The sequence below is a fragment of the Leucoraja erinacea genome, chromosome 2 (assembly GCF_028641065.1).
Source record: "Leucoraja erinacea ecotype New England chromosome 2, Leri_hhj_1, whole genome shotgun sequence".
In the NCBI taxonomy this organism is placed as follows: Eukaryota; Metazoa; Chordata; class Chondrichthyes; order Rajiformes; family Rajidae; genus Leucoraja; species Leucoraja erinaceus.
In genome coordinates this window covers 51417244-51561422 of record NC_073378.1, presented here as the reverse complement: position 1 = coordinate 51561422, position 144179 = coordinate 51417244, and the positions used below count along the sequence as shown (strand labels likewise).

At 43.5% G+C, this 144179-nt stretch overlaps 1 protein-coding gene across 1 annotated transcript; it reads right to left on the bottom strand.

Annotated features, from left to right (window-relative positions):
• Positions 1-25071: 25071 nt before the first annotated feature.
• hacl1 (2-hydroxyacyl-CoA lyase 1) lies at positions 25072-128240 on the bottom strand. The gene is made up of 17 exons (XM_055656747.1): positions 128091-128240; positions 124909-125013; positions 124769-124809; positions 124569-124649; positions 120388-120460; positions 113813-113890; positions 111724-111818; positions 109544-109656; positions 104677-104812; positions 83344-83449; positions 80924-81007; positions 64241-64342; positions 59577-59731; positions 58154-58312; positions 41608-41715; positions 27728-27914; positions 25072-25648 (listed from the first exon to the last, which is right to left on the bottom strand). Exons 1-17 carry the CDS (start codon positions 128157-128159, stop codon positions 25616-25618), a joined length of 1725 nt encoding a protein of 574 aa, XP_055512722.1. The 5' UTR covers positions 128160-128240; the 3' UTR covers positions 25072-25615.
• Positions 128241-144179: the final 15939 nt, after the last annotated feature.

Sequence of the window (144179 nt, the reverse complement as noted above, 5' to 3'; positions counted from 1 at the left end):
TCGGGACGGGAGGATTTCTTCCAGTAGGCGCTAGCGCGGTAGCGACCCACGTACTTCCGCATCTTGGTGCTGGAGAATGTGACCCTCCGGTAATTAGGAGACATCGAGCATGGTTTTGTACTGGGCAGGTCGGGACTAGCATAACTTACCCTAGCAATACCTACTTCCATGCCACGACATCAATATCTATACACAAAACATACCGACAAGCAGAGCTCTGCAGCGGGGCCCCGGGCGTGCGTGGGCGTGGGGGGGGCACGCATCTATTTTGAACCCATTGTTCAGCATGGTCATGACAATCGGAGACGGTGTCTCGCGCGCTTAGTATCAGTTATATTCGGACCCAAGCAACACGAAACCTCCATCACGTGTACAGCCAGCGGGGTGGGTACATGCGTACAAGGCTGTATCTCTCCAACGGAGAAAAACATTTCCCAAAAAACTTGGGGAAGCTTTATCAACAATCCAGGAAGGCAACTTTACACCACCTCCACTCTAGCGAATCAACTTTACGCAACTCCTCAAAAAACTCTGGATCCAAGTTACTAAGGTGGTTGGGTGTTTTGCCATGCTGATCTGTCCGTGGGGTGCTTAAACTTAACCCCCTCCCTCCACCAATGTGAAGTGAATCCTATGCTTTAGAAAACTTCTACCCATAGTTTTTTTGCCCTACCCCCTACTTGTTATGCTGAACGCTCCCCAATTCTCTGCTTTATTCATTCCCTTGATCTTCTCTAATTCCCCTTAAAGAAAATAATAAACATTATTATCAGTGTTCCGCCAACTTGGGGCGACGCCACCCACAGGGGGCAATTTGATTTTGAAGGGGGGCAATTGAGCGCGGACTGAGTTATGTCTGGGTCTAATTTCGATTTGTATTTTTTAGGATGTTTCCATCAGGTAAACATCTTTATTTATGTTTCCAGATGTTATTTTGAGTAAATAATTTTTTGGGGTCAAAAAAGGTCCTTTATGCTGTGTAGTTATTACTACCAAGGATTGTGGCCGTTTAAGCTTCTGTTCTTCAGCTGAACGTCGGCGTTCACTGTTTTAATGATGCAGATTATATATCACCGACTGGGGGGGGGGGGGCTCCAGGATTTAGTGAGGTGAGTATGGTGATTGGGCATGGCCAAAAAAGTTGAGGAATCCAACTCTGCTTTCTAGCTTACTTACTTCCCGGGTCGGCAGGGACCTTCAGCGCACAGCTAGAGAAGTTCACGCCTACGGATCCTTGGCCAGGGGCGTTCATACGTGCCTCTGATTTGCCCTCCGCTCATAACCTGGGAGAAATCCCACTCGGTCCAGACTGGATCTGGTCCTCTTAATGCTCTTCAAGAGCCCCAACATCTCGAACTGCCCTTGCAGATTAGTATTCCCCACACTGATCTCACTGTCGTCCATATCTTTTCCTTGGGGAAACAGATGCAACGAATGTCATAATGGGGGGGTTATCATGTTGGCTGCCAGTGCCTACATAGTCATTGCGGGGTCGTGCTGGTTGCCCCTACTCTTCACAATTATTTTGGAGAGAGATTAAGTTTTTGTGGCCAAGTTTGCACGGAGACAAAGACTAGTGGGGCGCAGGTAGTTTGGATGAGGCGGAAACTCTGCGATGCTGGTGTGGCGGCTTCATGCCCACAAGAAGGTCCAGCCATGAGCTCTATGACAACTCCAAGGTCAGACGCACTAATTGGCCTTATCTGCACATGGGTTGTGATTGGTGAGAATGTAGGTCAAAAGGGGTTTCTGGAATAAACGTGACACAAATGTGATGCAAGGTGTCAGGCTCAGCTAAGTGTCATTTGTTCTTTGCTTTCTGTCGTGGGGTTCAGTAGATCCTACACTGGTACAAGGATTCCCAAAAAGTTAATTTGCACGTCAAATCAGTATTAATGGCCCTGTCCCACCGTACAAGTTCATTCCAAGAGCTCTCCCGAGTTTGCCCTGATTCGAACACGGAGATTTACGGTAATGGCCGCTTGTCGGTACTCGGCGCTCTCGTGGACATTTTTCAACATGTTGAAAAATCTTCATGAGTCTTCCCAAGCTTACCTGCCATTAGCGAGTCTTCCCGAGTACCTGCCGTTAGCGTTACGAGCCCCTATGAGATGACCCCAAGCTCCAACGTAAACTCGGGAGAGCTCTTGGAATTAACTCGTATCGTGGGACAGGGCCATAAGGAAGTCAATTTGGAGAGGACTAGAATACAAAACAAGTATGTAATGCTGAGGCTTTATAAGGCGCTGGTCAGACCGTATTTGGAGTATTGTGAGCAATATTGGACCCCATATCTGAGGAAGGATATGCTGGTGCTGGAACAAGTCCATGAGTGGGAGAGTTTAGGATTAGAGGTCATAGCCTCAGAATAAAAGGAAGTTCCTGTAAATGACTAAATAATACAATCTCAAATCCAAGGTCATCTTTAATCAGTATTCAAACTACAGCGGTACAGCAGGTTGTTAGTTGCTAGAACATCTTGACCGCTTCCAAGACTGACCAGTGCAGGAAGTGGGTGTTAATATAAATCGTACAGTAGGGTGGGGTGAGTGATGCTATTCTACTATGATTGGTTCTCATGCATAAACTAATCTACAGTTCCTTTAGGAAGGAGATGAGGAGGAATTTCTTTAGTCAAGGAATTCATTGCCACAGAAGGCTCCGGAGGCTGTCAATGGATATTTTTAAGGCAGAGACTGTTAGATTCTTGATTAGTATGGGTGTCAGTGGTTCTGGGGAGAATGCAGGAGAATGGGGTGAGGTAGGATAGATCAGCCATGACTGAATGGTGGAGTAGACTTGAGGGGTCGAATGGCCTAATTCTGCTCTTATCGCTTGTGAACGTCGCTATTTAGTACCTCACCTACATCTCTCGTAAATAAGCACAAATTCTTTCCTTTATCCCATATATATATATCCGTTTTAGGGTGTTTCATTAAATTCAATCAAGATGATTTAAAAATTGGAATATAATATATTCAAAATTAATGAATCCCAACATCATTCTGATATAATCCTTCCATGCGAGTGACTTGGTCATTTTGCATACAAATCACAAGAGGTGCTTGTTAGACATTGTGAATCTAATATAACTTGATCTATTTGAAAATATAGGCAGCAAACTTGCAAAGATTACCATTTTCACTAACTCATTAGTTCCCCAGATCTTGTCTCAGTTGAAAGTAGTTTCTATGCTTCTCATCAGTATTCCAAGGCATCACTCAGATTACTACCATCAAGCCAAATATTAAAAATATACATGATTATTGGAAAATCAGACTTTTAAATGCATCGGAGCATGATATGCCACTAGGGGCGCCACATGATGGCAGCCTCTGCCTACAGTCTGTCTGTTTTTCTATCTTTTTTAATTTTCATTTGTTAAAAGTATGTTCTGGAGGATTTTTTTTAGTATTTCTATTTAGGGGGTAGGGTAAGGGGGAAATCGTTTCCCCGTCACTTCCTGGCGAGGACGCGACTTTTCTCCGAGTCGCGTCCTCGCTCCCCTCTCGCGGCCTACCAACTGGATTGGCGCGGCCTTTCCTGCCGGAGACCGGAGATCGGACTGCTTCAGCAGTGGTGCAGCACTGGATTCATCGCAGAGCGGGCGATGCCTTACCTGGATCGCCGTTTGAAGCTCCGGAGTGTTGGGCCTGTTGCTTCAATATTGCGGAGCTGTGGTTTGCAGAGCTCCCAGCACGGGCGGCGCTGACCAACATCGCGGAGTCCTGGGATCCCTTTGCCGAGGGCTGCCAGCGTGAGTCTCCGCCCAGCTCGGCCTGTGGACTTCGGGAGCCGCGGACCCCGGTAAGTAGTGGCTGATCCGTAAATCCAAGCCGCTGAGGATGTTCTCTCGTTCCGACGTCGGAGTTCCATCATCTCGGCGAGCAGGCCTGAACACCGGGCCACCCGTAGCGGCGATTACGGAGGGCTCGGGAGGCCCTGACCAGGGGTGAACAACAGAGGAGGATGACTGAACTTTGGTGCCTTCCCTCACAGTGGAAAACGTTGATACCGCTGTGTGGAGATGTCTATGTTAAAGACTATTGTGTTCTGTGTTCTTTATTTGTTCGTATGGCTGTATGGTGACCACAAATTTCACTGTACCAATTGGTGCATGTGACAAATAAATGTATCCTGTCTCTTGGCATTAGAGGCAATTACAATGTGCCATTAACAATATACAGATCAGTGTGCCACAATCATTTGCCTTAGTTGGGGAGCTAAGCATGGACACGGTGTGTCATAGGGCTTGTTTCCGTTGCTCACAATACTCCAAATGCGGTCTGACCAGCGTCTTATAAAGCCTCATCAGAAAGCCTGTGGAATGTAGCGAAGACCAATGCCTGGAAATTTGTTCAGGTAATATCCATTTTAAAGTGCTAATTGAAGCTTTTCATGGGTTTTTTCTGGGTACTTCACGTAGCCAGAAGGGACCCGAGGGTCACGGCCTGTAGAAGGAAGCTGGTGTGCCGGCCCCTGCCCATCCGTGAGGACTGGAGAATCAGATAGGAGGATGGAGGGTACATGGGATGGCTGACGAGTGAACCAGGGTCTTACCATTTCTGCCCCCAAGATCAGCTGCAGGAAGCACCCCTCAGGCACAATGGCTGAAGGTGACCGAGCAAAGAAAGGGCCGAGGGTTTGCTGGTTGATCCGGATGGATCGGGGCCGCACCAGACAACTATGTGCGTACGAACTATACTGGACTTTGAAAATTACACCTAAACATGGTGCCTCTTGCATTGTGTCCCAGTGGACTATTTCTATGCATTTTGTACTATTGGGGATTTTACTTCGGTATGCCAACACTGATCTGAACCATATGCAAATAAAGACTTCCACTGCACAAGTGATAATAAAGAACCATTGAACCATCCTCCCGCATTCCAAAGACGTGCAGGTTTGTAGGTTAGTTGGCTTCTGTAAATTGTCCCAAGTATGTAGGGTGGAACTAGTGTACAGGTGATCACTGGTTGGTGCAGACTCGGTTGGCCTTTGGACCTGTTTTCATACTGTATCTCTAAACTAAACCAAATCATGTGGCAGGATAATTCTCAACAAATCTTAATGAAGGCCCCTTGCCCTGTCAGCTTTCCAGGGTCGGCCTGGCTAAGCGTGGCTGTTTGTGTCCTCCACCTCTGCTCCAATGTTCTGTGCCGCTGCAGGCCGCTGCACCTCTGGTCTACGTGTTAGTTCTCTTGGAGCAGCGCTTGGTTCAGTCAAGCCACAGGCTGTTGTAGGGCCTACAATGGCTCCCTCCACCATTGAGGCTCTACAAAGCCTCCCCTAATCAGTCCGTCCACTGGTCTTCTGTCCAACTCCTTTCCCTCCCACGGGGCTAGCAGGGACCGGGCTCAGCGGCATCTCTCTCCGAGCGGGCACCCGGCTGCACGGCGAGAGAGCCAGACCCGGTCGGGCATGGTCACAGCATGCCAGGTCAACCTTCTGTCTCACAGCACGCTCGGGCCTTATGAGTGCTTTAGAAAGTGCTAAATATCAGTGGCAGAAGGGTAGTAGCAAGTATGGTTGCCAACTTTCTCATTCCCAAATAAGGGACAAAAAGGTGGGTGGAGACGGGGCATATAAGGGACTGGTGTGGATGGGGCATGTTGGTCGATGTGGGCACATTGGGCCGAAGGGCCTCTTTCCATGCTGTGTGACTGTATCCCAGAACTGACTCATTCGATGGGACAGGAGGGAATGCGAGGGGTGGGGGAGAGGGGACGTGGAGGGAGAGAGAGAGGGAGAGGGAGAGGGGTGAGGAGGGAGAGGGGGAATGGAGGGGAAGGCAGGAAGAGGAGAGTGAGAGGGAGAGGGGAAGGAGAGAGGAGGGGGGGGGGGGGAGGTGGGACGTGAGGGGAGGGAGAAGGAGAGGGGACTTGAGGGAGAGGGGGAGGTAGATGGGACAGGGCCGTGAGGGGCGCGATTGGTAGGAAGAGAGGAGAGTGGAGGAGGAGGATATTGAGGGAGAGGTGGACGGGACAGGAGGGGGGGGGGGCTTACAGAGACGTGGGAGGGGGGCGGGGGGGGGGACATTGAGGGAGGGGGACATTGAAGGGGAGAGGAGGGGAGGGGAGAGGACATAGAAGGGGGCAGGGCATCGAGGGGGAGGGGAGGGAGAGGAGGTTACCGTTACAGAGACGGGCAAAATATAGCATACAACTGTTGCGCACAAGGTGGCTTGTGATTGAATGACAGGTGATTCACACGTGCGTGCACATGCAACACACACGCAGGCTGTTGTTTCAGATCTAGGATTTGTCTGTAAGCGTGCCCTCTGGTGCTTACAGAGTAGTAGCAGTCAAATACAGGACAAGGGCGGTTCTGTATGGGACAAACCAATTTAGCTCAATATATACGTGATGTCCCGGCTAATAGGGGACAGTTGGCAACACTAGTAGCAAGAGAACATAAATGTCAGGTAATTGTTAGCAGAAACAGAGAGAATACATGGAAATGATTGTTATCTAGCAGGATCTGGAATGCACTGCTTGAATCAGTAAAGAAAAGTGTGCCAACTTCCAAAATTGAAGTGGATACATACATGAAGGGAGAAAATTCACACGGTTGAAAGAGGACTGGGACTAATTTGATTATGTATCTGACCATGTTTTTGTCACTTTATTTAGTCGATGTAATTTTATTTAGTTTGCTGTCTTTTTGACTGATTGAGCTCCTTTGACATTTTACAATGCTAAAAGCATTAGCTAAATTAAAGTTGTGAAGTCACACTGCCATTTTACGTGGTTCTAGGCTTATAGAGACATGTTGACTTGGATCTTGGATCCTATCACTGCCGTCATCATGATTCACATTTAAATCAAAGAATACCATGATATTCTTTATAATTTGTAAAGAACCATATGAAAACATAACATAAGATGCATACTTCAATCATTTTCACCACTAATCTTTCTGCCGTTGCTTAATCAACACTAGCCAGTCAAATTGCTGTTTATGGCGTGGATATTTTATAATTTGCAACTATTCTTCCTGATTTACATATATTTACATACTATTTTCCCCCTCAAGCAATACTCTAATGCAGTCCTTGTTAAACTATTGCAGTGTCATTCACCCTTGAGTCTTTATCACAAAATTTAGTTTACATTTAATATTTGTTTTATTTAAGTTTCTGGAATCCATGGTGCTTTGGAGACATAGGAGGGGAGTCATCATCTCCTTTAAACTTTTCTCCTCTCACCTCAAAGCAATATCCTCTGATATTTGATATTTCCACCTTGGGAAATAAGTTCTAACTGTCTACTTCATGAGTGAATTTGCTGCAGTTTATTGGGATGTAATTGAATAGTTGCAGTGCATGCAGCCTGCGCGTGATGCATGCAACAGATGTAAAGAGATATGCATTCAATAAAAGTCCCATCTGATTGGGTCCATTTTTAAGTGAGTGTTGGGAGTGTGTTGAATTGAGCACTGGCTAAGTTTGTTGATGGCTGTTGGTTGAGATATGGCATTTGAAGATACATCCATTACTTTTCACATGGGTTTATTAAATAAAGTCACTGGATCCAGCGTAATGGCATTGCAACCAGATCTCCAATATTAAGTTACCTCTGTTATTCATAAACTTTCAGGAGGGTTGTCTGACCCAGATTTCTCTTCACTACCAAGACCACTTGTAAAGCATCTGGAAATTGAGGGTTGGAGCACGTTCACCCTCATCCATGGCTGCCCCAGGTCAGATTTGTGTTCAACATTCTTATATCTTCTCAATTGACATAAAAGGCAGCCATTCAGCCTACCCAGTCCATACTGAGTCAGAGCTATGGTTCTCGGCATCGGCTGCAGCTCCAATGCACCTCCCCCTTATGAAGTGCCGACTCTCTTTAATAATAAAAACGCTCGCCCTGATTAATCCATACAGACATTGGGCAGTCTAGGAAGAATTGGCTGCTCACAGCAATCATTATAATTAACGGGCAGCAAGAAATTAGCAAGCTGCCTGCTTCCAGCCCGTGAGGTTAGTTATACATTGCAATCCCTCATCTGTTTGAGATCTAATGATGTTATAGCTTGCTCTTCATTCGTTGCTACAGTTATATGGATTTTAACAGCAGACATATCACTGCTATTTAATAATTTAATAGATAATATCCTTAACGTTTTGTACTGATCCGTTTTTAAAAAGTCCCTTTTCAGATACTTCATAAAGTTCACCTCCACCTTACCGCTTGGATGATGTCTTTTTTAAAGAATGGTTATTTCTTTCAAAATTCCAATTCCAGAATTTTTCATACAGAGGCAGGTGCACATATGGAGCAAACTACAAGAGGAGGTGGTTACAATATACCACTTAAAAGACACTTGGACAAGTAAACGAATAGGAATAGTTTGGAGAGATGTGTGCCACACACTGATAATTGGGTCTAGTTTGGATAGATTACTTGGTTGACATGAATGAGTTGGGCCAAAGGGCCTCTTTCTGTGCTGCATAGCTCTGGCTCTTTCGCAATCCTATTAAGCAAAATATTTTTTTCTACCTATTAATTTTTTATTTTTTTTCTGAACAATTGTGTCATTTAAGTTTTCTACTGTTATTTATGATGCTCTTTGCATTGAAATAGGTACTTAAGCACTTTTTCCAACACGTTCTGATGGTATGGCTGAATGTACCATAAATATTGGTGTGGCTGTAACAAGAGATCTTTTAAAGATAGGGAATGCACAGATGATGTTTTGGGCCAGGACCCTTCTTCAGTCTGTCTGTCAATTCCCTCCACAGATGCAGTTTCTTGTGTCTCGATCTTTTGAAACTGGTTCTAATTCAAAAAATCCTCTGTAAAATTGTTCCAGATTCTCCTCAGTGTTTGCTGAGCTGCCTAAAATGAGCCATGTATTACAGCACGCACACAGGTATCAGTGGTTCCTACCTGGTTTAGGGTGGAAACTACAAGTGTAATGGTGAGATTATCATGAGCGGTATCTACTGATCCCTGCCTTTGATGCACAGTTGTAGGTGATGAGTGGTGATGGGATTGATCTTGACTCTGAATCTCACTTGATTAATAACCTGCGAGAAATGTTTGGTGACATGTGGAGGGAAAACCCTATTAGTTAAGTTTCAAGACGGATAGAAATGTGTTCAAGCCTTTCTCATAATTTAATTGCTTTCTGATTTTCATTTTTGAGATGTGTATTTTTTTTTTACTGATTATGATTTATATCTGAAATGTGTCATCATATCCTTTATGGTCAATTTTGGACACTGATGTAAATATGCGTTTGAAGATACATTAGAGTTGTGCTTCTTAAACTGGTGAATGGTTCACCCAGGGATGAATGAAATTATTTTGCAGTGAATGTTGTTTTTTTTTTGCTGATGTGACAAAATAAATTATTTATAAAATTGTACACAAGGGAGAATAAGACGATAATTACCAAAACCATGAAAATTTAGTCGAGGGAGAAAGACTGGGCTTGTATTCACTGGAATTTAGAAGGATGAGAGGGTATCTTATAGAAACGTATAAGATTACTAGACCAAGTGCAGACTCGTTGGGTCTGTTCCCTCAACGTGCAGTTGTGGGGGGGGAGGCGGCTTGCAGCGTCACACACACTAAGGGGGAAGGAGGGGGGAGTGAATGGGTGCTGAGTGAGGGGGACAGAGAGGGGGTGCTGAGAGGGGGGTGAGGTGAGGGGAGGAGGGAGAGGTGGGGAGCAGGGAGGGGGGGGGGAGGAGGGAAGGGGGTAGGGGGTGTGGAGGGGGAGAAAAAGAGGGGAGAGAGAGAGAGGGGGGAGGGAGGGGGGGGGGAAAGAGGGGGAGGGGGGAGAAGGGAGAGGAGGGGGGGAGAGGAGTGGGGAGGAGAAAGGAGAGGAGAGGGGAGAGCGAGAAAGAGAGAGGGATAGGGAGAGAGAGGAGGGGGGAGAGGGATGAGGGGAGAGAGATGAGGGGAGAGAGGGGGCAGAGGGAGGGAGAGAGAGAGAGGGGGAGAGAGGGAGAGTGCATTTTTACTTCAAACCAACCATATTTTCATTTTCAAACCACATTAAGGGCACTCACAGTTTAGTAGACATGTGTTCAGTGTTATTCAGAGATCATAGAGACGTGACCTCAATCTTGCAGAGTCTGTGAGGTACACCACTTCCTGGTTTTATAGTCCCTCCCCCTCCCTCCAGCAGGGGCAGCAGAGTGGTGAAATTTTTGTAAACATTAATATCTCTCTGATTTTTCATCACTGGGAAAAAATCTCTGGTCCAGGAAGGCAGACATGGGCTCTGAACGAGGTGGCCAAAAATGACGGCCGTAGGTGGCGGCGTTCACTCGGAAATCGCAGCACAGTGGGCCAAAAGCGGTCAAGATCAGACTTTTAGTAATATAGATAAAAGGACTGGACAAGCTAGATGCAGAAAAAATGTTCCCAATGTTGGGGGAGTCCAGAACCAGGGGACACTGTCTAGGAATAAAGGGGCGGCTATTTAAAACTGAGATAAGAAAAAATGTTTTCACCCAGAGTTGTGAATTTGTGGAATTCTCTGCCACAGAAGGCAGTGGAGGTCAATTCACTGGATGAATTTGAAAGAGAGTTAGATAGAGCTCTTGGGGCTAGCGGAATAAAGGGGTATGGGGAGAAGGCAGGCACGGGTTACTGATTGTGGATGATCAGCCATGATCAAAATGAATGGCCATGCTTGTTCGAAGGGCCAAATGGCCTCCTCCTGCACCTGCACCTATTTTCTATGTTACTCCAAAGACATACAGGTGTGCAGGTTAATTGGCTCAGTATGAATGTAAATTGTCCATAGTGTGTGTAGGGTAGTGTTAATATGCCGGGGATCACTGGTCGGTGCGGACTCGGAGGGCCAAAGGGCCTGTTTCCGCACAGTATCTCCAAACTAAATAAACTAATACATGCCTGGCCCGCTAATGACACCCCTCTCATGTCTCTAAAGCACCATGGATGCCAGCTACTTAAATAAAACAAATATAAAATGTAAACTGAATGTGAATGGAATGATCTACCAACCCATACCCTGGCTCCCACCGTCTCCCCGGCCGTTTAGAGCCTTGGCTTCTGACCCCACTCCCGAATCGCAAAGTGCACCAGCGAGCCCTTCTTCACCCTACATGGCTGTGTTGTGGCTCATGTTGTAGCCCCTGGGGACAGTGCTTTCTTCCGGTCACCGCCCCTCTCATAATTTTGACTGGATTATAGGGGTGGGCAGAACAGTTACCCGAAAATCGGTTTTCAACCTGTATATATTTTGCATACAAAAAACAGTTTAAGTAAGATCATAAGTGACAGGAGCAGGATTAGGCCATTCTGCACAGCAAGTCTACTCTGCCATTCAATCATGGCAGATCTATCTCTCCCTCCTAACCCCATTCTCCTGCCTTCTCCCCATAACCTCTGACCCACGTACTAATCAAGAATCTATTTGTCTCTGCCTTAAATATATCCACTGACTTGGCCTCCACAGCCTCCTGTGGCAAAGAATTCCACAGATTCACCACCCTCTGACTAAAGAAATTCCTCCTCATATCCTTCTTAAAAGTACGTTCTTTAATTCTGTGGCTACGACTAGTCCTAGATGGAAATGATTATATTATCTAAATGGTGGCCGATTGGGAAAGGGGGAGGAGCAGCGAGACCTGGGTGTCATGGTACACCAGTCATTGAAGGTAGGCATGCAGGTGCAGCAGGCAGTAAAGAAAGCGAATGGTATGTTAGCTTTCATTGCAAAAGGATTTGAGTATAGGAGCAGAGAGGTTCTACTGCAGTTGTACAGGGTCTTGGTGAGACCACACCTGAGTATTGCGTACAGTTTTGGTCTCCAAATCTGAGGAAGGACATTATTGCCATAGAGGGAGTGCAGAGACGGTTCACCAGACTGATTCTTGGGATGTCAGGACTGTCTTATGAAGAAAGACTGGATAGACTTGGTTTATACTCTCTAGAATTTAGGAGATTGAGAGGGGATCTTATAGAAACTTACAAAATTTCTTAAGGGGTTGGACAGGCTAGATGCAGGAAGATTGTTCCCGATGTTAGGGAAGTCCAGGACAAGGGGTCACAGCTTAAGGATAAGGGGGAAATCCTTTAAAACCGAGATGATACAAGAACATTTTTCACACATAGAGAGTGGTGAATCTCTGGAACTCTCTGCCACAGAGGGTAGTTGAGGCCAGTTCATTGGCTATATTTAAGAGGGAGTTAGATGTGGCCCTTGTGGCTAAGGGGATCAGGGGGTATGGAGAGAAGGCAGGTATGGGATACTGAGTTGGATGATCAGCCATGATCATATTGAATGGCGGTGCAGGCTCGAAGGGCCGAATGGCCTACTCCTGCACCTAATTTCTATGTTTCTATGAAATCCCACACATGGAAACATTCTCTCCACATCCACTCTTTCCAAGCCATATTGAAATTTTAAAAAATATTGAAATTTAAAAAAAATATTGGAGTACCTCAAGGGTCTGTGTTAGGTCCAAATCTTTTCATAATACACATTAACGACATATGCAGAGTATCAAATATAGTGAAATTGATTATATTTGCCGATGATACAAATATTTTTTGTTCCGGTGACAATTTGAAGCAGCTTTTGGAGGTCATCACATCACAAATGAATAAATTAAAACAGTGGTTTGATGTCAACAAATTGTCTCTAAATTTAAGCAAAACAAAGATTATGCTATTTGGAAAACATAAAACAAACCCTCAAGTACAATTGAAAACAGATAACATGAGTATAGAAAGAGTATATGAAAATAAATTTCTTGGTGTGATCTTAGACCACAAAATCTGCTGGAAACCACATATAAATCACGTCAAAGCAAAACTGGCAAAGTCTATAGCAATATTGGGAAAATCAAGGCACATTCTGGACCACAAATCATTACATACTCTGTATAATACACTCATATTGCCATATCTAAGTCACTGTGTGGAGATATGGGGTAACACCTACAAAACCAACCTACAGCCGTTATGCACATTACAAAAAAGAGCAATAAGAATTATCAATAACGTTGGATATCTTGAACATACCAATTTATTATTCTTAAAGTCTCATATACTGAAGTTCATCAATCTGGTTAAATTTAAGACTGCACAAATCATGTACAAAGCAAGAAATGTTTTCTGTCTACGGCTGTCTGCAGCTGTCACACTACTCAACAATGTATCTTGGTGACTGCCAATCACCCCCCCCCCCCCCCCCCCCCCCACCCCCCCCCGGACACTCCTCCCACAGGAAAAAATAAGTCTATGACTGTACGCATGTAAACAGATTTATTTATTGAAATCATGTTCTCTGTACTGTACACTGACAATGACAATTGAAGTTGAATCTGAATCTGAATCTGAAATAGTTTACTTCCAGGAAATATACAAAAACTGTTTATGGAAAGACAGGGTGGGTATACTTTGAGAGTGGAACATAATTTAAAAAAACTCAATGTCAGAACAACTCTTAAAAGTATGTGCATAGCAATCTGTGGTGTGAATTAGTGGAATGGTCTGGAACAGGAGATAAAACTTAGCACAAACATAATTCAGTTTAAAAAGATGTACAAAAACACTTTTTTTTTTAAAGGATTTAAGAAGGAACTGCAGATGCTGGAGAATCGAAGGTACACAAAAAAGCTGGAGAAACTCAGCGGGTGCAGCAGCATCTATGGAGCGAAGGAAATAGGCAACGTTTCGGGCCGAAACCCTTTTTTTAAAGGATATTGGGATGAGGATAGGTGATTGTGATTGTGATATTTGTTATACTGATTGTATTGGAAAGGGTGATTATAGGGTGATGGGTTGTATATATGACTAAGAGATACTATAGTATATGAAGGTTTTTTCTTTTCTTTCTTTTTTTCTTTCTTTTTTTGTATGGCTTTGTAAATATTTGATTAGTGTATAAATGTAAATAATTTGGTGTACATATAGCTGCAGGTGCACATATGGTGTACATATGGTGTACATATAGCTGCTAAATTGATCAGCCATGATCATATTGAATGGCGGTGCAGGCTCGAAGGGGCGAATGGCCTACTCCTGCACCTAATTTCTATGTTTCTAAATTTGTATAAGATAATTATAAGCAGTTGAATAAGGGGTGGGAATTAATACGCTTTGGCTTCTTCCTACTCCTTTTCGAACACATACGATTTCATTTATTTATAGATGTTGTTTATGACACTTTATAAATATTCTTGTTTTGTTTTTTTGTTTTTTGTATGCTGTTTCATACTTGCTTTTTATTCTTTTATTCTGTTCGAAATAAAGAATTAAAATAAATAAATAAATGAATTAAGTAAAGAAGTCCACTGTTGAGGCTGCAGCCAAGAGAGAGGTTAAAGAACATCTATATGTCTGTGTATTGGAACATCAAATCCGACTCTCCAAAATACAAATCTTTCCTGCCACAGAAGGCCGTGGAGGCCAATTTACTGGATGGTTTCAGGAGTTAGATATAGCTTTTAGGGCTAACGGAATCAAGGGATATGGGGAAAAAGCAGGAACACCCTGTTCTGGATGATCAGCCATGATCATACTGAATGGCGGTGCTGGCTCGAAGGGCAGAATGGTCTACTCCTGCAGCTGCTTTCTATGTTTCTGTTTCTACCACCTTGCACTTATCTGCATTAAACTTCATTACCATCCCTTGCCCAGATGATCAGGATTCCGTTGTAATTTTTAATATAGTCATAGAGTGATACAGTGTGAAAACAGGCCCTTCAGCCCAATCCGCCCACATCGGCCAACAATGTCCCAGCTACACTAGGCTCATTGGCCTGCGCTTGGTCCAAATCCCTCCAAACCTGTTCTATCCATGTATCTGTCTAACTGTTTCTTAAATGATGGGATAGTCCCAGCCTCAACTACCTCATCTGGCAGCTTGTTCCATACACCCACCACCCTTTGTGTGAAAAAGTTACCCCTCGGATTCCTATTAAATCTTTTACCCTTCACCTTGAACCTATGTCCTCTGGTCCTCAATTCCTCAACTCTGGGCAAAAGACTCCATGCATCTACCCGATCTATTCCTATCATGGTTTTGTATATAAGAATTCCCCTCATCCTCCTGTGCTCCATGGAATAGAGACCCAGCCTACAACCACTCCCTATAGCTCACACCTTCTAGTCCTGGCAACATTCTCGTAAATCTTTTCTGAACCCTTTCAAGCTTGACAATATCTTTCCTATGTCATGGTGCCCAGAACTGAACACAATATTCTAAATATGGTCTCACAAACGTCTTATGCAACTGCAACATGACCTCGCAACTTCTAAACTCAATACTCTGACTGATGAAAGCCAAAGTGCCAAAAGTCTTTTTGACCACCTTATCGACTTGCAACTCGACCTTCAAGGAACCATGCACCTGGAGTCCTAGATCCCTCTGCTCTACAAAACTACCCAGAGGCCTACCATTTACTGTGTAGGTCCTGCTCTTGTTCGACGTCCCAAAATGCAAAACCTCACACTTCTCTGTATTAAATTCCATCAACCATTCCTCTGCCCACCTGGCCAATTGATCCAGGTCCTGCTGCAATTGTTCACAACCATCTTCACAATCTGCAAAACCACTAATTTTTGTATCGCTCACTTTAGTGTCACCCACAAATTTACTAATCCAGTGTTGTAACCTATCTATGAATATCCAGCTTGGCACAGACTCTTTCTCTGTGCCGTTCTAAATGCCCTGCAGAAGCCCTACCCAGCCAGCCAGGTTTGTAAGCAATTAGTTTCACAAGCTTTGAATCTTCACATACGTGCTTCAGCGCTAACGAGGGAACTTAATGTAGAGTGCTGAAGATATTAACATATGGAAAAGCACATTGAACATAAGCCAAGAAAATAGACAAAAGAAGTATTATAGCAAGCAGCCTGCAAGCAGTTCCAAATCCATTTTATATAACAATTGAGGTTTTGGCACATTAAGAGACAATGCAGGTGCAGAACAGGACACCACAATGCCAGTGCCGGCATTTATGTCTGTCAGCCGTATACTTCTATCAGCCATTAGGTGGGTATGTGGAAATCCTTCATCCATGTGGCATCACGTGCACTTTGCATCAGAGTACTGAGCTACCTCAGTAGAGACCCTTGGACTATAATCTGCCCTTACTGGACTTTATCTTGCATTCTTGCAAAACCTTCTTCCCTTTATCATGTATCGGTACACTGTGGATGGCTCACAACTTTGTTAGAACACAACAAAAGCTTTTCACTATAGCTCAGTATACGTGACAATAAACCAAACTTCAAATTTCAGAGTTTTTGTGCGCCCATTTTCATGGCCATTTGCAAGCCTTACTGAACATCACCGAGCCAGATGAGAAATACTGATCCTATTAATTTTAAGTAACTATTTATACCAAGAGATATATTATGAATCTTATTTCTGATGGTACGCAAGAGGATGATATTAAGTAGTTTGGCATGACAAAAGAATGTACTCACCTACAAATCTAAAGCGAAGCCTCTTGTGGAATTATTTCAGCTGCACCCAATTTGCAATGCAATATTAAGATAGTGTTTCAGTTGAAAAGCAATGACAGAAACCTAACTTCATGCTGAAGTGAGACATCTGACATTTGTGAAGGAAGTAGAGTAAAGGGCCTGCTATTGACAACCAGCGACCCATTAGGACGTCCACCTTCGACCACACCTATGACAACCTACAACCACACCTATGACAACCTACGACAACCAAAGTTAACCTACGTCCACCCGCAACAAGCTACAACCCTGTCTGCGACAACATGAAGACAACTGAAGCCAATTCAGTCGCCGGTACCTGTCATCGGTTGACGTAGGTAGTCGCCAATGGAATTCTCCGAAGTCATCAGCTGGCGACAACCTGCGTCATCCTGGCGACAACCTATGACAGCACCTACGACAGGAGAAGACAAGCTACGTCAAACCCACAATCGCCGAAAGATTTTGAACATTTCAAAATCCAACGGCGACAAGAAAAAAATGACGACTCTTTAGGCAACTTGAGGAGACAACTCACGACCATACAGGCGTCACCCCGCAACCATGTGGCGACAGCCTAGTTGCCTGTGGTCGCCGAAAAAATTGCCTAAGTGGGACAGGCCCTTTAATACCCCAATGTCTTTTCCAGTTTTCTTTTCCCCACTACAATCAGTTTAAAGAAGGGTCCTGACACCTTTCCATGTCCTCGAGATGCTGCCCGACCTGCTGGTTTGCTCCAGCACTGTGTGTTCTACGGAGGTAAATGTAGCTCTAATGAGCCATGTGCAGCACCCACACACCAGCGCATTGAACTTCTTTTGTGAGATTTAACTAACAAAATGATTACTGCGCTTCGGTGGAAGTCATCAGCTCATTACTTCAACAAAGATTAATTATTGTAAGTAGGCTAATGATTTTCAAGTAGCATGCAGAGAGATTTCACACAAATCTAACATGTTGGTCAAATGCAACCTTTAGAGGAACTTCTGCCTAATGTAACATGAATGGAGACAATAAAGAAAAAGATAGCGAGGGTAGGGCTGTCTGGTGGGAACACTCCTCAAATAAGGGAAGGGATATCACCCCTGGAAGCCATGCAAGTTTCAAGTATTATGTGTAAAAAAGGGAGGTGCTAACATCAACAATATTGAATGTATGGACACTAAGAATGTATCAAGAGTTTTGCAGGGTATTTGTTTTGTATATAATTTTTATTCTGAATAACGTTTATTCTTGAAATAATAAAAGTGTGAAAGGAGCTAGTTCTGCAGGGTGTGTGATCCCACAGCAACAACCTGGCCCGGTCACATACCCACATCAGAGGCAAGGCTGGGAAAACCAGTCAGAGACAATAGGTCAATTATAATCTCAACTCCACCAATTTCAAGTTTGTCAGAATAGAAACCAGCAAACTTCAATCTCCTGCTCCTGATTTTAGTTAAAAACTTGCTCATCAGATTTGTACACTATATCAGCCCTCCAGTGCTCCAATCCAGGACTCTTCTAATGACTTTATAATTAGATTATCTTATCAGGTCAAATGTACACCCATACCGTATCATCTGCATATTTCTGCAATACCCAACGTAATTAAACACTTCCAATTAATTGTAGCCAAGCTTGTCAGTCTTTTGGTCTTCACGCCATGTACTGCTGCTCACTATGACAAAGGTGCTGCTTTGCTGTGACTGCGATTTAAAAATACATTTGAGTATTCAGTGAACTCAATTAATTAATATAACAAGAAACTGGTCCACACAGACATATGAACCTGTGTCTTATCCTTTCGCCATACCGTTAACTCATTAACAAACTGTAATTGGCATCAACAAGTAACCTGGGTTACAGGAAACTAGGCAAATTACTGGAAAATGTCAAGAATGCTAAATTAGCGAGGAGATCTGAAAAGAGATATACAAAATTATGAGATGTACAGATGAGATAGTTATAGAATCAGTCATACAGGTGGAAACAGGCCCTTCAGCCCAACCTGCCCATGCCAACCAACATGCTCCATCTACACTAGTTCCACCTGCCTGCGTTTGGCCCATATATCCCTCTAAACCTATCCTATCCATGTACCAGTTCAGATGTTTTTTAAAAAGGTAGACAATAGTAATCTTTTCCCCATTACTACCTTTATCTATACTCCCAAGCCTTTCCTGACGTCCTCTGAGTGAGGGCTACATGTATATATATATATGTGTAGTTTGTTTTGTTGTGCTATTCTTATAACAAATGTAAAGCACTTTGGCCAACGAGAGTTGTTTTTTAAATGTGCTATAAAAATAAATGTGACTCGACTTAACTTTAACCTGAATGCATGGGTTTAAGGTATGGAGTAGGATGTTTACAGGGGCATAAGGATATTTCTTTTCCACCCAAGGTTTGGTTGGAGTTTGGGATGCACTGCCTGAGAGAGTGATGGATTAAATACATTGACAAAGTATCCATATGAACACTTAAACTGCAAAGTTGGTGAAGGCCAGGGACATCTGATTCAGTCACAACATTCAGGCAAGAACAAGAAGGAAACTTATTATCTGAATGGTGTCAAATTAGGGAAAGGGGGTAGATGCAATGAGACCTGGGTGTCCTTGTACATCAGTCACTGAAAGTAACAATGCATGTTCAGCAGGCAGTGAGGAAAGCAAATGGCATGTTGGCCTTCATAGCAAGAGGATTTGAATATAGGATGAAGGAGGTCCTACTGCAGTTGTACAGGGCCTGGATTATTGTGTGCAGTTGTGGTCTCCTAATTTGAGGAAAGACATTCTTGCTATTGAGAAAGTGCAGCGTAGGTTCACCAGGTTCATTCCCGGGATGGCGGGACTGACATATGATGAAAGAATGGATCGACTGGGCTTATATTCATTGGAATTTAGAAGGATGAGAGGATATCTTATAGAAATATTTAAAATTCTGGACAGGCTAGATGCAGGAAAAATGGTGGGGGAATCCAGAACCAGGGGTCACAGTTTAAGAATAAGGCATAGGCATTAGGAATTGAAATGAGGAAAAACATTTTCACCAAGAGAGTTGTGAATCTGTGGAATTCTCTGCCATAGAAGGCAGTGGAGGTCAATTCACTGGATGTTTTCAAGAGACAGTTAGATATAGCTCTCAGGGCTAACGGGATCAAGGGATATGAGGAGAAAGCAGGAATGAGGTACTGATTTTGGATGATCAGCCATGATCATATTGAATGGCGGTGCTGGCTCGAAGGGCCGAATGGCCTACTACTGGACCTATTTTCTGTGTTTCTATGATATTAGTCTTCAGTTATGAGTTCCTTATGAAAGCTTAATGACTCTTTGAACTACCAACCCAGCTATATTCATTTTCCATAGAGAGACTTGTATTATATTAAGCTCAAAATTTCTCTGTGATACAAGAGTAATTCAAACTATTTTCAATGACTTGGCATCAATCTTCCCAGTCTTGGCCTCACCAACAACTGATGACAATTCTTAGCCTGTACTGTGGTTCTGTTAATTTAATACAAGCATGTTTAGTGTTGCAATGTAGCTCATAAATCAAACCTGCCAATTCTTCTTTGCATGTCTCCACTGTAAACAGACTCATTGCTCCACATTGTGAACTGGATAGCCGTATGTTTCATTTACATGCATCAAACTGATTTAAATTGCATTTGTGATTTTTTTAATTTGATTTTATCAAAATCTATAAAAATGTTGCAAATGCAAGAACCAGTAGCAAGTCTGTTAAAGCCCATTCTGTATACAACTGGTCGATTGTTAGGCCTCATAATGACAATCTCAGCAGAACCTGATCCACAACTAATGAGCCATTTTAATGCTCATTCTGATTGCCATTTACAACTGGAAATTATTTTCCATTTATGTGCATTGTCAATCAGAGTGTTTCCAAGATATAAAACCATCTTATTTTAATGGCCTCTGCAGAATACCAAATAATTCTGCATCTTTAATGGTGAACTGTTGTAAATCACAACAGTTCACCATTAATTCACCACCAGGGAAGGTGAGCAGCTGGCAGTATTTGTGCATATACGCACAAACTACATCGGGAAGAGGTAGGAGGTTCTGCAATGCGATTTTATAGTTAGGAAGACTGAAAAGCAGGGTGATTATCTCTGGATTGCTCCCAGTACCTCGTGCTAGTGAGGGCAGGAACAGCACGTATTACAGCAATGTTACAAAATTTTGCGATTTAAAAAATCAAGTCTGCAATTTATCCCATCAGATAACGCATAAAAAGAAGTTTAATTTGACACCTAATTCACTTTCATATCTTCAGTATTAAAAAAGTTATGACTATTTTCATACTCTAAAATTAGCATCTTGTTCCCTATTGCTTTTCCAGTGAGAGAGGAAGGGGGGAGAGAGAGGAGGAGGGAGAGAGAGGGGGGTAGAAGGAAGGGGGGGAGAGAGGAGGGTGAGAGTGGGGGTAGTAGAAGGAAGGAAGGGAGGGAGAGGGGGGAGAGAGGAGGGGGGAGAGGTGGGAGAGAGAGGAGGGGGGGAGAGGAGAGAGGAGAGAGGGGGGGGAGAGAGGGGGAGGGGAGGGAGAGAGAAGGGGGGGAGGGAGAGGGGAGGGGAGGGGGAGGGGAGGGAAGGGGGGGGGTGAGGGGGAAGAGGGGGGAAGAGGGGGGGGAGGGGAGGGGGGGAAGAGGGGAGGGGGAAGAGGGGAGAGGGGAGGAGGGAGAGGAGGAGGGGGGAGAGGAGGAGGGGGGGAGGGAGGAGGAGGGGGGGGGGAGGAGGGGGGAGAGGGGGGAGGAGGGGGAGAGGAGGAGGGGAGAGGAGGAGGAAGGGGGAGAGAGGAGGAAGGGGGAGAGAGGAAGGAAGGGAGGGAGAGGAGGGAGGGAGGAGGAGAGGAGGAGGGGGGGGAATGGGCGAGGGGGGGGAGGGGAGCGGGGCAAAGCGGCCGGGCAACGCGATCGAACATCCAGGCAGCGTGAGAGCGAGTCACTCACAGCGCATGAACACAGTACACAGACCCATTGTGACGTCATCATGTCATCAGCCAAAGCCAGCCGGTTTTATTTAAAAAAAAAAATTCTGATTTGTGAACATTTTGATTAATAACTCCAGAAATAAAGGATATGTAAAATGTTACGGTTAGCACATCGTTTTTTCGAGAAGATGTGACAACACACAAACAAATAAACACACACACACACATCCACATGCACAATCAGACTTTTAATAGTTACTTGACCAAGTGGGACCCGTTGGGTCCCGTCCCCCCAACGGATGTGGGGGGGAGGGGGGGGGGAGGTGGAGTGGCCTGCGGTGTCACACATACTACCCACCTCCCTCCCCACACCCACACACACACAAACCATCCCCCTTGATATTAAATTAATATTATTCATTGGCTCCTTTTACCCCATCCCCGTCCTATCCACTGAATTGTGGGATGGGGGTTGTGGGGGAGGGGGGTTGTGGGGGCGGGGTTGTTGGGGAGAGGGGATTGTGGGAGGGGGGTTGTGGGGGAGGGCTTGGGGGCTTGTGGGGTGTTTTGTGAGGGGAGAGTGGTGTGTGGGCGGGGGGAGTGAGCTCAGAGAAAAGAAACAGACTGAGGAAGAGCCATGGGGGAGAGGTGGGGCATCACGGGGGGAGGTGGAAGGAACAAGCGAGGGGGACCAAAGGGATAGTGGCTGGAATTTGCGGTGCGATGGGGACTCACAGCGGGCGCTGGTCGCTGGTCGTTCTCCTTGGCCGAGATCAGAGTCTCCACTTTCCGTACTTGAACTCGGCGAGCGGGCGACGTGTACACTGAGCGGTCAGGGCCGACTGGAAGCGGGCGGCGGGCCTCGGTAGCGCTCGGGACCTCGCGGGACCTCTGAAGCCCTCCGAAGTCCAACCAAATTACTGCGTGTTCAGCGGCTTCAATCCAGAGCCCTGGGGGGGGAGGGCAGTTGGGCTGCGGGTGGGGCGGACAGCCGGCCAAGTGCCAGTCGACTGTGGGCGGGCGGCGAACAAATGACTGCGAGTTGGGGGGGCATAACTCGCAGCGCGTGGAAAAAAATGCCCAGCAGGCCGCGCATTGAAAACGCTGAAGAGCCATTGTGATGTCATCAGCTCGTTAGCTTTAAAAAATATTTCATTTTTGTGAACAATTTTAATAAATAACTCAAGAAATAATGATGAGGCGATTTTTGAGATCATGAGGTAAATCTCTATCGGAATATGTAAAAATGTAACTGTTAGCCCGTCGTGTTTTCGAGGAGATGTGAATCACAGACAAACAAGACACACACGCACAAATAAATACATCCACATCCAAGATCACAGTTATATAATTATAGAGATATGATTATTTGTTTTGTGTTCATGTGACTGTAAAGCAGTGAACATTAAGAATTTCATTGTTCCGGCCCCAGTGCAAAGGACAATTAAACACTCTTGACCAGGCGCTCTGCACAGGAAAATAATCTTACCTTGCCCACACTGTCATCCAGTGCAGCTGTAAAATACTTTTGCTGGCCTCAGTGGCAGACAAGCTGATAGGACCTCAGATATCGGTTGGCCCTTCAACTTATGCTCAAGCAAGGTTTCATCTTCTGTTATTGTCTTTCAGTAGTTAAAACCTAGGTAGATTCTTCAACAGATACACAGGCTCCAATGTCCTAGTAGCATTGTCAAAGATGTATTGAGTTCCAATGTACATCACTCAGCAAGTTCCCCTTTGATGGAAGTTGGAACTTAATTTCACGTTAACTTACTAATTAGATTTATATTTCAAGTCATTTGGTGACCAATGAATATAAAATCGATAGCCCGCAAAACAATAGAGAGCTAGTGTTTATGCATAGTGCTGCCAGGGGTGGTGGTGGAGGCAGATGTGATAGTGGCGTTTAAGAGGCTTTGAGATCGGCACATGGATATGCAGGGAATGAAGGGGTACGGATCACGTGCAGGCAGATGAGATACGTTTAGCTTGGCATTGTGTTCGGCACAGACATTGTTGGCCGAAAGGCCTGTTCCTGTCCTGTACTTTTCTCTGCTCAAAGTTTAATGTTCTATTTGTACATCATGATGCACCAGATCTGTCACTAATCTGTGCAATCAGACAACTTCTCAGGACAATTAATTTTTTTAAACTTTTTTTTAAATCATAGTTTTTGCTTACGAATGGTGATTTAGTCTCATGGGATATCAGTAATATGTGGATTCAAGCAAGTGAAAATTCAATAAACTTCCAGAGCCATTACTTAACTCTACCTTAGTTAATTTGTAGTAAATTTCAAGGACTTAATCAGTCCAAAGGTGCCCAGATATTGTCCTTCATTAAATGAATAAAATCAATAGAATTAATTGAACCTCTGCTCTAGCGTCTGCTATTTCTGCCAGTTACTATTTCAATCTCCTTTACTTGAATGTATGAATTACAAAAGATCAAATGAAATGCAAATAAGCCACAGCCTTTAACTCCTCTAATGCGCATTATGTACACTCGGAATATCAAACTATTTATTTTTATCCTCATATGATTCATCAGTATCTTTTCACTCTTGTTTGCACAACCTCATTTTAACTCCACATTTCACTAATTAGTACCGTCACCAAGGTTTAAGATGTCAAAGTGACATGTGAACCACCTTCCCCCACTCTTGGGTAATCTACATCTCTTTTTACTCACTCCAATTATCTAGAATCCTACTTTTAAATTTAATCAAAGGTCCCATATTAATGTCCATAACACTCAGAAACAATTCAAAAAGTGATTTAAAAAAAGGCAATAAAAAGAAAGAGAAGCAGACCTGCTCTAAACTTAGATGTTCATTTGCATCTCCTCCAATCTCATCTACTGCATCCGCTGTTCCAGGTGTGGACCACTATATGTCAGCGAGGCCAAGCGCAAACTGGGCGATCGTTTCATTGAACACCTTTGCTCAGTCCGCCTTGGCCTACGTGATCTCCCAGTTTAACGCCCCTTCACATTCCCACACTGACCTTTCTGTCCTGGGCCTCCTCCATTGTCAGAGTGAGGCCAAATACAAATTGGAGGAACAGCACCTCATGTTTCGCTTGGCAGCTGACAACCCAGCTGTATGAATATTGATTTCTCTAACTTCAAATAACCCTTGCATCCCCTCTCTCTGTATCCCTCCCCCACTGTAGTTGTCGTACTAGTTTCACTGGCATCCTGGTGAGTTTCACGGTCTGTATAACGAGTTATCACCTACCCCACAGCCAGCAATGGACCATTGTGGGGTCCACCTTTCCTTGAACATTGTTGCTTTTTGCATATCTTTCATTCATTTGTACTGTGTACCGTCTATATCTCACATCCCCATTCCGCTGACTCTCAGTCCGAGGTCGCAACCTGAAATGTCACCTATTCATTTTCTCCAGATATGCTGTCTGATCCTCTGAGTTACTCCAGCATTTTGTGTCTATTTTAGATTTGTTACCTATAATAACTAAGAAAACCAAAACTTGATTCTTTCCTCTTCTTATGAGCTGAGGAAAAACTCGGTTAAATTAGACAATTACATAAATATTAAACAATTATAAAAGCTTTCAACTGAAAATATGTTAATACATGTTCACTGCTTACATACCTATTACATTTAATTTTGAGCAGGCAGCAGATAACTTATCTCTAAATATTTCAAATTATATTTCAAAGTTGAATAAAAAACCTTACAATTATTTTTATTTACCACAATGAAATACAATTTCTCAACTGAATTATCCCAGGATATTGCATAAGTAGTAGAAACAATTTTATGTTTCATTCTGTATTGGAGATTAACAAAGTAAAACATTTGTAATTCATGTTCGTGAGAGTGATATTTAGAGTTACTCATACCTTAATAATTGTATTCTCTCTATTTCTTGATATATTGCTTATTGATACCTGCACATATTCAATGTGACTGAATGCAAAATTTGGTTCACATGACTGCTTTAGACATAGATTTAAAATAGCACCATTAAATTAATTTTATCCCAGTAATAAAGCCCCAATTACCAAACACAAAATTAATTCTAAACTAAAAACAATAAAGAAAATTAGCATTCAATGTCCTCAAGGTTTCATATTCAGAATTTGTAATATATACTATTTCGTGAAATTCTTTGTATTTGCTGAACCTCACCAAAAAAAAGCTGCAAGCCTGTTTTAATCTGTTTTTTTGCTTGCGATACATTTGCAACATCCCTTTATAAGTAGTCCAGTCACATTTTGGAGAGAGTCAGCCAGGTAAAATCCTAAAAGTAAATAACAGAGAGTTGACAGTGATTAAAAAAGTATTTGTCCCATCAATTTCAACATCCAAGGACCATGAAATAATACAACTATGGACACATTTCTCTCCACATCCCCAATTGGCCTTTTTCTTGAAGTAAAAGTTCAAGTAGTGCGTGATTAATAAAATACTGGAAATACTCAAAGTAAGATGAAAGACATTGGTGAAACCGCACTTGGAGCATTGTGTCTTTGGAGCATTAGTCACCCTGCTATATGAAGGATGTCATTAGGCAGGGGAGAATGCAGAGAAGATTTACGAGGATGTGGCCAGGACTCGAGGCCAGAGCTACAGGGAGATGTTGGGCAGGTGTGGACTTTATTCTTTGGAGCGCAGGAGGATGGCTGATCTTATAAATGTTTACAAGATCATGAAGTGAATAGATAGGGAGAATGCACAGAGTATTTTTCCTTGGGTAGGGGAATTGAGAATCAAGGGGAGTCAAGGGCATAGGTTTCAGGTGAGAGGGGAAAAATGTAATAGGAAATGGCAGGACACCATTCTCAGGTGGTTGGTATATGGAACAAGCTGCCAAAGGAAGTAGTTGAGGCAGGTACAATAACATTATTTAAAAGTATTTAAAATGTACTTTTGAGAGGTACATGGATACAAAAGGTATAGAAACATAGAAATTAGGTGCAGGAGTAGGCCATTCGGCCCTTCGAGCCTGCACCGCCATTCAATATGATCATGGCTGATCATCCAACTCAGTATCCCGTACCTGCCTTCTCTCCATACCCCCTGATCCCCTTAGCCACAAGGACCACATCTAACTCCCTCTTAAATATAGCGGGATAGTATATAGAGGGATAGAATCAAACATGGGCAAATGGGACTAACTTAGATGAGGTATCTTGGTCAACATGGACAAGCTGGGCCAAACAGCCCATTTCGATTTTGTATGATTCAATAACATTAAGTCTGAAAGACCAAATAGGAGAGAAACAAAACACTGCATGATGAAAATGGCGGATATTATTTAACTGTTGTCAATGAATCATGAAAGTGCAGTATTCCATCATTGTTACTGCTCATACGCAAATCTTAGCATTTGAATAAAAATCTAACTAATTTGCTTTGTCCAAACTTGAATAGATGTGACCTTCTCCCAATATTCACTTGTACACAAAAAAGAAATGAAATAAAATTTAAACAAAATGAACAATACTTCCCTCACCACAAAACACACACATGTTCATGAACATATAATATGTTTGTTTAAATCCCCAAACTTCAATAGCACAGTGGTTCACACTGTGAGTTATTAGCTTTGTTTAATTTGGAGATAGAGAGTGGAAACAGACTCTTTGGCCCACCGAGTCAGTGCTGACCAGCGACCACTAGTTCTTTCCTACACATTAGGGGCAATTTACAGAAGCCAATTAACATACAACCTGCATGTTTTTGGAATATGGAAGCAAACCGAAGCATTCAGAGAAAACCCATGCAGTCACAGGGAGAACATACAAACTCCATACAAACAGAACCTACAGTCGGGATCAAACCCGGGTCTAAGGAAACTAAGACAGCAATTGTATCGCTGTGCCACCCTATTCCTTTCTGGAGATCTAATTTGTAACAATTTTAGAGTCATTGGCAGAGTCATACAGCATGGAAACAGGCCCTTCAGCCCAACTTGCATATGCCAACCAAGATGCCCCATCTACCGCAGTTTCACCTGCCTGCGTTTGGCCAATGTACTTCTAAACCTGTCCTATCCATGCCCAAATGTCTTTTAAATGTTATGCATTTCACTCTGCACTTGTTTTTCCCCCTCAACTTTCATCAGAGACAAAACTAACAGACAAAGGACAATCCTTTCTGGAGTTCCTGTCAATACTATGATAATACTCTTGCAACAGCTTCACCTTCAAAGGATTCATGGGATCGTTAACTTCCTCAAGGTGGGAAAACATCTGTTCTGCGAAATGCATCTACTCTGAGGCAGAAACTCTTCCATCATCGTCTCCCCATCTCCCACTCGCAAGGATGCTGTATCCATCTTAATGGACACAAAATGCTCACCTCCAGATATACTTACTTGTTTCTTTCTGCCAGATGATGGATCAATCATCACATTAATAAGGGACGGCATTTTCTCCTGAGCCAAACATGAAACAAGTGCCTTTCTTAGCTCTTCTGGTGTCTGTACAAAGTAACCTTTGCCCCCAAACGCAGTCATAACTTGCTCATAATGAGCATTAGGCAGGAGGGTAGTGGGAGGAACCCTAAAGGAGACAGAGAAGGAGGTCACTTAGTGTGTTTACCAACAAAGAAACACAGCCAGTTAATTATGTCTAAACAGAGGGATCCAGTAAAATAGTAAATCTCAAAATTCAAGCAATTGAGTAAAACCTTTAAGATAATTGTCTCAATTTTTCTTTTAAAATTGAGTTAAGCGGGAGAAACTGGTCCTTTAGCTTGACGTCATCACTCGATAATATGGTTTAGGATTATCATGTGATGTGTTTTAAATAACCACTTAGACAGAAATCAGGGGGGGGGGGGTCCAGCACTCCTTCCAGAACACAAGATTCAGCCCAGTCAATTTTATATTTAAAGTAGTCAAACAAAAGGGTAGGAACCATATAACCATTTGGCATAACATGGTCACTTATCCATGTGCTAACTCGAGCATGACCCAACCAATCGTTCCAAATGTTCTATCTCAAGGCTATAATGTCCAAAGCTGACCTGATAACACTATTTTTCCTAAGGGGTGCACAAGTAAAATAATACAGTCCAAGAATTCATGAAAACAGCGAGTTATCCTCATCACTCACTCATAACTTCAGCCTATCTTCCAACAAGAACTGCCTGAACTTAGCCAGTCCTTGTTTGATTGGCCAGGTTCCATGCTACAAATGGTCTAGTCGAGTACCCAGAAACACTTTCACAGTGATCAGTTGTGCCAAAATGTAAGATACTTGAGCAACACAGGTCAGACAGCATCCATAGAGGGAAATGGATAGTCGCCATCATGCATCGGGACTCTTCATCTGGACTGAAAGAGTAGAGGGGAGATGATCACTGAAGCAAAACACCAATGTGATCATCCACCTACAGAATTTCACTGTGTGAACCATCATGATATCGTCTTGGACTACTGCCATAACATTCTTCTTAATCCACAAAGCAACACACCCTCCACTTTTTCGCCCGCATCTATCACCTGTACGCAGGACCATTAAAGCTGCCAGTCCAGTTGTTTTATTAGCCAGGTTTCTGTAACAGCTACAACATCCCAATCACACCTATCCACACCCTGAGTTCATGAACACTGAATGCTCCAGTTTCAAATTAATTGCACCTCCTCTGCACCTTTCCATCCGATCTACCCAGGTCCTCTCACGTACATCATCGTTTCCACATTCCCTAAGCCTCCTATCACCCAGTTTCTTTATCCTCCCCTCCACACTCAAAAAACTGTCAATCACCCACACACTCCTCCCACTGCCTCCCTTATTTGGTTCCATGCTTCACAGTACTTTAATATGCGATTCCATCAGCTCTTTGCATCCGACAGACAGCATGTCGCTATCTCCACCCTTTCTCCCCATCTGACTCAATCTACTAATCAACCCCTCCACAATAGATCCACCTCTTGCTTGCCTGTTCCTGCCCACCCCGTCTACATTTTCTGTCCAAGTTTAAAGTTCTGACCAAAACGTCGACCGTTTATATCTCTCCACAGATGCTGCCTGACTAGCTGAGTTTTTCCAGTCTCTTGTTACTTGCTACAGATACCAGCATCTGCAGACACGTGTTTCGATACAACTGTGCCCACGAGCTGAGCAATCAGACTGTCAGATCTAATTATGAAGATGAATGTCAATGTCACAGATCTCTGTGATCTGTTCATCACAGATATTCATGTGCTCTTTTGATTAAATAAAATCAAAACACTTAAAAAATGTAAGAAACAAATGTAAATTAATTAATTTAAATGAAAAACATGCAAACAACCTGAAATTGAAGGGAGTCATTGAAACAGTGTTCCACAAGCAGATTTCCCAGTGCAACTGCTGGGAAACGCAGGGAATACCAACTTCCTGCAGGAACCAATACCAGAGTGCAGTCAAAATGATGTTGGCAAGGGTCTCAGAAAGTTTGAGACAACAGAGTTTGCACACATTTTAGCTCATGCCCTGAATTTCCTGATGGTTTTGAGGACGAATGCTGTATCTACACATGAAACTGACACCACGTCTTAGGAAAATGGCATTTAGATAGGCACATGGATATCCATGGAATGGAGGCGTGTGGAGGCAGGAGATTGGTTTTCCTTGGCATCATGTTCAGCACAGACATTGTGGGCCGAAGGGCCTGTTCCAGTACTGTACCTTTCCATGGTCTAAACCTGGGTTACAGATTTCTTCTTGAAGGTTTACCAAACTTTGTATTTATTGTACACGAGGAGAAATTATTTGTGCAGCCAAAATTTCTATCTAGGTTTAACTTTTATTAAGAATGGCAGATGAATAACAAATATTACAAATTACACCCTTGTAATATTAGCTCTTCAATTTAAATTGGAAAACAACTGCACTTTACGGGGGGGGGGGGGGGGGGGGGGGGCAGGAACCTGAGCATAATCACAATTCATCAATAGGAGGGAAAAAGTATCAATAATCACAGAATAATAGTCAAAGAGTACTGAAATAGACCTTTTTAACCATCACATCCATGTCGATCATCAATGGTAATGTTATTTACCAGAACTTAGACTAAAGAGTAGGTGCTTAAGAGGAGGGAATCTGAGGTTGAACCTTTCACCCGAAAGGCTGGTTGGAATCTGGAATGGAATGTTGGAGTAAGTGATGGTGGGGAAACATAATATTTAATAAGTATGGAGGCAAACATTTGAATCCCCAAGGCACTGAAGACTACGGACCAAGTACTGTTAATGTGATTAGTACAAACAGATCGACGTGGACTTGGTGGGCCAAAGACTTTGGCTATTCTAACAATCAACAACACCACTGATTTTCACGTCATCTGAAAACTTGATGTTTCTCCGTCTACATTTATATCTAAGTTCTTAATGTACATAACAATCAATAAAGGTCCCAGTACCAATCCCTGTTATACATCACAGTTGATGATCAATAAAAACAGAATAATCTTCACTATCACCCTCTGCCTCCTATTCAATTTTAGATCCAAAAATGTATCTTGGATTCATAGATTCTAACGTTTTGAAGAAAATTCCCATGTGGTCCATGTCAAAAGCCATACTGAGTCCATGCAGACAATATAAACCATGCTGGCCTCGTCAATACATTTTGTTACCTCTGAAAAAAATCAATCAAATTGTTCAGACAAGCCCTATCTCTGACAGAGTCATGTTGATTATCTTTGATTAATTCCTGCCTTTCCAAGTGTACGTTAATCCTATACTTCAAGTTTTTTCCAATAACTTCCACTGACGTTAGACTCACAGGCCTGTAATTATCTGGTTTATGCCTGGAGCCCATTTTGATTAAAGCCATCATATGTGCTGTTTAACAGACATCTGGGATGTCACCTGTGACCAGCAAAGATTAAAAAATCTGTGAGAGCACCAACAATCTCCTCTCACAATAGCCTGGAATACATTTCATGAAACCTAGGGTTTTATCCACATTTAAACCCCCTAATTCCTCCTCCTTTTTAACAACAACATACTCTAGAATTTCACTGGCCGTCCCCTTGAATTCAGCAACTATAACATCCTCCTCCTTAGAGAATGCAGAATCCCAAAGTGAATTCTCTGTTAGTCTCACATTTCTCCATGATCGGTCTACATACAGTGCCCTCTATAATGTTTGGGACAAAGCCACATCCTTTATTTATTTGCCTCTGTACTCCACAATTTGAGAAATGTAATAGGAAAAATCAAATATGTTTAAAGTACACATTGTCAGATTTTAATAAAGGCCATTTTTATACATTTTGTTTTCACCATGTAGTAATGACAGCAGGGTTTATACATAGTCCCCCCATTTCAGGGCACCATAATGTTTGGGACACAGCAATGTCATAGAAAAATAGAAACATAGAAATTAGGTGCAGGAGTAGACCATTAGGCCCTTCGAGCCGGCACCGCCATTCAATATGATCATGGCTGATCATCCAACTCAGTATCCCGTACCTGCCTTCTCTCCATACCCTCTGATCCCCTTAGCCAAAAGGGCCACATCTAACTCCCTCTTAAATATAGCCAATGAACTGGCCTCAACTACCCTCTGTGGCAGAGAGTTCCAGAGACTCACCACTCTCTGTGTGAAAAAGGTTCTTCTCATCTCGGTTTTAAAGGATTTCCCCCTTATCCTTAAGCTGTGACCCCTTGTCCTGGACTTCCCTAACATCGGGAACAATCTTCCTGCATCTAGCCTGTCCAACCCCTTAAGAATTTTGTAAGTTTCTATAAGATCCCCTCTCAATCTCCTAAATTCTAGAGAGTATAAACCAAGTCTATCCAGTCTTTCTTCATAAGACAGTCCTGACATCCCAGGAATCAGTCTGGTGAACCGTTCTGCACTCCCTCTATGGCAATAATGTCTTTCCTCAGATTTGGAGACCAAAACTGTACGCAATACTCCAGGTGTGGTCTCACCAAGACCCTGTACAACTGCAGTAAAACCTCCCTGCTCCTATACTCAAATCCTTTTGCAATGAAAGCTAACATACCATTCGCTTTCTTTACTGCCTGCTGCACTTGCATGCCTACCTTCAATGACTGGTGTACCATGACACCCAGGTCTCGCTGCAACTCCCCCTTTCCCAATCGGCCACCATTTAGATAATAGTCTGCTTTCCCGTTTTTGTCATGTAAATGAAAGTAGTCATGTGTAGAATTTTGTTGCATATCCTTTGCATGCAATGACTGCTTGAAGTCTGTGATTCATGGACATCACGAGTTGCTGGGTGTCTTCTCTGATGATGCTCTGCCAGGTCTGTATTGCAGCATCTTTAGTTTATGCTTGTTTTGGGGGCTAGTCCTCTTCAGTTTTCTCTTCAGCATATAAAAGGCATGCTCAATTGGGTTCAGATCGGGTGATTGACGGCCACTCAAGAATTGACAATTTTTTAGCTTTGAAAAACTCCTTTGTTGCTTTAGCAGTATGTATGGGATCATTATTTTGCTGTAGAATGAACCGCCGGCCAAAGAGTTTTTAGGCATTTGTTTGAACTTGAGCAGATTGTCTAGACACTTCAGAATTCATTATGCTACTCCCATCAGCAGTTAACATAGAAACATAGAAAATAGGTGCAGGAGTAGGCCATTCGGCTCTTCGAGCTTGCAATGCCATTCAATATGATAATGGCTGATCCTCCAACTCAGTATCCTGTACCTGCTTTCTCTCCATACCCCCTGATCCATTTAGCCACAAGGGCCACATCTAACTCCCTCTTAAATATAGCCAATGAACTGGCCTAAACTACCTTCTGTGACAGAGAATTCCAGAGATTCACCACTCTCTGTGTTGAATCAACAATGACGATAAGTGAGCCAGTACCTTCAGCAGCCATACATGCCCAGGCCATAACACCCCCACCACTGTGTTTCACAGATGAGGTGGGATGCTTTGGATCTTGGGCAGTTATTCTCTCCTCCATACCTTGCTCTTGCCATCACTCTGATGTACGTTAATCTTTGTCTCAAATGTTCACGGCCTTTTTCCAGATCTGTGATTGCTCTTTCTTGGCAAACTGTAACCTGGCCATCCTATTTTACGGCTAACCAGTGAGCTCTCTTATACCTGCATTAAGGAGGCACACCTGAGCAATTACAAACATGTATGTGTCCCAAACATGTGCCCTGAAATGGGGAGACTCTGTATACATACTGCTGTAATTTCTACATGGTGAAACCAAAATGTATAAAAATGCCTTTATTAAAATCTGACAATGTGCACTTTAACCACATGTGATTTTTTTTCCGATTACAAATCTCAAATTGTGGAGTACAGAGGCAAATAAATAAATGATGGGTCTTTGTCCCAAATGTTATGGAGGGCACTGTATCTGCTCCTCTATCCTCTATCTTGGGCAGCACTGTGTGCAGCAGTAGAGTTGCTGCCTTACAGCACCCAGTGACCTGGATTCAATCCTGACTACGGGTGCTGTCTGTACAGCGATTGTACGTTCCCCCTTTGACCACATGGTTTTTTTTTTACAGAACCCACTCAGCCACTCAACATTCAATGTGAACTCCTTCACTTTTCTCCAACACCTGCTCTTTTTGGAACATCAGCTGGGCCTCCATTTCTACCGAGTGAACGTCATGCCTTGCTACCTTCGGTCATTTTGATTGACCAAAATTGCATCTTTGCATAGATTCGTGAAAAAATGGTTGCAGTGTCATAGACCCGGCTTTGAATCTGACCTCGGGTGCTGTCTGTGTAGTTTGCATGTTCTCGCTGTTGCTGTGTGAGTTTTCCCTGGGTGTTCCGGTTTCCTTCCACAACCCAAAGACTTGCAAATTAAAGGTCAATTGACCTCAATAAATTGTCCTCAGGGTGTAGGAAGTGGATGTGAAAGTGGGATAACAAATGAAGATACAAATGAAGGAGAAGTTGAAGTTTAGTCACAATGTGGGGCTTTAAATATGATTTTTAAGAGGACTGAGGTATCCAATGAGTTTAATGGAGTAGACTATAGGGCGTCTGACTCAGTTATCTGAAGAAAATATTTGTCCCAGGAAGGTACCACACACGGGAAGTCATTATTATTAGAATGCAGTGTGGAAGAAGATTTTACAAATAGGGAGGGGTGAAAATTAATAAAGTTCTTGATTCTCACTAACACCCCCCACCTCCAGTCCCATCTCTCAAGAACAGATGCTGCCTCTAATCAACCTTCATTGGTCCTTTTGAAGAGCATGGCAAGGCAATGTGTGGCTTGTGTCCACAACATGTTGTTTTCCCACTTGAACTGCAGTATGGCAGTCAGGTTTCTACTCGGGCACAAAATACTAGCATGCACATTTAATTAGCTCTCTGCCCAAATTGCTGTGGTGTGGAATATTTACAGATTTGCTTAACAACTGCATCAACAGTATCCACAGAACAAACAATGCATTTTCCCGATTTTTTGCCAGCTTTATATTTAGACTCCGATTGTGCAGCACAGAAATGAGCCCTTAAGCCCATCACGTCCATGCTGACTGCCTACCCACAATAATGCATTGGCCTGACTAAATGACTTTTATAGTGCCTGTATCTGATTCCACCACTTCCTATGGCAGAAAGTTCCTCTATTAACCACTTTGTATGTAAAAACTATCCTCTCAAATTCCCTTTAAATCTCCTTTCTCTCACCTTAGCCTGTGCCTCTACTTTATGATATCCCTCCCATGGGAAAAAAAAGATCCTGACTGTCTATCTTATCTATGTCTCTTCAAATTTAATTCACCTGTTTTAGGTCACCCCTCATCCTCTTTCGCTCTGGGGAAAGTCTGATCTCTCCCTATAACTAAAGTCTCCCAATCTAAACAAATCCCAGTGCATCGCTTCTGCACTCACTCCAGCAAATCAGAACTGTACCCAATACTACAAGCACAGTCTAATCAGTGTTTAGTAAAGTTGTAACATGCCAACCCAATTTTTATATTCTACTATGCCCAAACTACGAAGGCAAGCATGCCATATGCCTGCTTCGCAACCCTATCTCTGTTCAATGACTTTCATCGACTTGAACTCCCTAGTCGACTTTGTTCATCAACATTCTTTCTACCAAGTATTGTGTATCTCTTAGCTCTATTTGATTTCTCAAAATCAAAGGTATCAAAGGTATTTTATTGGTCACATTCACATACACTGAGATGTAATGAAGTGAAATGCTTTTTGCCATTTTGCAGCACACAAAAAAAAATACAGACATAACACCAATGAGAGTCTTAAACACAAAGAACATCCCCCCACAATGGCTTCCACCATGAGGGAAGGCACAAAGTCCAGTCCCCAACCCCAGTTCACCCATAGTTGGGCCTATTGAGGCCTCCAATGTTGCCTCTACGGAGGCCCGATGTTCCTGGCCGTTCTCGCCGGGTGGTGGTGCTCCAGCATCGGGAGAGTCCTCACAGCGGCTTGGGAACCCTGGAATGGCCGTCTCCGTACTGGAGGCCGCGGGTTCCGAAGCCGACAAGGCCGCGCCAGTTGGAGCTCCACAAATGGCGGTCTCGTCGCGAGATCCCAGGCTCCCGGTGTAAAGTTCGGCGCCACCACCCGCAGCTGGCCGCTCCACAGTCCCGCAGCTCCGCGATGTTTTACCCGGCGGTCTCAGCTCACCGGAGCTCCAGCGCGGCGACCCAGGCAAGGCATCGCCCGCTCCACGATAGTGCACCAGCGCTATGCTGCCGCCGAAGCCGAGGTTCTGGGCGGTCCGCGACAGGAAACGCCGCTCCAGGCCCGCTAGTAGGAGGACCGGTCGAAGCTGCAGCCCGGAGAAAAGCTGCCTCTCCGACCAGGTAGGGACCCTGAAAGGCAGTTCCCCCCCTCCCTGCATCACCTTGTTCAGGTTAAATTTCATCCACCAATTCTCCTTTCAAATTTTCATTTAATCGATATCCCTTTGATGGCGAAGAAGTCAATAACTGTGATAGACTGGGCAATGTCCAGTACTTTCTTCAGCCTCCTTTATTCTTGGGCCTTTGAGTTACATAATTAGGCCATGATGCAACCAATCAGTTTACTCTTTAGCGTACACCTGTAGATATTTGATTAACTATTTGATTACGTGCCAAATCTTTTCAATCTTCAGAGGAAGTAGAAGCATTGATGAGGTTTCTATGTGAATGCATCAATATACGGAGCCCAGGATAGACCTTCAGAAATATGCATGCCAGGAACTTGAGGCTGTTGACTCTCTCCGCTGCAGTCTCAATGAAAACAGGTTCATGGCTCCTGGCTTTTCCTTCCTGAAGTCAAGCCCCTTGATCGTTCTAATGTAGAAAGTAAGATTACTGTTCAGGCAGTGTTTAAATCTTCCTCCCGTCTCTGACTCATTGTTGCCTGTTATACATCCAACAATTGTGGTGTCATCAGCGCAGTTTCAGTTTTAGTTTAATGTCATGTTTACCGAGGTTCAGTGAAAAGCTTTTATTGCGTGCTGACTAGTCAGAGGGGACAATACATGATTGCAATAGAGCCAAAGATAGACACAAAAAGCTGGAGTAACTCAGCGGGATAGACAGCATCTCTGGAGAGAAGGAATGGGTGATGTTTTGGGTCGAGGCCCTTCTTCAGGCTGGTCTGAACTTACAATAGAGCCATTTCCAGTGTACAGATATATGATAAGAGAATAACAATTCGTGCAAGGTAAAGCCAGCAAAGTTCGATCAAAGATTGTCCGAGGGTCACCAATGAGGTAGATACTAGTTCAGGCATTGGTGCTATGTCTGACTACATAGTCATAGGTATAGAGAAAGTAGAGCAAGGGACTGAGCTGATCATCGAGGAAGAAGTAGTGTTACCAATTCGTACTGATTGAGATTTGCTGATGCGGAAGATGAGGATCCGATAGCATAGGACGAGCAGAGACGCAGTTTCCCAAGTTTGACAATAAGCTTAGAAGTTTTGTTTATTGTCTTGTATATGGAGGTACAGACAAAAGTTTTTTTGTTGTGTGCTATCCAGTCAGCGAATACACGACTGTACACGAATACACTCGATCATCCACAGTCCACAAACACAGGATAAAGGGAATTACGATTAGTGCAAGTTAAAGTCCAGTAAAGTCCCATTAAAGATAGTCCAGGGGTCTCCAATGAGATAGCTGGTAGCTCAGGACCGCTCTCTAGTGGATGGGATAGTTCAGTTGCATGGGAAGAAACTGTCTCGGAATCTGGAGGTGTACGTTTTCACACTTCTGTACTTATTACCTGATGGGAAAGGAGAGAAGAGGGAGTGACTAGGGTGAGACCCGTCCTTGATTTTGCTGATTGCCTTGCCAAGGCAGTGTGAAGTGTAAATGGAGACAATGGAAAGGTGGCCAATTCTTTGGAGAGAGTTAGATAGATCTCTTAAAGATAGAGGAGTGAAGGGATGCGAGGAGAAGGCAGGAACAGATTGCGGATGATCACAGTGAATGGCGGTGCTGGCTCGAAGGGCCAAATGGCCTACTGCATTTATTGTCTATTGTTCTATTGAGATTGGTTTGTGTGATGGTATGGGTTGTGTTCACAAATTTCTTGTGGTCTTGAATGGAGCTGCTCCCAAACCATGCTGTGATGCACCCTGATAAAATGCTTTCCACGGCCCGATGCTTCTATTTCTATCTGTAGAAGTTGGTGAGAGTTGTTGGGGACATGCCAAACTTCCTAAGCCTTTTAAGGAAATGGAAGCATGGGTGTGCTTTCTTGGCCATTGCTTTGATTTGGCTGGTCCAGGACAAGTTGCTGGTGATATTTACTCCTAGGAACAAAGCTTTCAACCATCTCTTTTTCAGCCCCGGGAATGTACGTGTTCTGCTTCCTTTCCTGAAGTCGATCCTATCTCCTTTGTCTTGCTGACACCGAGAGAAAGGTTGGTGTCTTGACACCAGGTTATGAGGTTCTTAATCTCCTTCCTGTACACTGTCTCGTCATTATTTGATATCCGGCCCACTATGGTGTTGCAGTCCATGAATTTGTAAATTGAGTTGGATTTATACTTGGATGTGCAGTCGTGGGTGTATAAGGAGAGAAGAGGCTGAGAAAGTAAGCATGCAGGTACAGCAGGCAGTGAAGAAAGCGAATGGCATGTTGGCCTTTATTACAAGAGGAATCGAATATAGGAGCAAAGAGTTCCTAGTGAGACCACACCTGGAGTATTATGTGCAGTTTTGGTCCCCTAATTTGAGGATGGACATTCTTGCTATTGTGGGAGTGCAGCGTAGGTTTACAAGGTTAATTCCCGAGATAGCGGGACTTTCATATGCTGAGAAAATGGAGCAACTGGGCTTGTACACTCTGGAGTTTAGAAGGATGAGAGGTGATCTCATTGAAACATATAAGATTGTTAAGGGTTTGGACACGCTGGAGGCAGGAAACATGTTCCCGATGTTGGGGGAGTACAGAACCAGGGGCCACAGTTTAAGAATAAGGAGTAAGCCATTTAGAACAGAGACAAGGAAACACTTTTTCTCACAGGGAGTGGTGAGTCTGTGGAATTCTCTGCCTCAGAAGGCGGTGGAGGCAGGTTCTCTGGATGCTTTCAAGAGAGAGCTAGATAGGGCTCTTAAAAATAGCGGAGTCAGGGGATATGGGGCGACGGCAGGAACGGGGTACTGATTGGGGATGATCAGCCATGATTACATTGAATGGCGGTGCTGGCTCGAAGGGCCGAATGGCCTACTCCTGCACCTATTGTCTATTGTCTATTGAGAACGCATCTTTGCGCAGTCCCCGTGCTGAGGATTATCGTAGAGGATGATCTGCCCTCTATCCTCACTGATTGTGATCTATTGGTCAGGAAGTCATGGATGATGTTGCAGAGATGAGTACTGACTCCAAGTTCCACAAGTTTGGCAAAGAGCTTGGATGGGATAATGGTACTTAAAGCAGACCTGTCGGCTATATATAAACGAGCCTGATGTAGGTGTCTGTCATAGACACAAAATGCTGGAGTAACTCAGAGGGACAGGCAGCATCTTTGGAGAGAAGGAATGGGGTGGAGATGAGAAGATGCGACCAGTGGTAGGATCCTGTTGGAGCTGGCAAAAGTGTTCGAGGATTACTGTATGTCCTCTGGTCCTTGATTTCCCAACTCCGGGCAAAAGACTCTGTGCATCAACCCGATCTATTCTTCTCATTATTTTGTGTACCTCTATAATATCTCCCCTCATCCTCCTGCGCTCCACAGAATAGACCCACCCTACTCAAACACTTCATATAGCTCACACCCTCTAGTCCTGGCAACATTCTCGTAGATCTTTTCTGAACCCTTTCAAGCATAACAATATCTTTCCTGTATCATTGTGCTCAGAATTGAACACAATATTCTAAATGCGGTCTCACCCACGTCTTATACAACTGCAACATAACCTCCCAACTTCTATACTCAATAATCTGACTGATGAAGGCCAAAGTGCCAAAAGTCTTTTTGACCACCTTATCTACCTGCGACTCGACTTTCAAGGAACCATGCACCTGTACTCCTCGATCCCTCTGCTCTACAACACTACCGAGAGACCTACCATTTACTGTGTAGGTCCTGCCCTTGTTCGATGTCCCAAAATGCAACACCTCACACTTCTCTGTATTAAATTCCATCAAACATTCCTCCGCCCACCTGGCCAATTGATCCAGATCCTGCTGCAATTGTTCACAACCATCTTCACTATCTCCAAAACCACTAACCTTTGTATCACCCAGTTTAATATCACCTACAAATGTACTAATCCAATGTTGTAACCCATCTATGAATATCTAGCTTTCTCTGGGGGTCTATATATAAACACTGTTGTAATTTCTACATGGTGAAACCAAAATACATAAAAATGGCCTTTATTAAAATCTGACAATGTGCACTTTAACCACATGTGATTTTTTCTATTACAAATCTCAAATTGTGGATTACAGAGGTAAATAAATAAATGATGGGTCTTTGTCCCAAACATTATGGAGGTCACTGTATATGCTGTATATGACTGCTGATGGGGTGGAAGGTGAGGACTAGGGGGACTCTGTCCTTGTTGCGAATAGGGGGAGCAAGAGTGGAGCTGCTGGAGAGCCTCATCTATAATGGAAGAGGGGAACCCCCATTTCCTAAAGAATGAGGACATCTCCAATGATCTTGTACGAAAAACCTCATCCTAGGCACAGATGCAGCATAGACGGAGGAATTGGGAGTAGGAAGCAGGGTGGGAAGAAGTGTGATCTAGATAGCTATGGGAGTCAGTAGGTTTGTAGTAGATGTTGGTCAATAGTTTGTCTCCTGTGATAGAGACGATGAGATCCAGAAACGGTAGAGAGATGTCGGAGATGGTCCAAGTGAATTTGAGTGCAGGATGAAAATTAGTCGTGAAGTTGATGAAATCAGTGAGTCCTGCATGGGTGCAGGAGGCAGGCGTCAATGTTGCGGAGGTAGAGTTCAGGGATAGGGCCAGTGTTCGCCTGGAACAGGGATTGTTCGATGTTCGAATCAGGCATAGCTGAGCCCCATGCGAGTGCCCATAGCTACGCCTTGGATTTGGAGGAAGTGGGTCTCTCTTATCCAGGTCTTCCAGGGATGAATGTAGGGCCATGGGGATGGCATCAGCCATGGACCTGTTGTGGTGCTAGGTGAACTACAATGCATCACAGCTGCTTGGTAGACTGCATTTAATGCATTCCATAACCGGCCTCTCAAAGCACTGCATGATGGTGGATGTCAAGAGATGAACGTTGGAGATGTGAGGCAGCATTTTGCTAGCTGTGCCGCAGTGCCAGTATGTTTGTATAATCGTAACATGCAAGCAACTGGCATGGGTTATACAAACCCACACCAAGAACATTAATTTGTTTCATTAATATTTCAAATGGACTACATTCATACCCTGTCGTATTAGGTGGAACTAAAATACAATAATAAGGAAAAATAAGGGGAAAAAAATCAAATGAAGGGACCAATTCTTCCCCTCGACTAAAACACCCCCTGCGCTTTGGGTGAAGCTACACAAGGTTGATCAGATTTAATTGCCAAGAATCCACATGATACCAGTTTCTAATTAACTTAAGAAATGTGTTACAATCAGCATAAAGCAAGCAGATGTACCTCTGTTTCATTAAGTTTGACAGACTAGTCAATTAAATCATGTGTGTCGAGATGGGCTTGTACAGGAGCCAGTTGTATGTATTGGCAGAAATTTAATCAGTTCCAAATATAGTTTTATGCTTTCAAAAGGAAGCTCTCAGGTTTTACATTTTATTACGTGAGGCAAGAAATGTATTGACCCAGAAAAATCCTCATTACTCACACAATTGAAGGCTCCCCGCATTCTGCCATCGTTTTCCAAGAGTCCTCATCCAGTCCACTGTAAATTCCATTATTGTTTACTACAATGATCACTATTGGCAGATTATACCTAAAATAAAGCAAATAGTTAGTACAGCATCCCAACCTTGTAAATGTAAATCATATGATAACAACGCAGTTTTTTAAAGGACATAAAGTGCTGGAGTAACTCAGCAGGTCAGGCAACTAATTTGGAGGGCATAAATAGGTGATGTTTCAGGTCGAGACCCACTTCATACCCTCCTAGGTTTCTACAAAGCAGTTTTTTTAAATGGTCAAGATTGGTATGGCAATTATAGCACAATTTCATCAGAGTAATAACAGGGTTTCAAGGCTTAAAGGTGGCAGAATGCATAAAGATGCCTTGCATACTCTCGGGTTTGAAAAGATAAGCTGAGGTTTAACAGAGGTATTCGATTTAATAATGTAGACGGAGAGAAATTATTTTCTCAACTGAAGAAATCAAAAATAATCTTGATTCCAGAATGAAAACAGAAACTACACAGTAGGCAATGGGAAAATTGACCACTGTTCAGACAGATTTCTGTTTAACAGGTTTTTAAGACTGGAACCGATAGTCACACAGCGTCGAAACCGGCCCTTCTGTCCAACTTGCCCACAATGACTGCCCTAGCCAGTTGCCTGCCCCTTTTCCGGGGTTACGTCCGTGCCCGGGTGGTGTTAGAGAGGGACTACGCGCTGCGCTGTCCAAGGGCGCCCAGGGGGATTTCCGGGACCGCTGGGCACCGCGGGGGGGTTGAATGCATCTTTGACAAGGATTATAACATAGTTGTATAGTAGTTTATTTGGTATATTTGTTTGTCTTGTAATATGGTGGTGGGTTCAGTTTCGTTTTGTTGTATTGTAAATATTGTTTTTTAATAATTAAATTTTTTTTTTTTTAATCATAAAATTTTAAAAACTTGCCCACGGCGAGATGAATTGTTTTCTTTTAGCTATAACTTTACACAAAAGTAAATAAACATAATTAAGGCACGAAGAACACTGATCTAATTGAACTGATCTAATTGAACAAATCAATTTACAAAACTGATCAAGGCAAATAGGGCTCTATTATTTATATTCCATATTTAGCTACTGAAATGAAGAGACTACTGGCACATGACATTCTGCTTGGGTAGCTACAGCACCTCGTATATCGCTTGGGTAGCTTATAACTCAACGGTATGAACATTAAATTCTCCAATTCCAAGTAAACCGCCATTCCTCACCATCCCTCACTTACACCCCCCTACCCACACAGAGTTCCCCCACCATCACATTCACCCTCCTCTACACGCTCATCTACCATCCCTTGGTGCACACACATTCCCTTTTATCCCTGTTTCTCCTCCCCAATCACTGTCAGGCTTTACATATCACCCCTCTTCTTTCCTCATCTGGCACCCTTTTGTTGCCTTTTCATCTCTAGCCTTTGTAACATGCCACCCATCTTCCCATCATCTCCCCATCCCCTTCCTGGATTCATCTATCTGAGTCTGAAAAAGCGTCTGACCCAAAACCTTACCTATTCCTTTTCTCCAGAGATGCTGCCTAACCTGCTGAGTTACTCCAGTATTTTGTGTCTATCTTCATCTACCAATTGTCAGGCTTTGTCCCACTCTCCACTACTCAAATCAGTCTGAAGAAAGGATCCATCCCAAAATATCATCCCTTCATTCCCTCTGACCCGTTGAGTTCCTCAAGCATTGTTTTTTTGTCCAAGATTGCAGCATCTGCAAACTCTTGCATCTCCTGTTCCGATTATGTTATTACAGTAGGCAACAGGACAAAGTGCAGAAACGGCTTATCCCATACTGCATACTAATAATAAGCCTTTATTGTCATTGTACTTAGAGATACAACAAAATTAGGAGAGCTACTCCTGATCAGTGCAATCAAAACAAGTCCAAACAAGACAAAGTCACATCCAATGCACTCAATACGTTATTTTGCACTGGGAGAATATTACACTTTAAATTTAGTAAATACTTTAAAGGATTTACTAGTGCACAGCAACACATACATACCTGAACAGCAGGAAAAGTTACACTGATTTTACTAAATGTCTCACCTACTCTAAATTCTCAGACATAGTCTATTAGGAAATAAAGTAATACACTTAATACCAACTCTCCTGGATTGAATTTGATTCAATTTCAAAAGACATATGTGGAAGGCATGCTGACCTAGTCCTCAATGCAAGAGAATACACTGTTATACTTCCAGGACCTGTTAAGCGCATGTCCCACTTGGGTGACCTAATCTGCGAGTTTAGAAGAGTGTCTTTAACCTTCAAACTCGCTGCATGGTCAATACGAGGTCCTAGGAGGTCCTATGAGGTCGCTGGAACTCTCCTGCATGCTTGAGAGTAGCTCCCACCTACTCGCGGCCTCAGCTAGGTCGCGGAAAAATTTTCAGGATATTGAAAAATTTTCCGCGAGTAACATTTGGTCGGTATGGGTCTTTTTCACTCGTAGTGCAGTGGAGTGGGGTCACTATTTTCTTACAGGCACTCGAGGGCAGCTGTAGGCAATCTCCTTCGCCAACCGGTCACTTTGATTGGCACTTTGGAGTTTTCAGGACCAAGGAAAACCTACCGGTAGGTAAAATGCCCGCTAAACTTTTTATCTTGGTTTGTTGGTTTGTAACTATTTCGCGGAAATTTGTTTAAGCCGTTTGTGGATTTACTCCTCCACCCTTTGCTGTAACGGAGAAATGTTTACATATTCCTGTAGTGTTTTTCCTCCACATTTTGTTTTGAAAATTAGAAAATTTGGTTATTAATTTCCCCGCTTTTAAAAAAAATAAAAAACATCAAAAAAATTTAAAATCAAGCTGCTGCATGTCACAGATGTCCGAACACAATGGATCTCATTTACATATGATATGACATCACAATGGGACAGGGGTGGGAGATTGGAACCTTCACGTGGTCCCACGAATGCAATCAACCTGGCGTGCACAATCAAATAAAATCAAATAGAGTGAGTTATCCTACCCCCTCCCTATCAATCCCCTCCCTCTCTACCCCCTCCACTTCTACCTCTACCCCTCCTATCCTCCCCCCCTCCACTCCACCCTCCCCTCCTTCATCCACACTTCTTCCTCCACTCCACCTCTCCACCTCCTCTTCTCTTCCCCATCCACCTCCCCTCCTCTTCTCTCCCCCTCCAACTCCCCCTCTTCTCTCCCCCTCTTCTTCTCTCCCCCTCCCCTTGCTTGCCTCCCTCCCTCCCCCCACTCCCCTCTCCCTCCCCTCCACTCTCACCCCTCTACTCTCTCTCCCTGTCCCCTTCCCTCCCTTCCACACCCTGCCTTTCCCCCCTCCCCCTTCTCTCCCCCCACCGTCTCTCCCCCCCTCATCCCCTCTCTCTCCCTCGTCTCTCGCCATCTCCCCCCTCTCCCCCCCCCACCCTCTCTTGCCACTCAGTACCAGTTTATATACACTATGTGCTTCCATGGGGACACTGCAAAGGGAAGAATGCGCTTTGTGGGATCTCTCTTGTCCACAGAGTCTTCCAAAGTACCTTGTGGATAATTCAATACTCTTGAAGCTTAATCACTATCATAATGAAGAAAATCCGGCAAACACCCCTAGGAAAATCTGACCACGCTGCCATTTTCCTGCTGCCGGAGTATAAACAGAGAATAGTTCGGGAAGCGGTAGAGACGAGGGACGTAAAGCGGTGGTCCGACCAGTCAGAGGCCATGCTGCAAGATGCACTGAGCGATGTCGACTGGAATATGTTCGAAGCAAGTTCCAGTGACGTCAGTGAGTTCACGGAAGCAGTCACGGACTTCATTGCAACAGTAACCGACAACATCGTCCCCACGGTAAGGGTAAGCACCTTTCCGAACCAAAAGCCCTGGGTAGACAGGTCCGTTCATGCGGCCTTGAAAGCTCACACCGCTGCCTACAACTCGGGCTTGGCATCAGGAAACATGGACGTCTACAAGGCATAGTCCTACTGACTGCGAAGGGCGGTGAAGGACGCAAAAAGGAGGTACAGGGACAAGATGGACACTACAATATTCAACCTCTCCCTGGACAAGTCCATGGACCCTGCCTGCTTAAAAAAATCCATCATTGTACCGGTACCAAAAAATGCCTCCCCAGCCTGTCTGAATGACTACCGTCCGGTGGCCCTTACCTCGGTAGTCATGAAATGCTTTGAGAGGCTGGTGAAGAAACACATCTGCGCCTTCCTTCCTCGGAACATGGACCCGTTGCGGTTCGCATACCGTCCGAACAGATCCACGGACGATGCGGTCTCCCAGGTTTTGCACACCGCTCTCTCTCATCTTGACAGCCAGAAGGGGGGCTACGTGAGGATGCTGTTCATAGACGTCAGTTCAGCCTTCAACACGATAGTCCCCACCAGACGGGCCGGGAAGCTACTGGAATTGGGGTTCAACACCTCCCTGTGTGCCTGGGTCCTGGACTTTCTCACCGCCAGGCCCCAGGTAGTCAAGATGGGAGGAAATACATCGAAGTCCCTCACCCTGAGCACAGGATCGCCCCAGGGTTGCGTCCTCAGCCCCCTATTGTACTCCCTGTACACACATGACTGTGTGGCTAGGTTCAGCTCCAACTCAATAATTAAGTTTGCTGACGACACTGTGTTGGTGGGCCTGATCTCAGACAACAATGAGAAGGCCTACCGGGAGGAGGTGGCTGGTCTAGCACTCTGGTGTCAGGACAACAGCCTCCTCTTGAACATCAAAAAAACGAAGGAGCTGATCGTGGACTTTAGGATAAATGGGGATCCTGTGGATAGGGTGAGCTGTTTTAAATACCTGGGAGTCCACATCTCTGAGGATATGACATGGACAGCACACGCCTCAGCACTCATGAGTAAGGCAAGGCAGCGCCTTTACCACCTCAGGCAATTGAGGAAATTCAGAGTGTCTCCGAGGATCCTCCAGTGCTTCTACGCAGCGGCTGTGGAAAGCATCTTGTCTGGAAATATTACAATCTGGTTTGGGAATTGCTCTGCCCAGGACAAGAAGGCTCTGCAGAGAGTAGTGCGTTCAGCCGAACTTCACTCGGCCCCCTGCAGGAACTATGCATCAGAAGGTGCAACTCCAGAGCCAATAAAATCATGGGAGACCCCTTCCACCCCTGCAACGGACTGTTCCAGCTGCTACGGTCAGGCAAACGCCTCCGTTGCCATGCTGTGAGAACGGAGAGGTTGAGAAGGAGTTTCTTCCCAGAGGCCATTCGGACTGTAAACTTCTATCTCATCAGGGACTAACTTTACTGAACGTTTTTCCTTCCAATATTTAATATGTAAAAGAATATGTGTGTGGTTATGATTGTGTTTATAGTTTGTTTGGTTGTTTGTTTGTTTGTCTTTTTGCACAAAGTCCGCGAGCATTGCCACTTTTCATTTCACTGCACATCTCGTATGTGTATGTGACGAATAAACTTGACTTGACTTGACAAGCTGAAAGCCCACAAACAGCAATAAAATAAATTAACAGATGATAAAAACCAAAAAAATTGCTGAAAACAAAAAATAAAAACCAAAAATGGTGGGAGATGTTGGAAATACTTAGGAGGTCAGGCGGCATGTTTGAGGAGAGGGGCCGTGTTACCATTTCAGGTTGAAGACACATCAGTTTATCTCTCTTGCCGCAGATGCAGCCTGACTCACTATTTCCAACATTTTCTGTTTTTATTTTAAATTATCAGAAGATGCGAGAAACATCTAACAGGGCAGGAAGAATCTGTGGAGCGTTAACATTTCAGGTTATGGCCATGCAGCATATAGAATCATAGAAAATAGGTGTAGGAGGAGGCAATTCAGTCCTTCGAGCCAGCACCGCTGAAAAGCCAATGACCATAAATGTCAAACCAGTTTTTCTTGTCACAGATGCAGCCTGACTTATTGCTTATATTCCCATCAATTTCTGTTTGAAATTTGCCTATCCATGTTTTTCAGAAATGCTGCCTGAGTTCTCCAACTTATTTTGATTTGATATCACCAGATTGTTTTTCTTTTACTCTAAGAGTATTAGTGTAGGATGGAACGGCAGATGCTAGTTTAAACCAAAGATAGACACAAATTGCTGGAGTAACTCAGTGGGACAGACAGCATCTCGAGAGAGAAGGAATGCATGACATTTCGCGTCTAGACCCTTCCTCAGACTGAGAGTTGGGGAAAAGGGAAACAAGAGATATAGACAACGATATAGAAAGATATAGAACAAATGAATGAAAGGTATGGAAAGAAGTAATGAATATAAAGGAAACAGGCCATTGGTAAGTGAGAATGAGAAGCTGGTGCGACTTGTGTTGGGGAGCGATGGAGAGAGAGGGAATGCAGGGGTTACATGAAGTTAGAGAAATCAAAACTGATACCACTGGGTTGTGAGCTGCCCAAGCGAAATATGAGATGCTGTTCTTATAATTTGCATTTAGCCTCACTCTGACAGTGGAGGAGGTCTAGGACAGAGGGTCAGTGTGGGAATGGGAAAGGGAATTAAAGTGATTGGCAACTAGGAGATCAGGTGGGTCCAGGGGGACTGAGTGAAGGTGTTCAGCAAAACCATCGCCCAGTCTACGTTTGGTCTCGCTGATGTATAAGCGTCCAAATCTTGAACAACGGATACAATAGATGAGGATGGAGGAGGCGCGTGAACCTCTGCCTAACGTGAAATATCCTCAAGACAGAATCGAGGGAGGAGGTATAGGAACAGGTGTTGCATTTCTTGTGGTTGCAGGGGAAGGTACTTGAGGTGGGGGTGATTTGGGTGGGAAGAGATGAGTTAACCGGGGTGTTGCGGAGGGAACGGTCTCTGTGGAAGGCGGAGATGGGAAGAGGTGACTAGTGGTTGGATCCCGTTGGTGATGGCAGAAATTTTGGAGGATTATGTGTTGCATGTGATGGCTGATGGGGTGAAAGGTAATGACTAGGAGGACTCTGTCCCTGTTGTGACGAGGGGAGGGGGAGCAAAGGCGGAGCTGCAGGGTACCGAGGAAACACGTGGGAGGTCCTCATCTATGATGAAAGGGGGGAACCCCCGTTCCCTAAAGAATGAGGACATCTCGGATGTCCAGGTATGGAATACCTCATCTTCGGCGCAGGTGCAGCGTAGATGGAGGAATTGGATGTAGGGGATAGAGTCCTTGTGGGATCAAGAAAGGGGAGATGTTGGAGATGGTCCAGGTGAATTTGAGTGCAGGATGGAAATTGATGGTGAAGTTAATATGAGTACCCATAGCTACACCTTTGATTGGAGGAGAAACTGAAGGGTCTCGATCCGAAACATCGCTAATTCCTTCTCTCCATAGATGCTGCCTCACCCGCTGAATTTCCCCAGCATTTTGTGTCTATCTTTGATTTGGAGAAAGTGGAGAAGTTGTTAAGGGTGAGGACCAGCAGAGAGTGTTAGTAGAGGCAAATTGGCAGGTTCTGCGGTCGAGGAAGAAACGGAGGGCTTAAAGGCCTTCGTGGTGGGGAGTGGAGTGACTGAACACCCATAGTAAAGGTGAGGGAGTGGGGGTGCAGAAAGTGGTAGTCATTAAAGAGATGAAGGGCATGTGAAATATCTTGGACATAGGTCAGGAGAGATTGGACCAGGGGGGACAGGATGGATTCGATGTACATGGAAACAATTTCAGAGGGACAGGAGCAGGCAGAAACAATGGGTCTGCAGGGCAGTTGTGGTTATGGATTTTGGGGGAGAAGGTAAAACCGGACCATGCGGCGCTGGGAAATGATGTTGGAGGCTGTGGAGGGCAGACAATCAGAAGTGATAAATCAGAAATGGTTTGGATCATGGTCCAAGGATAAGTAGGGGAGCTGGCGCCTGGCCTCAGTGCGGTAGAGGTCAGCACAGCCAGACTACCACGGCACCTCCCTTGTCGGTGGGTTTGATGAGTATTAATTATACTCATATGGTGGCCTCGCAGCGACAGCGATGCCTCGTGCGCGGATCGACCCACGGTCGATGAGATCGTGGAGGACCACCCTGAGGGGAGAGGGTAAGAACAATGGAGGGCCCGGCGTGGGAGGACTGCCGTGAGGGAGGTGGGGTGAGAACAATGGACAATGGGGGGGGGAACAAAGGACAATGGGGACCCGGCGTGGGAGGACTGCCGTGAGGGAGGTGGGGGGGGGAGGACAATGGGAAAAGGACAATGGGGACCCGGCAAGGGGGAACTGTTCGTGGGGGGGGGGGGATCAAAAGGAGGAGCTAGCGTGCTTTGTAACTTTGGCTGCTATTTGTATACATTGTGTATGCAAGCAAAGAATCTCACTGTGCCTAGTCACATGTGACAATAAAGTCTTCTTATTCCTATAGTACCTGGTTTCTCTCTGCAACTTCAAGAGGGAGAATTCTGAACAGAAGACTCAGTGCTTCAGCAACTCTTTATTACATGGGCCTTTCCTGAATTGCTCGGGAAGTCTGCAGACAATAGCCATGCAGTCTGCCCCAGACCCCCAAAATCCATAACCACAACTGCCCTGCAGACCCATTGTTATCTAGCGAGGTCATCATCTTAAAGCTACACTCCACCTTTAATAGATGATACAAAATTTACTGCATGGAGGATGGAAAGTTGGCCCTACGCCTTACTATCTTGCTGACTTTAAATGCAATTTAAGTATGATTTATGTATTTGCATGCAGTCTGAGTATGTGCCTGGAATGCTGCTGCAAGCATTTTCATGGTTCCTGTACCTCACCATACTTCCGCATATGTCAATGAAGCTGATTTGACGACTATACTTCTTTGAAATGTGCCATGGGATCTTCAATTTACATGAAATGACCAATTTGGAGCATTTTGTTCCGCTCCGAATACATATTGTAAATAAACTTCCTGAAAATTGAGATTGCCTTGGATAACTGCACAAAATGCAGATATATTTTGCAATTGTTTGATAGATTTCCAAACATTCATTCATTTTTTTTGCCTCACTTTCCCCTGCTCCAAACTGCTTTCTCTGGAGCGGAAAGGCTACAAAAAGTAGTAAACACTGCCCTGTCCATCATTGGCTTCAAATTCCTGAGCGTGCATATTTCTGAAAATCTCTCCTGGTCCGAGAACACTGGTGCAATTATTAAGAAAGCGACCCTACTTCTCGAGTAAATTACGGAGAGTCGGTCTGTCAAGGTGGACTCTCTCTAACTTCTACAGGTATACAGTAGCGAGCATGCTGACTGGTTGCATCGTGGCTTGGTTCTGCAACTTGAGCGCCCTGGAGCGGAAAAGACTACAAAAAGTAGTAAACACTGCCCAGTCCATCATCGGCTCTGACCTCCCTACCATCGAGGGGATCTATCGCAGTCGCTGCCTCAAAAAGGCTGGCAGCATCATCAAGGACCCACACCATCCTGGCCACACACTCATCTCCCCGCTACCTTCAGGTAGAAGGTACAGGAGCCTGAAGACTGCAACTACCAGGTTCAGGAACAGCTACTTCCCCACAGCCATCAGGCTATTAAACGCGGCTCTGACAAAACTCTGAACATTAATAGACCAGTATCTGGTTATTTGTATTTTATCAGTTTATTTATTCATGTGTGTATATATTTATATAATGGTATATGGACACACTGATCTGTTCTGCAGTCATGCCTACTATGTTCTGTTGTGCTGAAGCAAAGCAAGAATTTAATTGTCCTATCAGGGACACATGACAATAAACTCTCTTGAATCAAGAAACCCCTCAACAGTGCAGTAAGGTATAACTTTAGAAAGCAATTAACCTTTGTAACTCCAAATGTCACTAATGCTTGCATGAGGGCCTCTTTATTGACAATATGTCAGATAAAGACTTTCTGAAGATGGATTGTATATATCACATATATTCAGTAACAGAAATAAAATTGCCTTGGAAACACTGTTTGACTTAATTACTAATGTTTTCAAAGTTCATTCCAAACCACATTGTGATCTATAAATGTTGAAAAATGTCCTGATATCATAACCCGGAATGGTACTTTGGGTACTATGGGTTGGTTTCCCACTATGAATGGAAGAATAACCAATGTATTTTGAATACTGGTGATGCAGTAAATGAGATGGAGGGTCACAACATGAAGCTCTGCCTCCACCGATGCTTCCTGACTTGCTGAGTTCCTCCAGCAGATTGTTTTTGTATGCAACTAATGCATTACAGCTGCTTAATAGGTTTTACATACACTAGATTTAAAATTATCAACAAGAAAATAATCAACTAATTCACTATTTTTTCTCCAAGAAGCTTCATAAACTTACTGTGAATTAGTATTTTACATAACGCGTTACCATTCCCTTCAATTCCTGCTGCATCAAGAAGCAGCTCATTTCATATGGATTTGCAAAGGAGTCAGGGGACATGGGTGGAGGCAAGAAGCAGAATTTGATTTGCTTCAGCACCCTATGTCAAGGAGAAGAAGCAACAAGATGTGCAACAAAGCTTCAGCAATCTGACTCCTGGAAAACAGGTTCACTAGGCATGTAGTGAACCTGTAGCGATATACTAGGTTCACTAGGCCTGTATTCACCACAGTTTTGAAAAAAACAAGAGGAGATCTCAATGAAATATATAAACCTCTATCATGGGTTGATGGATGCGATATAAGGACGATGTTTCCTGTAGCTAAAATTTGGGGGTCTGGAAACAGGGCCAGAGGCAGGATTCTAAGTCAGGCATTTAGAACTGAGACATTTCTTCATTTAACAGTAGCAAGCCTGTAGAATACTTCCATCAATATCGAGTGGTGGAGCCCACATCACAAAAGAAAGATAAATAAAAGGAGATATATAGAAACAAAACATATCAAGGCACTTGGAGAGAGCAGGACATTTGTGTTGAGTAGAGGATCAAACATGTTTGTACTGAATAGCTGATAAAAGTCAAAAGGCCGAATAACCTTTTTGTTTCCGTGTCCAAGAAAGTTTGAAATAACTAGATACCTAGTGTTTCTGCTCAAAAAATGCTGGAGAGAATAGTCAATGTGGACAAGAAGATACTGTAGACACAAAAAGCTGGAGTAACTCAGCGGGACAGGCAGCATCTCTGGAGAGAAGGGGTGGGTGACATTTCGGGTCGAGACCCTTCTTCAAACTGGTGAGGACAGAAGAGTTCCTTCTTCAGACTGGTGAGGACGGACAGAAACAAGAGTCATAGACAGTGATGTGGAGAGATAAAGAACAATGAATGAAAGATATGCAAAAAAGTAAAGATGATAAAGGAAACAGGCCATTGTAAGCTGCTTGTTGGGTGAAATTTAGAAGCTAGTGCGACTTGGGTGGGGAGAGAGAGAGGGGAGAGTGGGGAGTGAGAGAGGGAATGCCCGGGAGAAATTAAGTATGTGTAGGAAACAAACTGCAGATGCATTTAAATCGAAGGTAGACTTCCTCAGTCTGAAGACGCGTCTCGACCAGAAACGTCACCCATTCCTTCTCTTCAGAGATGCTGCCTGTGGAAAAGGCTGAGTTACTCCAGCACTTTGTGTCTACCTGAGAGAAATCAATATTCATACCACTGGACTGTAAATTGCACAAGCGAAATATGAGATGCTGTTCCTCCAATTTGTATTTAGCCTCACTCTGACAATGGAGGAGACCGAGGACAGAAAGATCTGTGTAGATTGTGTAGATGGACCTTACGGCCAGAGACGATCCAGATGGTGGGGTGATAGTTGGATGGGCCGTTGGGAGAGATGAAAAGTGGACGGTCCTCAGACTCAGGAGCAGCGTAGAGAGAAGATTGAAGTCTTCAGAGTAAAAAGCAGATGAAAAGGATTGACAGTTGGACAATCCTCTAATTGAAGTTGAAGTAAATAGACAATAGGTGCAAGAGTCGGCCATTCGGCCCTTCGAGCCAGCACCGCCATTCGATGTGATCATGGCTGATCATCCCCAATCAGTACCCCGTTCCTGCCTTCTCCCCATATCCCCTGATTCCACTATCTTTAAGATCTATACCTGATATTATATGACCTGCCATATGACAATTAAAATACGCATTACAATAAAAATCATACCATGTAGGCCGGTGACCTCATTCAAATGAATGCAACCACGCCAAGCCTTTTAGTACAGAGTGGATGCATACAAAAAGCAAAGCCTACAGCTCTCAACCACGATTAACTGTCATGGGTCAAAATATAGCCTCCAGATGAGAAATACGATGGCATCTGATCTCCAGCATATTCTGCACTTTAGTTGTCTTTCTTACAAATAGAAATCTGTCCTATATTGATAGTTGTGCAAGATGAATTCAGCTTGCAACAACATCTCTGTCTGCACTATATTGTTTGCACATATGCAGGTACTAATATTCAGGAAGATCACAGTTGGCCATTTACCTCAACATCACTTTTCAGCACTAACTCCATAATCCTCGATTCCCCTAATGTTGATAAGTACAGGATATACTTCAATCAATAAACTGCGAAACATTAAAACAGTTTCTAACAAAGTACTTTCTAGAGACAAGCAGTCATACAGCATGGAAACAGACCAATCACCCATAAGTTACACCAGGAGAGACAATCAGTATGTAAGAAAGGGAATCTTACGGTGGTCATGGGAGGTTTCAATATGCAGGTAGAGTGAGAAATTCAGGTTGGTACTGGACCCCATGAAAGGGAATTTGTAGAGTGCCTCCGAGATGGTTTCTTAGAGCAGTTTGTAGTGGGGCCTACCAGGGAAAAGGCAATTCTGGATTTAGTGTTGTGCAATGAACCGGATTTGATAAGGATACTCAAGGTAAAGGAACCACTAGGAGGTAGCAACCACAATATGATAAGATTTAACCTGCAATTTGAGAGGGAGAAGGTGAAATCGGATGTGTGGGTATTACAGCTACGCTAAGGGGACAACAGAATTAAATGGATGTTCCTTTAGGAAGGAGATGAGGAGGAATTTCTTTAGTCAGAGGTTGGTGAATCTCGGGAATTCTTTGCCACTGAGGCCAAGTCAATGGGTATTTTTAAGGCAGAGATAGATGGATTCTTGATTAGTACAGATGTCAGAGGTTATGGGGAGAAGGCAGGAGAATGGGGTTAGGAGGCAGAGATAGATCAGCCATGATTGAATGGCAGAGTAGACTTGATGGGCCGAATGGCCTAATTCTGCTCCTATCACTTATAATGTCACAATTACCAGTGGCCACCTATCTTATTTAATTCAATCTAACAACACTTCTCCCATAGCCTTCTATGCCCAGGAAATTCAATCCATTCATCCAGACACTTAAATGCTAGCAGTGATTCTGCTTCCACCACTTTCTCCAGCAATGTTGTCCAGGTACTCACCACCCTCTCAGATTGCTTCTAAATCTCTTCTCTCTTTTCTCTAGATTTATGTTGTTCAGTTTTATCTTATTCTGATATGGGAAACGTTTCTGGTGGTCTACTTTTCTACATTTATATCTGTCAATTTTGTTCCCTCTTAACCTCCTCCCCTCCAGGAAAGACAGACTTAGTTTTTCATAATAAATTAAACAGTCCATCCCAGACAACAACTTGATGAATTTCCTCTGTACCCTCTGTCACCATCACATATCTGGAACCTCTACCCCTTGGTGACCAGAACTCCATGCAGTACTCCAGCCGAGTTCTGATAAGGTTTTCTAAATATGAAGCTTAATCTCCTTGCTCTCGTAAACTATGCCCTCACTGATGAAGCCCAGCATCACATATGACTTCTTAACCATGTTACCGATCTGTGCTGCCACCGTCATGGGTCTTTGGCATTGTTACACTTAGGTCCTTCTGTTCCTTAAAACTACCCAAAACCCAACCATTAGTGGTGCATACCTCAGCTCATTCAATATATCACCTCACATTTTAACGGGATTAAACTCCATCAGCCATGTCTGAATACATTTCACCTACATATTGACATCATCCTGTTGCCTAAGGCTATCCACCAAGTGTTAAGACACCATGAACATCTCTGCCAATGTTCACGTCAGCTGCAAAGTTAAGGGCCTGTCCCACTTGTGCGTCATTTGTGCGTCATGCAGATGGCGCGCAAAGATTTTGTACATCCCAAAATCCTGGGGCGCCACGCACGACCGCACATCACCGCCTACGTCGCCACGCACCATGTAAATGACGCCACGTGGGACAGGCCCTTGACTGATCATGTCTCCTTTATCCACACACCAATTGTTCCAGTAAATTACAAATAGTAGGAGTCCCACATCGATTCCTGTAGTCTGGTCACAGACACCCAATCATAAAAACAACCTTCTACCGTCAACTTCTGTCTCCTGTTACAAATCCAGTTAATCAATGTGTTCTAGATCCCATGGGGGATAACATTTTAGATTAATCGTCCCATGAGGGTTCATCAGGCTACCATCAGGCTATTAAACATTACAATCTCCAGGCAAGTTCTCAACTATGTAGACTTGGGAGCATTGTTTTTGTCTTTACAGAACACTATGATTACCTAAGGTACACAAAATTGCTGGAGATACTCAGCGGGTGCAGCAGCATCTATGGAGCAAAGAAAATAGGCGACGTTTCGGGCCGAAACCCTTCTTCAGACTGAAGAATAACCTCATGGAACTGAAAAATAACCTCGTGGAACCCCCCTCGTAAAGTCCCGGCTCTGGAACTCTTTATCCAGAACTAAAAAATAAACTTGAACACTATGATTACCTATCTATTCAGCTGCTGCAAGTAAGAATTTTATTGTTCTGTTTTGGGACATACGACAATAAAACGCTCTTGACTTGAATCTTGGCAAAGATCTGAATGAAGTCCATGTAACCACATCTGCCACACTGTCCTCATCACTTTTTTGCATCTTCAATGATACATTCAAATTGGTCAGATGGGATCTGCCCTTGACAAACTATGCTGGCCATCTCAGATTAGTCCCTGTCTTTCCAAATGCTCATTAATCCTCACCTCAGAATTATTTTCCCATATCTTCCCACGACTGATGTCAAGATACAGATATGTAATTTCCAGGCTTTTCTCTGCCGCCCTCTTGAAAACGGTGCCCGCATTTGCCATCCTTCAGGCATCTGGTACCTCACCAGTGGGCATCAGAGATTTAAAAGGCCCCCATTGTCCAACTTTATGTCAGTTAAGGCATCGAGTACCCCACTTTCTTTATTTTGAAATTAAACTTCACCTTCACTGAATCCTCAGTCCGTTTCCTTTGTGAATATCAATGAAAAAATATTGATTTTGAACCTCACCTAATACCTTTTCGTCTCACACACTGAATGCATCTGTTGTCCTTAATGATCCCTGCTCTTTCCCAGGCTAGTCATTGACCCTTAACATACCCATTTATCCCAACCTTGTCATATCTTTGATATCATTCAACACCAAGGATTCCCTCACCATCCTTGGTTTTCATCCTCATGGGAATGTGATGGTTCCAAACGTTTGCTATTTCTCCTCGGGATGCTTCCCGCTGTTAAATGTAAAGTTACATGTAAATAGGCACTCGCTCTCTACCTTCACCAGGTTGTCTTATTTTCATGAAAATGGCTTTCCACCAACTAAAGACCTTTATTTTTGGTCCATTTCTATTCCCATCTTCTTCCATAACAACATGGACAAATACAGCATTATGCTCATTATCTCCAAAATGCACCACCAACAGCTAACCCCTCTGTTTGACCAACAACATGACCAAGACAAAGTCCACTGATGCTCCTTCCCTCCAATATCACTTAATTGATTATGAAAAACTTTGAGGGGGGCATTATTAAATGTTTTTCTTTATTAGTTGATTCACATTTCTACTGATCACATGTACATGTGCAAACTATATAGAGAGTAGACATTCAATTGAACCTCCAGCCCAAATAATTGCGAAGCAATTTTCTCACAACCTGATCTTCTCAATGTTCGTGGAAGAGGCACAGAGAGTCACGGATAGACTCCCATGTCAAGGCAGCTTTTGCCACATTGGCCTTCATCAGTCAGAGTATTGAGTATAGAAGGTGGGAGGTCGTGTTACAGTTGTATAAGATATTGGTGGGGCCACATTTAGAGTATTGTGTTCAGTTTTGGTCACCATGTTATAGGAAAGATGTTGTCAAGCTGGAAAGGGTGAATAGATGATTTACAAGAATGTTCCCAGGACTCGTGGGCCTGAGCTGTAGGGAGATGTTGAGCAACCTAAGACTTTATTCCTTGAAGAAGAATAAAGAACCAAAAGGCATTTTTCGATGAGGGGGAAAGATTTTATAGAACCCCGAGGGGTAACGTTTTTCACAAAGGGGGGTGGAAATAAGGAACAAGCTGCTGAGGACATAGTTGAGGCAGTTACTATCATACCATTTAAGAGATATGTATGCAGGCACATGGATAGGAGAGGGTTAGAATTTTATGGGCCAAGTGCAGGCAGGTAGGACTAGAGTAGATAAGGTTTGTTCGTCGGTGTGGGGAAGTTAGGCCGAAGGGCCTGTTTTCACACTGTATGACTCCATGGAAACAATCACTTTCTCAGTTTCAGCACTGATATGTACATGACATTACAAAGGTCCTTTCTTTCATACACTGGGATTTCATCAATCACATCACCTGCACATGGTCTCCACTTCCATCCCAGAAAATCCAAACGCACTGTCTCCTTCAACACAGATAACACGCTGATGCGGGGTCTGATCGTTGGCAATCAATGCTGCAGCGATGGCAAAACCCAGTCCTACCCCCATGGTGCCAAAGGTGCCAGCATCCAATCTAAAAGTAAAAACATCAGATGGAATTTGTTACAGTTTTTAGTGGCGACACAAATTAAATGTGTAGATAAACATCAACATCGCAAAGATATTGCCCAGCACTAGTGGAATCTAAACAAGTATTGAAACCAGTATCTCAAATCATTTTTCCTTTTCAATCAGATTATTGCTTCCTTGCATCATTACGACATTCACCTGCCTTGGTTCCACATTAGTTTACCTTCATACCCAGCAATAATTGTTGACTTCAAATTTCTCATTGCTTTGAGTTAGGCCCTAGCACTTTCTGTGGTTCTCCTACCACCCTTTGAGAGTTTATTTTTATGATTTGTTCACATATTTCCCACAATCCCATTGATTTTCTCCCTTGATCGGTTTCTAAGATGCTGAGTGCAGTTTTACTTTTTTTCCAACTGTTGTGCATCATCTCCAAATCATCTTTGCCAAATGAAATGGCATCTAATTCCCCGGCCTGCATGCCTTGTGTATCTTGTATGACACTGCAATATTCCTCAATATTTTCCACTCTCCACACCTCCAGATCTGCTTCATTGGTGAGAGACAACTGTATTTTAAATTGTGCTGTGCTTCTCGTTCATGGGGTCGTGGAGGTTAAATCACTGGATCAGTAGTTCGAGTTCTAGACCAGTGATCCAGGAACACGTTCAAAAGATGTCAGTTGCATGCCCAGTTGATGCGGTTGACTCTTACCAGTCTCCTCAGTTCAAAGGTAATTCAGGATGGATAATAAATGCAGGCCTTTTCAGCAAAATCCACATCCAGTGAACATATAATTAAAAAAATCCTAAAATATCCTATGCTCTAATGCTACAAAGAAACATATAAATTAGGTGCAGGAGTAGGCCATTCGGCCCTTCGAACCTGCACTGCCATTCAATATGATCAAGGCTGATCATCCAACTCTGTATTCTGTACCTGCCTTCTCTCCATACCCCCTGATCCCTTTAGCCACAAGGACCACATCTAACTCCCTCTTAAATATAGCCAATGAACTGGCCTCAACTACCTTCTGTGGCAGAGAATTCCACAGATATTCCATTACGTTTTTTTTGTGCATATTATACACCACCACTGAGAGATATACAAACAATTTACCCTGATACAGCCAGTTGAATTATTCTAAAGTAACATGAACCATTGAGACAAAATACAGGTTTTTGAGGAGATGCAAAAGTCAGTGATTAAAAATTCTACCACATTCTGAAGTCTTCCATTAGTTGCAATCTTGAAATTATTATGATTACCTATGTCTCGGCAAATAGTTATGTAGCATGGTCCGGCCAATGTCCATGGTGTTGGCACCCTCACTGACGATAATACAATCTTTTGGCAGCAGTGGTTGAATGGTGTGGAAAACCGTGTAGTAGTTCATGGGCAGAGATTTATGTGCTGCCATTGCCTAGAAAATAATAAAAATAGATTTATTAAGTAAGAAATACATCTGGTATGAGATTTGAAAAAGAAATGCCAAATAAAGCTCTTTGTCAAAGCATTAAAAAAAAGTTTGGTAAACAAAGAGAAGGGGAGTGATAGATTTCAAGAAAGCATAGATAAATTGGCAAAAAGAGCAGATGAAAGTTAAATGCCATATAGAACTGATACAGAATAAAGAGATAACATGTCATAAACCGTACAAAATGAAATCAGGTTTAGGCATAAAGGGAACACATTTATGAAGATGAAAGAATAAGCAGGAAGAAGTTTAAAAGGGGACGCGATTCCAGGGTATCCTGAATGCCTAAGAAACCATGGTTTTGACCACAACTATTGCGTCCATTTCTAGAGAATGCAATTTAGAAACTGTGTTTTGGAGAGGAAGCAGGAAGGATTGTTTAGAATAATCCCAGGGATGAATTACGTGTTCAGAATTTAGAAGCTGTAACTTTACATTTCACCACAGATATTACTTGATTAAAATGAAGGTGGAGATCTGGTTGGGCAAAGGGAATTTCACTGAACTGGCAAATTAATGTGGCAAATAAGGGGTAGTTAAAATCAGATTAAATGTTGTTGTCTGTGAAATGATTATTTCAGATTTTCAACTTTTGTAGTTTTGCAATTTTCAATTATTCATTACCATCTGGCACAAACATGTATAGGGAAGAAGGCTTCATTGTAGTTTATAAATAAAATGAGGGATAGTATCAGAACCATTAAGCAGGTAATGAAAATTGCCAGAAAAAGTAGCAGGTCTGAATTTTGGGAGCAGTTTATAATTAATCAAAAGGGCATCAATAGGGAGGAGATTTGGGTACATGAGTAAGCTTGCACAAAACATAAAAACTGACTTAGGGCTTCACTGAATATGTGAAGGTCAGTGATGACATGGTCTGCAGTCAGAGAATGGTGGAATTTATGATTGAGAACAAACAAGTGGCAAAACAATTAAACACTTTGTCAAATATGTTCTGTCAAATATGTAAGGAACAATGAATCTTGTGGGAGGATTTAGGGAAATCAGTATTCGGAAGTTGCTGCAGAAGTTAATGGAGTAAAAGCTGTTCACATGTTCTGTTGTGCTGCAGCAAGTAAGAATTTAATTGTTCTATCTGGGACATGTGACAATAAAACACCCTTGACTGACCAATTCCCAAGCCTTGATAATCTACATCACAGAGCATGAAATGACATGGCCCTGGAAATAGTAGATGCATTGACGGTCATCCTAAAAACTATTTTAATCCTGACGTGATTCCTATTGATTGTAGGCGAGGAGTGTAATGTTGCTATTTTTTAAAAAAGGAGCTAGAAAAAGTATGGTAAATTGCACATAGGTAGATCTATCGGGAAGATACTAGAATATATTGTAAAGGATGTCCATATTGCACTATTGGAAAGCTTTAATGTATTTGGACAATACATAAAGGCATAAAGTCTATGAAAGGAAAATCTTGCTCAACAAATCTACATGAGTTTATTTGACAATACAACAATATAAAATATAAAGGAATGCCAGTGGGTGTAGTGTATTCTGATTTTAAAATGTCTTTTAATTAGGGCCCAGAGAAGAGATTGATGTGGAATATTTAAGAACCTACAATAGACAATAGGTGCAGGAGTAGGCCATTCGGCCCTTCGAGCCAGCACCGCCATTCAATATGATCATGGCTCATCTCTGTTCTAAATGGCTTACCCCTTATTCTTAAACTGTGACCCCTGGTTCTGGACTTCCCCAACATCAGGAACATACCTCTAGCGTGTCCTAACCCTTAAATAATCTTATATGTTTCAATAAGATTCCCTCTCATCCTCAACATACGAATGAGGATAATCTAAGTATGGACTGAGAATTGGTTGACAGAAAGGAAACTGGTGATTTTCCAGGTGTCAATGATAGTGGGGAGACAAAGGAGTAGGTTTTAGAACTCCTGTCATTCACAATAAATAACCCCAAATGTAGGTTGGTGTTATAATCTAAGGAGAGGTGATGAGAGTGTGGGAAGAATTTTAAAAAATATGGAACTAATGTGCAGTACAGGTATATGTAAATAGCTGGTTGATGGCCAGGACAGATTTTGTGGGCTGAAGAGCCTCCTACTGTGCTTTATTTCTCTAAAACAATGTTTTTCCATGTTTGGATTAGGACAATAGACAATAGGTGCAGGAGTAGGACATTCGGCCCTACGAGCCAGCACCACCATTCACTTTGATTGTGGCTGATCATCCACATTCAATACCCAGTTCCTGACTTTGCTATCCCCTGACTCTGTTATCTTTAAAAGCTCTATCTAACTCTAGCGTGTCAAATCCCTTAATAATCATATGTTTCGATAAGATTGTCTCTCAACCTAAATTCCAGAGTATAAAAGTCCAGCCGCTCCATTGCTATGAGAATGCAGGGTGACTTGGACAGGTTGGGGGAGAGGGCAGATGCATGAAGTTTAATGCGGATAAATGTGAGGTTATCCACTTTGGTAGCAAAAACAGGAAGGCAGATTACTATCTAAATGGCGTCGTTGGGAAAAGGGGAAGTACAACGGGATCTGGGGGTCCTTGTACATCAGTCTATGAAAGTAAGCATGCAGGTACAGCAGGCAGTGAAGAAAGCGAATGGCATGTTGGACTTTATAACAAGAGGTTCTCTGGATGCTTTCAAGAGAGAGCTAGATAGGGCTCTTAAAAATAGCGGTCAGGGGATATGGGGAGATGGTAGGAACGGGGTACTGATTGGGGATGATCAGCCATGATCACATTGAATGGCAGTGCTGGATCGAAGGGCCGAATGGCCTACTCCTGCACCTATTGTCTATTGTCTATTCTATCAATATATGACAGTCCCGCCATCTCTCGGGAATTTACCTTGTTGTCCTACGTTGTACTCTCTCAATAGCAAGAATGTCCTTCCTCAAATTTGGAGACCAAAACTGCATACAATATTCCATTTGTGGTCTCACTATGGTCCTGTGCAACTGTAGGAGGACCGCTTTAGTTACAGGGCCTGATCCGTACACTGTCAACTCTGTTAGGTCATGTCAGTAATGTCCTGATATCACTTTAGATTGGGCAATACAACTTACTTTGTTGGTGGGTCCTCACATTCCAAAACAAAATGTAAAAAACACATTCAAAACTCCCTGACACATAGTTTGAATTTTACGAGTGCTGCATCTCACCAGGGTACTGATTTTAGATGAACAAAGTTGGTATTAATTACCCATTTAAGGTGAAATGGGCAAAATTAAAAGGAGATGAGCAGGGCAAGTTTATTTTCTTCCCACATAGAGAATAGTGGATGTCTGGAATGTGCTGTCAAAGGTGGTGGTGGAGGCAGATATGAAGGCGGCATTTAATAGGTTTCAATAGGCACATGGATATGCAAAGAATGAAGGGATATACAGCAAACGCAGGCAAGGAGATTGGTTTAACGTGGCATCATATATGGCAGACATTGTGGGTCTGTTCCTGTGCTGTACTGTACTATGTTCTATAATCAGTGCACATTATGTGATCTTGTAATCTATATCATGCTTGCCACTGTTAACCTTGTAAATATTTCTGAGAGATGATAAATAACTTTATATATTCACAATGCTTTATTTTGGCTTTGGTAATTAGGAGTACAAATAATTTTGTTTTATTATAAACAGTAACCACGTGGGACAGTACACAGTTCACAGATTAATGACTGCTCCAACTGTCCACCAGTGGAAATCAAAAGCTATCACAAAGCAGCTCCCATCTGGATTACTGAATTATATAGAACAATGCGGCAGGCTGATTAAATGAAAGGAGGTCATTACTTCAGACTTAATCCTATATCATTACTTATTTCTGAACTGTTATGACTGAGATGGAAAACCTGCAATTTTTTTCAGATTAAATGTAATTTTAACATTTTCTGGTTGGTTTATAAGAATTTTAACATGGAATTATTTGTTGAAATAAGGACTAGTCCAAATATCATTAAAATATAATTTTTTTTAATTTAATTTCTTTATGCCAATGTTACTCTTAGTATATACACACAAAAATCACAAACGTCCTTGCCTGAAACAAATAAGCTAAATTTCCAATAGCTTTTAAATTCTGCCTTCAACAAATTAAAAAGTTGTCAATCAAACACACTATTTAAAAATAGCTAAAATACCCAAAGCACAGCTCTCAATTTAAAGTGAGGATCCAATTCCAATTGATCATAATCTTCTGAAAGGATTATCTCATCAATCTTCCTTTTCTGGGAAATGCTACACTTTGGCACAATTCACCTAATGATCGAGCAAAACAAAATAAATTACATCTCAAATGTCAGTCAAAACTGACACTTCAAATCATGACATGGAATATAAATGTCACATTTTAAATAAATTAACCCCTAAAGATATAAATGATGTATGTCAGTCCAGGCATCTGAATAACTTAAGATGCTGAAATGCCCTTCAAATGGTATTCAGAGGTTTCAAGGAAATACCTGAGATAGTTCCTCATTGGCTTTAATTTTCTCCTTCAGGAATAACCACCATTCAGAGTTGGACAGGAAAATCCATGGATTAATCCTGAAGAAATCTAGTAACTGAAAAAGAAACGTTGTAATCACATTCTTGAATGGAAAATAAACAAGGTAAATAAATTAATCATGGCATCACCTCCTATAGATCCCCTGATGTGTGAGATGGTAAAAGGAACTGAATAAGGGGGGTGGGGTGTCAAATGGGATAGTCGGGGACAGAGTTAAAGGGAAAGAGTAAAGGGATGGTTAATGGCCACAGAATTAACGGGAAAGGAAGCTCACAAAGGGATAGGAGAGTATGGCCAAGTGTAATAGGGATCGATGTGAAAGGTGAGATGCGTAAGGAATTAAAAGTATTGTATATGAATGCGTGAAGTATAAGAAGTAAAGTAGATGAGCTTGAGGCTCAGTTAGAGGTTGGTAGATATGACATTGTGGGGATTACTGAGACGTGGCTGCAGGAGGATCGGGCCTGGGAACTTAATATTCAGGGTTATACATCCTATAGAAAGGACAGGCAGGTGGGCAGAGGAGGGAGGGGTAGCTCTGCTGGTGAGGGATGGAATTCAGTCCCTTGCAAGGGAAGACGTAGGGACTGACGAGGTAGAGTCACTGTGGATTGAGTTGAGGAATTGTAAAGGCAAGAAGACACTAATTGGTGTTATCTACAGACCCCCAAATAGTAGCCCGGATGTAGGGTGTAAGTTGCAGCAGGAGTTAAAACTGGCATGTAACAAAGGTAATGCCACTGTGGTGATGGGGGATTTCAATATGCAGGTAGACTGGGAAAATCAGGTTGGTTCAGGACCCCAAGAAAGAGAGTTTGTAGAATGCCTCTGAGATGGATTCTTAGAGCAGCTTGTAATGGAGCCGACCAGAGAAAAGGCAATTCTGGATTTAGTGTTGTCAAATGAACCAGATATGATAAGAAAACTCGAGGTAAAGGAACCGCTTGGAGGTAGTGATCATAATATGATTAGTTTTAATCTGCAATTTGAGAAGGAGAACGTTAAATCGGAATTGTCAGTGATGCAGTTGAACAAAGGGGACTATGAAGGCATGAGAGAGGAGCTGGTCAAAGTAGACTGGAAAGGGATCCTAGCAGGAATGACGGTGGAACAGCAATGGTAGGAATTTCTGGGCATAATCCGGAAGACGCAGGATCATTTCATTCCAAAAAGGAAGAAAGATTCTAAGGGGAGTAGGAGGCAACCTTGGCTGACAAGAGAAGTTAGGGATAGAATAAAACTAAAAGAAAAGATGTATAACACAGCAAAGAGTAGCCGGAAGCCAGATTGGGAAACTTTCATAGGACAACAGAAGGAAACAAAACGGGCAATACGGGCTGAAAAGATGAAGTACGAAGGGAAGCTGGCCAGGAATATAAAGAAGGACAGTAAAAGCTTCTTTAGATATGTTAAGGGAAAAAGAGTAGCAAAGTCAAATGTGGGTCCCTTGAAGGCAGACACGGGTGAAATTATTATGGGCAACAAGGAAATGGCAGAAGAGTTCAATAGGTACTTCGGATCTGTCTTCACTAAGTGATACACAAACAATCTCCCAAATGTACTGGAGGACAGATGATCTAAGGGGGTAGAGGAACTGAAATACATTTTCAATAGGCGAGAAATAGTATTGGGTGGGCTAATGGGACTGAAGGATGATAAATCCCCGGGACCCGATGGTTTGCATCCCAGGGTCCTCAGGGAGGTGGCTCTAGAAATAGTGGACACATTGGTGATCATTTTCCAATGTTCAATAGATTCAGGATCAGTTCCTGTGGATTGGAGGATAGCTAATGTTATCCCACTTTTCAAGAAAAGGAGCGAGAGAGAAAACGGGGAATTACAGACCAGTTCGCCTGACTTCGGTGGTGGGAAAGATGCTTGAGTCAATTATTAAAGAGGTAATAATGGGGCATTTGGATAGCAATAAAAGGATTAGTCCGTCAACATGGATTTATGAAAGGGAAATCATGCTTGACTAATCTTCTGGAATTTTTTGAGGATGTGACAAGTAAAATGGATTGATGGGTGTAGACTTTCAGAAAGCCTTTGATAAGGTCCCGCACGGGAGACTGGTGACTAAAATTAGAGCACATGGTATTGGGGGGTAGGGGTGTTGACATGGATAGAAAATTGGTTGGCAGACAGGAAGCAAAGAGTAGGAGTGAACGGGTCCTTTTCAGAATGGCAGGCAGTGGCGAGTGGAGTGCCGCAAGGCTCGGTGTTGGGGCCGCAACTGTTTACCATATATATTAATGATTTGCAGGAGGGAATTAGGAACAACACTAGCAAGTTTGTGGATGACACAAAGCTGGGTGGCAGTGTGAACTGTGAAGAGGATGTTAGGAGGTTGCAGGGTGAGGTGGACAGGTTGAGTGAGTGGGCAGATGCGTGGCAGATGCAGTATAATATAGATAAATGTGAGGTTATCCACTTTTAGTAAAGAGGTTTAAAGAGGTTCTTCTGCAGTTGTATAGGGCTCTGGTGAGACCACATCTGAAGTATTGTGTACAGTTTTGGTCTCCTAATTTGAGGAAGGACATCCTTGTGATTGAGGCAGTGCAGCGTAGGTTCACGAGATTGATCCCTGGGATGGTGGGACTGTCATATAAAGAAAGATTGAAAAGACTAGGCTTGTATTCACTGGAGTTTAGAAGGATGAGGGGGGATTTTATAGAAACATATAAAATTATAAAAGGACTGGACAAGCTAGATGCAGGAAAAATTTTCCCAATGTTGGGCAATGTTGGATAGGCTGGGTGAGTGGGAAAATGCATGGCAGATGCAGTATAATGTGGATAAATGTGAGGTTATCCACTGGTGGCAAAAATAGGAAAGTAGACTATTATCTAAATGGTGGCCGATTAGGAAAAAGGTAGTTGCAACGAGACCTGGGGCTCATGGTACACCAGTCATTGAAAGTAGGCATGCAGGTGCAGCAGGTAGTGAAGAAGGCAAATGGTATGTTGGCATTCATAGCAAAAGGATTTGAGTATAGGAGCAGGGAGGTTCTACTGCAGTTGTATAGGGTCTTGGTGAGACTACACCTGGAGTATTGCGTACAGTTTTGGTCTCCAAATCTGAGGAAAGACATTCTTGCCATAGAGGGAGTACAGAGAAGGTTCACCAGACTGATTCCTGGGATGTCAGGACTTTCATATGAAGAAAGACTGGATAGACTCGGCTTGTACTCACTAGAATTTAGAAGATTGAGGGGGAGGGGGGGGGGAGGGGGGGGGGGGGGGGGGGGGAGACTAAAACAAGAAGTTCAATCGGATTCTTATCTTTAAACATTGAGGGGGGATTCTTATCTCAAAACATCACCCATTCCTTCTCTCCAGAGATGTTGCTGGTCCCATTGAGTTACTCCAGCATTTTGTGTCTATTATTGCCTGTGAATACTGTCGTCCACTGGCTCCAAGCTAAATAACAATTATAAAATTCCTTTCAAATCTTCCCTTTTTCCTCTTCATGCATGAAATGTCCTTCAAAATTTTCAAGGTATATGCTCTTCTCCGCTGGTCTTCGTTTCTTGATTATCCCTGTATAATCCATCCGTTTTCATGTTTAAGCTCAAGTCTCTGGATTGAGACTTTAACTAACAACCTTCCAATTAAGATTACTAATAACTAAGGTACCACTAATTACGGTATGGTACTTTATTTGTCACGTACTGAGGTACAGTGAAATTCATTTTTGTATACAGTTCAGTACAAGTATCACTATACATAAGCACTTGGATAAATGTTAGATGAGCATCTCAGATACAATGCAAGTGTATAGCTGTAGTACACTGAGAGAATATACAGAGTCACCAGTTTGGAAACATTTTTAAATCCCAGTTGTTGAAAGTGCAGGGAGCGTTGCAGGATTGGCCATGCCAAGTGTAGCCATGGTGTCCTCTGCCTCTGCTTCACCGTTGTAGGATGCGTCTGGTCCACGTGCTCGGCCTCTGGGAGCGGTGCCCGGTCCAGCCGAGCCCCAGGCTGTTGCAGGGCCTCCAGCGGCCCGCTACCCTGTCAAGGCCGTGCACTCCTTCCCGCAGCCGGTCTACTTATCAGCCCTCCAGGTGGGTTCTGCGGGTCCGCGAGCTGGGCCTTCCGGTCGGGTTCCGGTCCAAGGCATGGGTCCACCATCTGTAGCGGGCGAGTCCCCGTCTGTGGTGGGCGGGCTGAGCCTTCCGCGTGCTGACAAGGGATATATTAAATATCTCCAGTTCAACTTGTTTTGGGTAAAACATCCGTGCTGAAGGCGTCTAGATTATGTTGAGTCTTGAGACAAGTATTGCAATAATAAGCCTCCACCAATGATTTATTAAAAACTATTAGTGCTCATTCTTAGCCACAGTGCTAGCTATTTATGCAGCTCTCTCCAATGTCCCATGCAGTTTCCATTTTATAATCTGCATGCGGCACTTTCATAGCCTAGTCTTGATTTACTAACTTATTTGGCTGCAAGAGAAATGGCACCAGCAAAAATTGTGATGGTTCACCCCATTTACTGAAAGTCACTATGCCTACCACTAAGATAATTAGAGCTTATATTTTAGTTATTGTTGAAGGCTGGGTAGCATCACAGGACACAACTACGAAGAAATGTAATTTATGCGTCACTTAAAACTGAATTTAATTGACTACAAACCTATTATTGGCTGCAGTTAATCAACATTTATAAAGCTGCAGTTATTCCATCTGAGATCAATAGCTACAGGGTGTCAAGTTCGGCAGGAAAACTTCAGGTTTCATTCGTTATGACTTGCACTCTACTGAATAACATACAACATATTTCACTAAAAATCTTACACTGTAAACTTCATGCAATAAACATGTTTGGTAGACACAATGAACTTCAAATTCTGGTTCACAAAGGAGACGCAAAGTGCTGGAATAACTCGGTGGATCAGGCGGCATCTCTGGAAAAACATGGATAGAAACATAGAAAATATGTGCAGGAGGCCCTTTGAGGCAGCACCGCCATTCATAGCGATCATGGCTGATCATCCACAATCAGTAACCAGTGCCTGCCCTCTCCCTATACCTCTTGATTCCACTAGCCCCAAGAAATCTAACCAGCATTATTTTAAATTCATCCAGTGAATTGGCCTCCACTGCCTTCTGTGGCATAGAATTCCACAAATTCACAACTCTCTGGGTGAAAATGTTTTTTCTCATCGCAGTTTTAAATGACCTCCCCTTTATTCTGACTGTGGCCGCTGGATCTGGACTCCCCAATATTGGGAACATTTCTCCTGCATCTAGCTTGTCCAGTCCTTTTATAATTTTATGTTTCAACTAGACTAAGTGGGACCCGTTGGGTCCCAGCATCAAACGGGAGGGCTCGCCAGTGGGGGAGGGGGGCTTTCTGTTGCGCTAGTATGGGTGTTGGTACTGGTTTCCAGAGGGCCAGTATAGACATTGTGGGCCGAATGGATTCTTGGGCTGGCAGCCAACTGTTGCAATGATTTTACAAAGGCAAACAATTTGGCTGCAGCCACCCAACAACCAAAATTCATTTTGTGAACACAGACTTTAAAAAAAGGCGAGGCAAACAATTGGGCAGCAGCCACCTGACAACCAAAATTCATTTTGTGAACACAAACTTTTTAAAAAAGGTGAGGCAAACAATTGGGCAGCAGCCACTTTACAGCCGCATCGAGGGGATTCACCGTGGAGTAGACGTGCATTCAGTGTTATCGCAGCTCAGAGAACCGTGACCCTCTCGCTTCCTGGGTCTGGCAGAGACTGAGTGAGGGACTACACTTCCGGGTTTTATAGTCCCTCCCCCCTGCCGCCAGTGGGGGCAGCAGAGAGAATGGCAAATGAAAAAAAAAACATTAATCTCTCTCTGATTTTTCATCGATGGGGAAAGTCCTCCTGTCCCGGACTCTGAGCGAGGTGGCCAAAAATGACGGCCGTAGGTGGCGGCGTTCTCTCGGAAATCGCAGCACAGTGGGCCAAAAGCGGTCAAGATCAGACTTTTAGTAATATAGATAAGACCCCCTCTCAACCTTCTAAATTCCAGTGAATACAAGCCCAGTCTTTCCAATCTTTCCTCATATAACAGTCCCGCCATCCCGGGGATTAACCTCGTGAACCTACGCTACACTCCCTCAATAGCAAGGATGTCCTTCCTCAAATTAGGATACCAAAACTGCACACAATACTCCAGATGTGGTCTCACTAGGGCCCTGTACAATTGCAGATGGACCTCTTTACTCCTATACTCGATTTGAAGGCCAACAAGCCATTAGCTTTCTTCACTCTGTACCTGCATGTTTACTTTCAGTGATTGATGCACAAGGACACCCAGGTCTCATTGCACTTCCCTTTTTCCTAATCTGACACCAATGAGATAATAATCTGCCTCCTTGTTCTTGCCGCCAGAGTGGATAACCTCACATTTATCTACATTATACTGTATCTGCCATGCACCTGCCCACTCACTCAACCTGACCAAGTCACCCTGCAACGGCCTAGCATCCTCTTCGCAGTTCACATTGCCACCCAGCTTTGTGTCATCTGCAAATTTGCTAGTGTTACTTTTAATTCCATCATCCAAATCATTAATGTATAGTGTAAATAGTTGCAGCCCCGGCACCGAGCCTTGAGGCACTCCACTCGCCACTGCCTGCTATTCTGACAGGGACCCGTTTATTCCTACTCTTTGTTTCCTGTCTGCCAACCAATGCTCTATCCATGTCAATACCCTATCCCCAATTCCAAGTGCTCTATTTTTGCCCACTTATCTCCAGTGCAGGACCTTATCAAAGACTTTCTGAAAGTCCAGATACACTCCATCCACTGGCTCCCCTTCATCCATTTTACTTGTCACATCCTCAAAAACTTCCAGAAGATTAGTCAAGCAGGATTTCCCCTTCATAAATCCATGCTGATTTGGACTAATCCTTTTACTGCTATTCAAATGCCCCATTATGACATTTAATAATTGACTCCAGCATCTTCCCCACCTGGTCTATAACTGGTCTACAATTCTGTTTTCTCTCTTGCTCCTTTATAAAAAGTGGGATAACATTAGTTATCCTCCAATCCACAGGAACTGAACTTTGGAAAATGATCACCAATGATTTCTAGAGCCACCTCGTTGAGTACCCTGGGATGCAGACCATCAGGCCCTGGGGATTTATCAACCTTCAGTCCCATCAGTCCCATCAATCTACCCAATACTATTTCTCGCCTAATGCAAATTTCTTTCAGTTCCTCTGTCCCCCTAGATCCTTTGTCCTCTAGTACATCTGGGAGATTGTTTGTGTCTTCCTTAGTGAAGACAGAACCAAAGTACCTGTTCAACTCTTCTGCCATTTCCTTGTTCCCCATAATAATTTCACCTATTTCTGCCTTCAAGGGACCCACATTTGTATTTACTAATCTTTTTCTCTTAACATACCTAAAGAAGCTTTTACTATCCTTCTTTATATTCTTGGCGAGCTTACCTTCATAATTTTTACCCCGTATTGCCTTTTTTGCTACCTTCTGATGTCCTTTGAAAGGTTCCCAATCCCCTGGCTTCTTTGCTATGTTATACACCTATTCTTTTCATTTCATGCCATCCCTAACTTCACTTGTCAGCCATGGTCGCCTCTTACCCCCCCCCCCCTTAGAATCTTTCTTCCTCTTTAGAATGAAATGATCCTGCATCTTCTGGGTTATGCCCAGAAATTTCTGCCATTGCTGTCCCATCGTCATTCCTGCCAGGATCCTTTTCCAGTCGACCTTGGCCAGCTCCTCTCTCATGCCTTCATAGTCCCCTTTGTTCAACTGCAATACCGACTTTCTGATTTAACCTTCTCCCTCTCAAATTGCAGATTAAAACATATCATATTATGGTCACTACCTCCTAGCGGTTTCCTATACCGGTTGGGAGGGTGGGGGTTGGGGAAGATGGGGCTCCCTACTAAGCAAGACTGAGCCACCAGCACAAGCTTGAGACAACCAGCGATCCCTCACCTGCCGACAGGCAACAAGGGACCGCGTCCCATATGGATTTAGAATTTTTCCTAACCACCCATTCTATCTGTAAATAAACCTCTTCTCGTGAGTTTATCCTACCATGAGTGCAACGGTATAGTCATTGTCTACCTAACATCTTCCCAAACACCAAAATGGGTAATAAAGAGCAAGGCAATTAGGGTTAATAATAGATTACAGGAGAATGAATGGTGAAATATTTTTACTGAGGTTACTTACAGCTGGCATAAACACTGTTGGGCCTATGCCAGAAGGAAATGTAACAAAGACAGGTATGTATGTTCTTTAAATAAATCACAAGGTGCTTCATAGAAGTGTTATCAAACAAAACAGATCTGAGCCGCATAAATATATTAGAAAAGATGAATAGCTTGCTCAAAGAGTTAAGCTTTCAGATTCTCCTTAGAAAGGAGGAAAGACAATTTGAGAATTTGAGAGATTGGGGGAAGGAATTCTGAGTTTCCCAACAACAACCGATTATAATCAGGACTCTGCGTGAGGTCAGAAAGGTAGATCTTCAACACAAGGAACTGCAGATGCTGCAATCTTGAGCAAAACACAAAGTGCTGGAGGAACTCAGCGGGTAAGGCCAGGGGCGGATTAAGGCTCACTGGTGCCCTAAGCACTGACCAATCTTGGTGCCCCCCTCCTTTCCACACTGACCCAGTCCATTTTAGTTGTTGACCTTGTGATACACCTGGGAAGATAACCCTAGAGTGCACCATGATCAAGAAACAGAACATTATGATCAATTTGCATTAGTTTTATCAATTTTTTTTCTTTTCACCCTTTTCCCAACTTTGTGGTGCCCCCTTTGGCCCTGGTGCCTAAGCATGTGCTTAGTCTGCTTAATGGTTAATCTGCCCCTGGGTAAGGCAGCAACCGGGTAAGGTGAAGAACTGACGATTATTCAGCTCAGAATCCTTTTTCAGACTGATCTCAGACGATTGTGGGGATGCTGGAAGTTACAGAAATAGACCAAGTGAAGGTCATGTGGGTATTTAAAAACAAAGAAGAGAATTACCAAAATGAGAGACAATCTTCCTCGGAGCACAAGGGTACGGAGTAAATGAGAAATTGGTGCAAATTGAGACGGTATCTGAGTTTAGGATGAGCTCAGATATATGGGACGCTTAACTGTCAAGACAGCATTGGACGAGGCAGGTGCAGAGACAACAAAACCACAGATGAGTAACAAATTAGATGAGCTGCAGTATTCTGCTTGGATGAGCTCAGACAGGACTGCAGTGTGCTGTACAGCTGGACAATGAACATTGGACTTTGGCTCTGGAACTGTTACACCACATTGCCGAGAACTATAGTTTGCACTCTATATCTTTCCCTATGCTCTACCTATTGGTTGGCATGATTATATTTATGTATGGTATTATCTGATTTGAAAGGATAGCATGCTCAAAAGAAATCTAAAAATGTTGCGAAGATAGAATAGTTTTTGGGTGTTGATAGATTTGGAATTTGAAGCTCTGCTCAGAACAAATGTACAAATGTATTAGTGTCTATGATTTAACTCTGGGGTCCCACCCTTACCCAGCGGTCAGTACTTCAACAATGTGGCCTGCTATTATTCTCACTCTCCTGTGCCTTGGGCATATTTGATTTTATTGTGCTACTTCTTGTCTACCTCTTCTCTACCGTTGTTGCACTACCTGAAGTGCACTTTTAATGCAATCCAGATCCTTCCCTGCCACCAAAACCCCCCAAGTCTGGATCTATTTTATTTGTGTCTCCAACCTACACAGTCCTAAGTATAGACTCATGACAGTTTCATCGAACACTTACGTTCGGTCCGCCAAGGCCTACCGATTCTTCCATTGCTAACCAATTTAACTCCCCATCCCAGACCCACACTGACCTTTCTGTCCTGGATCTCCTCCATTGTCAGAGTGAGGCCACAAACTGGAGGACCAGCACCTTATATTCTGCTTGGGTTGCTTACAACCCAACGGTATAAACACCAAATTCTACAATTTTAGGTAACCTCCATTAACCCCCCATCCTCACCCCACCTCAACCTCCCCCCCCCCCCCCCCCCCCCCCTCATCATACCAATTCCTCCACTCCACCTCCAACTCTCCCTCCACCTATTCCTTTCTCTGTATTATCAATTCTCAACTTCAATCCTTTGGTTTCACACCAGTTTTTTTTTTAAACTCTAGCCTTTGCCCAACATCTATCTATTAGATATTGCCGACTACACATGATCTAATGCAGCATTTAAAAATAAACAGGCCTATTCTGGGATAACATTATTCCTAGTGGAGTTAGTCTGTTCTTTACTGAACAAAATAGAGAATATCTAGGTCTCCACAGGGTAGTCCAGGAAACTAAAAGTTATTTTTAGAAGCTATTGCAAATGCAAGGCAACTAAACATGTGAAGTGCCTTACAGGTTAGTAATTATTTATGGTCACTTAAAGCTGATTTAAGAATTATTTAATGTCTCAGTGCATCAAGTACATAACATGGTAAGATAATGTCTCCTTAACAGATGTGATTGACCAGTTTCAAGAAGTTTCCGAATGCAACTGCATAATTTTGAAGCACGGTAGATACTAACCAAAGCAATCTGAAGAAACAGAATATATCTAGATGAAAGGTAACAAATACAAAACATATTTACTTAAATACCGAAGAGGTCAGGTGGCATCTGTGGAGTAAGAAACAGGTTGATAAATCCTTATCAGAATCATTCATGAAGAATGAAAAAGGCATGAACTAGAGATTCAGCAGTAATGAGCCCAAAGTTTGGAAGAGTTAGATAATATCACAGTGGTGGAAATGAGGCACTCTTTGAAATAATGCTGGAAGATCAACTTGGGGTCAATGCAGCATCAACGTAGTGGAGTGTGATTCAGCCTCCTACAGTGGCCAGGAACAACGATTAATTCAGAGGTTAGGGATTGGATTTTTTTTGCAGGGACCAAAGACAATAATGTTGATCTTCACCATATTTAGTTGCAACAATGTTCTGTTAATCTAGTATCAAACATTCAATAAAGAGTTAAGAGACAATCAAGAGGGACAAGAAAGGAATGGAAAGGCAGAGCTAAACATCATCAATGTACACAAGGTCGGCACAGGAGCGGCAGATGAAGGGGCGAGTGCGGGGATCGGCTGTAGAAGTTAAAGCCTTGGTGAGTTTTTCTAGAGCGGGTCATTTGCAGCCTCTGCAGTCTGTCTGTGTATTTTTTTCTTTTTGTCCCGTTGAGGGTTTAGTTTGTAGCGGGTTTTTAAATGTGTACGTGTGGGGGGTGGGGGGGTGGGTGGGGGAAACTTTTAAATCTCTTCCCTGCACGGAGACCCGACCTTTTCTCTGTGGGGTCTCCGTTGTCGTTGGGGCCTAGCACCGTGGCGCGGCCTCCAACCGGAACGACCTGGAGGCTCAAGTTTCACGCTGTGGAGCTGTGGAGCTGTGGAGCTGTGGACCTACCTTCGTGGAGCTAGCCAGCTTCGGAGCGTGGAGAGCTGCGGCGGCGCGCTGCTGCGACCCGACTCCGGAGGATGGTGACACCGGGAGCTCGCGGGTCCCTGCTGGGAGACCGCTTTGCGGGACACTGGCAACGGCGACTTCTCCTGCTCGAAATGCGGGGTTCAGAGTGACCTGGAGCGGGGCCTTACAACGCCCGGCGCGGCTTTAAATTGTCGCGGACTTGCTAGTGCCCGCCGGGGGCTCCAACATCAAGACCCGGGGCAGGGCCTTACATCGCCCGGCGTGGCTTTGAGTGGCCGCGGACTTGCTAGCGCCCGCCGGGGCCTTTGACCTCGACTTCGGGAGAGGAAAGGAGAGCAGGGGAGAGATAAGACTTTGCCTTCCATCACAGTGAGGAGGAGACTCACTGTGATGGATGTTTGTGTGAATTGTGTTGGTGTGTGTCTTGGTTCTTTTCTTGTATGGCTGCAGAAACCAAATTTCGTTTGAACCTCATGAGGTTCAAATAAAAGGTATTGTATTGTGTTGTATTGTATTTAAAAACCGGTAACCAAATTTGTAAATTAGCTAATTAGTTAATTGAACAGCAAATAAAAGTAGGGCTTGGTCTAGGGGAGCGGCCTGTTGGGGTGAAGTGCCTTGGTGAGTAAAGTGCGAGTCTTTGGCTCAAGAGTCTTCGGTCCGGCAAGGAGGCTACACTTGATTCGAAATTTGTGATTTTTTTTGTCCACTGAAGAAATGGCAGGCAAGTTGGTACAGCGTGTTTCCTGCAGGATGTGGGAAGTCAGGGACACTGCTGGTGCTTCTGACAACTGCACCTGCAGAAATTGTGTGCAGATGCAGCTCCTGAATAAACGTGTTGGGGAACTGGAGCAGCAGTGGATGACCTCAGGGCCATCCGGGAAAACGAGAGTTTCCTGGACAGGACCTACAGTGAGGTTGTCGCACCAAGGATACCAGAAGAGCGAAGGTGGGTGACTATGAGAAAGAGGACTAAACGTGGAGTGCATGAGACCCCGGTGGCTGTACGTACTGAAAATAGGTACACCATCTTGGGACCGGGCGACACGACAAGATTGAGTGGTAGCCAGAGCTGTGATTCCAACCCTGGTGCCGAGGCTCAATGAGGAAAAGTGACATCAGGCAGAGTCATCGTGGTGGGAGACTTCATGCGGACAGGAGATTCTGTGGCAGCAGACGAGACTCCAGGGTGGTGTGTTGCCTCCCTGGTGCCAGGGTCCAGGATGTCTCAGAGCAGCTGCACGGCATCCTCAAGAGTGAGCCGGAGGTTGTTGTGCATGTTGGCACAAATGATATAGGTAGGAAGAGGAAGGAGGTTCTGCAACAAGAATTTACGGAATTGGGCAGAAGACTGAAAAGCAGGACCTGCAGGCTAATGGTCTCAGGAATGCTTCCAGTATATCGTACTATTGAAGGTAAGAATAGGAAGAGAGAGAAAATGAATGTGTGGCTGAGGAGTTGGTGCAGGGGGCAGGAATTCAGATTTCTGGATCATTGGGATCTCTTCTGGGCCAGGGGTGACCTGGATAAAAAGGACGGGTTGCACCTAAACTGGAGGGAGACCAACATCCTAGCGGGAAGGTTGGCCAATGCTACAAGGGAGGGTTTAAACTACATTGGCAGGGGGATGGGATCTTGTGCAGGACAGAGGCATGTGAGAGGCTAGAAGTTGGTATGGAGGGTGGTATGGAAAGGTTAGTGGACAGAATAGGCAGGTGAAAGGCAGAGAGTGAGGAAGGAGAGTTGGTTTAAACTGCATGTATTTTAATGCAAGGGGCCTGATGGATAAGGCAGATGAGCTTAGGGCATGGATAGGTACAAGCGACTGGGACATTATAGCCATGACTGAAACTTGGTTAAGGGAGGGGCAGGACTGGCAGCTCAATGTTCCGGGGTACAGGAGCTTCAGGAAAGACAGGGCTGAGGGAAAAAGAGGGGGGGGGTTGAATTGTTGGTTAAGGATGATGTCACGGTTGTGTTCAGAGGTGACATTATGGACGGTTCATCTAGTGAGGCTAAACGGAATTGAGGAACAAGAAAGGGATTAACACTTTGTTGGGGGTGTACTAGACCCCCCCCCCGAATATTCAACAGGAATTAGAAGAACAAATGTGCTGAGAGATAGCAGACAGTTGCAGGTCACATAAGGTTGTTGTAGTAGGGGATTTTAACTTTCCCAATATAGACTGGGAAAATCAGGGGTGCAATTCCTCAAAAGTGGTCACGAGAATTTTTTTTAAGCAGTATGTGGAGGCCCCCACATGTGAGAGGGCAACACTGGATCTAATATTGGGAAATTGGGAAGGGCAAGTTAATGATGTGTGTGTGTGGAGGAGCATTTTGGGACTCGTGACCACAGTTCGATTAGGTTGGATAGGGACGGAGAGACTCCACGTGTTAAAATGCTCAACTGGGATAAGGCTAATTCTGAGGGCGTGAGAGAAGGTCTCGCTCAAGTTAACTGGAGCAGGTTTTTGAGGGGAAAGGAACATCGGCCAAGTGGGATGTTTTTAAAAGTGTACTGAAGAAAGCTCAGGATGTGTACATCCCCGTTAGAGTGAAGCAGGCAAATGTAAGGAAGCTTGGCTGACGAAGGAAATTGAGACACAAGTAAAAAATAAGGCTGGATAGGACAAGTATAGGCAGCTGGGATCAAGTGCATTGCAGGAGGAGTTTCGGGAATAAACTAAAGGAGTAAACTAAGGGCAAAAAGGGGCCAGGAGATAGCTCTGGCGGGGAGCATTAAGGACAATCCCAAATGATTTTATAAATACACAAGGGGGAAAAGGGTAACTGGAGAGTGGGACCTCTCAGGAATCAAAGCAGTCACCTCTGTGTGGAGCCACAGGAGATGGGCAAGGTCCCCAATGAGTATTTCTCCTTTGTATTTACCGAGGAGAAAGACAGAAGGACAGAGGAAATTGGAGCAGTCACTGGAAGTGTCTTGAGAGCAGTCAGGGTTACTGTCGAAGAAGTTCTGAAGGTACTGTCGTGTTTGAAGGCGGACAAATCTCCAGGGCCTGATCGGATATATTCAAGGTCATTGCGGGAAACTATAATGGAAATTGTGGAAGCTCGGGTTGAAATTTACGAGTCGTCCTTAAATACAGGAGAGGTGCAGGAAGACTGGAGGGTGGCAAATATTGTGCCTTTATTCAAGAGGGCTGCAGGGAAAATGCTGCGAACTATTGGCCAGTGAGTTTAACATCTGTAGTTGGAAAGTTACTGAAGAGTATTCTGAGGGATAGGTTATACAGGCATTTGGATGGGCAAGGGCTGATTAGGGATAGTCAGCATGGTTTTGTACTTGGAAGGTTGTGTCTCATAAATCTGATTGATATTTTTGAAGACGTGACCAAAAAGGTTGATGAGGCCTGAGCTGTAGATGTTGTGTACATGGACGTTGTGTAAGTTATTCGACAATGTTCCGCATGGTAGGCTGCTCTAGAAGGTTAGATGCATAGGATCCAAGGAGAATTGGCTCCATGGAAGGAAGCAGAGGGTGATGGTGGAAGGTTGCTTCTCAGACTGGAGGCCTGTGAATAGTGGTGTGCCTCAGGGTTTGGTGCTGGGCCTGTTATTGTTTGTCATCTACATCAATGATTTGGATAATATACAGGGCAAGATTAGCAAGTTTGCTGATGATACAAAAGTTAGTGGTTTTGCAGATAATGAAGGTGGTTGTGAACAATTGCAGCAGGATCTGGATCGATTGGCCACATGGGCTAAGGAATGGTCGATACAGAAATTTTTGAGGTGTTGTATTTTGGGACGTCGAACAAGGGCAGGACCTATACAATAAATGCTAGGCCTCTGGGTAGCGTTGAAGAGCAGAGGGATCTAGGAGTACAGGTGCATGGTTCCTTGAAGGTCGAGTTGCAGGTAGGTAAGGTGGTCAAAAAAGCTTTCAGCACTTTGGCCTTCATCAGTCGGAGTATTGAGTATAGAAGTTGGGAGGTCATGGTGCAGTTGTATAAGACGTTGGTGAGATATTGTTGGTGAGACGTTGGTGGAAAGATATTGTGAAAAAGATGGGACGATCCCATCGTTTAAGAAACAGTTAGACAGGTACATGGATAGGATTGGAGGGAAATGGACAAAGTACAGGCAAGTGGGATGTGTAGCTGGGACATTGTTGGCAGTTTTTTGGGCCGAAAGGGCCTGTTTCCACACTGTATCACTATGACTATGAAACTGATGCCACTTTCCCAGATGATGGTTCATAAAGATAGTATGTTAATGAGAAATAGGCCAAGCTTTGATACAAGAAAAGCAAATGGTAATTATACTCTGACTATGATTCTCTACAGGTGTTGGAGAAAAACTATTATTGGCTAGTGTATAGCTATGACTGAACAAATAAAACTGAAATTTCAGCTATATAAATTATGGTGGGGGAAGATTTAGGAGAATGGTATAATCAAACGTGTCAAGAGTTTCAAATATATTGAAAAGGACGAGGAAGGGTCACAATTTTCATTTCTGGCTTAGTAAGAGCCATTTTAAAGCAGAAAGAAGCAATACCAAAGGAAAGAAGACAAACTGTTTAACAATAAAATCAGAAGCCAAAACTGCAGATACTGGAAACCTGAAATAAAAGTTGGAGACATCACCGTGTCAGGGAACGTAAGTGGTAAATAAATAAAGTTTGTGATTTGGTGTCTTTTCACAAGACAAATTCTGTTTCAGCATCCACAGGTGCTACATCGGGAGTGCTTTCAGCATTTGCAGATTTTAGTCAGAAAGGAAAGTTCGATAAGCTGCAGTTTCATGGGGGAAAGGTTAAGGGTGCAGGAGACGAGGGAAGACTCAAGTGAAATTAATGGCAAATGCAGGTTCTAGGCTTGGATAAAAGGATCGACTGGCTTGATACACTGAGGGCGGGTGGAGGGTCAGTAGCAACTGGATGATCCCAAAATCTATGAGTTCCTTTTATTTGTTGAGAGAGGTGAGGGATCAAGAAACAGGTTGAAGGTAATGATTTGCAGTGCAGAAAAGAATCCGGACATTTCCAATCCCAGGAGCATTTTGGGATAAGGTGGAGTTTGGCAGAGAGCAGCAGGGTTATAATGCTTTATGCGGCCCAGCCAGATCTGGCAATTGACTAAAAACATTATTCCCCACGGCTAAAACAACCTCAAAGTGGAATACCCAAGTAGTTATGAGAAAGGAAAACATATTACCTGTCGTACAACAATTTTCACATCACCAAGTAAGGCAGCAACAGGCATCACATTATTTCCCAATTCTTCAGCACAAATATCTACCTAAAAGCAAAAACTGATTAATTTCTAAGGATTAATCATAATGTGTAACATATATTTAAAATACATTAGGGAAATCTGAAATAATACTAAGATGGGAGGGAAAAATAACAAATCCTAAAAATCTAAAAAACTGCTTGAAATATATACACCAGGTCAATAAATATCTGAAAGAATCAAAAGCAATAAATATTTTAGGTGACGGATTACACTTTTGAAAATTAGGTTTTTATTTCTCTCGGGAATTGCATTGCACTTTCAACATTTTTTTGCTTTCAGTTAAAATAGCAATATCACCCGCTGATTCATAATCCCCTAGTTACACGCATGGTAACATCCCAACATCAAGTTTCAGTTTGGCGGGGGGTGTGGAAGTCAGACTTGTGAACAAGGTCAGATACAAAGCATTATATAAAGCTGCTGGAAACTGTAATGTTTATTTTCCAATTCTTTTGCCCCACAATAAATAAGGTATTATGGTTAACTTCGTCTCATACCTTTGTTTTTAATAACCAATTTTAGCTTTCGCAGTTCCCATCTCTTCTAATTGGACTTATTTTGGTATCAGAACTGCTTTGAGGCATATGATGACATAAACTGTACATCCTATAATGCCAAGCAATCTCTTTATCCACAAACATTCAGTAAATTAGGTTTCTCCTCAATGTGGTGCACACTGTAGCAGCTCAGTCATAATTTTGGCTGCCTCATGGTGCATTACCAGTTGCCTGGTCTTTTAACCATGATAGGGAAAAGAAGCTCCAATTAGCTTTCTCTCTCTGGCAGCCCCATTGCTCACTATATATAAAATAACAGTTTCTCCGGTTCATCAGCAATCTAGCTGAACTAAATGAGAGGATTTTAATAGGAAATGGAATCCATGCTTGGAGGTACAAAGGTGAACTATGAACTATTGTGCTTGAGGCCCAGAGATGGTATTTCAGTCATAGTTACAGAGGCCGACGTCAGAAGATCCTTCAGACGGGTGAACTCTCAGAAAGCGCATGGACCTGATAGTATACCCGGTCGTGTTCTAAAAACCTGTGCTGACCAACTGGCTGGAGTTTTTACGGACATTTTCAACCTCTCACTTCTGAGATTTGAGGTTCCCACCTGCTTTAAAAGGGCATCAATAATACCGGTGCCCAAGAAGAGCAAGGTGACATGCCTCAATGACTATCGACCAGTGGCGCTAACGTCCGTGGTGATGAAGTGCTTTGAGAGGTTAATTATGGCGAATATCAACTCCCACCTCGACAAAAACCTGGACCCACTGCAGTTCGCTTACCGCCACAACAGATCAACAGTGGATGCGATTTTATTGGCTCTCCACTCTGCTCTGGACCACTTGGACAACAAAAACTAATATGTCAGGCTGTTATTCATAGACTACAGCTCGGCGTTTAATACCATCATCCTCTCAAAGCTGGTTACTAAGCTCTCAGATCTGGGTCTCTGCGCATCCCTCTGCAATTGGATCCTCGACTTCCTCATCCACAGACCACAGTCTGTCCATATTGGTGGAAATGCGTCATCCTCGTTAACAATGAGCATGCTCAGCCCCCTGTTGTACTCACTCTATACTCATGACTGCGTAGCCGGACATAGTGCGAGCTCCATCATCAATTTCGCCGACAACACCACTGTTGTGGGACGAATCACCAATGGTGACGAGTCAGAGTATAGAAGAGAGATCGACCAATTGACCAAATGGTGCCAGCACAACAAACTGGCTCTCAACACCAGCAAAACCAAGGAACTGATTGTGGACTTTGCAAGGGATAGGATGGGGACCCACAATCCCGCTTATATCAATGGGACGATGGGACACATGACAATAAAACTCTCTTGACTCTTGAGATATTTTAGTACTCTACTTTAGGGCCATTTCTATTAATGTGGATCAAATTCCCACACATCCTCACATTGGTCATCCAGCAGTTAGGAATCTGGCAAAGGGCCCCACCCAGCGAGATGGAACTGGGAGGTTGGACAGTGATTTTGTCAAGGGGAAGATTTCATATATTCAAGGATTCATTATGGCCCCCGGGAGGGAAATTCCTCCACAATGGCACAGTGACAGCTTGTGATATTTTACTATATGAGCTTACTTGATGATCAACACTCAAGCAGCAGAAAACAAAGAATACATCACTCAGAAAGTAACTCTTAGAAATAATGACCGTAATAATGTAAATAAACATACTGGATGCAAATACAACAAAGATATACAGTTGATTGGAAAATAAAAGCAGCATTAACATTGACCAATTACTTCTGGTGCTTTCCAATTTTTCAGCAAACAGCAGCTTAAATAAATCATGAGAATCTCTCAATACCTGTATGATTTTCACATCCGATCGAAACCGTGGTGGGAGGCCAAAATGCAACATCCAGTTTAATCTGGCTCCTAGCAGGAGGATCACATCTGCATTCAACAAGGCTCTGAGGAAGGTTCAGTAAAGAACTTCAGGTTGTAGACCAAATAATGATATCTTCCTTAATTATTATTATTATATTCTGGGAAAGAAAACAGGCATGGAGAGAACCTTCTAGAGGGTCGCAACTCTGGAGTCACAAAGATTTGACAAATGGGATCTAAGAGACTTTTGAGTCTAATCTTCATTTGATTTTTTTTCCACTTAGCAGGATGACTGTTTTACTACCAGCATGATTTGGGAGTCAAAAAATATTTCCAACATTTAACAGGGGTCATGCTTCAGAAAAGGTTCAGAAGCACTGCAGTTATACGTTGGATGTGGTTTTCTTTTAAAGAATAGTCATCCTATGAGAAGCAAACAAACTGGCCGTACTCCAGTTTTTTTAAATGCTGAGTCAGTAAGTGAAGTATGAATTACATTTCCCAACACAACCTGATCCAGATTTATGAAAGAAAAAAAAGCCATCACAAAATGACAGTCTGAGGCAGCAATCACTTCCATTTAATAAATTAAATCATTTATTTCTTATAAATAAAATATAGATTGGGAAACAATTAAAATAAATTATACACAAGATTTATTATGGAAGACATTTAAAGACTGCATGGATGAACTACAAAAATTGTTCATCCCAGTTTGGCAAAAGAATAAATCAGGGAAGGTAGTACATCCATGGATAACAAGGGAAATCAGGGATAGTATCAAAGCGAAGGATGATGCGTACAAATTAGCCAGAAAAAAGCAGCATACCGGAGGACTGGGAGAAATTCAAAGACCAGCAGAGGAGGACAAAGGGCTTAATTAGGAAAGGAAAAATAGATTATGAAAGAAAACTGGCAGGGAACATAAAAACTGACTGCAAACGTTTTTATAGATATGTGAAAAGAAAGAGATTAGTTAAAACAAATGTAGGTCCCTTGCAGTCAGAAACAGGGGAGTTGATCATGGGGAACAAGGATATGGCGGACCAATTGAATAACTACTTTGGTTCCGTCTTCACTAAGGAAGACATAAATAATTTGCCGGAAATAGCAGGGGACCGCGGGTCAAAGGAGTTGGAGGAATTGAGTGAAATCCAGGTTAGCCGGGAAGTGGTGTTGGGTAAATTGAATGGATTAAAGGCCGATAAATCCCCAGGGCCAGATAGGCTGCATCCCAGAGTACTTAAGGAAGTAGCTCCAGAAATAGTGGATGCATTAGTAATAATCTTTCAAAACTCTTTAGATTCTGGAGTAGTTCCTGAAGATTGGCGGGTAGCAAACGTAACCCCACTTTTTAAGAAGGGAGGGAGAGAGAAAATGGGGAATTACAGACCAGTTAGTCTAACATCGGTAGTGGGGAAACTGCTAGAGTCAGTTATTAAAGATGGGATAGCAGCACATTTGGAAAGTGGTGAAATCATTGGACAAAGTCAGCATGGATTTACGAAAGGTAAATCATGTCTGACGAATCTTATAGAATTTTTCGAGGATGTAACTAGTAGCGTGGATAGGGGAGAACCAGTGGATGTGGTGTATCTGGACTTCCAGAAGGCTTTTGACAAGGTCCCACATAAGAAATTAGTATACAAACTTAAAGCACAAGGCATTGGGGGTTCAGTATTGATGTGGATAGAGAACTGGCTGGCAAACAGGAAGCAAAGAGTAGGAGTAAACGGGTCCTTTTCACAATGGCAGGCAGTGTCTAGTGGGGTACCCCAAGGCTCAGTACTGGGACCCCAGCTATTTACAATATATATTAATGATCTGGATGAGGGAATTGAAGGCAATATCTCCAAGTTTGCGGATGACACTAAGCTGGGGGGCAGTGTTAGCTGTGAGGAGGATGCTAGGAGACTGCAGGGTGACTTGGATAGGCTGGGTGAGTGGGCAAATGTTTGGCAGATGCAGTATAATGTGGATAAATGTGAGGTTATCCATTTTGGTGGCAAAAACAGGAAAGCAGACTATTATCTAAATGGTGGCCGATTGGGAAAGGGGGAGATGCAGCGAGACCTGGGTGTCATGGTACACCAGTCATTGAAGGTAGGCATGCAGGTGCAGCAGGCAGTAAAGAAAGCGAATGGTATGTTAGCTTTCATTGCAAAAGGATTTGAGTATAGGAGCAGAGAGGTTCTACTGCAGTTGTACAGGGTCTTGGTGAGACCACACCTGGAGTATTGCGTACAGTTTTGGTCTCCAAATCTGAGGAAGGACATTATTGCCATAGAGGGAGTGCAGAGACGGTTCACCAGACTGATTCCTGGGATGTCAGGACTGTCTTATGAAGAAAGACTGGATAGATTTGGTTTATACTCTCTAGAATTTAGAAGATTGAGAGGGGATCTTATAGAAACTTACAAAATTCTTAAGGGGTTGGACAGGCTAGATGCAGGAAGATTGTTCCCGATGTTAGGGAAATCCAGGACAAGGGGTCACAGCTTAAGGATAAAGGGGAAATCCTTTAAAACCGAGATGAGAAGAACTTTTTTCACGCAGAGAGTGGTGAATCTCTGGAACTCTCTGCCACAGAGGGTAGTTGAGGCCAGTTCATTGGCTATATTTAAGAGGGAGTTAGATGTGGCCCTTGTGGCTAAGGGGATCAGGGGGTATGGAGAGAAGGCAGGTACGGGATACTGAGTTGGATGATCAGCCATGATCATATTGAATGGTGGTGCAGGCTCGAAGGGCCGAATGGCCTACTCCTGCACCTAATTTCTATGTTTCTATTATAGACACATTTACCCTAGAATGGATCTGGGGATGTGGAATTTCAGATACACGATTTGACTGGAGAAGCTATATTTCTTCTATTACAAAGAAGGTTCGAGAAGATTTAATCGAGGTGTACAAGATCTGAGTGGTTTAAACAATGTATAGAGAGTGAAGATGTTCCCATTAGTGTACAGTTCAATGACCAGGGAGATGGATTCAACAAACAATCTGCTGGAGGAACTCAGCAGGTTGAGCAGCATCGGGGGGTGGGGGGGGGGGAAGAGTAATTGAAGATATTTTAAGTCAAAATCCTCCATCATGACAGAGAGAAGGGAGATAGCCAGTATAAAGAGGATGGATGTGGTGAGACAGGAGTCAATGGTGACTGGTGGGCCGATGGCCAAATTAAGCCAGGTGGAGGAGGGAGGGGAGATAGAGGCTGGTGGGTCATAGATGTAGATAGACAATGGAAAAAAGTTAAATGGAGGTGGGGAGGGAAGGGCGAGTGCGCAGCTGTCTGCTGAAGGGAGATAAGCAAGAACACAAAGGCTGCCATGGATTTTAAATATTAGCCAAAGCATTACTTTATTTATTGCTTAGGTCTGGAATTCATTGCCCATAGGGATAGTGGCAACAGAATCACTGAAGGATTTTAATAAGGAAAAGGATGGGCACCAGAAAGAAGCAGGGGAAGTGGAATGAGGGAATTACTCAAGGTGAAGCCAGAGACTTGCTGTTAATGGTTGCAGTTAAATTTAACATGCATGGACAAAACAATTCCAATGTTTCCAGATGAATAATATACAAAAAAACATGATGTGCCACAATAATCATTTAGAAACACAAAATGACCCTTGGGTAGATAACCTTATTTAAAATGCAATTGCACTATCAGAATCTTATAAATGTTGAAGAATTTAATCTAAATTGCCTTTCTAAATAAAAACTGTGCCGACAATTGCTAACATCAGGTGGATGGTTTGGAGGGACTGAACTGAGCTCAGCTTCATGAAGCAACTAATTTAACATGGATTCAATAGTGGGACAAAAGATGATTTGCTGATGAAAGTAAATCCTATACAGCAACAGTCGACCTCTTAGTGGCCCAATATATTGCATGATGTGGCACAGAATATAAACACTCCAGGTCTGTTCAGAATGAGTCAGTGATGAGAATATACAATTACCCTCACCACCTCTGGCCATGGAGGGATCAGAAACCTGGACCAGGACATGAATCTTAACCATATAACCATATAACAATTACAGCACGGAAACAGGCCATCTTGGCCCTACAAGTCCGTGCCGAACAACTTTTTTTCCCTTAGTCCCACCTGCCTGCACTCATACCATAACCCTCCATTCCCTTCTCATCCATATGCCTATCCAATTTATTTTTAAATGATACAGGTGCACAACCTTTTATCCGAAAGCCTTGGGACCAGACACTTGTCGGATTTCGGAATTTTTCGGATTTCCGAATGGAAGCTTTTTAGCGTAGATTAGGTAGGTAGCGCGGGCGGCTTGAAAAGTCTGGAGCGGCTGCCTCCTCCCCGGAGACCGGGGAATCATTGTAAATCATTGCATAAATGTTAGTCAGTTAGTTAGGAGGGATTTTGTGTGGTGGGTGCGGGGTGAAGGGGCAAACTTTAATTCTTAGTCCCCTACCTGGTCGGAGAGGCGGGGAGCGGGCAATGCCTTACCGGGTCGCCATGCAGTAAGCTCCGGAGTGCTGTGGCCGCCGACTCCCAACATCGCGGAGCTGGGGGCTGCGGGCGGTGCCGGTTGGAGCTCTGACCCCGGCAACTCTACCCCTGGCTGCGCGGCGCTCCAAATCCAGCGCCGCCCGCGGCCGGACGCCCGCAGCCCCAGCTCCGCGATGTTGGGAGTCGGCGGCGTCACAGCGCTGGGATTCCAGCGGGGAGCGGGCAATGCCTCACCGGGTCGCCGTGCGGTAAGCTCCGGAGCGCTGTGGCCGCCGACACACACACATCGCGGAGCTGGAGCTGCGGGCGTCCGGCCGCGGGCGACGGTGGATTTGGAGCGCCTCGCAGCCAGGGGTAGAGTTGCCGGGGTCGGAGCTACAACCGGCGCCGCCCGCGGCCGGACACCCGCAGCCGCAGCTGGGAGTTGGCGGCCACAGCGCTGCGGAGCTTACTGCACTGCGACCCGGTAAGGCATTGACCGCTCCCTGCCTCTCCGGCCAGGTAGGGGACTAAGAATTAAAGTTTACCCCTTCACCCCCCCCCCCCCCCCCCACCCCCCCCCCTCTTCACATAAAAGCCCTCCAAACTAACTGACTAACATTTAAGCAATGATTTACAGATGTTTAAGTGTCTCCCCGGTCTCCGGGGAGGAGGCAGCCGCTACAGTAGTACAGACCTGGGTTGACCGTGGGTCATTTCGGGTCAAGTTTGGCGCCAAACGCGAGCTTTGGTGTGCAGACGACATCCTGGAAAAAATGGCCGGTTTTCGGAGTTTTTCGGTTTCCGGAACTCCGGATAAAAGGTTGTGCACCTGTACCAACGAACCTGCCTCCACCACTTCCACTGGAAGCTCATTCCACACCGCTACCACTCTTTGAGTAAAGAAGTTCCCCCTCATGTTAACCCTAAACTTCTGTCCCTTAATTCTGAAGTCATGTCCTCTTGTTTAAATCTTCCCTATTCTCAAAGGGAAAAGCTTGTCCACATCAACTCTGTCTATCCCTCTCATCGTTTTAAAGAACTCTATCAAGTCCCCCCTTAACCTTCTGCGCTCCAGAGAATAAAGACCTAACTTATTCAACCTATCTCTGTAATTTAGTTGTTGAAACCAAGTGGATTTGGAGGTGAATCTTGATTTCTGCCACAGAGATCAAGAGCAGGCTCGGAATCAAGTTCTGCATTGGCATTTGTCATTCAAGCACAACCAAGTGATCATTCAAACTAGAATCAACTGTAAATGCTGAAAAATGTTGTCTTTTCAAATATCCTTGGAATCAGCACAGTCCATCTTTAGAATTTGCAATGTTACTCAAAGGATGAACAAATCTTCATGATGATATGATTTGGGTAATGTTTTGCCCAAGCTGCAGATCAAGTCATATTACTGGGTATATCCGTGCTTCATGATTCCTTTGCTGTTTGATAAGATTATGACTGATCTTTTACCTCAGTCTCATGATCTGACATTACATCTCGGTCCTGAATATATTCATCAACTGAGACTCAACACCCCTCTTCAGTACAGAATTCCACAGGTTCACCTCCCTTTTGTTGGAGACTTTTCTTCGCGTTTAAACTATAGAGATGTACATCATCTCCTGTCGGCCGAAGTCTGCTGACAGGAGGAGTTGAGTAGGTGTGCCAAGGCTGTGTTGCAAGCTAAACAGGGTCAGTGGATGAGATGGGAGAGTGTGGAAAAGAGGAAGATCAACTGGAAGGACATGTGGGAGATGGAGGCGAGCAGCATAAGTTTCCTCATTCGGGCAACCTATGATGTCCTTCCTAGTCCAACCAATGGCTGGGCGAAGATCCATCATGCCCCGTGTTCAACACCAGCCACACTTAGGCACATCCTCAATGGGTGCAAAGTAAGCCTCTCCCAAGGACGGTACACCTGGAGACATAATCAAGTGCTCAAATGCCTGGCAGCGACTGTGGAAAGCAGGAGAACAACCAACAATGCCCTGCCGCCCAGAGAGAGGGAAAACAGGGACCTCGCATTGATAAGTACGTCCTGAGAAGTCAATCAAGTCAGTCGAATGAAGTCCAGCGACTGGAGTCTCACCAAAGTTCGCAGGGCATCAGCCCCCCTGATGAAGGAAACTCAAGCATAGTTACGCAGGCAGAGCAAGATATGGAGCCCATCCAGCCAAGAAAACCAGCCACGGAGAAAAAGATCAGCGGAAGGAAACGTCACGTGAAATGGCCTGGAACCTCGGAGAAGAAAGAATGGGAGACCATAAATGCAGACCTGACCAGTATCTTACAGGGTGTAAGGGGTGCAGTTGAAAGAAAGCTTGACAAGATGGGGACATCATCTATGGTTATGGAGTAAATTGATATTTGTCACTTTGGACTTCTAACATCTTGTCATGTGTATTTGTAAATATTGGTCACCCTGCTATAGGAAAGATGTCAAGAAGCTGGAAAGAGTTCAGAGAAGATTTACAAGGATGTTGTCAGGACTTGAGGGACTGGGCTATAGGAAGATAAGGGATAAGATATGCATTCATTTAGATGGGCAAGGCTAAGTAGGGATAGTCTTCATGGTTTGGTATGTGGGAGAATGTGTCTCACGAACGATTTTGAAGATGTGACCAAAATGATTGATGAGGGCAGAGCTTGTATAGATATTGTATACTGGACTGTGGAGTCGGAGCAATTTTGGTGCTGCTGGAGTCGGAGTCAGTAAAAAAGTCCCGACTCCGACCTCAACATAAATTTCAGAGACTACGTAAATCGGAAAAAAAATCCCACTTTTTAAACATACTGCACACTCTATTTCCACCCGAGAGAATGAAAACTCACATCGGTGCTGCCATCTGGTGGCAAAACAACGAACAACAAAACGTAAACAAATGCCATCACCAGCTGATTTCCCTCCACCTGCTACTGAGTGAACATGTCTGGATAATTTATGAATTCAAAAGGTAAATTAAGTCACTAATTTATGGAGAAATATACTATAAATGAATACAGATTACGGATCTTCATGATTTACTACAAAATAAATCGTCAGTGGTGATTAATTCCTTCTCAACAGAAGTAAACACTAGTCTTGGAAAATCGTCAAAGAATTTGGTAATTTTTCGTCAATACAAACTATAATATCTACTATCAGTGGGATGTTTGACACAATATTCTAGGTTAGAAAGGGGTTGTGTAATGAAGGAAAAAAAGGTTAGGGCTCATTTAGGCAAAAGTATAGTAAACACTGGCTAACCCCAACTAGCGTTCCTTTGACCCCCCCCCCCTTTAACAACCTAAACTAATGGGGAGGGGGGGGGGGGCTGCACCCCCTTGACCACCCCCTAATCCCTTAAAAGAAGTTTCCTCAAGTTAGTTAATTATTACCAATGAATAGACTACCAAAGTGAGTTAGTAAAGGTAAGTAAAGTATGTCAGTTCTTCCACCGGTATTTACTATACTTTAACCCCGTATTTTGTGATATATAAAATATGTTAATAATTCCATTTCAGGCACTATTCACTCACTAATGTCATTAATTATTTTATTTTTCAGGAAAAAAATTTGAGTTAATTAAAAATTTCCCAAGTTAGCAAGTTTGAAATCTAAAGCCCCTTTCTCAATGGCAAAGAAAACTCCAACCAGATCTGCTGTTTTTGAATATTTTACAATAACTATGGATGAAAAACATTTAGTGTGTCAGTGTATGATAGAAGATGATGATAATGAAAGATTGTGTGAAACAAAATTCAATGTTTCTCTGGCTCTGATAAAAATGCTCCAACAAGAGCTTCAAATTTGGAGACATTTGCAGCGTTTCCAGCCTAACATTTTAGAAGTTGTAAACGAGAAAGATACAAGAAACAATAAAAAAATCTTACAACTACATTAAAGTCAGCAAAAATACAAATCTCCTGAGGGACAACCTGGACAAGCATCACTTGCAAGGTTCATTGCTACAGACTACTAAACTGTAACTATGACCACAGAAATGTTTTAAAAAACATCTTATCGAACTTGTTGTAAGAAATGGTGTAGTTATTTTCACAACCAAGTTTTCTCGGCCTAAATGGAGAAATGGCTAAGAAACGATGAGTTTTTCTGGCAAGGGAGAGTATCAGAAAACATACTTGAAGAAGTCAAGAATGGAAAGAAAAAGCTTCGAAAAACTCTTAAGGAGTGGTTCACGTTCATTAAAATGGTTGCCACCACTCGTTAACTATTTTGCCATCAATGCTAGATTTGTTGATGAAAGCAAAATAGAAACTTGGACATTAGGAGTAAAGGACACCATGGCACATCATGAGAGCACATCATGAGAATTACTCAAGCTGAAGTCAGAGACTTGCTGTTAACGGTGATCTAAATTTAGCATGCATGGACAAAACAATTCCAATGAGAGCATTTATCTCCACAACTTAGTGGAAGAAATGTTGAAAGATTTTGAAACTAAGAAAGACCAGATTCTATGCATCATCACTGATAATGCTTCAAATATGCAAAGCACAATAGAAAAGATGAATAAAGTTGAAGAAGAAATAGTCACTACTGAAAGGGAGATCTCCAATGCAGATTCTGAAACTGAAACAGCAGAATAGCAATACAAGATTAAATGAAAGAACGCCATGCAGCTACTCTGATATGTAAAGGGAGGCAAGTAGGGGATGCTATCCTCCAGAGATGTGCAGGAAAGGGAGCTATTTTGGACCAAACAACTCGCTGGGGCAGCACATATATGATGGTTAAGCGTTTGGTTGACCTAAAAGCTTTTCTAGAAGACATTGATAATCCCAGTGTCTTACTGACTAAAAGTCAATGAAGGTTGGTATCACAATTAGAAGCTTTGCTTGCTCACCCTTATGCAGTCACCAAAAAGCTGCAAGCAGAGGATTTAACTCCTCGTACATTCCTATGGGAGTGGAAAAAAATAATATTTCACTTATCCAAAGCTGGAGGATTAATTAATGAAGGAATTGTATCGTCAATGAAGAAAAGAGAGGGTCTGCAACTTGAAAATCAGATCTTGTTAGCTGCTGTCTACGTAGATCCAATGAACTGAATCTTGTTGAGCGAAGATCAAATTGCGAAAGCTGTGATGCTGCAGCTCAGATAAAAGGGCTACTATCTGAAAAGTCAGAACCACAAAATGAAGATGGGAGTACCAAATCCTTCTCATCCTCTTCAGATTTTGGTCAGCTCTTGCAAAATATTTAGATAAAATTGAACAGTCGAGAGCAAAGCGTTCCCGTTTAAATGTGCGAAGGCTGCCTTATGATGGATGTTAAACTAAAGGAATTTAAGCAAGATTTTATTGGTGGTTTAAAAGTAGGGAAATATGATCGCTCATCTAAATTTACAGTATAAGAAGTCACTCCTGCTTATCCAGAAACAATACATTTGCAGCTATGATAGTAACAGCCATACCACCCACTCAGGTCAGCGTGGAGAGATTGTTCTCTGCACTGAAAATAATTAAATCAGATTTAAGGGCTTCAATGAAAGAGAATCTGGCAGAAGCAATTCTGTTCCTAAGGACGTTATTAATAAATTTTAGGTATGTTCTTTGGTAGCAAACGTAACTACCTATGCATTTAGTTTTAATTTCTATTCTTTTAATCAGTCAATGAAAGTAAGCTTGGAGGTACAGCCGGCAGTAAAGAAAGCGAATGGCGTGTTGGCCTTCATAACAAGAGGAATTGAGTATAGGATCAAAGGGGTCCTTCTGCAGTTGTACAAGGGCCCTAGTGAGCCCACACCTGGAGTATGTTGTGCAGTTTTGGGGGTCTCCAAATTTGAGGAAGGACATTCTTGATATTGAGGGAGTGCAGCATAGGTTCTCAAGGTTAATTCCCGGGATGGCGGAACTGTCATATGCTGAGTGGCTGGGCTTCTATACTTTGGAATTTAGAAGGATGAGAGGAAATTTTATTGAAAGATATTTATATAAGATTATTAAGGGTTTGGACACACTAGAGACAGGAAACATGTTCCCGATGTTGGGGGAGTCCAGAACCAGTGGACACAGTTTAAGAATAAGGGGTAAACCATTTAGAACAGAGATGAGGAAACATTTTTTCTCACAGAGAGTTGTGAGTCTGTGGAATTCTCTGCCTCAGAGGGCGGTGGAAGCTGGTTCTCTGGAAAGTTTCAAGAGAGAGCTAGATAGGGCTCTTGAAGATAACGGAGTCAGCAGATTTGGGGAGAAGGCAGGAACGGGGTACTGACTGTGGATGATCAGCCATGATCACATAGAATGGCGGTACTGGCTTGATGGGACGTATGGCCTACTCCTGCACCTATTGTCTATTGCACTTGAGAATTTTTTTGGGTCATAATTTTGCCATTTAGCTCATACCTGTGTACTTCGTTTATTAAATTTAAGAGTAAAGCTTTTATAATTTTTATTTAATTCAATGGAATTTTAATTTTGTCACAGGCCTTCATGTAATTTTTTTATTCTTTTAGTATAATGAATTATGTTTTTGTTTCAAGAATAAACAATAAAAAAGCCACAATAGCACAACTACAACCATTAGACTCAAAACTTTAAGGACATGGGTTTAAAAGGTAGCATGATGCTTGAACTCAGGATTAGATGAAAAGTTATACTTTATAATTTACAAACCTATCTCCAATGATGTATTATTAGTAAATTATTCCATTCTTCTTGATCATGCCTTTTGGTTTTTTTTCTTTCTCTCTTACTCTCTATCTATACAAATAAAAAAACTAGAAAAGATAGCCTGATGATTTATGTCGTTCTTATGAAATGCCATCTTGTGTAATGTCATCATAGCATATTTTGAATTATTATACCTAGGGATTGGAGTCGGAGTCGGATACACAAGAAATCAAAGAGTCAGTGTCGGGTGTTTTGGGTATTGACTCCGCTGCCCTGGTTGTATATATGGACTTCAAGCAAAGCATTTGACAAGGTTCCACATGGTAGGCTGCTCCGGAAGGTTAGATCACATGGGATCCAAGGACAGATAGCTGAATAAATAGAAAGTTGGGTTCATGGAAGGAAGGGGCAGGAGGCCTGTGACTAGCGGTGTGCAGGGTTCTGTGCTGGGCCCATTACTGTTCGTCACCTGGTTTGGATGAGAACGTACATGGCAAGATTTGCAAGTTTGCAGATGATACAAAAGTGGGTGATCTTGCTGATAGTGAAGATGGATGTCAAAAATTGCAGTAGGATCTTGATCGGTTGGTCAGATGAGGTTTGGAATGGTTGATGGAATTTAATACAGAGAAATGTGAAGAATTGCACAGTGAATGGTCGGGCAGTGCGGAGTGTTGTAGAGCAGACGGATCTAGGAGTGCAGTTACATATTTCTTTGAAGGTGGAATCACAGGTAGACAGGGTGGTCAAAAAGGCTTTTAGCACATTGGCTTTCATCGATCAGAGTATTGTGTACAAGTGTTGGGAGATCATGTTACAGTTATATAGGACGTTGGTGAGGCCGCATTTAGAGTATTGTGTTCAGTTCTGGGCACCATGTTACAGGAAAGATGTTGTCAAGTTGGAAAAGGTACAGAGAAGATTTACAAGGATGTTGCCAGAAGGTCTGAGCTATAGGGAGAGGTTGAGCAGGCTGGAACTCCTTGAAGCACAGGAGGATGAGGAAGGATCTTATAGAGATGTATAAAATCATGAGAGGGATAGATCAGGTAGACACACAGTCCCTTGCCCAGAGTAAGGGATTCAAGAACCAGAGGACGTATGTTTAAGGTGAAGGGAGAAAGATTTAATAAGAACTAGACCAAGTGGGACCCGTTGGGTCCCGTCCCCCAACGCATGGAGGGTGGGGTGGGGGGGGGCGCATGTGGCGTCACAGTGGAGGGCTGGTCCCTGAACCGCCTCCCCCGGGGGTAGAGGGGGGGGGGGGGGGAGGGGGGGGGTAGAGAGAGAGGGAGGGGGTAGAGAGGGAGGAGAGGGGGGGGGGGAGAGGGAGGGGGTAGAGAGGGGGTAGAGGGGGGGGGAGGGGAGGGGGGGGTAGAGAGGGAGAGGGGGGTAGAGAGGGGGGGGGGAGAGGGGGGGGGGGTGGGGGGGGGGGGGTCAGGGGGGGGGTGCAGAGAGGGGGGGGGGGGGGGGGGGGGGGGGGGGGGAGGGGGGGGGGGTAGAGAGGGAGGGCAGAGAGAGAAGGGGAAGAGACAGATAGAGGGGCAGAGACAGATAGGGAGGAAGAGACCGAGAGAGGGGGGCAAGAGGGAGAGGGGGTGGAGGGGGTAGAGGGGGGGAGAGGGGCAGAGAGGGGGCAGAGAGGGGCAGAGAGGGAGGAGGGTAGAGACCCTACCCCATCTCATTTCCCTCATCCTCCTCCCCTCACTCCCATTCCCTGCCCCAAGACCTACCCAGATGGTAGAGCAGCGCCAGGGCCTGGACAGCCTGAGAGCCCATTGTTATTGGTGCACTGTGAGAGGCATTGTGACATCATCACTCTCTGAGAAAGTGGTTTTGGGTTTTTTTGAAACTTTAGATCATGAATAACTTCGGAAATATAGGTCGGAATGCGACAGGAAGATGTTTCTTGCTTCGATGGGAAACATCAGAGTAGAATATGTGAAATATGGAAGGCTGTGGCCTAGCGTTTGGAAGAATATAGGAAAGAGCAGAGTGACATTGCCGGCACAAACAAAGAGTTTTAGTAATGATCTGAGGGGTAGATTTATCACATAAAAGGTGGTGGGTGTACGGAACGAGCTGCCGGAGGAAGTTGGTGATGCAGGGACTATTTGCGATGTTTAAGAAACAATTAGACAGGTACATGGATAGAACAGATTTGGAGGGATATTGGCAAAACGTAGGAGGGTGGGACTCGTTTAGATGGGACATGTTGGTCAACTCACAACATTTTTTCTCTGTTTCCAGCCAGACAACCTAGGCAGCTTTTTAGGTTGCCAAATGACAGTTTAGGTGGTTATATAAGACGGCTTGCATGACCCGTGCGATAATGTGCTTGGACAAAATGCATAGTTACCAGTCGGAATTATGCTCAATGAAGCATTCACATATTATTTCTGCTTCAAATAAAGTCATAAACTAAACATATTCACCAATCAAGACATGATATCCCACAATGACATGCAGCAAAATTACAATACAGTATCTCATCTCTTTTTACAAGTTGCAAAGAAAGCAATTTCTATTATTTCTTTCCACTTCCAAACAAAAATGTGATTGGATTGTTCAGCGTATGATCAGCACCGGTGAGACCAAGCACAGGCTTGGCGATCGCTTCGGACAACACCTCCACTCAGTTCGCAATAACCAACCTGATCTCCCGGTGGTTCAGCACTTCAACTCCCCCTCCCATTCCGAATCCGACCTTTCTGTCCTGGGCCTCCTCCTTGGCCAGAGTGAGGCCCACCGCAAATTGGAGAAACAGCACCTCATATTTCACTTGGGTAGTTTACACCCCAGCGGTATGAACATTGGCTTCTCCAATTTCAGGTAGTCCTTGCTTTCTCCCTCCTTCCCCTCCCATTCCCAGCTCTCCCACAGCCTAATGTCTCTGCCTCTTCCTTTCTTCCCCCCCACCCCCCCGACATCAATCTGAAGAAGGGTCTCGACCCGAAACGTCACCTACTGCTTCGCTCCATAGATGCTGCGTCACCCTCTGATTGTTTCCAGTTTTTTTGTATACCAACGGGATCCCACCACGGGCCACATCTTCCCATCTCCTCCCCTGTCGGCTTTCCGCAGAGACCGCTCCCTCCGTAACTCCCTGTTCAATTCTTCCCTTCCCACCCAAACCACCCCCTCTCCTGGCACTTTCCCTTGCAATCGCAGGAAATGCTACACTTCTCGCTTTACCTCCCCTCTTGACTCCATTCAAGGACCCATGCAGTCTTTCCAGGTGCGGCAAAGGTTCACCTGCACATCCACCAACCTCATCTATTGCATCCGCTGCTCTACATTGGTGAGACCAAGCGTAGGCTTGGCGATCGCTTCGCCCAACACCTTCGCTCGGTTCACAATAACCAACCTGATCTCCCGGTGGCTCAGCACTTCGACTCCCCCTCCCATTCCGAATCCGACCTTTCTGTCCTGGACCTCCTCCATGGCCAGAGTGAGGCCCACCGTAAATTGGAGGAGCAGCACCTCATATTTCGCTTGGGCAGTTTACAGCCCAGCGGTATGAACATTGACCTCCAATTTCTGGTAGTCCCTGCTTTCTCCTCCGCTTCCCAGCTCTCCCTCAGCCCACTGTCTCCGCCCCTTCCTTTCTTCTTCCCCCCCCCCCTCCCCCCCCCACACCCTCACATCAGTCTGAAGAATGGGTCTTGACCCGAAACATCGCCTATTTCCTTCACTCCGTAGATGCTGCCTCACCTGCTGAGTTTCTCCAGCAATTTTGTCTACTGATTCACACAAGTTCTGTTATCCCACTTTCCTCACCCTCTCCCTACATATTAGGGGCAATCTTACCGAGAGAAGTTAACCTACAAAGCCAATGAGTCTCTTTGGGATGCGGGAGGAAACCCACATGCTTGCAGGGAGAATGTGCAAATTCAACACAGACAGTGCCCGAGGACAGGATCGAACACAGATCTCTGGCGTGTGAGGCCGCAAGTCCACCAGCTGTGCCACTATATTTTATTTTCCAACACACAAAATATTATACTTGATAACTTTGGTTACTAAAAAAAAAATAAACTATCCATTTTCAGTCTTAAATCTCTAAGTGATGCTATGTCCCCCTTTACAGCTACTGTATGTTTTAATTCAGTTCAAGACTATGGGGCAGTACATTGGCCATAAAGTTGCTGCCTAAAAGTGCCAGAGACCCAGAATTGAACCGGAATATGGGTGCTGTCTGTATGGAGTTTGTTCCTTTTCCCTTTGATCGCATGGGTTTTCTCCGGGTGCTCTTGGTTCCTTCCACATTCCAAAGATGTGCAGGAATATTTTTCAGACTCAACCCAAAATGTAATATTTTCCTTTTGTCCAGAGATTCTGTCTGCACCTGTTCAGTTACTCCAGCTTTTTGTGTCTATCTTCAGTTTAAATCAGCATCTGCAGTTCCTTTCTACATACGCAATACTATACGATAGAACTTTATTAATCCCAGGAGGGAAATTGTGTGTGTGTGTGTGGGTATATATATTACATACACACACAATTAGTTATATATTCATATGATTTATTTTCTGGTTTATAACATTGTTTACAGAGTACTATGTTTACATATTCTGTTGTGCTGCTGCAAGTAAGGATTTCATTGTTCTAACTGGGACGTGAGAAAATAAAACACTCTTGGCTTACGTCGCTGATGTGTGAGATAGAACTAGAGTACGGGTGATCGGTGGTCGGCGTGGACTCGGTGGGCCGAAGGGCCTGTTTCCACGCTGTATCTTTAAATTAAACTAAAAACACTAAAACCAGAGGAAATCTAAAGAAGGGTTTCCACCCGAAACGTCACCCAATTTCTTCTATCCAGAGATGCTGGTTGCTCCATGGAGTTCCCCCGCACAAATAAAGCATCGAATGGTCTTCACCCTGCCATAGTTAACCAACCAGACGCAACAAAATTTAAGGTAGCTTTTTTTTCCCCCAAGAACCCTTTTTTGCTTAAGTCCAAGTCAAGAGTCAAGAGAGTTTTATTGTCATGTGTCCCAGATAGGGCAATGAAATTCTTGCTTGCTGCAGCACAACAGAATATGTAAACATAATACAGAACAGGAGATAAAGGTTCAGTGTCTATATACCATATACCATATATATACACAATAAATAAACAAAGTGCAATAGGCTGTTATTGTTCAGGGTTTGGAGTTTGGTGGAGGTGAGTCCACTCCAGTTTAAATTCCATTTGGAATATTTTTGGAGGACCAGGAAACCAAGAAGCAAGAGTTACTCCAGGGAGTTACTCCAGCTCCAGGGAGTGATTCTGCGTTGGTTTTCAGCAGTCGTGGCGAGGAGGCAACCGACCGGACAGCAATGGCGGCCAGATCTCCCACAATACAAAGAGAGGGAGAAAGTAGCCAACGCCAACCAGCACATGCGCACAACCACGGCCAATGATGTGCTGGCTGTGGTTGTGTGCATGTGCAGTGGGAGGATGTGCAGGCCATGGTAGTGCGCATGTGTAAGGCGGCCTGCCTTGCCGGCGGATGATGAGCGGGCAGAGAGCGGAGAACCGGCGGCCTGGACACGGATGGCGAGCGGAGACGGAGAGTGACAGAGAGAGACCGAGTGGGGAGCCCGCTCAGAGTTGAACGATAGGTGTCCCGGTGCTTGCCAAGCCGGGCAAGATGGCACGACTTTTAGGTTGCCCGGCGGGACTGTAGGTGGCCATTGGCACCCGGGCAACCGTTAATTACGAGCCCTGGTCAGTGTGGGCAAGTTGAGTCAAAGGGCTTGTTTCCACATTGTGTGACCCTATGACCACTGTACCGCCACTGGTCCTGGAGATATATTGCCTAATGGCTCCATTAATTTCACCAACACAACATTAAAGGTAATTTTGGTAAAGACAGATTTGTTTAAAATATTTGTTTTATTTCTTTGCTATTTCCTTATTTCCCAATACAATTTGTCCTGTCTGTAAGGAACCCATGTTAACAGTTGCAAAGGAAAGACACAAAGTGCTGGAGTAACTCAGCAGGTCAGGCAGAATCTCTGGGTAACATGGATAGGTCGAGACCCTTCTTTGGACTCCTTTCAGAATCTTAACCTTTACTAATCTTGCCTTCTTACAACAAAAACTCATATGTCAGGCTGTTATTCATTGATTATAGCTCGGCATTTAATACAATCATCCCCTCAAGCTGGTTACCAAGCTCTCAGTTCTCTGGGTCTCTGCGCATCTCTCTGCAATTGGATCCTCGACTTCCTCATTCAAAGACCACAGACTGTTCGTATTGGTGGAAGTGTGTCAGCCTCGATAACAATCAGCAAGGGAGTACCCCAAGGCTGCGTGCTCAGCCCCCTGCTGTACTCTATACCCATAACTGCGTAGCCAGTCATAGTGCGAACTCCATCATCAAGTTCGCTGACGACACCACTGTTGTGGGACGTATCACTGATGAGGGACGCATCAGAGTATAGAAGTGAGATCGACCGACTGACAAAATGGTGCCAGAACAATAACCTGGCCCTAAACACCAGCAAAACCAAGGAACTGATTGTGGACTTTGGAAGGGGTAGGATGGGGACCCACAGTCCCGTTGATATCAACGGGTCGATGGTGGAAAGGGTCAAGAGCTTCAAATTCGTAGGCGTGCATATTTCTGAAGATCTCTCCTGGTCCGAGAACACTGATACAATTATTAAGAAAGCACATCAGCGACTCTACTTCCTGAGAAGATTACAGAGAGTCGGTTTGTCAAGGAGGACTCTCTCTAACCTCCACAGGTATACAGTAGAGAGCATGCTGACCGGTTGCATCGTGGGCAGCTTGAGCTCCCAGGAGCAGAAAAGACCACAAAAAGTAGTAAACACTGCCCAGTCCATCATCGGCTCTGGCCTCCCCACCATCGAGGGGATCTATCATAGTCACTGCATCAAAAAGGCTGGCAGCATCATCAAGGACCCACACCATCCTGGCCACACACTCATCTCCCCACTACCTTTAGGTAGAAGGTACAGGAGTCTGAAGACTGCAACGTACAGGTTCAGAAATAGCTACTTCCGCACAGCCATCAGGCTATTAAACTCAACTGAAACAAATCTCTGAACATTAATAGACCATTATCTGTTTATTTGCAATTTATCTGATTATTTATTGGTGTGTGTATATATTTATATAATGGTATACGGACACTCTGATACGTTCTGTATTCATGCCTACTATATTCTGTTGTGCTGGAGCAAAGCAATAATTTCATTGTCCTATCTGGGACACATGACAATAAACTCTCTTGACTCTTGACTGGACTCCTTGCAATTAGTTTTTAATGGTTTCTGCAAGTATTCTAGCATTACAACTTCCTTTTCCAATCAATGTCTTGGCCCTCATTTTCTGCAATCAGATATGTTCCCAATCCTCTTGCTTGCTACTTTTTGTGGCAACATTTTAAACTTTGTCTTTTGAGGCAAGAACAGTTTTCATGTTTTGGTTTCTTTTCTCCTAAAAGGGTTTTATATTTTGTCTAAACCCCATACAAAACATTGTTCACATCTTATTCACATCTTAATGCAAAGTAAATATCATAATCTATCAGAGGCAGTTCACACCTCATTCATTGAGGTTTTCTTTATTTAGATTTAAGGGAATTGTTTCAAATCGGACTAAATCACTTTCAATACATACGAAATTCAATCTAACTATGGTTCACATTTCCTTAAGGCCCCTTAACTTCCAGATCGTTAAATAACTCTTTCTTATTTCACAATACCAAATCTCACATAGCCTGTTCCCTCATGCACAAAGCTAAAGTGAGTTATGTTTGTGCCTTAACGTTCAATGTTTGACAAACAGGGGAGGATATAATTAGATCAGATGAATTGCTATAGCCTTGACTTCAGGCAGTTAATCAAGAACTGTCATCTTCTCCACTAAATGACTATTAGGGAACATAGATGATTTTTTTTAAAAAGCTAATGCAAATACTCAGGAGGCTACACCATCTAGTCCCGATGATGGCTGTCTGTACACATATATCAATGTGAAAATCTACAGATTGTGATATGGTAAATAGTTACATCTTCAGTACTTAAAATGAGTTATTGCCAAGGAATATCAATGCACATAATTTTCAAAAGACAACCCTGACTGCATGAGCTGCCCTGCTAAAAAGTTCTTTTTGAAATGAAGTAATGACAATACTCTGGATGTGAGGATGCGTGTGAGTGCATGCATTGCACTTTGCTCAGTACAACAATGACCATTATCCTGACAAGTAGTGTTACCATACAAATATTACACTTTCCCTTATCAATGGCAACAATCAAATTTAAGGTTCTGATGTATTACAAATTCAAAATTACTATGATGGCAACATAAAATAAAGCAACCAAACTGTTAAGATTAAAAACATTTTAACATTTATGAAAACTTCAGTTTACAGCAAAATCAGCCCAGGGTGATTGACAGCAGATCAAAGTTTAATGAATAAAAATCAATTTTAGAAAATTCAAATATTGATATTTCAACAATAAATCGCAGGATTTTCTCTTCAAGAGTCCAAGATTCAAAATTCAAATGGCCTTACCAGGTGACTATTGTGAATATTATTACAGCAACTATTACGTATCAACAGCAAACACACGGAGGCGAATTATGGAATGGATATAGCCAGTACAAGGTCATTTAGCCACCTGGGTGAGTAAGTCAATTAGGTAGAAAATTGGCTTGAAGGTCGGAAGTTTATATTATCAATTTGGATGTCAATGCAGGTGGCATAGTTGGCACGTTACAGGGTGACATCAACATTGGTGGTATGGTGAACAGTGAAGGTGGTTATCTACAATTTTTATGGAATAATGATTAACCACGCCAATGGACCATGAAATGGCAGATATAGTTTAATTCAGATAAGTGCAGGGTGTTGCAGTTTAGTTTAGTTTAGTAATAGAATAGTAATAGTAGTGGAAACAGGCCCTTCGGCCCACTGAGTCCTCGCCAACCAACGATCACCCATACGCTAATTCAATTAGACACACTAGGGACAATTTACAGAAGCCATCTAACCTACAAATATGCGCGATTTTGGAATGTGGGAAGAAATCGGAACACCTGCAGAAAACCCATGTGGTTACAGGGAGAACATACAAATTCCATACAGAGAGCACTCGTAGTCAGGATTGAACCTCGATCTCTGGCAACTCTACTGCTGCACCAGGGCAGGACTTGCACGGTAAATGGTAGGGCCCTGGAACAAGCTGACGGAGGAAGTGGTAGTGACAATTACAACATTTAAAAACACTTGGATAGAAAATGAGGGATAGGAACGATATGTAGGCAAGTGAGACCAGCTCTGTTGGAGAACTTAGATAGACACAAAAAGCTAGAGGAACTCAGTGGGTCAGGCAGCATCTCTGGAGAAAAGGAATAGGTGATGTTTCGGGTGGAGACCTTTCTTTAGATTGAGAGTTAAGGGAATGGGAAACAAGAGATATTGACGGTAAATGAAAGCCATTTAACCTGAAAACCGATGATCAAGGGAAGGTGGAACCCACAATGGTCCATGTTGGCGGTGAGGTAGATGATAACTATTTATACAAATGGTGGAACTCAACAGGACAACAGTAAAACTATTACGGCAACTAGGGTGGGGGAGGGACGGAGACAGTGGGTATGCAAGGGTCACTTGAAGTTAGAGAAATCAATATTCATAACAGGCCAAGTCAGACAACTTGGTCAGCATGGACAGGTTGAGCCAAAGTGCCTGTGCTCATGCTGTGTAACTGTGACTCAATGAGAAGTTTGAAGAATCGCTGAACCATGATGTTATTCTTAACATTAGTACTTTTGACTTTGTACAACAACAAACTATCTGCTACATTCCCGCCATCTGGCAAAGCTAACTGAGAAGCAAGCCTCGGGAGCAGCTGAAGTCTCCCCACTGTAATTCTGAAACATGGCAGAAGGAATCTGCAGACTCAAATTCACAGCCTCTACAAAAGATAGCATTAGTCTGGCATGCTTGATGTGTGCATATGGCAAGGGCATATGTTCAGTGAATGTGATATGAATGGATCAATTAAGGCTAAAGTAATTTAATGGCAATGAGCCTGTTAGCAACGGCAACAAGATGGCAAATATTAGTATAAAGTGTACAATTTGGATTAGACATTCTATGCACAGCAAATTGAACTGGCCTAAATTAGAGGTTTTATGCTTTGCGCAATGTTCAGCATGTGCCTCGAGTTGCTTTTGAAAGTCATAAACATATCAGCTTTCTTTCAGACACTGACCTGGATCTGGCTGCAGAGACACAATGTGGATGGTCGTCAGGCACCACACCTTTCCCCATTGGAGTGGGCAGAAATGGCAACCCACAGACATCAACAAGCTTCCCAATACATTCCTCAGCATGAGAATAGGCTGCACCTTCAAGAAATTAAAGAAAATGTTGTATCCGTGAGCGAATGCTACCAATATAACCATTTTTACCAAAATTGGAGCTATGCAATTCTTCTGTGCTCTGTAAGGCTGCATTAGCTCACTGGTGCTGCAGATTTTTTTTTTGTGCATCAAAAGCATTGGGCACAAATCATGGTTCACAGTAGATTGTAGACTTTATGCACAAAAACAGAATCTTTCCAGGACTCAGGAAGTGGTGGGGCGGGTTGCGCGTTCAGGAGTTTCAAGGAATGAGAACATCAGATGAGAACCGTGAGAGGGTGTGAGAAGGGATGCTGGAGTTGGATAGGGAGCAATGATGGCGCCCAAATCGGACGATTCCCTGTGTGCTGGTCCCAGAAGCAGATCTGCAATCATTCATTACAATCGTTCCACTCTTTTAAACCTCTACTTCAACAGCATCATTTCTTATTCTAACTATGATCTGTACACTGAGAATAGCTCGATTGTATTCATGTAGTCTTTTCACTGCCTGGTTGGAACGCAATAAAAAGCTTTTCACCGTACCTCGGTATATAATAATAAAACTTTATTTCAGACACAGGTCCATATAACACATCATACAGTATAAGGAGATACAAAAAATACATTAAAAATTGCATATTAGCCTATAAGATATACAAGCTATTGCACCAATGCCATCTTAGCCTAGAAGTGAATCTATAGCAGCTTTTCAGAGGGCTGACTAGGGCTTCAATTATGTGGTTCTCTGACTTGTCCAGGCGACACATAAAACTAAACATCAGCTGTCTTAAGAGTGCCTCACAGGTTGGCACTCTAGTGGACACAAACAATTGACTGGCACTATGCCACCTAGGGACACGAAGCAGCAACCTCATTGCATCATTGTATGCTACCTTGAGCCTCTGCATACTCTTTTTCTTATAGTTAGACCACAATTGAGCAGTATATAATGGTGTGATATAGGTTCTGAACAAGGAACACTTCAAAGAGTCAGAGCACATAGAAAACTTCCTTATAAGTATGTTAGCTTGAAAATAAATTTTACAGCGCTGTCGGTAGAGGTCTTTGTCATCCGTCCAGTCATCGGATATGACATGACCTAGGTATTTAATTTCCTCACACACAGCAAGAGGACTGTCTGACAAATAAAAGGTCGGAAAAGTTGATTTCCTGTCCTCAGCGCTTCTAACTATCATTATGCGGCTTTTCTTAGCGTTATACTTTATGTCATAATCAAGGCCATACTGAGAGCACACCTTCAACATCTGCTGCAGCCCAGCACTATATGGACAGAGCAGGACCAGGTCGTCTGCATACATAAGATGATTAACAATAGTGTTGCCCACAAGACAGCCAGTTTTTAACCTATTTAACTGATTTGATAATTCATCCATATAAACATTAAATAAAATAGGAGACAAAATTCCTCCTTGCCGCACTCCGTTACTAACACAGAATGGAGCAGATACAACATTGTCCCATTTAACCTGAAACGTTTGATGGGCATACCAAAACACTAAAATTCTCACTAAATATTTAGGGGCACCTCTATCTAGCAATTTTACAAACAATTGTTTATGATTAATTCTATCAAATGCCTTGGACGCATCAATAAAACATAGGAATACAGATGAATTCAGGCTTGTGTACCTGAACACAATCTCTTTAAGAGCATAGATACACTGGTCAGTTCCATGTTTTCTTTTGAACCCAAACTGATTGTCAGTAGTAAGGACATACATTTCTAGCTTTGTTAGCAGTATTCTCTCCAGTACTTTAGACAAGATACTGGCTAATGCAATAGGTCGATAATTGTCAATACTGTTGAGCTTACCAGCCTTGTCTTTAAGCACAGGCACTAACATTACAGACATAATAGCATTTGGCAGGACACCATGAACCAGACAACCATTAAAGCACATGGAAAGCAAAGGGCAGAGCTTATAGCTGGCATATTTTAGATGTTCTGCAGTAATGCAGTCCATACCGCAGGCCTTGTTGTTGTTATATGTGACAATAAACCAAACCAAACCAATGCTAACTAGGGCGATGCAGTGGTGCAGCAGTAGACCTGCTGCCTTAAAGCACCAGAGACTCGGGTTCGGTCCTGACTAAGAATGCTGTCGGTACGGAGTTGGTAATTTCTCCTTGTGACTGTGTGGGTTTTCCCCGGGTGCTATGGTTTCCTCCCACACTCCAAAGATGTACAAGGTTGTAGGTTAATTTGGCTTCCGTAAAAATGGTATATTGTCCTTTGTGTGTAGGATAATGCGAGTGTGCGTGGATCATGAGTCAGAACGAACTCGATAGGCCAAAAAGCCTGTTTCCGTGCTATATCGCTAAACTTAACTAAACCCCTTGATGGGCGAGGTGGGGCCAGGATCAGGCTTAAGGGACTGTCCCACGGGTGTTATTTTCACGTCATTTACACGACATCATTTACGCGTCACGACGCACGCCGCGACATAATTTACGCGTTACGCGCGCGTCGTGCATTACGCGCGCAAGGCGCGTGGTGGCGTGGGCAGTGACGCGCAGTCGCGCGCGGCGCCTCAGGATTTTACGATTCACAAAATCTTCGCGCACCACCTGCCGCCCAAGTGGGGCAGGCCCTTTAAGGAAGTGACTGGCGAGCATCTGGCTTACAATTGTGAGGTAGCGTGCTGGAGATGAAATGGTAAGTGGGATGTATAGGGAGGCATGACCAGGAAGGTGGGGATTGGAGGAGTTTGTAGGAGAACTGTTGCAAGGAACCTATTTACCTAAAGTCTTTTCTTTATGCCAAATTATGTCGATTGCCTGGTCTAAAGGTGCTCATCCACTGAAACCTCAGTCACTCACCCAAGAAGAGGTCAAGTATTGCCTCTCTCTAGTATGACCTCTCTGGTACCAAAAACATACCTGGCCACACTGAGCAAATTCTGCCCCATATTATCCCTTAGCACAATATTGGGGACATTAAAATCAATTGCTATCACAACCCTATTATTCCTACACTTATCTGTGATTTACCTACATATCTGCTTCTGTAAGCCCAACCCTTCTTGTGTGGGATCAAGTATTATTTACCTGTGCAAGACTGGGCTGTTGGCTAGCAACATTCAGTCATCACCTTGCCATTGCAGAAAAGGCATGTAGACAACTCCACCATCCATCTACAATATGCTGATATCATCCACAAATTCCAGCAAATCAAAGAAATCAAAGTTTATCTAGATCTAACCATGTTCTGCCATGGTTTGACATATCAATCAGAGGGGTGATTCTTTCACAAAAAGGGTGGTGGGTGTATGGAACAAGCTGCCAGAGGAGGTCGAGGCAGGTACTCTTGCAGTGATGAAGAAACAATTAGACAGGTACATGGATAGGACAGGTTAGAGGGACCTAATGCAGATAGGTGGGATTAGTATAGACGGGACATGTTGGCCGGTGTGGGCAAATTGGGTTGAAGGGCCTGTTTCCACTCTGTATGACTCTATGACTCTCTCCCAGCATGTGACTGGAATCCCCCACGCCTTTAAACATAGATGCACAGAGCAACAGAAATAATGTTGTTGATTTCATAGTCCTTGCTGTAAAGGCCCTGTCCCACTTACGTGTCCTTGGCACGCAAATTACGCGACCTCGTGGTCGCGTTGAGCCACGATGGTCCTGCAAAGGTCGTTGCGATTACATGCGTACGCACAGCAGTCTGGAGCGCGTGACGTCATTTGAAGATGGACACAAAGCTGGAGAAACTCAGCGGGGCCGGCAGCATCTCTGGAGAAAAGGAATGGGTGATGTTTCGTGTCGAGACTCTTCTTCAGTCTGAAAAGAAGGGTCTTGACCCGAAACTTCACCCATTGCTTCTCTCCAGAGATGCTGCCGGTCCCGCTGAGTTACTCCTGCATTTTGCGTCTATCTTCAATTTTCTTGGCCCCGCTCTGGGAGTAGAAGTGGGGGCGGATCCGGACCGCAACGGCCGTGAGCCCCAGGCCGAGTTCGACGATCGTTTGCCTGCTTCTGCTGCTGTTGAAGGTGAGAGGTTGCGTCGCGCCAGGGTCTTGGGCCTTGGCCATCAGTCCCGCGACAGGCCGTTGGCGCGCGAAGATTTCATTCACTACAAAAATTTCGGAGCCCCTCGCGATGTCGCGCACAACTACATACCCTTCCGCGCTTCTGAGTGGGACCGGCCCCGCGCGGCCATACGATGCCTGTACGCCTCAACGAGACCACGAGGTCGCGTAATTTGCGTGCCAAGGACATGTAAGTGGGACAGGCCCTTTAGTCTCTGCACACTGCAGTGTACATCCCAGAACGCTGCTGCCACCTACTGCTCAGAAGGGTACTTACCTTACACCAATTTTGCTGGGCGTTTTAAACTTCTCAAAATTCATAACAGGAAGGTATTAGTTTCATACAAATTCTTCCCAAATACCAACAAATCAGATTTATCTCATATGATATGCTTCAACATTGTGAAACGTCAGCTAGAGAACATCAAAGAACATCAAAGAGGAGAATGATTGAACTTTGGGCCTTCCTTCATAGTAGGAAACGTTGATTCCGCTGTGCAGGGGATGTTTATGTTAAAATACTATCGTCTTCTGTTCTTTTTTTATTCATATGATTGTATGGTGACCCCCAAATTTCACTGTACCAATTGGTGCATGTGACAATAAATGTCTCTCTCTCTCTCTCTAGAGAATCCAAATCTTGTCATTTAAAGACTACTTCTTTGATGGCCATCCATACCTTTTCCAACAACGACAAGGGGCCTCTTGGCATTTTTTATGATCAAAGCTGCCTCCCTGACTGCTGTGGGATCCGCTGTGCCCAATGGAGGACTGGAACAACATGGAACTGTTCTAAGAGAGAAAGACAATTTGATGGATTATTCGGTCTCTGATCATCTGGAAACATGTGATATGCTTCAATATCAATACTGTATTCACTATAGTTTCAGAGATGCACGGTTTATCGTAAAATCAATTACATTCACCTACATAACTTAGGTATGTTACAAAACCTACCTGAATCGTCATTGGGAATCTGCCCTCAGCCATGTCGGCGATTTTGGCGCTGTTTGGAGGGGGCGGGTTTAAAACACGATTTTTACTAGGCTGTACTAATCGCACATGTTCAGCCTAGTAAATCATTAACGAAAAATCGCTGCAAGACCCGGTAGCAAAAGGTATTATTAGTTTTATAGGCCTCGATAATATAGTTATAATAGTTTTAAAATTACTCTCTGATTTCGCAACCTCTCGCAGCCCCAGGGTTTTATAAAGCAAACAATTAAAGGTATGTACCTTATTTTTACATTAAATGGGGCATATATATAACCCTGAATATCAAGTTATCTATAACGAATAGTTCATTTTGGGCTTTTTATATCCCGCAGTATTTTTCTCGGCATTTGAGGGCACTAATCCAGCGCGCTGTCAACATTCTAAACCAGCACGTTCCACATGAACCCACTAGAAAGCCGATTTAAATGGGCATTTATTTACAGCAATTGAACACTAAATTCCTTCCATTTGGCCTATAAATTAATGTAAATTAGATATAAAAATCATGTTATATTGTGAATTATTTGTGAATAATCTTTGGACACTTAGGCTATTTAAAAATGTTAATCTTTCCTTAAGAAATGGGCGTTTGACTATCCAAGATCACAGCTTTTTTGTAATGTCCATTGAAAATCAATAGGGAACAAGATGCTAATTTCCAAGTATGAAAATGGTCATAACTTTTTTAATACTTGAGATATGAAAGTGAATTTGGTGTCAAATTAAACTTATTGTTATGCTTTATCTGATGGGATAAATTGCAGACTTGATTTTTTAAATCTCAAAATTTTGTAACATTGCTACATAACTGAAAATCATTGATTTGCATTGATAGCTTTTCCGTAAAAGCTAAAATAAAACTTATTTGGTTCAGGACTGCTTTGTAAAACAGTGGATTAAATAAATGTAGGTAACTCTAACTTGGAAAAATACAGACATTTTAAAACTGCAAAACATGCTCCAATGGGATCCGCACCTTCATCAGTTAATATTCCTGATATCTCACGGCTGGCAAGTTTACTATAACAAAATGACTAAAGAAGAGAAAAAGGTTGAAGTCAATATTACACTGGAAATCTGCAGATATTCATTTCGACTTAAGTAGTTGAGCTTTATTTGCAAATTCCCAGAACATCATAGACCATTAAATGATCATTCTTTGCTGCTACTCAAGCCCTGTCCATTTTTCTGATTCTCAGAAGCTTTAAAATCTGCTGCAGTGAAACACGCTGATGAGGCCCTGCAATCTTCTGGAGTGTTAAGGTGACTCATCGTGGTATCCTTGACCACAGGACCAGAAATTATCAATCCACTGCATCATGAAACCCAAATCAATGTTCAACGATTTCCTCTGTATTGGATGAAAAATCACAGCCAGAGAACCAGTTAACAAGAACAAACATTACAAAACACAGTCCTAAATAGGCACTTTGCCCTGCTGATGTTCCATCCTGCCCTGGCCCCATCCATTAGAAAATAGAATCAATTTTAAGAGAATCGATTTTCCTCCAGGTGGGCAAATGTATTGTGCTTGCATTACCTTTCTGCAAATTAAAATAAGTTTGTTTTCTAGCTTACACAAAAGAACACAAGGTGCTGGAGTAAGTCAGCGGGTCAAGCAGCATCTCTGGAGAAAATGGATAGGTGAAGTTTTTGGTTGGGATCCTTCTTCAGACTGATTTTTTACTTTTCCAGTTCTGATGAAAATTTGCAACCAGAATTGTTAACCGTTTTCCTTTTTGCAGAGGCTGCCCGACTTGCTAACTATCTCCAATAATTTCTGTTCAACAAACAGAATCACAGATTAAATTAATTTTCTAAAATGAAGGACCAACGATGAGTCATCTTGGTACGCACACTTACCTCAGTGATGCAGTGTGGATTTTTGAAGTCACCATATCTCCAGGGATATCAACATAACAAGCTCCAGGACGTCCATAGATGCTACTTCTAACTGCCTTTAAAAAATTACAATGACATTTGATGGTAAAGAGAAAAACATAATGACGCGCATATACATAGCACAGATCACGACTGCGGAATGCCATGAAACACTTTACAGACAATTACTTCTGAAATGTAGCCACTGCTTGAACGTGGAAAATGTGGCAGTTAATTTGTATAAAGCAAATTCCCACTAGCAGCATGAAGCAGAAAATCTGCTGATGAAAAAAAATTGAAGGGGGAGGGGAATAGGTCAGGACATCTATGTGTTAACGTGTGGACGTTAACTCCACTATGTGGTCTTGATATAGTCTTTCTAACAAACCCACATGACAGAGGCACACCACATCTTTTGAAAGGTCGTATGTCCTCAGCCACAGAATTCCCTCAGTCATTGTACATATTAGCACACCTTTTTCCCCATATACATGGTTATAAGTTTATTTTGTGCATATGTTTATTTATTTTTTAAGTTGAGGCAGGTACAATAATAACATTTACATGTCATTTGGACAGGTACATGGATAGGAAAGGTTTGGAGGGATATGGGACAAATATGGGCAAATGGGTTTTCATACAGTATGACTATGACTCAAAGCGTAATGAATTCTGCTCCCTGTAGCTGAAGACATTGTGTGCGATTAATGAAAAACCCTGATAAAATTGCTCATCATTACCGAGATACATACCCAGCTTGTTTCGGACCACATAAACACATATTCCTGTTGCTCAGGACAGTATCAAAATATCCACCACAAAACAAATTTCTTGTTCGCAAGCAACTATTGCAGGAATTCTTCCACGTAAATGTGGGAAAAGGAACATCTCCCCCCCTCTTACTTTAATAAAAGTGTTTAATAACCATAGGTGATAACCTTTCAGGATAACATTTGAAATCATTTCTTACAGGCAATTTTATTTTAGACGATTAATAACAGGTTCTGCTCACAGTATGAACTTTTTTTGTGCATGCATTCATTCAATTCTGTCCATTTCTATCAGATGCTCAAATACTAGCCAGTAAGGTTATTCTTTCACTGGTCCATATAAAGACCTCCAATATCCACCTTGCACCAGGCCCAAGGTTGGTGCAAGTTTATGCCTTTCTTTCATGATCTGCTGACAAATGTATTAGAGAGAGGGTCACGTGGTGAAGAGAGGATGTGGGTGTGATGGTCAGGACTGAGGAAAGGATATTGTTCTGGAAACGACAGCAAGATGATCATATGAGTAACAGAACATGATGGGACAAAAAGGTCTGAAGTGAAGGCAATGAATAACAATAAAAATTAAAGGTGGCAGCTACTTGAGGGAAAGGGACCAGTAAAATCTAGATGCAGGAAGATTGTTCCCGATGTTGGGGAAGTCCAGGACAAGGGGTCACAGCTTAAGGATAAGGGGGAAATCCTTTAAAACCGAGATGAGAAGAACTTTTTTCACACAGAGAGTGGTGAATCTCTGGAACTCTCTGCCACAGAGGGTAGTTGAGGCCAGTTCATTGGCTATATTTAAGAGGGAGTTAGATGTGGCCCTTGTGGCTAAGGGGATCAGGGGGTATGGAGAGAAGGCAGGTACGGGATACTGAGTTGGATGATCACATTGAATGGCGTTGCAGGCTCGAAGGGACGAATGGCCTACTCCTGCACCTAATTTCTATGTTTCTAAAATCTCTGGCCTCGACCCATATAGAGCTTGTTAAAGCTGGCCTCAAACTTGTGTTCGTACCCTTACAAGCTTCATATGCAAGGAAGAATATTACACAAGTCACAGCAAAAAAGGAGACACAAGGAACTGCAGATGCCAATCTACAAACAAAGACACAAACTACTGGAGTAACTCGGCAGGTCAGGCAGCATCTCTGGAGAACATGGACATTACCACAACAATTTTCTTCCTGTTCCACACATAACAGAAGGTTGAACACCCATTCCAACATTTTCTTTTTAAACGGCATAATGATCAACGAACAGGATATCTTACCTACCATCCCCTTTGAATTCCAAATTACCTTTTCAATAATGACAGGCACAACTTCCAAGCTGCTTGGTCTAGCTGAGAATTTGCTGTAAAGTCTGCAGGCCTCAACCTGCCAAAATAAATGTGAAGCCGGGTTAGAAAGAGTAAAGGTAGACCAAAACAATTAATAGACAATGACAATTAAAATTGAATCTGAATCTGAGTCATGATGCAGGTTTGAGAGTTTGAAGACAGATGTTATATAGGTACATGGAAGAGGATTTTTTTCTCAAATTACTTAGTAGTACAGAATGCCCCGACTTTCAGAACCTGTACATCAACAAAACGGTTTGCATCCTGCAGTCTGGAATGCACACATGGAAGAGAGAAATATGTACAAGTGCACAGTGTTCATAATAATTTGCTGATGTCTTTATTTAAGGATGGTTAATGCCAATAGAATGACGTCCTTTTTAAGAATCAATGCCACCTACATGCCTCCTCCCCACATTGACAAAATATTACTTCAACATAAATAAGCAATTGTTACCTGAACCTCGTGAAGTTATGATGTTTATGTAATTGGAGAGTCTAGAACCAGACGGCACAACCTCAAGATGAGTGTCTCAAAAGAAGGTTTAGACGATTGCATGACCCTCAAGCTAATCCACTCATCGAACGTATGAATTTTTTCTCAGGATGCCAGAATGAAGGTGAAACTATTGAATCGTTTGTATGCCTTATAAAAAAGGCTGCAGGAACTTGCAGATTTGGCGATCTCAAAGACAAATTTATTAGAGACCAGTTGGTGTGTGGTCTTCTTAATGACAAGTTGAGAAGAAAGCTCGTCCGCGATCCTGCAATAACTCTGGATAGAGCTGTAGCGGTCTGTGAGATTTACGAGCTGTCAATTCGCAATGCTTAAACGCTCATCTAGGCACAACATTCCAACGTGGGAGCAGATAGTATACATTCCAGTATAGAGGTTGATAGCATAGAAACATAGAAATTAGGTGCAGGAGTAGGCCATTCGGCCCTTCGAGCCTGCACCGCCATTCAATATGATCATGGCTGATCATCCAACTCAGTATCCCGTACCTGCCTTCTCTCCATACCCCCTGATCCCCTTAGCCACAAGGGCCACATCTAACTCCCTCTTAAATATAGCCAATGAACTGGCCTCAACTACCCTCTGTGACAGAGAGTTCCAGAGATTCACCACTCTCTGTGTGAAAAAAGTTCTCCTCATCTCGGTTTTAAAGGATTTCCCCCTTATCCTTAAGCTGTGACCCCTTGTCCTGGACTTCCCTAACATCGGGAACAATCTTCCTGCATCTAGCCTGTCCAACCCCTTAAGAATTTTGTAAGTTTCTATAAGATCCCCTCTCAATCTCCTAAATTCTAGAGAGTATAAACCAAGTCTATCCAGTCTTTCTTCATAAGACAGTCCTGACATCCCAGGAATCAGTCTGGTGAAAACCGTCTCTGCACTCCCTCTATGGCAATAATGTCCTTCCTCAGAATAGTGTGCTAGGTCCATTGCCAAGGCAACAAAGGCAGCAGCAGATAGCACAAGGTCAGCTTGTGAGCGCTCAGGCCTTATCTCCCAGTCAACCCAGGCAAGAATTAACAATGCAGAGACAGTTTAATTATCCTGCGGCTCGTTTAATTCAAGAATGTAATAACTGTCAATGGAATCGTTCTGCAGGCACATTCTATAATCACACAAAATGTGCAGAACAGCGAGCCAATGGCCACCGTAACAATAAACAATAAAGTGATCGAGATGAAAATCGACACTGGAGTGAAATGCAATGTTTTGTCTCAGGAACAGCTTAATCGTCTGAGGAAGGCGGAGCTATTAAAACCCAGCAATGTTACTCTTCTCGCATATGGGGGAAACAAGGTCAATACGGTCGGTATTGTGAAGCTGCCGTGCCACCTAGAGGATCAACCGTACAGGTTGCGATTCTGTGTCGTCGACCGCAATGTTATCCCACTTCTGACACCATGTGCAAAGTACTATTAATACATAGTCGTTATATATAACAATTACTTTAATCAGAATACATACAGAGACCATCAAAATGAGTACTGTAGGCTCTGAGTCGTAAGTAGAACCAACCAGCATGCCACCAGGTGGTAGTGTGGAAAACCTGACATGGATTATGGATCAGGTCATCAGCAGCAAAACCAGACACGGAACAAATCAGCAATACTGTTTGATCTACAAGATGTAAATTCAAAATGGAGATGAGGAGGAATTTCTTTAGCCGGTGGGTGGTGAATCTGTGGAATTCATTGCCACAGACGGCTGTGGGGAGCAATTCAAGTTCAAGTTACATTTATTGCCACATGGACTAATTGGTACAGTGAGATTTGAGTCACCATACAACCATACAGATAAAAAGAACACAGTAGATGATAGAATTTAACATGAACATGCGGAATCAACGTTCTTTGGGTATGTTTAAGGTAGAGATTGATAGGTTCTTGATTAGGAACAGAAAAGGTTATGGTGAGAAAGCAGAAGAATGGGGTTGAGGGAGCCGCCGTCAGTCATGTTATTTTTACTGTGTTTTAAAAAGTATGTGTTAATGTTCTTTGGTTTGTTTTATGTGGGGGGGTGGGGGTGGGAGGGTCGGGGAAACTATTTTTCAATCTCTTACCTTGCCGGAGATGCAATATTCGTTTTCCGGATCGTATCTCCGGTCGCTCTGCGGCCTAACATCATGGAGCTGGCGACCTTGCTAGAGGTTGACTTTGAGCCCGACCGTGGGGCTGCGGACTTACCATCAGAGCCTGCGATCCCTTGCCTGGAATCGATACTCCAACCGTAGTCTGCGGATTTCAACATCAAGGAGCTCGCAGTCCCGGGTAGAAACTGATGTCGGGAAGCTCCAAGCCGCAGGAGGTTCGACCAGTCCTGACTCGGGTGTTCCAATCGCCCGGCACGGGGAGCTGAGATCGCAGAGGGCTCGACCGCCGGCAGTGGGAGCCAAGGTCGCCCCAACAACGGAAGGTACGAGTGTCCCGACCATGGGAGAACAAAGAAGGGTTGAAGGTTGAACTTTTTTTCCCCTTCCATCACAATGAGGAATGTGGAGGAGTCAGTGTGGTGGACGTTCATGTTAAAAATGTATCTGAATTTCACTTTTCCTTAATTGGTAGATGTGACAATAAACTCACCTTGAAACCTTGAAATATATCAGCCATGATTGAATGGCTGAGTAGACGTGATAGGTTGAATGGCCTAATTCTGCTCCTATGTCTTATAGTCTTAAAGGCACTTTACAAAGTCGTTCCTGCAGGATTCTATCTATCTATGTATGGTGTTCACTCCAATTAGGGGTTGAGTGGTGCCATCTGCTTCATGATGTCCTGCCACTCTCTTCCGTCCCCAGCTAGCGTGCTAGCTCTGACCAGAGAGTTGATATAGTATAATCAGGGGCTTAAACCCTGGTGCTGTGTTGGCCATTAATCATGATGCAGTTTTACTCATACGCAAGCTAAGCGGATGAGCTGTCCTCTCCGAGCAAGAAAGAAAAAACATAACATAAACATCAACCACCGTGGAACCAGCACTTCCCACTGTGATGAAAGGCACAAAAGTCCAGTCAATCTTCCTCCTGTTCACCCGTGGTCGGGGCCCTGAACCCTCCGCAGTCGCCTCAAGCGAGGCACTCGCTTTCAAGAGAGAGCTAGATAGGGCTCTTAAAAATAGGGGAGTCAGGGGATATGGGGAGAAGGCAGGAACGGGGTACTGATTGGGGATGATCAGCCATGATCACAGTGAATGGTGGTGCTGGCTCGAAGGGCCGAATGGCCTACTCCTGCACCTATTGTCTATTTCCTCTACGTACAGGCTCTCTCGCTGGGATGATCAAGATTCCAACCTCAGGACGGATTGGAACACTCTGCGGCTTGGAATTCCCGAACCGGCCCGAAGGCAACGCTTCTTACCAAGGATCGCGGCTTCATGATGCCAAGTCCACAGGCCCCGCGGTTGGAGCACTTCTTCAGGCAGCTCCGCAATGTTAAAGTCGGGCCGTGCCTGTTGCTGAAGCTCTGGGCTCTGGGCCGGTCTCCGGTCGGAAAGGCCGCACCAATCCAGTTGATAGGCCGCGAGGGGGACAGAAATGTGACACGGAGAAAGGTTGTATCTCTGTCGACTAGGTGATAAGTGACTGGAAACCAATTTCCACAATTCCCCACCAGCATCCCCCCCCAACCGCACATAATACATACCAAGAGACATAAAACATATTGAAAATAACAAAAAGCCGAAAGAAATACACAAGCTGCTGGTGCCTTCCTGGAAAAAATCCTGCAGAATTAATTATCCCAAAATATGTGCAGGTGGTACTCAGAATGAAAATAATTAACTCTATCCACTCTATTAGGGCAGTAATTTAATTTTTTTGGGCAGCCTGCAGCTCCTCCGTATGCCACCAGGTGCCACCAAAGAGCACACATCATTACAATAGACAATAGGTGCAGGAGTAGGCCATTTGGCCCTTCAAACCAGCACCGCCATTCAACGTGATCATGGCTGATCATCCCCAATCAGTACCCCGTTCCTGCCTTCTCCCCATATCCCCTGACTCCGCTCTTTTTAAGAGCCCTATTTAGCTCTCTCTTGAAAGCATCCAGAGAACCTGCCTCCACCGCCCTCTGAGGCAGAGAATTCCACACTCACCAGTGTTTCCTCGTCTCCGTTCTAAATGGCTTTCTCCTTATTATTAAACTGTGGCCCCTGGTTCTGGACTCCCCCAACATCGGGAACATGTTTCCTGCCTTTAGCATGTCCAAGCCCTTAACAATCTTATATGTTTCAATGAGATACCCTCTCATCCTTCTAAACTCCAGAGTGTACAAGACCAGCTGCTCCATTCTCTCAGCATATGACAGTCCCGCCATCCCGGGAATTAACCTTGTAAACCTACGCTGCACTCCCTCAATAACAAGAATGTCCTTCCTCAAATTAGGGGACCAAAACTGCACACAATACTCCAGGTGTGGTTTCACTAGGGCTCTGTACAACTGCAAAAGGACCTCTTTGCTCCTATATTCGATTTCTCTTGTTATAAAGGCCAACATGCCATTCGCTTTCTTCACTGCCTGCTGTACTTGCATGCTTACTTTCATCGACTGATGTACAAGGACCCCTTGTATCCCGTTATACTTCCCCTTTTCCCAACTTGACGCTATTTAGATAGTAATCTGCCTTCCTGTTTTTGCTACCAAAGTGGATAACCTCACATTTATCCGCATTAAACTTCATCTGCCATGCATCTGCCCACTCCCCCAACCTGTCCAAGTCACCCTGCATTCTCATAGCATCCTCCTCACAGTGCCGCCCAGCTTTGTGTCATCTGCAAATTTGCTAATGTTACTTTGAATCTCTTCATCCAAATCATTGATGTATATTGTAAATAGCTGTGGTCCCAGCAGCGAGCATTGCGGTACCCCACTAGTCACTGCCTGCCATTCTGAAAGGGACCAGTTAATCCCTACTCTTTGTTTCCTGTCTGCCAACCACATCTCTATCCATATCAGCACTCTAACCCCAATACCATGTGCCCTCATTTTGCCCACTAATCTCCTATGTGGGACCTTATCAAATGCTTTATGAAAGTCCAGGTACACTACATCCACTGGCTCTCCCTTGACCATTTTCCTAGTTACATCTTCAAAGATGTTACACAGACATATTGTGGGGATTGCCCTCCATCTGATTTCTCACATTTAAAATTTGTGTTTAGGTTTAAGTTTATTATTGCCACGTGTACCAAAGCAGAGTGAAACGTTTTGTTTTGCCTGCTATCCAAACAGATCAGATAATAAAATACATAAATAGCATCAAATCACTCAAAATAGAGCAAAGGGTACAGAATATAATTGTCTGCATTATAGTGCATCAGTTCCATAGACAATGTCTAATGTCCTCCGTAGCTGATAATAGAAGGGATGAAGCTGTTCCTGGGTCTGGGGGTGTGTGCTTTCAAGCTTCTGTACCTTGTGCTGGACAGGAGCATGGAGAAGAAGGATTGACCGGGTTGGGACAAATCTTTGATTTTGCTGTCTGCTTTCCAAGGAAGCATGAAGTTAAATAGAATCAGTGGTGAGAAAACTACTGTTTGAGCCTGCCTGAGGTGAGAAATCTTAAGTGTTTGATACGTTTCAAAAACTTTCCAACAATCTGATTCGAAGATGAGATCGTGACAACTGATCCACAGCAGGAAGAGCCACGTAAAGTACATTAAGCCAATGGCATCATCTATTGGAATAATGGACAATGAAAAAATACCAAACAGCTTTGTCAAGTAATGATTGACTAAACAAGAAAACACATTACAATTTGAAATGGTCTAACTTAGCAGCAGACAGTATAACTAAACTGCTATCACAGGGCAAATTAAATTAATTTCTACATTTTGCTAAATTTTCAGATTATTTTATCTGAACTTAAAAGGCATGAATGACACAGCATTCAGTCAAACTGAAGTTAATGAGGTATCTCAAAATGTGAACGGCAAACAAGTAGTGATTTCAGCAACTTCAAACATCCCGAAATAAGCAAAGGAAATTTATCATAATCGTAAAGAGATTACAAGTTTTACAAACCTGTGGAAACTCCTGAAAAGCACCCATTGTTTCCTGATTTTTGTCAGATGATCCTGCTAGGACAATTACAGGCCTGAAAGACATTAAATTGTGTTTTAAAAAATAACCAAATATCAACTATTGGTGCCTAATCATGCCGACTGCAGAGTGCTCTTCCAAATTATGTAATCTTCAAAAGAATTAATATGTAATGGTTTTAGATGACATCAATTCAATTTATCACTTCAATTTCTAAGATATTTCTTCAAATTAAAATATGTACAAGCAGTGACACAAATTAAAGATAATAAACAATTTTCTAGTTAGCAATTAGAATGTAGAAACTTCGAGTCTCACAGCACCAGAGACCCGGGTTCGATCCTGACTACAGGTGCTTTAAGCTGGAAAGAGTGCAGAGAAGATTTAGAAGTACGAGGGGCTGAGCTATCAGGAGGGGTTGAGCAGGCTAGGACTTTTTACCAGGACACTCCACGTAACATTAACATTCCTGTTTTATGCAAGAGATAATGCATGGTGTACTTTATGAGAGTGAAGTTAGGGGGGCATTAATGTACACATTTTAAATAAATTAGTTGGAAACACAATCATGTAGTGGCACCAAATGTGGTGAATAAGGCCAGACGTCAGGCAAGATGCTACATGTTAAGTTGGTCCGCTAACGTAATTGTCATTGCTGCTGTAGCTGAGCGAGGTTGTTCTCTCGGGCTCAGCTACCTGTTGACTCCCGTGGTCTCAAGGTGAGATAAGCTTAAGTAGCAGGACACTCCCCCTAGGCCTTGACGTCACGTGCCAGCTCTCGTAGCTACTGACGAGGGTTCGACCATAAGTGGTCTGGGTATCAGCTGACGCCACAGGACCCCCCACCCCCAGAACCGGAGGAAGGAATAGAATGGTCGAGGGCGGCTCCTGCATGTAGGTCGGGGACACCCCGGGCATGGGTCAGGACGGAGGGGCCCGCGGGTGCAGTTGACGCTCCGCGTGGGCGATCCCGAGGAGACAGATGCAAAAGCCGCCGGACGGAAGAGACACAGTCGCATCTCCTCGACCTCCTCGTGTCCTGAGAAATACGGCCCCAACAACGGCTGGGAGACATCGGCAACAATGAAGGGAAAATAAATAAATAAACTGATTGCTAAACCCGGCGTGGTGATGCAGTGTAAACAAAGTGGGAGAAAGGAGAGCTGTAGTGATAGGAGAACCAAAAGTTAGAAGGAGGTGGTAGGGTCAATGATATCTATGAGGGGTCGTGGACAATATTCAGGGGGAGAATGAGCAGCCAGAAGTCGAAGTACATATTGGTACCAATGATATAGGCACAAAAAGTGATGAGCTCCTGCAGAGTGAGGCAAGAAATTAAAAGGCACGACCTCAAAGGTAGTAAACACAGGACTACTTCCAGTGCCACGTACTAGTGAGAGTAGGACTAGGACAACGGGACGGATGAATGCATAGCTGAGGAGATGGTGCAGGGGCTCAGGTGTTCAAAGAGTCATAAGAGAGTAAAAAATGTTTAATTATCATATGTGCCAAAATCAGAACAATTAAATTCTTACTTGCAGCAGCATAACAGGTCTGTAAACACAGTACTCATAGATGACACGATAAACAAGTTCAATAAATGTTTCAAAAGGACTATTGGGACTTGTTCTGGGACAAAGGCGACCTGTAAAGAAGGACAGGTTGCACCTGACCTGGAGGGGGGGACGATTTCCAGGTAGGGAGATTTGCTGGAGCTATAGAGGGTACAAGATACAAGATACAGTTAAGACTAGGCCGACAGGGAAGTGGAATACAATACAACGGTTTATTTGTCACATTGCACAAAAAGTGCAAGTGAAATGATATGTCAGCAGCGATACACTGATAAAGGGCACACACAAAAACACAATAAAATTTTAACATAAACATCCACCACAGCATTCATCACTGTGGTGGAAGGCACACAATTTGGCCAGTCCTCCTCCATTTTCCCCCGTGGTCGGGACCTCAACCCTCCGCAGCAGTTGCTGTGGGCGTCCAGATGGTAAGGACAAGGTACAAGTCCAGGTAAGTCCAGAGTCGGCTCATCCCCACCGGAGACCGCAGCTTTTAGTTGGTGTAGGCCACAGGCCGGCGGCCGAAGATTTAAAGTTCCCTCCACGTCGCAGCCGTAAGCACCGCAGTCTGCAGGGCCGGCGGTCGAAGCTCCCCTCCAGGGGTGATGTTAAGTCCATACCGAACCCGCGGTAGAAGTTGGCCACGGGCCGGCGGTGGAAGCTTCTTCTTCCCCCCGGGTCCCCCACGAGGGATCCCGGGCTGTAGACGCCGCGCCAGCTGGAGCTGTGCAGACCGCAGCTTCAGGCTGCCGTCTGCTGCGGGCCAACGAAACAGAGCGCTCCCCTCCAGCGAGCCCCAGCTCCGTGCTGACAGTCCACGCTGCACCCGCCGCCGGAGCCCCGAGCCCCAGGCGCGTCTCCGGGAAAGGCCGCGCCGATCCTCGCTGTTAGGCCACGGGGGAGGCAACCTGGAAAAAGTCGCCTCTCCTTGGAGGAGGCGACCGAAACGGTTTGCCCCTCACCCCCCCACACCACCCCCCACACAAAACACACGAAGGAACATTAAAAACATACTTCAAAACATACCAAAAAAATAAAAAAAGTTGAAAAAAAAAAACTAACGCGCTGCTGACAGGGCTGCCGCCAGTGCAGCACAGCCAGTGCAGCGCCCCCACTGACCAACCTGAAGCCAAACTAGAAGCAAGGCAGATGCAAAGTTTGAAGCACATACAGATGTTAATGCAAGTAGGTTCAGTGGGCAAGGTAGGCAGGAACATGGCAGGGAGCAAGGGAGGTCTAATGGTTTAAACTGTATTTATTTAAGTGCAGGAATGAATGACAGGTAAGGCAGATGAACTCAAGAGAGTGATATTATAGCTATTACAGAAACGTGGCTGAGAGACGTTCAGGACAGGCAGCTCAATGGTCCAGGATACAATTGCCACAGGAGTAGTAGAGGTGTTTCTGATCAGAGGGAACATCATCATGGTACTTGGAGAGATACTCCTGGGGGATAATCCAGTGAACTATATGATTGGAATTGAGAAATAAGTAGGGGATGATCACTGTGATGGGATTGATTCAGACCATCCCAACAACCAGTTATAGGAGGAAATATGTAGGGAGGTCACAGATAGCAACCAGATTAATAGGGTTGTAATAAAGGGTGAATTTAACTCCCCAACTGTTGACTAGGGCTGCCATAGTACTGAGGGCTTAAATGGTGGAATTTGCTAACTGTATTCAGGAAGATTTTCTCAATCAGAATGAGCTAGAGAAGAGTCAATACCTAGCCTCTCTTCAGAAATGTCAATGTATGTACCTTAAGTGGTAGTGTGGGGGGCATTTTGGGACCAGTGACCATAATATTAATTTTATAATAGGTATGGAAAAGGATAGGAGACACAAGAGACTGCAGATGCTTGAATCTTGAGCAAGAAGACAAAGAGCTGGAGGAACAGCATCTGTGGAGGGAAATGGGCAGCCGACGTTTCAGGTCAAGGCAGTCGAAGAGCGTCAACTGGAAGCAACGTCTATCACAACTCAAAAACTGAAGCTTCGTGTTTCATGTCCATTATAACAACAATACAAAAAAGGAACCTAAATCAGGATAATTCCATCAACCATTATTCCCCAAAATTGCTTATTTGGTAATGCACCAACCACTATGAAGGTGATTTATAGAGACCCCGAATTAATGCAGGTTTATTCTATGACCCGTGCAGGGTTACCAGAGCAAAAACAATGTCCATTAAAGACACACGGACAATCAATTAAAGATTACTGTTTTGCAACCTTCTTTTGTGGTTTGTATCTTTGGACAGTGCAGCACAGGAAAGGGCCTTTTCAAAGGAACTGGTCCTTTGCCCCACCAGGTCTGTGTTGAGTGATGCCAATATGATCTGAACATCTGCCTGCACATGGTCTGAATTCCTCACTATCCAACCAATTCATGCGTTTGTCCAAATGCCTCTTGAACACTGCTATCGTATCTGCTTCCACCACCTCTCCTGACAGCGCGTTCCAGGTACTCTCTGTGTAAAAATACTTGCCACATAAATCCTTTAAACTTTACCACGGTCAACTTAAAGCTATGCAGAACAAACTGAAATATTCACTTGTGCTACAACAATATACTAAACTTACCAGCAGTTCATGTTTGCATTTGCCATTCCTCCAAGAGCATGAATGAGGCCTGGCCCAGAGACGGCAAGACAAACTCCTGGCCTGGAACAAAACATGAATTACAATTACCTTTCAATGGCAGGGACTCACATATAAATGTAAATTAATGTGCAGACCACTATATGGCCACAAAATTAAAAGTGAAGCATCAAGAAACTAACCTTCTTGTTAGATATCCCACCGCAGAAGCTGCATAACAAGCCTGTTTTGATAGGAAAACAAAGGGCCAGTAAAACATCCTAGTTCCTGGCTTTGAGAATTCAGTATTTGGGGGAAAGAGAAAGTAAACCATTCTACTTACAGCTTGCTCGTTTCTCATTCCAATGTACTTTATTCCCGCAGCCTGGGCGGCCATTGCAATTTCAATGACTGGGATACCAACAACACCAAACATGTACCGGACATCCTGTAGAAAGAAAAAAAATAAAGTATGACCCTCTAATTACTGAAGTCTTATTAAATATTTTTCTGCCTGAATTTATGAATTAAATATTTTGTTTAATCACAAAATCTTCACATTTTTGATGAACGTCAAGATAAAGTTATGGATAATTAGAACAATAACAACAACAAAATTCACACACATTAAAGTGTGGCTAAATCGACTCAAGCTGGCTAAATTGACCCAAATAGGCTTGGTGATTGGAGGGAGAAGGCGGTGGTGGAAGAATGATTTTCTTAATGCGTCTGTGACCAGTGGTGTACCCCAAGAATCAGTGCTGGGACTTTTGTGGCTTGCAAAACGATATGTGAATGTAGAAGAATGATTTGCAAGTCTGGTCGCCCCATTACTGGAAGGAAAAGGTTGGACAGTCTTGGATTGTTTTCTCTGGAATGCCAGAAGTTGTGAGGAGACCTGATAAAATAAAATGATGAGAGGCATAAAAAGGTTAGACAGTCAGAATATTATTCCTAGGACAGAAATATCAAATAGTAGAGGGCTTAACTTTAAGGTGAAAAGCGCAAAGTTGAAAGGAGATATACGGAATAATTTTATTTGTAACATAAAGGGTGGCAAGTGCCTGGAATGCCCTGCCAGAGGGTAGTTGAGGCAGATGCAATAGCGACACTTGTGAGACTTTGGATGGGCACATAGATGTACAGGGAATGGATAGATTTGAATTATGTAAATAATTTGGCGAGTTGGTCTTGGCATCAAAGATGTTGGGACTTGTTCCTGTGCTGTGTTGTTCTGTGTTTTATGTTCACTGATGGCACAAAAATGGGCAGTATCGCAAGGGTAGATAGCAAGGAAGGCAACAGCAGGATGTAAGATTTAATCTCGACAAGTGCACAGTGATGCATTTTGAGAAGCCTTATGGGGGGTGGGGGCATATACAATAAATGGTTGGACACAAAGGATTGAGGAGACTGTGGTTTCAAGTCCTTAATGCCTTGAAAGTAGTAATATGGGTCAATAGGATAGTGCAGAAGGCATACGGTTTGCTTGCCTTCAGAGACAGGATATAAAAGTTGGCATTTGATGTTGCAATTTTACCAAACATGGTTAGACTATATTTGGAAGTTGTGCACAGTTCTGGTTACTACACTATAGGGAGGTTGCACGCAGTCGAAGTCACGATCCGTGACCCGTACCGTTGCCATGCAACGCCAACTGGAGTACACGCGATAAACTGCAGGTAAGCATTTACTATGGCTCGCCTATCTTCTGTCCCAGCATTCAGACTGGTTGCACAATCACAGACCCCGGGCCGTCTATCCCCATGACCGGGGGGGGGGGGGGGGGGGGGGAGGTGGTCGGGGTGCTGGTTCAGCATGGTCAGTGACTCTGGGTGGGCGGAGGGCGTGGACCGTCCCCAACTCTGACATTGCCCGGAGCCGTGGCCTCGTGACCCGCTCCACCCGGCCCCGCTCCGTCCCCGTGTGTGGGCGTTGCCAATGCACAGCCAGTGACAGTGCGGCCCACAGTGGGAGACAGGGCGGGGGACAGCCATAGCCGGACAGCACTGATGCTGGGGAGGAGAGGGGGGCTGTCCCGAGGGATGCACTCCTTCAGCCGCTTAAACCTTGGTGCTCGGGTTCAGAGCAAAGATACTAGAGCATTTGATTCAGAGCACTCAGTCACCCAAAAAAATAACCCCACAATATTGCAATCAAATTGCTCTGAGTTTGAGTTTACTTTATAGAGCGACGGCTTATCGAGATGGTGCTGTCTGGACACGACAATGAATGTGGCTATTAGTCGCGGCTTGTAAAAGACGCTACACCTTGAGATAACACCAGTTTAAACCTTATACCTTCCTGCTTTCAATGACAGCACCCACAATTATTTACAGTGCAAAAATTGACCATATCGACAGTTTTTAACAGGTAAGAAAGTACGCATTTTGTGTATTAATAGTGTATGCCGAGGCAGCCATGTCCTCCACATGGATTGAGCTGCTCTGTGCATCACGCCCTTTGACCCGATGACCTTACGTGCAACCCCCCTACAGGAAGGACGTGACTGCACTGGAGAGAAAGCAGGTTCACCTCAGCTCCCAGGAGAGCAGTCTCTTCAGTCCTATTCCCCTTCCCTTTTACAATTGTATCCCACATGGCCATCAACTCTCCTTTGAGCCTTTTCCTGCTTTCCCACATCATTGATCTTCCTGGTGTAAGGAAGCTAGATCACTGAAACCCAACCCCGGATCAGTGATACAGCCGCACTAAACTAATTTATCGCAGTCGCTGCTTCAAAAAGACCCACACCATCCTGGCCACACACTCATCTCCCCGCTACCTTCAGGTAGAAGGTACAGGAGCCTGAAGACTGCACAACCAGGTTCAGGAATAGTTACTTCCCCACAGCCATCGGGCTATTAAACCTGGCTTGGACAAAACTCTGATTATTAATAACCCATTATCTGTTATTTGCACTTTATCAGTTTATTTATTCATGTGTATATATTTATATTATGGTATATGGACACACTGATCTGTTTTGTAGTAAATGCCTACTATGTTCTGTGTGCTGAAGCAGAGCAAGAATGTCATTGTCCTATCAGGGACACATGACAATAAACTCACTTGAACTTGAACTTACCAATGTTCCCCCACCCCTCATCGAAGAGGTACCAGGGTGAACTACAGAAGTGCCAGCCAACAGCTGAGAAACAACTATTTCTGGAGTATGAATCCACTGGTTTACTTCTGTGCAGCAAATGTTTATGATTCTTTAGAATGCCATTACAATCCACCTAGGGGCCTTGTATGGAGGGAAACAATAACATGTTTTGTGTTTACAGGGAGGACACGGTGGTGAGTAGAGTGTGTGTTAAAGATTACGAGCTAAGAAGCCCTACAACGGGGCAGCAAATAACATCTGTAGTGCTTTCTGATTAAGCAACAGCATTGCTGTTGACAAAAGTTAATTCCAAAGTGGCAGCGTCCATTGTTTACAAAATGCGGCAGATTGCAACGGTTTAGCAGCTTTCATCACCTTGTTGATAACATATATTTGTTGTTGGCGCCGCCACTCACCTGCTCTTTCAGGGCGGCTGCAATAACCTCCGCTCCGCTGAGCTCACTGTCTCCCGCAAGCTCGTCCATTGCCACTCGGAAGTCCAGGGAAGTGGAGAGAGAGGAGGAGGAGGAGACTGTAGCAAACGCCGTGACTGGCAGCAAAGATCTTATAGCAGATAGGTATAGGATGTTTGACTGGCAGGACAAGGGGCCAACTGGAGAGAGAGCGGTGCCGGACCCTTGTTGACAACAAAGATCATAGAGCGGAGAAAGATCTGCTCCGCTATTAGATGTTTGGAGCGGAGAAAGGGACTGAAGAAGGGTCTCGATGCGGCCACATCCAGTATCTTGTCTACCATAGAGCGGAGCGACACTTTAATGGCAAGTTAGCTCCTGTTCTCAGGCAGGAATTCTCCAAGGAGTGCCCACTCACTCTGGAATATATTCTCCTTCCTGCTGCTATTATATTTTTATATTTGCAAATAAAATATTTTTCCTTCAATTTCGTTAAGAGATAGAGCATAGAAACGGGCAACTCCGGCCCACTGAGTCTATGCTAACACTTTCACATTTACTCCATGTACACGTGGGGCAATTTACAGAGACCAATTAATTGGATAGGCATATGGATGAGAAGGGAATGGAGGGTTATGGTACGAGTGCAGGCAGGTGGGACTAAGGGGAAAAAAAATTGTTCGGCATGGACTTGTAGGGCCGAGATGGCCTGTTTCCGTGCTGTAATTGTTATATGGTTATATGGTTAACCTCCAAACCGGTATATCTTTGGGATCCGGGAGGAAACCGAAGCACTCGGTGGAAACTCACGTCGTCACAGGGAGAATGTGCAATCTCCACACAGAGTGCACACAAGGTTAAGATCAAACATGGATATCTGGTGGTTCCGTGAGGCAACACCTCTCTACCAGCTGCGACACTATGCAGCCCTTAAATCTACTATGAATGTTTACTGGGAGATGAGAATAGATGCTTATATTGCATGGCCACTGACAATGGCATCCCTCTGCTTTTCCCTTCTCAGATCCTGCTTCAAAGCGCTGCTGGAGCTATTGATCTGCATCACAAACTGGATTCCACTTTCAGTTGCTGAGCTGGATATAAGCCACATTGTGGTTAACATGGCCCAGATTTTTGCATTAACCTACAACCCAACTTCGAGGGGACGCAACTTTGTCTTGTCGTGTTTCCCATCTCCGTCTGCGCTGAGGCCTAATGGTGGAGCTGGCGGCCTCGGGGCTGTGGCAGCGTTCTGGCGGCGGACCCAACTTCGGAGCTGGGGCTGTGGCAGCGTTCTGGCGGCGGACCCGACTCGGAGCTGTGGTGGCGTTCTGGCGTTCCAGCGGCAGATCCGATTTCGGAGGCTCAGCGGCGAGCCCAGTGGACGACATCGTCGGGAGCTCACAGGTCACAGGTTGGTGACCTGTTTTTCAGGAGCTCCCGCAACAACATCTTCGTCCACTGGACTGGAGGATAGCAGCTGCAGTAAGACAGAGCAGTGATAGAGGGCACTCAGTCCTCTTCCGAGTCCGGAAACAAGTTAAGAGAGTTAACAAGTTCCAGGAAAAGGTTCCATGTATCTAGGAATGTCTTGGTAGAGCCTTTGAGAGAGAACCTAAGTTTTTCAAGCTTTAAGTTGTAGAGCACCTCCTTGATCCAGCAGGCGTGTGTCGGGGGACAGGTAAGCCTCCAGTTAAGCAAGATCAGTCTCCGGGCTAACAAGGTTGTAAAAGCCAGGACCCGCTTCAACGCAAGAGAGAGGTTGGTGTTGGGAGGAATACCAAAAATGGCTGACAGTGGGTTTGGAGGAATAGTCTGGCCATAGGCTCTGCTTAGCACGTCGAAAGCACTCCTCCAAAAGGTTGCTAGCTTAGGGCAAGACCAAAACATATGACTATGGTTGGCAGGGGATTGATTGCATCTGTTGCAGGTGTCTTTAACAGCGGGGTATATTCTAGATAATCTTGCGTTTGTGTAGTGGACTTTGTGAAGGACTTTGCATTGGATTAGGCCATGACGGGCACATATGGAGGAAGAATGGATCAAATCCAAGGCAGAGTCCCATTGCTGGTCTGTTAGTTTCGTATTCAGCTCGCCCTCCCATACAGCTTTTAATGAGGTACGAGGTTTCAATATAACTGACCCTAACAAGTTGTACAAAAAAGAGATGCATTTCTTCCGGTTGGGATCTAGAGCTAGGATGGAATCGGTCAGGGTTTCAGGGGGACGATTTGGGAAAGGGAACTTCTTCACAAAATCCCTAATTTGGAAAAAACGAAAAAGGTGGGAGTTTGGGAGGCTATAGTTGGACGAAAGCTCTGCAAAAGACGAAAAAATGCCATCCTTATGTAGGCTTTTGATACTACTGATGCCATTACTATGCCAGGTTTTGAATGCAGAGTCTGTACTTGAAGGTTTAAAGATGTGATTTTTAAACAGTGGGGTCAAGATGGAAGGGCCTTGTAAACCAAAGTTTTCCCTAAGTTGACTCCATATCTTGAGCGAGAGGGACGCAATTGGGCCTGCACCCACAGATGTTATAGAAAGGGGGAATTGGGAGCATAGGACAGACTTGCCATCACCCAGTGGAGTCACAACATCGGATGCCTGGATCGCCTCAGCGCAGAGGGAGAACAAGGAGGGAAGAGACAAAGACTTTAAGACTTTTGCCTTCCATCACAGTGAGGAGGTGCCTGGTGAACTCACTGTGATGGATGTTAAATTTGTGTTTATTGTGTGTTCCTGTTATTTTTATAATATGTATGACTGCAAGGCAACAAAATTTCATTCAGACCCAAAGGTCTGAATGACAATAAAGGATACTTTGATACTTTAACTTTGACTTGACTTTGAATGTGGGAGGAAACCAAAGCACCCAGATAAAATCAATGTGGTGCTAGGGAAAACGTGCAAAGTCCACATAGACAACACCAAAGCCAGGATCAAACCTGGGTCTCTGGCACAGTGAGACAGTAGCTTTACCAGCATGTGAGAAATGGAAAGGTTTTGGAGCTTAGAGGCACCTGGATGGTCCTTGTAGATGAGTCATTGTAAGGACTGCAACTGTAATTTAGAGAGATAGAGGGAGAGGAGGGGGGTAGGGAGGGGAGAGGGGTTATGGAAGGAGGGAGGGAATGACTGAGGGTAGGGGAAAGGTGTGGAAGGGAGACGTGGGGAGGAGAGGGGAAAGAAAAGGGAGGATGAAGAGGGGGAGGGAGTACTGGGGATGAGGGGAAATGAGCCATGCCTGCGCAGTGATGCCAGTCTTGTGGGAATAGTACTTCATGGACAAATCTGCACCTGTTACAACAAGAGCTCACAGACTCTGACTCCCAAGAGCACGATAATGTTTCCCACGAGAACAACTCTGATAATACTGACAGCAATTCTGCAGGCCACTCCCTCCTACGCTCCTCTGGCAAATTGCTTGACCCTGCAGTGACCATGTTCGTAAACAACAGGCCTTTGACAGCAAAAGTAAATACAGGGGCAAAGGTCAACGTTATGTTGTTAAGGGAGTTTAACAAAATCCGCAGCACCGAACGAATGTAACAGGACTCCCCCACGTTTCGTGCTTATGGGGGTGAGGTTCTGCACCCACTTGGAAAAGCTGATTTAAAGTGCATGGTAGACGACCAAACAAGAAACCTGATGTTTTACATCGTGCAGTCGAATTCCGAGACCCTGATTGGTATCGGTACATGTCATGACCTGGGCCTGGTGTATTTTGGACGTGCCATCCACGAACTATGTTTAACAGAAGAGCCAACACAGCAGCTGCTATCCCAGTACAAAGACCTGTTTGACGATAGACTTGGTAGGCTGCCCACCACGTATAGGATCGCCATGGATCCTAGTGACACCCGTGGTCCGTGCACCACATCGCGTTCCCCATGCCATGCGGGAAAGAATACACAAACGCATGGTCTGCATTGGAGTCATTGCTGAGGTTAGCGACCCGTCTGATTGGGTTTCCGCTATGGTCGTGACGACTAAGAAAAACAATGAAGAGACACATATTTGCATCAACCCCAGAGACCTGAACACCGCAATCACACGCCCGCACTACCCGATGAGAACCGCAGAGGACGTCGCTGCGCAGATTGGAATCGCAAGCAGTGTTCTCAGTCCTAGATGTCTGAAGAAGGGTTTTCGGCCTGAAACGTTGCCTGTTTCCTTTGCTCCATAAATGCTGCTGCACCCGCTGAGTTTTTCCAGCACTTTTGTCTACCTGCTAAAAGGTCTTTCTGGCAAACACCATTAGACCCTGCATCATCCAATTTGATGACTTTTGCCACACCATTTGGCCGCTACCAATTTTTAAGGAAGCCCTTCGGCATCAATTCCGCCAGTGAAGTTTTTCAACGGGCAATGGAACAATTGTTTGCAGAATATCCATATGACATCACTGTCGATGATATCCTCGTCTATGGTCGTGATTTGACTCAGCATGACGCCAACCTGAAGAAAATATTAAACCGTGTCAGAGACATTAACCTCAAACTCAACCCACTTAAATGCAGATTTCGGGTTCCGGAGGTCACCTACGTCGGTCATGTTTTCACCAGCAACGGCCTGAAGCCAGATCCGCTGAAGACTGCGGACATTAATGAACTACCTCTCCCCACCAATGTCACCAGTTTACAGCGATTCCTCGGTATGATGAATTACCTAGGCAAATTTATTCCCAACCTGAGTGACCTGTCAGCCCTCTGCGCCAACTGACACATAAAGACACAGCATGGTCCTGGTACCCACAGCATCAATGGGTTTTTGACACACTCAAACTTCAATTGGCCAGCGCACCAACAATGTTATATTTTGACCTCAAGTTACTGATCACCATTACATGCGATGCGTCCCTGTACGAGATAGGCGCAGCATGCCTAGAGAACACCACCGACGGCGACGTGATGCCAGTCTCATATGCATCGCGTACACTGACAGACACTGAACAACGCTATGCCCAGATTGAAAAAGAGCTGCTTGCTGTAGTTTTTGCCTGTTCCAAATTCATAGACTTCATTTTTTGATAAAACAGTCACGGTTGAAACTGACCATCAGCCACTGGCCACTATCCTGAATAAGCCTACCCACACTGCCCCAGCATGCCTGCAACGTATGATGATGCAGCTGCAGGGTTTTAACTTCCGCATCATCGACAAGAAAGGTAAAGACATGCACATCACAGACACGCTTTCCAGAGCACCGAGCACAACCAGCGAATGCCGCCCCATCGAACAGGACAAATTCTCGGTCCTGAAGGTCTCGTTTGTGCCTACGGATCATTTACGCCACCTTGTCTACCCTTATACGGAATGGTTGGCCCCACAAACAGTCAAACACCCCGATCGAAATACGACCCTACTTCCTGGTTCGTGACGAATTAGTGCTACAGCATATCCAATACTGTGGAGTTCATGAAAGATGTTTATACCTTTAATTGTGTACGAGTCAGGTAATTACAGATTATATGTTGTACATGACGGCTGGTAGGGTGGAAGGGGGACTTGTGGAAAAAAAAAGATCGGTTAATTTATTGAGAATAATTTTCAACAGAATTGAAAACAAATGAGTAAAATTAGTGGAGAAAAGAAAGAGTACAATGTAACGGAGTCATGCAGAGAAAATTCAAATTAAAAATCTCAAAACATTGCTATATCAAAGGCTGCATTTAATTATGGACGCAGCCCAGACCATCACACAAACAAACCTCCCTTCCATCGACACCATTTACACTTCATGCTGTCATGGCAGGGCTACCAGCATAATCACGGACAAATCTCACCCTGGTCATTCGCTCTTCTCCCCTCTCCATAAGGCAAGAGGTACAGAAGTGTGAAAACGCACACCTCCAGATTCAAGGACATTTTCTTCCCAGTTGTTCTCAGGTAACTGAACCATCCTATCACCAACTAGAGAGCAGTCCTGAACTACTATCGACCTCATTAGAGACCCTCATACTTTATTTAATTGAACTTTATCTTGCACTACACGTTATTCCCATCATCATGTATCTCTACACTGTGGATGAGTCAAATGTGATCATGAAGAGTATATTCGCTGACGATTAACATGCAACAATAGTTGATTAGAAGTACAAACTAGACATAATCTCCCAGAATAGGCATAGAATATAAGGATAATTTGTGTAGGAAGGAACTGCAAATGCTGGTTTAAACCACAGATAGACACACAAAACTGGAGTAACTCCGCGGGCTAAGCAGCATTTCTGGAGCAAAGGAATAAGTGACGTTTCAGTTCGAGACTGAGAGTCTGGAAGGGGAAATGAGAGATATAAATTTGATTTGATTTGATTTGATTCAATTTATTGTCATTGCACCTTTCAGTGCAACGAAATGGTTTAGCCTGCAGTCATAACATAGAACAAATAACAAACACTCAACACAGTTTAAAGTCCCAAAGTCATTGTCTCTTCCCTCCTTGCTCTCCCTCTGCGCTGAGGCAATCCAAGCCTCCGATGTTGTGACCCCGCCGGGTGATGGTAAGTAAGTCCCGCGGCTGAATCCGTGCTCCACAATCGGGCCGGTTCAAACTCCGCAGCCCGGGGTGGTCGAAGCTGCCAAAGCTGCCACCCTCCAGTCCAGTGGACGCAGCTGTAGTTGCGGGAGCTCCGGAAAACAGAACTCGTGCTCCCGATGATGTCGTCCACTGGCCCGTGGCCGAGCCTCCGAGGCTCCTAAGTTGGGTCGGAAGTTGGGTCGCACCGCAACCACAGCCCCGAAGTCGGCCAGCCTCGCGTTGGTAAGTCCTGGCTCTGCCTCCGCAGCCTCGAGGTCGGTCGCAGTTGGAGGCTGCCAGCTCCGCGATAGGTCTCAGCGCAGACGGACACGGAGACGGGGGATACGGCAAGAAAGGTCGCATCCCCCCCGAAGGAAGAGTCAAAAAACATGTTACCCCCCCCCCCACACACATACACAACTAAATAAACCGAAATAAACTGTAAAAACAGGACAAGAGAAAACAAAAAACAGAAAAGACAAACGGACTGCAGGCAAGCCACAGCTGCAAGGCAGCGCCGCCACTTCCGGGACAATGGTGATAAGGAGAGATATAGAACAAATGAATCAAAGATATGCAAAAAGTAATGATGATCAAGGAAAGGTGGAGCCTACAATAGTCCATTGTTGGGTGTAGGCTAGGTGATAACAAGTTATACAGACAGTGAAAGTCAACAGGACGACAGGATACTGGATACTGAGTTGGATGATCAGCCATGATCATATTGAATGGCGGTGCAGGCTCGAAGGGCCGAATGGCCTACTCCTGCACCTAATTTCTATGTTTCTATGTTTCTATGAAACTAGTACGATAACTAGTGTGTTGGAGGGATGGCGAGAGAGGGGATGCTTGGGTTACTTGAAGTCTGAAGAAGTGTCTCGACCCGAGATGTTACCCATTTCTTCTCTCCAGAGATGCTGCCTGTCCCGCTGAGTTACTCCTGCATTTTGTGTCTATCTTTAGAAAAAACAATATTCATACTGCTGGTTTGCTGCTTCTAGTGCAGAATAATAGGAACATTTATTTGACATAAGCCAGAGGATTTTAGTGATTCAGCTGTCCAGGTGTGCACAGCGTTTGGGTTGCATTATTGCCATACACTTATGTGATGTGTGGAAAAGCCTGAAATGTCCTCTGTAGTGTTCCTTCATTTTATTTGCAATTTTCATGGTTATTTAATACCCTCCTTCCAACATTTAGGGAAGAAGATAATACTGTACGTTATTGCCTTCCATCACACTGCGCTGTGGTGGATGGTTATGTTAATTTTTATGTAGTTGTGTGTCTTGTTGCTTTTTTGGTACGACTGTATGGCAAATCCAATTCTTTGTATATTTTTACATGCTTGGCTAATACATTAATTACAATTACAAAGCTGATCAGTTTCATGATTGGAAATCAGTGAAATGAAACCAGAGGAACAATTACCAGCATGTGGACAGTTTAAAAATGAAACTGATGGAAGCAGTCATTCTGTGTGCAATTCCACTATGAAAATTCAGAGAAAAGGTTTGTGATGATTACATTAGTCTGAAACAAACAAGAGTGAGTATAGACCCAAATTGCTGGAGTAACTCAGTGGTACAGGCACCATCTCTGGATAGAAGGAATGGGTAAAGTTTGGGGTTGGAACCCTTCTTCAGACTTAAGTTTGAGTAGAGCCATTGAAAGTGGAATTGGCTGCAGGCACATCATCAGGCAACGCATGTGCTGCTGAAGCAATAAATATGACATTGACCTCATTTTATAATCAAAGAAAAATCTAAACTTACTTGTTTGGAAAATAATTCAGGCACATTGCAAGATGAAACACTAATTACACTTTAGTGTCATATGATGTGTAAGAGTTTTGTAAATATAGGGCAAATAAATTTTAGGAACTTGATAAAATGCATCTCAGGATTCTTAAGGGAATAAAAGAGAAAATTACCAAAACTTTAATGAAAATCCTACACACGTGATAGAATACTGGAATGGTCCAGGAAGTTGAAGAGAGGCAGCTGTTAACCATATTTTTTTTTTAATGTTATCTAAAAATGATTCAGGAAGCTGGAGACCAGTGAGACCATCAATTGTGAGTAAAATTGTGAAATTCTAAACAAATTATATTCATGGAACATCTGTACAGAGATACAATTATGAAAGAGAGCCAATAGATGTTAATTGTGAAGAGATTTCCTTGATGACCTCATTCTTTGATGCTGTAACAAGGGAAACTTGTGCTATTAATGCATTGGATATGTGTGGTTAAACTGCCGCAAAGCATTTGATTCGGATAAATTAGGAAAGTTAGAACCGTAAATAAGAAATCTGAGTCCAGTTACTAGAACTGGACAATGCAACTGACCCAACCATAAATAAACATAATAAGATAACTTTACTGAAATATAAAGTCAATAGAATATTATCGGCTAGAGTAATAAGATTATTCCAAATTACAAAACAAGCTCACTTCGAATTTGGGGATAAGCCACATAAACTGCTTGCGAGGCAACTGAAGCAACGAGAAAAGGAAAAAACTATTACAAAAATTAAATCGGACAAGGGTGAGTTTCTAACATTGCCTAAGGATATTAATAAGAGGTTTGCCCAATTTTATCATAATTTATACACATCCAAAATAAAGACAGATGTAAGTAAAATTACAAATTTTTTAGATAATTGCAAGCTCCCAAAATTGGATAGTTTAGAACAAGAGCAATTAGGAGCACGGATTACTAGTGAAGAAATAAAACAAATAATAAACTCATTGAAAAATGGGAAGACCCCAGGACCAGATGGCTTTAGTAATGAATTTTATAAAAGATTTCAGGAGTCAATTGTACCAAGATTATTTAACTTATACACGCAGGCTTTTACTGAAAATAAACTACCAGAAACCCTAGCAGAAGCAACAATAACGCTTATACCAAAAAAAGATAAAGATTTAGATGAGCCTGGTTCTTATAGAGCTATATCACTTCTAAATACGGATCAGAAAATTTTAGCAAAGATTCTAGCTAGAAGGCTAAATAATTATATTAACAATTTAATAAATACGGATCAAACGGGATTTATACCCAAAAGACAATCATTTAATAATTTGAGAAGGCTTTTTAATATAATGTACTCTCATAAGAAGGACAATGAAGATATCTCAGTGGTCACGTTGGATGCAGAGAAGGCATTTGATCAAGTAGAATGGCAGTATTTATACAAGGTACTCCAAAAATTTAATATGGGAGAGAATTTTATTAGATGGATTAAACTACTTTATGATAGACCTACGGCAAGAATATTAACTAACAATACGCTATCTCCAAAATTTTACTTATCAAGGGGTAATAGGCAAGGGTGTGCCTTATCACCATTGCTATTTGCCCTTATGATAGAACCGCTGGCCGAAAGGATTAGAAATCACCCGAATATTCACGGATATAACAGTAAGGACTCAAAGAATAAAATTTCATTATACGCTGATGATATCCTTTTATATATTACTAATACACAAACGAGTATACCCACCTTATTAACACTAATTGAGGAATTTGGCTCTTTTTCAGGATATAGAATAAATTGGAATAAAAGCGAAATTATGTCTTTAAATCCACAGGATTCGAGACACTTACTAAAATTCCCCTTCAAAATTGCAACAGAAAAATTCAAGTACCTGGGTATTCAAATTACGAGAAGACACAAATCATTATTTAGTGCCAATTTTACACCACTATTAAATAAACTGAATGATACGATTAAATTTTGGAAAACGCTTCCACTCTCATTGATAGGTAGAATTAACGCTATAAAAATGACTTTCTTACCACAATTAATATATTTGTTTCAAGCGATCCCAATATATATTCCAAAATATTTTTTCAAAAAATTAGATTCCACTATCACTAATTTTATATGGGACTACAGAACACATAGAATTCAACGAAAGCATTTGTGCAAATCTAAAGAAGTTGGGGGTTTATCATTACCTAACTTTATATCTTACTACTGGGCAGTGCATATTAAGAACATAATATACTGGCTGGATAGTTCCACTCAGCAGTTGGAGTGGATAAGAATGGAGAAAGAGGAGTGCTATCCGCACGATATAGGAACGATCCTGCTCTCACCGATAAAATTGAATAGTATAATATATAAGAAGAACCCAATTATTCACAATATAATAAGAATTTGGAAACAAATAAAAGTATCCTTGAAATTAAATAATTTATCAGTACTAACTCCACTATTGAACAACCCCGCATTCAAACCTTTTCTCATTGACAACACATATCAACAATGGGATAGACTGGGGATTAGGAAAGTAGGGGACATGTATGAAGTGGGCAAACTGTTATCATTTCAACAATTAAAATTAAAATTTAAATTGAAGGATAATCAATATTTTAAATATATACAAGTATGTGACTTTATGAAGAAATATACACATAGATTTCAAACTATATTTTTAGATCCTTTAGAAGAAGCAATGAATATTAAGGCTGATTCACAAAAATTAATATCATACTTTTATAATAATATATTAAATAGAGAATCACCCTCAACAGAAGCATTAAGGGAAGATTGGGAACAAGAGTTAATGATAAAGATCTCGAAGGATAGATGGGAAAAGTATTTGATGAATACACATAACTGTTCTATTAATGCAAGACATAATTTAATTCAATTCAAATTATTACATAGACTATATTATTCAAAAACGAGGTTGAATAAATTTTATCCAAACGTCTCTCCCAGATGCGATAAATGTTTGTTTCAAAACGCTAATATAACACACTCATTTGCTGGATGTACAAAGTTGAATAAATTTTGGAGTGATATATTTGATATATTTACAAAGATTTTCAAGTCAAGAATAGAACCTAAACCGGAATGGATTATATTTGGAATAATAGGAGAAGATACCAATTTAAATAAAGATCAAAATGTTTTTTTTAATTATGGGTTAATAATTGGAAAGAAATTGATACTTAAATTTTGGAATAATACAACCACACCAACCAACTGTTAAAATGTGGATTAGGAATATGATGGACATAGCACGCCTTGAAGAAATGAGACTCCGACTAATAGATAAATATGACCAATTCTTAAAGAGTTGGTCTCCTTTCATCGACTTTTTGGAATCATGTGATGCAGCGGTGCCGTAAGGATTGCTGATTTCAGTTCATGACGCGGATAGAGTTACATCTCCGAATACAGATTTGAAAAATTCTCTTTTAAGGGGCCTTCTCTTCTATTTCTACTTTCCACTTTCTCTCTTCCTTTTTTTATTTTTTATATACACACTTCACGTTTTTCTACTCTCTACCATCTATTTTTCCACTTTTTCCCCTTTCTATTGTTTTCTTTTTCTTGTTCTGCTTACTTCCTTCTTATAACATAAAACTAGAGGTTGTACATAGAATGGATTACGGTATTACATAGTTGGCACCTAAAATTAGGTGCCACTGTACTGTTTTGTGCTGTATTAACTTCTTATAAAATAAACAAAAAAAAAAAAAAAAAAAAGAAAATCTGAGTCCAGATTCAGGGAAGCATTGATAATGGATTGGGGCGCCACAGTGGTAGAGCTGCTGCCTTACAGCGCCAGAGACCCGGGTTCAATTCTGTCTACGGGTGCAGTCTGTACAGAGTTTGTGCGTTATACAGGTGACTGCTTGGGTTTTCTCCGTGTGTTCCGGTTTTCTCCCACACTCCAAATGCGTACGGGTTAGTAGGTGAATTGGCTTCGGTAAAATTCCAAATTGTTCCTTGTGTCCAGGATAATGTTGGTGTACCAGGTGATCGCTGATTTGGCACAGACTCGGTGGGCCGAAGGGCCTGTTTCCACCCTGTATCTTTAAAGTAAAGGATGATACTTATAAACAGAAAAGGATTATCTCAACTTTAGAGAATATGACCATGAGCTGACGGAACTAAACCTGCAAATGATATAGAGCTCATGGTAAAGAAAACCATTAGCTCGATTAGTATACAAACTTAAAACACGTGGTATTGGGGGTTCAGTATTGATGTGGATAGAAAACTGGCTGGCAAACAGGAAGCAAAGAGTGGCGGTAAACGGGTCCTTTTCAGAATGGCAAGCAGTGACTAGTGGGGTACCGCAAGGCTCAGTGCTGGGACCCCAGCTATTTACAATATATATTAATGATCTGGATGAGGGAATTGAATGCAACATCTCCAAGTTTGCGGACGACACGTAGCTGGGGGGCAGTGTTAGCTGTGAGGAGGATGCTAGGAGGCTGCAAGGTGACTTGGATAGGCTGGGTGAGTGGGCAAATGCATGGCAGATGCAGTTTAATGTGGATAAATGTGAGGTTATCCACTTTGGTGGCAAAAACAGGAAAGTAGACTATTATCTGAATGGAGGCCGATTAGGAAAAGGGGAGATGCAACGAGACCTGGGTGTCATGGTACACCAGTCATTGAAAGTAGGAATGAAGGTGCAGCAGGCAGTGAAGAAAGCAAATGGTATGTTAGCATTCATCGCAAAAGGATTTGAGTATAAGAGCAGGGAGGTTCTACTGCAGTTGTACAGGGTCTTGGTGAGACCACACCTGGAGTATTGCGTACAATTTTGGTCTCCTAATCTGATGAAAGACATTCTTGCCATAGAGGGAGTACAAAGAAGGTTTACCAGACTGATTCCTGGGATGGCAGGACTTTCATATGAAGAAAGACTGGATTGACTCGGCTTGTACACGCTGGAATTCAGAAGATTGAGGGGGGATCTTATAGAAACTTACAAAATTCTTAAGGGGTTGGACAGGCTAGATGCAGGAAGATTATTCCCGATGTTGGGGAAGTCCAGAACTAGGGGGTCACAGTTTAAGGATAAGAGGGAAGTCTTTTAGGACCGAGATGAGAAAATCATTTTTTACACAGAGAGTGGTGAATCTGTGGAATTCTCTGCCACAGAAGGTAGTTGAGGCCAGTTCATTGGCTATATTTAAGAGGGAGTTAGATGTGGCCCTTGTGGATAAAGGGATCAGGGGGTATGGAGAGAAGGCAGGGATGGGATACTGAGTTGGATGATCAGCCATGATCATATCGAATGGCGGTGCAGGCTCGAAGGGCCGAATGGCCTACTCCTGCACCTATTTTCTATGTTTTCTATGTTTTCTAAACAGAGCAGTAGAGGATAGCCTACAGGCAGTCTTGAATATACATTGGGTTGACAGTTACGTTAACTAAAATGTATACCCAATATTTCACAAACGGCCAAAAATCCAATGCAACACTGCAAATGTGCTCAGTAATCTGCTTACTGATGCTTAGATTTAGTTCCAGAGAAACAAGTGGCTCCACATATCATTTTAGCCGTGATTCAAAAGAGATGAAATTCAGAAGTGAGGTAGTTATTACTGCCCTTAACATTAAGGTAGCATGTGACTTATTATAGCAGTAAGAAGTTGTAATAAAATGTAATTTGTATTGTTACCGGAAACTGTCTAACATTGGTTGGCAGCATAAGTGAACCAATATCACAGAAACATAGAAAAATAGGTGCAGGAGTAGACCATTCGGCCCTTCGAGCCAGCACCGCCATTCAATATGATCATGGCTGATCATCTAAAATCAGCACCCCGTTCCCGCTTTTCCCCATATCTGTTGATTCCTTTAGCCCTAAGAGCTAAATCTAACTCTCTCTTGAGATCAGCATCCTCTTCCAAGCCAACATCTTCAATTAAACTGAGATTGACTCCTTTGGACAGAACATGTCATTCTCATGTCCAACACGTGGACAATTCAACAATTCAAAGATATTCTCAAAACAACTTCCTTGAAGAAATACAACTTCCACATTGATGTCGGAGAATCTCTGGACCATGACTGTTTGAAGTGGGGAAGGAGCATTCTGCACAGCACCGAGAATCTTACCTTTGTGCATTAGGAGCACACAGAAACCCAATGTAAACAACAGTTAGAATGCCTCAGTTCCTAATCTGCTCACCCAAGTGCCAACCTGTGGCAAAATCTATGGGTTCCACATTAACCCTCAAATTGCCCTAGAAACTATAGCACTGTAATGGAAACTGGTTATCCTTGATCTCAAGGGACTGACTAAAAATAAGGGAGTATGATTAATGGTTAAAATTGAACTGAAATTCTGCTCCATTATAAATTATTGGTGCGATTATACTTAAAATAAGGTGTACAGTTACATTTGTTAGGATGCAAAAGTATATTGCAGCTGCTGATCTGATACCAGCCTGATTAATAGAATAGTCTTGATTTGGCAGTTATTAGTAAACTGGGCATATTCCTAATAAAAATGTGAGAGTTAAGTGGAACTTGTATGTTTTCTTTGGGTTAAAAATAATGTAGACTACGCCAAACTATTTCAGTTTGCCCATGTGAACCAGAAGATGGCGATAAAGAGCAGTGAATTCAGAACTAATTTGTAGAAATAGAAGAGAGTCAAGTCAATTTAATTGTCATTTGGACCCCTTCCAAACGAAATGCCGTTTCTGCACCCAGACACAACATAATTACATTTTACATAAACATCCATCACATAGCTGTGAGGAAGGCCAAAAAAACGGATGCACTCTCCCCCCCCCGTGTCAGAGTCAAAGTCAAAGCCCCCGGCTGGCGATGGCGATTGTCCCGCGGCCATTCAGGTCGCACACAGTGTGAATCCCGCGGCCAGAATGGTTTTAATTTTTTAAATACCAATTTTGGAACGGAGTAATGATAAAGATGAAATGGTGAGGAAGGAGATGACTTGAGACTTGCAGCTCTCAAAGCTTTCCAAGAATTAGATTTCCCCCCATTTTATGCTTTGTCTGTTATTGGTTTTGAGTAAAAGTAGATTGTTCTGACTAGTCTGCAATTAGCTCAGGATGTTAGAAGACAACCTGGATGGCCTGAGTTTTCTCGGTTAATACCAATGTTTGAAAGATAATTCATCCAACTCCAGGTCAACTATTCGTGTCACAAAAAATACATGACGTTACCTTTGAAATTACATGCAGCTTCACCTTTGGCTGACCACTTGTAATCTCGCAGAGATTCTGTATCTCCTTTTGTCATCAAAATAATGTGCACAAGAGGAATCTGTCACTGAATAAAAACAGCATGGTTGCAAGCTAACATTGTCCAAAGTTTATACCTAAAATGAAAATACCCTTGCTTTTCAGGTTGCAGAAAAAAACAGTTCTCTGCAAAACCACAAAGGTTATAGTAATAGTCAAGTTTGTGCACCAGAATACAAAACCTCACAGCTTCCATTGAGCGAGGTATAAACAGAAAACCCTCAGCAGGTTGAGCAACGTCCGGTGGCACTATGCTACAGTAAAGCCACGCGCCAGCTAGCTCCGACAAACATCCGATTTTAAGGGAAAAGAATGGGACGGGCCCGCTGAGACCTACCGGCAGCTTTCAACGAAGGGTGAGTGACATCATCAGACCGCGACTCCTGCCATTTAAATGTCGTTAAGTCGTACACCCCCGTTGAAGTCCTCTACAAACCGAACAGGCAAGGCAAAGCCACCGGAAGAAGAACCAGGCCAGACTGAAGCCTCGGCCTCAATTCCAGCGCAGGCCCAAGAAGTGGCTCCCAAACAGTCC

What these genes read in the sequence shown, in the direction of transcription:
- hacl1 (XM_055656747.1), bottom strand. Translation starts at nt 128,159, where the DNA reads ATGGACGAGCTTGCGGGAGACAGTGAGCTCAGCGGAGCGGAGGTTATT. An exon ending in CTTTTCAGGAGTTTCCACAG is followed by an intron (nt 113,891 to 120,387) that starts GTTTGTAAAACT and finishes TTATTTTGGCAG; the next exon opens with GTTGAGGCCTGCAGACTTTA. An exon ending in TGCGGGGAGCCTTCAATTGT is followed by an intron (nt 27,915 to 41,607) that starts GTGAGTAATGAG and finishes TGTCTCCTTTAG; the next exon opens with GGTTCCTCCCACTACCCTCC.